This window comes from Sarcophilus harrisii, chromosome 6 (genome assembly GCF_902635505.1).
Source record: "Sarcophilus harrisii chromosome 6, mSarHar1.11, whole genome shotgun sequence".
Lineage (NCBI taxonomy): Eukaryota > Metazoa > Chordata > Mammalia > Dasyuromorphia > Dasyuridae > Sarcophilus > Sarcophilus harrisii.
The window spans coordinates 53,429,368-53,573,546 of NC_045431.1; the positions used below are offsets into that span (position 1 = coordinate 53,429,368).

At 33.2% G+C, this 144,179-nt stretch overlaps 2 long non-coding RNA genes and 1 pseudogene across 2 annotated transcripts; all 3 read left to right on the forward strand.

The window, feature by feature from the left end:
• The first annotated feature begins 2,241 nt into the window (after positions 1-2,241).
• Positions 2,242-84,487, forward strand: LOC116419892. Its single transcript, XR_004230221.1, has 4 exons — positions 2,242-3,108; positions 36,766-36,859; positions 45,726-45,810; positions 83,913-84,487. It is a non-coding gene; the product is annotated as an uncharacterized LOC116419892 (long non-coding RNA).
• On the forward strand, positions 15,939-16,307 carry LOC111721356 (annotated as a pseudogene).
• A 4,013-nt stretch (positions 84,488-88,500) lies between the features above and the next one.
• Positions 88,501-98,212, forward strand: LOC116419995. Its single transcript, XR_004230321.1, has 3 exons — positions 88,501-88,789; positions 95,346-95,446; positions 98,115-98,212. It is a non-coding gene; the product is annotated as an uncharacterized LOC116419995 (long non-coding RNA).
• The last annotated feature ends 45,967 nt before the right edge of the window (positions 98,213-144,179 follow it).

Here is a 144,179-nt window from a genome sequence, read left to right on the forward strand (position 1 = left end):
CCTTGGATGCATCAACTCGAGCCTCAGCCCATTACAAACCAGCCTGGCTGTATAAAATTCTTTTCACTCCTGCAATAAATAGGAACTCTAAGAAATACATCATACAAGAAGTTTCACTTTAGCTCATCTTTAAAGTGAGCTTAAAATTCTAAGAAGATTGAAGAAATGAATTCATTTGTTAACACATGAGACAAACTGCACAAAAAGTACAGAGGTAGAAGGTGGAATTTGGACACAAGCTCTTGCTTTAGCCAATTAGTAGAGAAGTTCTGGATCACCTTAAGTCATTAAAAGCTGTGTGGTTAAACACTGAAGTATGTGATGGGTTTTTAGGCCTCTGAAATACTCCTCGTGATAGTAAGAAGACCTTAGGTAAAATGAATACATCAGTCAGGTTATTATATAAGAATAAACACAGGAGTTTGTTGGGATCCCTTTTAGAGTCATGTGCAGGGCTCACAAATAATATTTAGTCACTACAGTGACTCTCCCTTCTCCATTAGGCTCAAGAATCTAGGATACCAAACTGTATTACAGTCCCTGGGAACTAGCGATCAATTAGTATAATGATTTTTTTTTAATTAAAAAAATGTTTTTTTAAAAAAACTCTATTCCTGTATTAAAGAGATTAGGCTAGAGAACTGTGGCATATTATTATTACTGTAGGATATTGTCACAAGAAGCACCATGAAATTTTAAAGTGAATTAACAGGAATCCTCATCATATAAAAAAATATCAATAATTATTGTGTCTACAGCTTTGTCGATCAGTAGATCAGAGTCGATCAGATTATTTTTGTCTGTTTTGAGTCTTTTATTTTTTTTTTCAGCATCATCCTAGGAAGTTCTAAAGGATCCCAAAGTTTTTCATTAAAATATACAACTACAGACCCAGAATGGCATAAAAACTGCTCGACAGATGCCACTATTTGTTTGTAGAGAGGATCCGGCAACACTCTATTTGATGAATATAACAAACATCAAAGCGTGCCTTTTGAAAGGAACTTTGAGAGTCTGGCTCTTGTTTCATACACTGCTCTGTCTAGAATTGTATACAATTTATCTTTCTCCTTTTTTTAAAAAAAAAATAAAAGTTTTATGAGTATCAGTTTTAACGTTATTTTTCTTCCAAACTCTCTCTTCAACCTTTTTTTTTTTTTTTTTTTCTCAAAACGCAAAGAAACCAAGCAATGACAGCAACCCGTGCAGGCCGCCTCCCTCCTGCAAAAGGTCCCCCGGCTGTTCGCAGTCCGACCCTTCTGAAATGACTGCGGATTCCTCCACACGTACTTTTTATTTCTTCATGTGTCACAATGGCCACCTGGTTTGCACCTGAGAGCAACGGGCCTGATGATCTATGACGCTATTATTGTCTCACCTGGGTCCTTGGCTCTGGAGCTCCTGACTGAGGAGAAGCAGGCTCTCCGCTTCTCACCTTCCTGCTCCATCTGACTATGACCAGCCAGTGATACAATAATGAGAACTTCCGGGGCGGAGCCAAGAGGGCGGAAATAAGCCAGGGCGCTGCCCGGGCTCTCCCAGTTTGCTTTAAAAACCACCCGAGACGGAGTCTCCGAACAGACTCTGACGGAATGAACCTCTGGAAAACGGTCTGTCTCACTGGGGATAAAAAGGCAGGTCAGCCCAGCTCAGATGGACTCTGGGAAAGCTGGTGGGCGGGTCTTACTCACAGCCAATCAGCAGCGGAGATCCTCCGTCCTGGCTCAGCGGAGGAGCCCGGCGGGGGGCGGCCTCCAGCCCCAGCTCAGGAGGGAAACTGGGGGAAACCAGGGCGTGGCCTGCATGGAACTGCCCTGAAAACACAAGGGGGCGCTGTGCTCAAAGCCAAATACTAGAGCTGTGCAGAAAGCCTGGAAAAGCGCCCCCTATAGCCCAGCAGTAGAACTCCATTTAAAAGTTAAAAAAAAAAAAAAAAAAAGGAAATACCAAAAGAAAAATAAAGAAATTGAGAAAGAAACAGACAAGAACCTTGAGTATAAAAAGCTATTTTTCTGACAGGACAGACAAAAACTCAAACTCAGAGGAGGATGAAATCTCAAAGAGTGAGATAAATTGTTCTGGAGCCCAAAGAAACTTCTTGGAAATGTTCATAAAAGACTTTAAAAGGCAAATGAGAGAGAAAGAAGAAAAAATGAGAAAAGTTTGAAAAAGGAAGAAAAAAATTGTCTGAAGACTTAAAAAATACAATTGGCCAAATGCAAAAAAAAAAAAAAAAAAAAAAAAAAAAATCCCCTGAAGAAAACAAGGCCTTTAAAAGTAGAATTAGCCAAAGGAGAAAGAGATATAAAAGCTGACTGAAGAAAGCATCATCTGTTAAAAACTAGAATGGGGGCAATGAAAGCTAATGATTCTATAAGACAGCAAAAATCAGGCAAGCAAAGTAGAAAGAATGAAAAAATTGAAGAAAATGTGAAATGTGTCAGTGGAAATCAACCTAGAAAATAGATCCAGAAGAGACAAGGTGCAAATTATTGGTGTACGTGAAGGCCATATCCAGAACAGCATTTTTCAAGAGGTCATTAAGGAAAACTACCATAATATTTTAGAAATAAAGGAGGAAATACAGTGAAATAGTCCAACAATCACTTTTGGAAAGAGATCCCACAAGGAAAACCTGAAGGGACATTGTTATGAAACTCCAGAACTACAATGTCAATGAGGAAAATACTGCAAGCTGCCAGGCAAAAACAATTCAAATATCAAGGAGCAACAGTCAGGATTACCCAGGATCTGTTAACATCTACCCTAAAGGATTGGAGGTTCTGGGATAACATATTGTGGAAAGCAAAAAAACCAGGGATTACAATAAAAAATTAAGTACCCAGAAAGATTAAGCATCATATTTCAGGGGAGTAAATGAACTTCAAAGAAATAAGAGATTTTCAATCATTTCTATTGAAAAAACCAGAAAGAAACAGAAAATTTAATCTACAAACACAGTACTTAAGAGAAGCATAGAAAGATAAACTGGGGAAATATATAAAAGCTTAAAGTGTTTACGTCCCTAGATGGGAAAATAATATCTGCAATTCTTGAGAATTATATTTGTCACTGGAGCAGACAGAGGGAGGATCACATGGACTGAAGGTATGTTATGAATGCTCTCTGATGTGATGATATAAAAGAAAAAGACATTAAGGTGTGAGGAAATGTCTGTATTGTGAAGAGAGGAAAGACTATTACAATTGAGGGAAAGAAATGAGGAGGAGGATCAGTGTCTGAAGCTTGATCTCATCAGTTTTGGCTTTAAGAGAGAATTACTTAATCATTCAAAGGTGTAAAATTTATCTAACATATTAAAGAAGAGGGAGAAAGAGTAAAGAAAAAAGGAGGGTCAGGATAGAGGGAAGGGCAGATACACTACGAAAAAAGAAAAGAGAAGGGGAGAAGGGATGAGAAAAGATAAGGCAGTGGCTTGAGCAGGTGAAAAAAACAGACACAACTAAGATTGGGGTGGAAAGAGAGAACAAAATTATATACATAGGAGAAAATAGGATGGAGGGAAATACAGAGCTGGTAATCATAAATGTGAATGTGATAGGTAGGTAAAAACAACCACTTTTAATGACAGGATGAAAAGAGATAACAAAAGTATATACAGGGATGAAAATAGGATGAAAGGAAATACAGAACTGATAATCATAAATGTGAATGTGAATGGGATGAACTCTCCTATAAAACAGAAGTAAATAGCATAATGGATTAAAAAAAAAAACAGAATCCTACAATATGTTGTTTACGAGAAATACATTTCACACAGAAAAACACATACAGAAAAAAGGTAAAAGTCTGGAGCAAAGTTTATTATGCTTCAGCTGAAGTAAAAAAAGTAAGGATAGCAATTCTGATCTGAGATAAAGCAAAAGTAAAAATAGATTATAGTAAATGAGATAAGGAGGGAAAGTATATCTTGATAAAGGAAACAATAAATATCAAAGTACTAAGGATATTAAATGTGTATGCACCAAGTGATCATCTAAATTCCTACAGAGGATTTTAAGACTGTTACAGGAAGAAATAAACAGCAAAACTGTCCTAGTAAAGGACTTCAATCTTCCCTTTTAGAATCAGACAAATTTAACCAAAAAAATAAACAATAAAGAAATTAGGGAAGTTAATAGGATCCTAGAAAACCTAGATATGATAGAGCTCTGCAGAAAATAGTATAGAGATAGAAAGGAATACCTCTTTTTCTTGACAGTTTATGGTATCTACACAAAAATTGATCATGTATGTGGACATAAAATCTTACAATCGACTGCAGAAAGGCAGATATAGCAAATGCTTCTTTTTCAGACCATTATGCAATAAAAATTATATTCAATAATGGATCATTGAAAGATAGAATAAAAGACTGGAAATTAAATAATGTAATTCTAAAAAAATAAATGGGTCAAAAAACAAATCACATAATATCATCAAAGAGAATGAAAATAATGAGATAACATACCAAAATCTTTGGGATGCAGCCAAAGCTGCTCTTAGGGGAAATCTTGTATCTATAATTAGCTATGTGAATAAAATAGAGAAAGAGAAGATCAATGAATTAGGCATGCAACTAAAAAAGCTAGAAAAAGAACAAATAAAAAATCCCCAATTAAGTAAAATATAAAAAATTCCAAAACTTAAAGGAGAGATTAATAAAAGTAAAACTAAGAAAAAAATAAAAGAAACTAAGAAAAGCAAAACTAGAAAACTAATAAATAAAACTAAAAGTTGGTTTTATTTAAAAAACAAACAAACAACAAAATAGATAAGCTTGTGGTTAATTTGATTAGAAAAAGAAAAGAAAAAAAAAAAAAAAACAAATACCATCATCAAAAATGTAATGGGTAAACTTACCACCAATGAAAAAGAAATTAAAGCCACAATTAGGAGCTATTTTGCGTAATTGTATGGCAGCAAATCTGACAACTTTACTTTTTACTCTGATTTTTCTCTCCCAATGTGATTCATAAAGCAATGTGTATTAAAAATAAATAAAATTAAGAAAAAAAACATAAAATTAGTCAGGATTCACAATCTATGAGGCATCACAAAAGTGATATCAAAGTTATCCATAATCAAAGTTATCCAAAGTTCAAACTTGAGTAAACCATGAAACACAGTCTAGATTTGCCTAGAAGAGATACTTCAGACTTTGCTATTCTCAGTGGTACAATAATCCAAGATTATTCTGAAGGATTTATGATGAAAAGTCCTATTCATATCAAGAGAAGAAACTGATTATGTCTGGATACTGATTGAAACATTCTCTCTTCTCTCTCTCTCTCTTTCTTGTTCTCTCAATTTTTCTTTAGGGTTTTTATTTTCATTAGGTTTGGAGGTCTATGTTTTCTTTTACATTTTGACTTATGGAAATATTTTGCATAACTTCACATGTGGTTTCTTAATTGTGGGTGAGGATAAGGGAAATAATCTAGAATTCAAAAATCTTAAAAATAAATGTGAAAGACATTATTTTGAATGTAACTGGGGAAAATATTAAATAAACAAATAAATGCAAAAAAACAAATAAATAAACAAAAAGAAAAAAAAAAAAGATAATTCAAATCAATGAGCATTGTGACATAAACAGATTTTTCAAGACCTAATTCTTTACCTAGTATTTCATGTAATCACAGAGCAAATGTTAAATACAATTTTTCATCCTTCCCATCCCATACAATGAGATTTTTATTTATATATTTAAAAAATAACAAAAAACATTCTGCTACTAATGCTACATTTGAAAGCCTTTGGTAGATAATGCCTAACAGGCAATTCTGTTTATTTTTTCCTTGATTTTAATAATTCAGGACAAAAGAATACACAAAGTAGCACTGAACTTTCAGTATAAATTTGGCTTGTTGAGTCCACATTATGATTCTTTTCTTCTTCTATTTTACCAAATGAACATAACTTTTCTTGAGGTCTGTTTTAAGAGACCCGGCAGATGGAAAACTTTTTTTCTTTTATTCTTTATTAACACAGCCTATCCCACTATTTTTTTTTTTTTTTATCTTAGCAACCAAGTGAAGGCCATCAATTCACTGGAAGCTGGAAGCAGACAAAAAATAGCTATTCATTCTCAGTTTCTTATACATTACCATGGGAGCAGGTCAATAGTATCCTGACATGTTCCAAGATTGGGTGAGAAATAACTTGTTATGCTGATGATATACATTCAATATCCTCCAATTAGGATGGGAAAGAAGATCTTTAATTTTTATCTTTGTAGACCCCCATGTTTATCTTACATTATAGGATCTTGATAAAAGTATTTGAATTTAATTTTATTTAATATAACTATATTTACAAGGACGTAGTGCACAACAATAAGCTGTTTAAACAAAATTTCTATAGTCTAACAAATTCTAATAACTTAATTATGAAATAACCTAGATCATAAAAATGGCTATTATTTTAGTGTCTTGAAGTTAGTAGTTAAAAGACATTTTATTACAGCTTTATTGAAAAGATGCTAGACTATTTTATATCAGGATCATCCTACAATAATTGCTGCAATCACCACTCACTGACATCAAGAGTGTGTAATTTCTTTAGTTTATGCTATATGAGGATCAATTGAAGGAGATGTATATGCTGGAGAAGAGAAAGGCATAGGAAGGACGAAGCAGTAGTCTTAGGTACTTACAGAATTGGAAGATGGTTCTGTTTGGTCCCAGAGAACAAAAGTTAGATGGAAAGATGTAAATTTATTTTCCTAAGAGAAAGGTTTTTTTTATTTTTTCTCTTTCAACTCTCTACCCCTATACTCAAACTAAGCATTCTGCTTTTGTCTGTTCCTATAAATTAGAGCTATACAAAGGTGCAAAGGCTGCCTAAGGACATAGTAGATACCACCCCCCTACTGGAGATCATCAATCAGAAAACAAACAAACAAAAATAAATGATTTTTCTAGACATGCTTTGTAAAAATCATTTTTATTTAAATTATGGGCCGAACTAAATGATCTCCCACCCAATTCTCACTCTGTAACTCTTCCTTAACTACTCATTCTCAATTATGAAATTCATCTCCTTACTCCCACTAATTCTAGTTAGAATAAATTAACTTAATATTCTGAGTTAAAAAAAAGTTAATGATATATCACATGATAGTGACTATGAATATTAGAATAGCTCTTACGAATGGAGAGCTAAATTGCTGGACATGATTAAAGTGCTGGTCATTTTTTCTTAACCTTTTATTTCTTTGTTATGTGGAGGTTCTCACAGGAATAAAACAGAATGAGGGATACAGAAATGTTTGTCATATAAAAAAGTCAAAAATAAAACTTTAAAAAATAAAAATGCTCCATTTTCATGGATTATTCTGAATATACTATTTTTGAAGGTCTCCTTTGTGTGTGTATATATTTCATATTATATGTCATATGCAAATAATAACAAATATGTTATATACAAAATAAGATTATATACAATATCTGTATATTATATGTACTATACATTTTGTATATAATAAATGAAAATAAAAATGTATATATTTTATCTTATATATAACTTGTTTATACTTACATTATATGTACACACATATACACGCAAACATACAACCTTACATCAAAACATAAAATTCTAAATTGTATTACTTTAACATTACTGAGAATATGAATATGAATCTCCTAATAGAATTTTAAACAAAGCCATAGATGAATCTGAGATCTATGAGGGAAGACATCATTTCATTGGGGATAAAATGAATTTGCAAATTCTATGGTTTTGCATACTTTTTGACCTAGAAATATCACTGCTAGGGATATGTACCAGGGAGATCAAATATAGAAAAAAAGAGATTCTATGTGAATCAAAATATTTGTAGAAGCACATTTTGTAGTAACAAAAAACTAGAGAAAATTTAGATATGGGGGGGGGAGTTAAAGAAATGATGTTGCATGATTTGAAGGAATATTGCTTCATCATAACAAAAAATGGATATGAATATAGACAGACAAGAAAAGATACATGAACTGATGTAGTTGCAAAGTAGGCAGAACCAGGAAAGATACATATACATGTATATATATAAAAATATATACATTTATATGTGTGTATATATGTATACATATGTGTGTATATATATATGCATATAGATAGATGACAACTATCCAGATAGAACAATAACAACAAAAAAAGAATAAATTGAGTTTTATGTAATTAAAACAATCAAACTTTACCTTGAAAAGATATAAGAACATCCCTGCTCAGCTCTTCCTCTTTCTTTGGACAGGGGGAAGATTAAGGCTGAGAAAATATTGTTAGATTCAATTGACATATTGGTTAATTTTGATAAAATTCTGTTTATTTTTATTTTTTGTTTTGTTTTGTTATTTTTGTTGTTGTTATAAAAGATAGCTCCCTAGGAAATTGATATGGGACAGTGGAGAGATAGGCTGGAAAAGGAAGGCACAGGATAAACAAAGGGGATCGAGAATATATTTTTGACGAAACAAAGAATGTCCCAGTTCCTGTGTGTTGCCCTTCATCTGCTTTAGCTGTGTATCAGCAGGGAGTTTTATTGCATTTTATTTACAGTTAGTCTAACAAAACAAAAACCAAGCCAGGCTGCAAACTTGAGACTTCTATGCGGGGCCAAAAATGCTGATTGCTTGTAAATGGAGGTATTCCTATTTGTGATCCACAACAATCTCCTTTTTGGCCAGACTCCTTACAAGTGGAGCTCTGTAGAACAGGAATCAGTAGAAAAGAGACTTCATTTGCTTCTTGTATCTAAAAAAAAAAATCAGTGTTTGTGATTACAACATTGTATATATAATGTGAAAAGAGCCTTGTATTTGGAATTGTAGAATTTGAGTTCAAATCCTGACTTCTACTACTACTCATTTCTGTTTTTCTTAAGTGGTGACAAGGAGAGTTTTCAAATAGGAGTCAAACAGACTCATTTTTAAATTCTGTGTCTATTTCTAAGTTCCTGTGTGACTTGGGACCAGTCATTTCATAATAATAGTAATAAGTAGCATTTATATATGTATATACAGAGAGGAGGGTTGTACACTAAAATGAATGACATTTTTTTTTATTTGAGACCTCGCAAAAAATCTTCCACAGCAAGTGTGATTATTATTACCATTAAATAGATGAGTAAACTGAGGCTGAGAGAGAGTAGGTGATTTGTTCAAGTGTTCTTTGTTTTGGAATAAATGACAAATGAAATCAATAATTCTTGATTAATTTATGAATTGGATATCCATGAGACAGAATTACACCAAGTCATCAGCCTTATACTCTTTTCCAGAGTTGTCAATGTCCAGTGACAAAAAAAAGTAGGACAACTAGTCCAAGAATTTCACCAAATCATCAGTCTTATACTCTTTTCCAGAGTCCAGTGACAAAAAAAAGTAGGACAACTAGTGATGGTCCAAGATAGGTATTAATTGTTATGTCTTTTTCTAACCAAGGTATATTGTGTTTCCTGGAGGAAACATTGGGAAACATTCATCTAATAAATCACATGACTAGAATTCTGCCCAGCATTATTGAACCACTAATTATGACCTTGATCTTGGTTTGATTTCTTCTCTTTAATTGTTTTCTGTGACTTGGGACAAATTAGTTAATCTATTGTTCAGTTTGCCCAGCTGTGAAAAAGGGGTCAGTATTCAAGCATATTCTCTCTCTCTCTCTCTCTCTCTCTCTCTCTCTCTCTTTCTCTCCCTCCCTCCCTCCCTTTCTGTCTCTCTGTCTCTTTGTCTCTTTCTCTGTTTCTGTCTCTCTCTGTCTCTCTGTTTCTCTGTCTCTCTGTTTTTGTCTCTTTCTCTGTCTCTGTCTCTCTCTCTCCATCTAACACTTTATAAATTATTCCTCTGAAGCAAATGAGTCATTTACAGCTAATAACCACTAAAGGTTATGGCCTAATGACTCTCAAGGGGAATATGAAGATTAGTCTATAAACCAAATCTTCCCATAATGATAAGTACTTGGCATGATGATAAGCACTACTTTATAAATGCCAAATAGTGATGAGTAAAAGAGGACAGTAAAATTTTGATTGGTGTGGATGGAGAACAATCCCCAGACTGAATAAAACCACATTTTGTTTCCTTAAAAGTAAGTCTGATAAAAATCTTTTAGGTTGACCATGAAATAATTTACCGTGAAATGATGAAACCATTTATCCATGAAATCAATCAATCAGTCAAAAAATGGCCTACTGTGAGCTATGCATTGGGATTTATAGACAAAAATAAAAGTACCTGAATTAATTAGAGAATGTAAAGAAGAACTCCATCTCATTGGATGAACTCCATGTAAGGAATTAATTAGAGAACATAAGCAAGAGACAGAATAAGCAGACATATACAGATTGCCACTGGAAGTAAGATGGAGTCACAGATATGGTCCAGTATTAGGTTATTGAAAGATTGTAATCTTTAGTACTTCAACTGCATTGTCCACTTCCAACACGTTTAGAAAACTAACACAGAATTTTGAGAGAAGTCTCATACATGAATCTAAATATAGTTTTTGCCTATTGACTAAAAATATTTTTCTACACAGCAGAACAAAGGAATTAAAGTCTTCCCTTTGGACTTAAAAGAATGCCAACATTCTCCCCTGAACTATAAAAGGATGAAAAAAAAAACTTCTTTATGCTCCTTTCTTTTACATTCTGATAAAATTGAGGTATTCTAGCCACCTCCTAGAGCCCTAGTTCTATTTTTAGACTATCCCACTATGTAAACTGATACTATCACAACCACACTGACCCATAAGCAATCATAAGACTTTGTTCATTAATAGGTAAATTATCATCTGATAGTGTCTCTTATTTCTGGGATTCACTTGACACAGAATCTCATATAGTTTCATATCAGTCCTATCCTCTTCTACCTATTCTATTGTGCCTTTTCTTCTATGAAACCTCTCCACTATTTCTTTCTCCCTCACTAGTTCCATTGTCCATCATCCCACACTAGTTCCACTTTCTAAGACTAATGGAAACTTGGATTTTTTTCCCCCTGAGGTAGTAAGTACATTGTCCAGGTTTGTCCATGAGAGTGTTGGATGTTTTCTGTTTTTTGTCTCCAAAACATAGGGGCAACAGGAGGGACTGCACACTCCTTGCTAGCTTCTCATTACCAATGGCAAAACATCAATTTCCCTTTAATTCTTGGTAATCCCTTCTCCTTGGAAGTTCAATTAGATGTCTATTACAATAGATGTTTATTGTATGAAACCCACAGTGTGGTCTTCTATTAGCCTCTAACTCATTCACTTTCCTTTCTTAACAACTGCCATGGTTTTATGAATTTTCATGTTTTATGGCTTATAGTTTTTTTTTTCCTTTTCATTTCAACACTTTCAGAAACAACTCAGAGACTTCAAAACAGATATTGAGAACCAATGAGACAACTGGGCCTCAGGAACCACCCACAGCCAGCATCTCCACTCCACCTAAGTTACTCACATGAATGGAAACACTTTATATCTCACTATCGTGCATCATTGTACTAGCCCAACTCTAATTTTCTTCTTTCTGAACATTGCCTTCTACCTCTCCTTCCATCATACTTGTGCTCATATAAGTCTTCAACCTTATCATATCTTCTATTCTTTCTAAATCTCTCTATATTCCATTCCCATCCCCTCACTTCTTCTGATCTCACTTCTCTATTTAGTGTTAAATTTGTGGTAATCCAGGTCAACCAAAAGTTTTCTTTCTTCTTATACCTTGACAAGCTACAATCCTGAGTTACCCCCATCTTTTCCATTCCTTGTTGGATGTCATTGAAAGAGCTGCAGAAATTCATAGCTTTGGGCTAGTTGGGTCCACTATAAATTAAGTTACTTAATTTCAACTGCGCCTTCATTATTGCCATAGCAGTCCTTTTATTCTTCTATGATTAATCAACACTCACAACAGTTACTAATATAAACTTTCTCCTTCCCTCCTTTCTTCCTTCCTGTTTTTGCTCCCTTGTTCCTTCCTTTTTTCCTTCCTTCCTTCATTCATTCTTTCCTTCTTTCCTCCTTTCTTTCCTTCCTTCTCTCCTTCCTTCCCTCTTTCCCTCTCTTCCTTTTTTCCTTCTTTCCTTTTTCTCTCTCCCTTTCTTCTTTCCTCTCTTCCTTTCTTCCTTTTTCTCTTCCTTCCTTCCTTTGTTCCTCCCTTCTTCCTTCCTTCCACTTATCCTTCCTTCCTTCCTTCCTTTTCTTTCCTTCCTTACTTCCTTGCTTCCTTCCTTCCTTCCTTCCTTCTTTCCTTCCTTTCTTCCCTCCTTCCTTCCTTCCTTTTTTCTTTCCTTCTCTCCCTCCCCCCTCTTTTCTTCTTTCCATCCTTCTTTCTTTTCTTCCTTCCTTTCTTCCTCTCTTCTTTCCTTCCTTCTTTCCTCCCTCCCTCCTTTTTTCTTTCCTTCCTTTCTTCCTTCCTTCCTTCCTTCCTTCCTTCCTTCCTTCCTTCCTTCCTTCCTTCCTTCTTTACTTTCTGTCTTTCCCTTTTGTGGCAAGGCTCAATTTGGTTCAACCTGCTGCTATTTCTTTCACATTATTTGCTACAATACTAAAAGCAGAGATCATTCATCCAATGCCTTAAATTTAGGAATATCCTTAGTATATAAATCTTTAATTAACAAGTGATTGTGAAATTGTATTAAATTCAAGTTTTACATCCATTAAAATGGAACATAGGTAATATTATGTAATGTCATTAAAGGCTGGATCCCTCCAGAGGAGAAAGTTGGAACCATCACCAAATCACCATTGCTGTACATCATTTATTTCCTTTTCTTCATTAAAATGTGAGTGCCTTGAGGGCATCAATGGTTTCCCCCTTTCTTTCTACTCTAGTACATAGAATGCTGCTAAGAACATTTCAATCCTTAAAAAATGGGTTTTGACTGATTGAAAGCCTTCATTTCTAGATTCCAAAATGTATTTCTTTGAGGCATCATAGGCATTATTGAACCCTGAAATGAGAGTCAGGAAGACCTGTATTCAAATTTAATTTAAGCACTTTTTGGTTAACACTGGGCTTAGACACTGATTTGAGCTTTTGTTTCTACATCTATGAAAGGGCAATGACAATGATGATACTTGTTTCAAAATATCTTTGTGGAGTTCAAATGAAATAATGACTACAAAATGGTGTGAAAATATTAAAAGGCTCTATAAACTACAAATATTATTATGATCATGATTATTATGATTATAACCATTCAGTCTATTATAAGGAACAGTCAACTTGTCATCAGAGGAACTTAGTTTGAATTCTTATTAAGCTATTTGCTTACAGTATGATTTTTTGCCCTTCTGACATTAATTTTCTTATTTCTGAAATGAGAGGACTGGAGTAAGTGTCATTCAAGTTATCCAGCTCTCAATTTTCTGAGCCCATGCTGGGGGACGGCAATACTGATGAGTGCCCCCATGCACAGATTTCTCTTGCGTTAGCATTTTAGAGTCTCAGACCTCATTGCCAGAATAATGAAGCCCAAGGAATATTCCCTAAACCCATATTCTGGTTACTTGCATTCAACTTGCTGATCACAGAATAGGACATGGAGAAATTCCATTTTAGTGAAGGGAAATAAAAGTTTCAGCCTCTTTCTACTACTCTGCATTAGAAAAATGATTAGAGTAAATAACTTCTGAAGCACCCCCACTTAAATAAATGACTTTCTATCATAGAGTTCCTGTGGAGGTGAATCCTAAGTATTCCACTGACAGAAAATTTCAGCCAAAGTGAGAGTGGTTAATGATTTCAAATGGCCCTTTTAAAGTCTGTTATTATATTCTGTAGGTCAAAAAGGGAATGCTTTTGAATTAGATAGATTTCATATCACATTAATGTATAGTATGAATACAGCATTACTCAGAATAGCTTGACACAAGGCAGGAAAATGCTTCTTAGAACATGATTTTGATCGGGTCTAGGGGCTAAGAAGGAGGGGACACAGACCAGGTTATCAGGTATTCATGTGAGTAGAGGTGCTTTATTTAAATTTACCCCACTGGAAGAAAGCAAACTAGCTATCATTAGGGTTTGTGCTAGCTTGGGAACTAATTCAAAACTGGTTTACAAAATATAGTAAATTGGGTCACCACATCGGAAGCAAATTAATAGCTGCAGCAGTCTTTTCCAATTTCCCCACTCCCCCAGCATTTTGAAGGTGGTAGTGTTGGTGAGGAAAACTTTTGATTTTAATGATATAGGGAAGGGGATTCCCAGGGAACTATCTCCATTTGTAAAGATTAGCCAATTTTTTTGTTTGTTCTTCTTCTTCTGTAAATTTTTCCTGGTTAAGAAGTACCAGTTTTTGTTTATTTTTCCTTCTTTCTCTTCCTTCCCACAACTGAATAACAAAGAAAAAAATTCCTCATAAAAATATAGTCAAATGACAATAATTCACATACTGGCTATGTACAAAAGTGTATGTCTCACTCAGAAAAATAATAATAATCAACTCTATTAGGAGGTCAGTAACTTGAATCATTTTTACACCTTGGAATGTTTGATTTGTCTGACTTTGTCATCCTATTTGGGGTTTTCTTGGCAAAGATACTGGAGTCAAGATCATTTTACAGATGAGAAAACTGAGGTTTAAATTAACTTGCCTAGGGTCACAAAGCTAATAATAAGTGTTTGAGGTCAGATTAGAATCCAGGAATGAGTATTTTTAACTTCCATCTGGAACTCTATGTACTTTGAAACATGGCTGTCCTTAATAAATTCAATGATTGTCATAAAAAAAACATAATTTTATGCCTGTTTTATGCCACTTCACTATGTATTCATAGAAGTTTATCAAAGTTCCTCTGAAAAGCCTCTATATTGTCATTTCTTAGGGGACCAGAATATTCCATTATATTAGATGTCATAATTCTTTTAGGTAAATGGTCCATTAGCTTGCATTTTTATTTTATTTTTTGCTAGTACTTCAAGAGCTTCTATAAATAAATTCAAATATAGAAGTCATTTTCCATTTTCTTTAGGTTATCTGCTGTTGTGAGATTTAAATATATGGAAAATACTGTAGCAATGAATCTCAAGTGACTAGTTCAGAGTCATGGAATTGGTATATATTAGATGAAGAACTTGAACTCAAGTTATCCTGATTTCAAGGTGAACCCTTACTCAACATCTTTAATAACTGAATAATCATCATAGGCAACATTAATATAGTTACTTACAGGATTTCATTTCACTCTCTCAATGACCCTGTAAGGTTGACTCTATAAATAGTTTTATTTTTGGAGATAGGCAATTTTGTAGATTTTTTTGGTAAATAAACAATCTTAGAGAGTAATGATTTCCCCAGCATCATACAGATAATTAGTAGTTCAGGCAGAATTGACCTTGGGTCTTTCTGACTCCACATGGAGCTTTCTATTGTTTCTCTAAAGCATTCCAATGTCTTTATAATTCTAGGAGACATGTTTTTAGAACTACTAAGAACACATCTTTTTAAAATCTGTTGGGCTAATGCTTTGAAAGTTACCTAAATTCAGAGATGTAATGAGGTACAGGATAAATTGTCAAATTAAATATGATGGTGATTTGATTCTGTTGAAGTCTCCAGTGCAATGTTATGGAACATTCACATTATGGGAACCTTGATTTTTAAGTTTTTTATGTCATTATGGAAACAAATATATATTAAATAGAAAATTCACAAAATAGCAGTACTTCTTCAAAAAGGTTTTCTCCTTTAAATAGTCAAATCTATTGCCAACCTAAGAGAGGATCTCATTCCAATATCTAATGTTTTTCCCCATCATACCAAATTTTGAATTTTCTTAGAGAAGTTGAATATCAAGCTGGGCAACATTAGTACACAGCAGGCTCAGTAGTTAATGGTCATCTGGCTCTTCTCCATGTGGAAACTGCAATTTTTCCCAAAGAGGTTTGGCCCTAGTACCAAAAGTGACAGAGCTTGCTCCAAGCACTCGCCCATGCTGACATGGGTGACACAGAGGAAGGAGAGGAACCAAGCCCTTGAGTCTCATCACTCCAGTAGTTAGGGCTCCAAGACCCCCAGCTACAAGATACTCCTTCTCAAGAAGTGCAATGTGGTAGCCCAGAGGAGCTGGGACACGTACTCCATATGCTAGGGGTTAGGGGATTGGTGTCTGTCTTAGATGTTGAGCTAAAAAACACCTAAAATACTAACCTAAAAAAAAAAAACCCTAAAGAACCAAAAAATCATGTTATGATGTGGGAAGAATGTAAGCTTTCCTTCCATAATTGTTATGTGTGCCTGTGGCTGAAAGAGAACAATGGTTACCCTCTGTGCCAGCAGGATTGGGTAGTCCTGAGAATAAACAAATGAAAGTCCAAGCTATCACTGAGTCCTAGAGGCTGTGCTCTGGTGAGTGTCAAGTAGAGGGTAGAGTCTTCCAATGCTGGAGTCATTTCCCTTGTGTTTTCTTGGTTAAATGAATGAATGGGATACTCACTGGAATTAGGGAGCCTTTCTTTTTTTGGTTCCTTTCTTTTTAGAGCTTCTCTACAAATAAGACAGTGTGTTACAGATGACTTTCATTATCTTTCTTTCTTTACTATGACTGGTAGATAGATACTGCTTAGAAATGGCATGTTAGAGAAAACAGTTTCAATGTGAATGATTTTCATAATTTCATTAAAGTCTTGGATAAAGGAATAAGTTCCATTCAGACAAGAGGGTTTTTATATGGTTATAGTTAATTCTTAAAAGTTATTGACATCAATGAAAAAATATTCAAATCAAATCCGTGCACGGGTATAGTTTGGTGTACTAATAGTACTTTTTTTTCTCCCTGAAAATAAACCATTCATGCAACATTTATTTCAGCTAGCTAAGATTTGAGCTTTCTTTTTTTAAGCTTTTATTAACAATAATACAAAAAGATTGTGACTTGCTACTAGTGACCAGGGCAACCAAAAATCATATTTCTCTCTCTGTTTCTCTCTGTCTCTCTGTCTCTGTCTCTGTCTCTATTTTTCCCTCTGTGTGTCTCTCTGTCACTTTCAGAACTGGACATCTTGATTGTTTTATAAAGCTCTATCTTTGATTCTTTATGAAATCTATAACCAGAACTCTATAAAGTCACTGAGTTATGAGCCCTTAAGTGTTTCTGGATCATACTTTGATTTTTTAATTTTCATGTTGCTTTAATAGTAATTTATATTGAATACCTACAAGATAAGTGTTTAATTCATTTCTTAGACCTTTGATAAGAAAATTCCAATCATAGAACACCTTTTAATAAATGATGAAATATTATATTTAATTGTTTAATTATTTGAATTGACATAATAAATATTAATCTTTTTAAAAAAGAAAATCAAATATTCCTATTTATTTATTTTGGGAAGCCATTCTGCTCCTTAATGAATTTCCAAAAATAATTGTCATTTAGATTCACAGAAGGGCTTTGTACAAATTATCTCATTTCAGCCCTATAATAACTTGGGTTGTTATTTTCATTCCTGTTTGGCAGATTCCAGAGAGGTAAAGTGATTTGCTTACATTCATATTTACTAAGTGGCAGTGGTAAGACTTATTCACAGACTGTCTTGTTTCTAAGACCATCACTATAGTCACTATTCACTATGATAAATTCCTTCCATATTTGTAGAAATATTGCCCCTATGCTATTTGTCTCTCTTTGATTTAACTCCATCATTCTTCCCTTCTACTTCTTTAATTACTTAACCTAATTTGTTTTTTTTTTCAAATTGTATCCTCTCATAAAAAGAAATGTTTGACTCTATCTAGAACTTCAATCCCAATAATACAGCCACCTAACTGCTCACTTTCTCCCCCTTTTTAAATTCTTTCTTATTTAAAGAAATAGAAGAAAGAAAAATAGAAAATAAAAATAAAGCAAAAGAAAACAGAACAGAACATTGTTATATGCTCAACAAACATCAGGGAAGACCACTTTTTATACTATCTGGATTTCTCTATCAGAAAGCCATCTCTTATAACCAATGATGGGAAAAGTGAATAACAAACAGTCCAGTAAAACTATCCAACATGTCAACTAAGTCAAATGTTATTTTGAATAGTCCAGATTGTTAATCCCAAATAGCTTCAAAAAGTGTATTCTGTTAAGACTTCTTTGGGACTAAGTTTCATCATTATAATTTCATAACACATATAACAAAGGTTTATTTTTTTCTGGTATAATTAGTATGGATATTGTTTTTCGTTCTATTTATTTCTACATATCAGTTTGTATGAATTTCCTATGCTTCCTTATATTCTTTATAAACATAATTTTAAAATTTAGCAATATTCTGTCATATTACAGCTTCTTTAGTGTTCCCAATCAACGGACATCTGCTTTGTTTCACATTGTTATGGCAAACATTTAATTATTCAGCATACTCCCAAGAAAGAAACCAATTATTTAAACAACACACACACACACACACACACACACACACACACACACACATAGAAACATAGATTTGAGCTTGGTATTATCTTTGGTTTTGGCACTACCCCATCTGCCAGTTATACTCAATATTTCACAATAGGGAAAAAAGGAGAACCTAGATCAAGGACCAATCATGGGCAAAACATTATTTGGATATTCAAGTGGCTTCTCTATCATCAATTTCATCTTTACTTTCTTTGAAAAATGGAATCAGCAGGAATAGTCAAAATTATTTCCTTGTGCATTGAAACAGATGGTGCATCTTCTTAAGATGTGTATCTGTTTGCAAAGCAGTGAACCAGACACTGGAAAAATTTAAGTTCATTAAAAAAAGAAGAATCATTTGGAAGCCAACTCCAATGTGCATGGGATGGAATTCCTTGCTACATATAACTGATCATCAAATGTAAATGATAAGGAGGGAAATTTATTGTGCTCAGGTGGCCCCTTGATAATCAAATTGTGTATTGGACATATTTTGCCATGTTTGTTATCTCATTTTAACATTCCTTTTCTTCTTTCTTCAAACAGTGGTCTTTGTCAATGTAATAGGGTATGATATGCTTTGGAAAGTGTTTCCTTCTTTTAAATAGAAAATTAAATACTAAATCCATTTAGCTTTGTATTAATTGTAGGGAGAAAAAATATAATTAACTTCCCTAAAGAGACAATTGCTTTTGCAAAGAAGCATGAAATACCTTTCTAATAACATGTGGTATTTTTCTGACCAAGAGAGAGAAAAATTGGTATTAAAAATTAGAAGTAGAGAATTTCCTTATTCTTTTAATATAGAGAAAACTGTACACTTGGTGTTCTAAGGTCATTATTCTGAGTGAAGAAAGTATTCACCAAGATTTAATTTTCTAAGCACTTGAGAGCAATGGTGATGGTTGGTTGAGTGTCCTTGCCATGAGAAAAAGAAAAATATTTAATTAATAGGCTATGGGAGATTGAACAGCAGAAGGAACAAAAGGTCTCATATAGTACTCAATAAAAATATGAATAAAGAGTTAGTATAAATCCACAGCACTTGACAGCATCATTCAATATGCCTAGAGTTTCTGGAATTTCAGGTGGGTGAGTATCCGAGGACCAAAACATCCATTCATCTCTTCATAGGAATATAAATGAGTAGATGCAGCTATAGATTGAGTAAGTCTCACAGGCCATTTTACTTCCAAGAAAAAGATTCACATAGAAAATCTCTCAGACATATGATTTATAGTAAAATCTATAGTCAAGATTGCAAGAAAATTTGTGTGTGAGTATGTGATTATCAGGTTCTGTACAGATTGATTGATTGTTGGATTAACATTCATTAAATATCACATTTTGACCACATCAAATTTATCTTTAAAAAATATCCTTCTACTTTTGGAAATATACATTCTAAGAATATAGAGAAATTGATATAATATTTTATTCCATTATTCACAGATCATCAAGACATTATCGTTTATGTTTAAGGCATGAATATTTTTTCATAAGGAAGAGAGCTATTGTAGGATATTGAGAATGATAAAGATCATTTAGTTCAACCTTGGATAACATTGAGAATGATAAAGATCATTTAGTTCAACCTTGGATAACATTGAAAATTGTTAAAGTTGACTCCCATACTTTTCCTTTGCCTTTTTGATTTCAGTACCTTCTCAGTTGATCTTAAATTCACAGCTATTAAAATTTCTATCTGAAAAGAACAAATCTCTGTTGGCCCCAAAATTAGGTAACATGGCACTAGATTGTAAGAGATTTGTTCAGTCATGCACAATTCTTTGTGATTCCATTTAGGCAAACTAGAATGGTTTACCATTTCTTTTTCCATTTCACAAATGAGGAAACTGAGACAAAGAGGGTTAAGTGACTTGCCCAGACTCACCAACTAATAAATATCTGAGGATCTGAGGCCAGATTTGAACTAAGGAAGATAAGTCTTCCTAACTTTAGGCCTTGAATTCTAGCCACTGTGCTATCCAATGGACCGTTGTAAGAGATTTTTTAAACCCATTGGTATCTCCTGTCTCTCTTCAACTAAAGCTATTTAGGTAATTATTTACTTTACTTTAGGCTGTCCCTGGAGATAAATAATAATAATAATAATAACTTATCTCTTTTAAAAGAATCAAATGAACACAATCTTGTTGGAGCAACAATGAGATTGATTAAATTGACATAGATGAAAGTGGGAAATTTGAAGGAGTAGCTTTGATGAGATTAACATTCATCAGTTTCTGAAAGATATGCTTGAATCACCTTGGCCATGGAAAATGTTTTAAAAATTATACACACATATATGTGCATATATACCTACATATATATATATATATATATTTATACATAAATTCAAATACCTATACATACATAATACATATATAGCTTCAAACACATACTTTCCCCCCATCCTGGTAAAAGCTGGGACTATGTATATGAAATATTATATAAGTCTATACCTTGTAGAAAAGTCGCAGATAAATTGCACAATAGAGGGAATTTTCAGCCTAGAAGTTCCCTAAAACAATGAAATAACAGATCTGAACTAAATTACTGTTGATTTATTTTGCTCTTCATGATTTGCTAATGCATGTGACAAATAAAAACATTTAAAGATAAACATTCATATTTACTTCAATTATCTGTCTCTTCCTTAAATTACTTTTAAAATTAAGAAGCTTGATGCAATTGTTTCAGTGGAAGCTGTATTGCCTTTAAGTTCAGAGCAATTCTATTCAAATCCAAGTCCTAAGAATTATTCCCTTTGTGATGTTGGGCAAATAATGTAATCTTTTATTTCCCTTTCCTTATCTGTTGTTTTTATTATATGAATACTGAGTTCCCTTCTTGCTTTAATTCTAATATTCTCTTAACTACAATCCTATTTTCCGTATTTATACTAATGGACAATTAGTCCATTAAAAGTCATTTATTCATTTATCAAATTTCAATTCATATGACTATACTTAGTTTTAATTTTTTTAATCTGAAAAAATTTTAAAATAATCTTTATCATATATCAGCTGGGGAATGGTTTGTATTCTTATAAATTTGGCCCAGTACTTTATATATTCCAGAAATAATTTCTTTATCAGAAATATTGGCTATAAAATTTTTCCCACAGCTTTTTGCTTTTCGTCTAATGTTGGCTGTGTTGGTTTTGTTTGTGCAATTTTTTTTTTAATTTGATGTAATCCAAATTGTCTATTTTGCATTTCATAAAGTTCTCTAGTTTTTCTTTGACCATAAATTCTTCCCTCTCACAAATATCTGATAGGTAAAGTATATCTTTCTTTTCTAATTTTCTTATAGTATATAGTTTTGGTATGGGGTGTGAGATATATGTCTATGCCAAGTTTCTGACATGGCATTTTCCACATTCCCAATAATTTTTGTCAAATAGTGAGTTCTTATCCCAAAAGCTGGAGTTTGGAGTTTTATCAAACACAACCCCATTATTATGGTCATTGATTATTGTGTCATGAGTATGTAACATATTATGCTGATCTACCCTTCTATTTCTTAGCCAGTATCATATGATTTTGATGACTGTTGCTTTATAATAGTTTCAGGTCTGGTACTCCTAGGCCACAATACTTTGTAAATTTTATTTCATTAATTCCCTTGACCTTTTGTTTTTCCAGATGAATTTTTTAAAATTATTTTTCTAGTTCTATAAAATATTTTTTGGCAGTTTGGTATGGTACTGAACAAGTAGCCCGATTTAGGTAGAATTGCCATTTTTGTTATAATAGCTCAGCCTACGCATGAGCAATTGATACTTTTCCAATTTAAATCTGACTTTATGTGATAAGTGTTTTGTAATTGTCTTCACATAATTCCTTTGTTTGTCTTGGCAGGTACATACCCAAATATTTTATTTTATCTACAATCATTTTAAGTGGAATTTCTTTTTCAATTTCTTGCTGCTAGGCTTTATCAGTAAAATACAGAAATGCTGATATTTGTGTGGGTTTATATTATATCTTGCAATTTTGCTAAAGCTGTTAATTGTTTCAAGTAGGGTTTTGGATGATTTTCTAGGATTCACGAAAGTATACCATCATACCATCTGCAAAGAGTGATAGTTTTATCTTCCTATTGCCTACTCTAATTAATTTATTTTTCTTATTGCAAGAGCCAACATTTCTAATACAGTATTGAATAATAATAGTGATAATGGGCACTTTGTTCTACCACTAATTCTATTGGATATATGTCTAGCTTTTTCCCTCTTCAAATAATGCTTCCTGATGATTTTAGATAGATGTGGCTTATCATTTTAAGGAAAACTCCATTTATTCCTATAGTCTCTAGAGAAATGGGTACTGTAGTTTTTTAAAAAGTTTTTTTATGCATCTATTGAGATTATCTTATGATTTTTTTTCAGTTTTGTTTTGATATGGTAAATTATGCCAATAGTTTTTTCTTATATTGAAACAACCCAGAATTCCTGGTATATATTACACTTGGTCAAAGTGTATTATCTTATTGATAAATTATAATCTTTTTGCTAATATTTTATTTAGAATTTTGCATCAATATTCATTACAGATATTGGTCTGTAATTTTTTTTCTCTGTTTTGGCTCTTCCTGGTTAGGAATCAACACCATATTTGTGTCATAGAAGGAATTTTGGCAGGGTTCCTTCTTTGTCTATTTTTCTAAGTAGTTTACATAGTACTGAAGTGAATGGTTATTATAAATGTTTGATAATATTCAATTGCAAATTCATCTGGAGCATGGGGTGTTTCTTAGGGAGTTCATTGATGACTTTCAATTTCTTTTCTTTTCTTTTTTAAAATGGCATTATTTTGGTAATTTGTTTTTTCTTCTCTTGATCTGGGCAATTAACATTTTTCTAAATACTCATCCATTTAAATCAGAATGGCATTTTGTTGTTACACAGTTAGGCAAAATAGCTCCTAATTCTTGCTTTCATTTCTTCTTCTTTGTTGGTAAGCTCATCCTTTTCATGCTCGCAACCTGTGGTTTTTTTTTTTTTTTTTTCCTTTCCTTTTCTAATCCACTTAACCAAAAATTTACTTGTTTGGTTGTTTTATTCATAAAAACAAACTCTTAGTTTTGTTTATTAGTTCAATAATTTTCTTACTTTTTTAAATCTTTCTTTTGAATTTTAGAATTTCTAATTTGATATTTAGTTTTGATTTTTAAAATTTTTCCTAGCTTTTTAAATTGCATATCCAATTTATTGGTCTCCTTTTTCTACATTTTATTCATTTTTTTACTTTTCATGATGTCATTTAGTTTTTAAATTTGTTTTTTATTTAATATTTTTCCCAAGTTACATTTAAAACATTTGTTTCTTAATCTTTTGAGTTCCAGGTTCTCTTCCTTATCCCCACTCCCAATTAAGAAACAACATATGAAGTTATGCAAAACATTTCCATAAAAGTCAGGTTGTGAAAGAAAATATAGATTTCCTAGACTAAAGGGAAAAAAAAATAAAACGCTCAAGAAAAATAAATTTAAGAGAGAGAAGGAAGGAAGGAAGTAAAGGAGAGTATGCTTCAATCTGTATTCAGAGCCAATCGGTTCCTTATCTGGGTATCAATAGAATTTTTCATCAGAAGTCTTTCAGAATAGTTGTGGATCATTGTAATGCTGAGAAAAGCAAAGTCATTTGGAGCTGGTCATCCAAGAACATTGCTATTATTTTGTGTATAGTACATTTCATTTTGCTTGAGTTCATGGAAGACTTTTCAGTTTTTTTCTTTTTTTTTTTTTCCTGACAGCACTCTGCTCATCATTTCCATTGGAACAATAATATTTCATCACAAACACATACAATAATTTATTCAGCCATTTCCCAATTAATGGGTATCCCATCAGTTTCCAAGTTTTTGCCTTGAGAAGAGAGCTGATATATTTTTTGTACATATGCACTTTCCTTTTTAAAAAAATCTCTTTTGGTATTCATGCCTAATAGTGATGTTGTTAGGTCAAAGGATATGCATGAATTTGTAGATCTCTGTGCACAGATCACACCTTTTGATCATTTATTAATTGGGGCATGGCTTTATATTTTTATAAATTTGACTAAGTTCCTTCTGTATTTGAAAAATGAGGCCTTATCAGTAAAACTTATTTCAAAATTCGTTTTACAATTACTATTGTTAACTGAATTTTTCCCATTTATTTTTTCTCTCTTTTCACTCTGTCCCTTGTCAAACGTATTTTGCTACTGACCATTCCTTCCCCCAATATGCTTTCTCTTTTATCTCCCTTCCCCCTTCCTGTATCTCATTCCCCTTCCATTTTCCTGTGGAATAAGATCAATTTCTATAACCTTTTTGAGTATGTACATTATTTCCTCTTTAAGCCAATTTTGATAAAATAAGGTTCATTCTCTCCCTGCAAGTGCCCTTCTCCCTCTCCAGTGTAAAAACTTTTTCTTGCATCTTTTTTTATCACAAATAATTTATATCATTTCACTTCTCCCTTTCCCTTTTTCCTAATACATTCATTTTTCACCCTTTGATTTCAACATCTTTTTAGATAGTATCCCTTCAAATTCAACTCACACTTGGGTCCTCTGTCTATATATATTCCTTCTAACTGCCATAATTCTAATGTGTTAGAAGTATCATTCTTCCCACGTAAGAATCTAAATAAATAAATCTTATTAAGTCCCTTATGATTTCATCTCCCTGATTACCTCCTTATGCTTCTCCAGAGTCCTGTATTTGAAAATCAAGTTTTCCATTTAGTACTAGTCTTTTTATCATGAATGCTTGGAATATTCTGTTTCATTGAATGATTACTTTTTCCTCGGAAAGATTATATTCAATTTTGCTGGGTAAGTTATTCTTGGTTGTAATCTTAGCTTCATTGCTCTCGGGACTGTCATTTTCCAAGCTCTCTGATCCATTAATGTAGAAGCTGCTAAATCTTGTGTTATCTTCACTGTGGATCCATTGTATTTGAATTGTTTCTTTCTGGATGCTTGCAATATTTTATCCTTGACCTGGTAATTGTAGAATTTGGATATAATATTTCTGAGAGTCTTCTTTTTGGTATCTTTTTCAAATGGTGATTAGTGGATTATTTAAATTTCAATTTTACCTTCTGGTTCTAGAACATGAAGACAGATTTCCTTAATAATTTCTTGAAAGATGATGTCTAGGCTCTTTTTTTTGATCATGACATTCAGTAGACCAATAGATAATTTTAAAAATTATCTCTCATGGGTCTGTTTTCCTGGTCAGTTGTTTTTTTCAATGAGATATTTCACTTTATTATTATTTTTAAATTTTCTTTTGGTTTTGATTTATTGGTTCTTGATTTCTCAAAAAGTCATTAGCTTCCATTGTTCAGTTCTAATTTAAAGACATTATTTTCCAAAGTGAGCTTTTGTACCTCCTTTTCTAAATGACCAATTTTGCTTTGTAAGGCATTCTTCTCTTCATCACTTTTTGTATTTCCTTTTGCAACTCTCAGTTCTTTTCCTAATTTTCCCTTTATCTCTCTTACTTGATTTTCAAAATCTTTTTTTATCCCAATTCTTATTTTTCTTGGAGGCTTTAGATGTAGGAGCTTCACTGTCCTATTTTCTTCTGAATGTGTGTTTTGAACTTCTTTGTCATCATGGTACCTTTCTATGGCCAGAAACTTTTTCTGTTATCTTGCTCTTTTTCCTAGCCTATGACTAAGCTTTTACCTCTTAAAATAGGGTTCTGTTTCCAGATGGAGGGGGTATTGACCTAAGCTGTTTTCAGAGATCCTTCTAGATACCTGACCACAAGCCCTCTTTTCTGTCGTGGAATTGTTGGGAGTGTCCCTGCCCCACTGTAGCTGTAAGATCTAGTGTGCTAAATCAGCAGAGCTCTGTCCAGCTGGCACTGGTGCTGGGACTGGAGTCAGGGACCGGCCTGTGACTGAACTGGGATTGTGGACTGGACTCTCACCCTATTGCTTCAGACCTTGTCTGCTGACCTTCTAAGACATCTTTGGTGTTTCTGGTGGGGAGAGGTCTAGAAACTGCCAACACTGATGTTGATTCAGAGGTCCCTAGCCCCTTTCCTACTTTACTGGCATTGGGCAAAGGCTAGGACCAGAGCTGGGCTGTCACTTCATGCACTGGGCCTGAATATTGGGCTCCCACGCTAATTCCACAGATTTTTCTATTGATCTAATTTGTTTTCTGCTGGAAAAAGTTCTACTCTGTCTTTTTTGGTGTTTTGATGTTCTAAAATTTGTTTAGTCTTTATTTAAAGGGATTTGGAGCAGTTTGGGCAAGAGGTGGGGTAAATTCCAGCCTTAACTCCACCATTCTGATTCTGCCTCCTCTGTTTTATTCATGTAATTATTTAGAGATATAAAAATTTCTCCAAGAACTGCTTTGGCTGCATCCCATAGATTTTGACATATTTTCTCACTATTGTCATTCTTTTGGATGAAATTATTGATTGTTTTTATGATTTGTTGTTTGACCCACTCATTCTTTAGAATTAGATTATTTAATTTCCAATTGGTTTTTAGTCTATCTTGTCCTGGTCCTTTATTGAATGTAATTTTTTATTCCATCATAATCTGGAAAGGATGAATTTACTATTTCTGTCTTTCTGCATTTGATTGTAAGGTTTTATACCCTAATACTGCCACTTCTTATGGCTGATCCCTGTAGCAACTTTTTAAAAAAAAATCTAAAAGACTAATCAGTGACTCTTGTTTGAAGTGATTAACATAACCAAATCTGTCAGGCTTTAGTCTAATTGGCTGAATATTGTGTGAAGCACAGCTTTTCAAATAAAGATTGTGAAAATTATACATTGTAAAATTATATAATGTAAAGAATATTGGATTTGAAATCAAGAATGCCTGGGTTTAAATCCTGTCTCTGATATTTACTTTGGGATCCTAGATAAGTCCCTTCTTCCTTTGTGTTTCAGACAACTCTCTAAGACTCATGAAATATAATCTGGTACAGGGGAAGAAGTAATATAGTGAGGCTCTTCTCTCCATGTCTATCCTTCTATTTCTTACAATCTACTGGCACTTTGCCTTCTACCAACAGAAGCATTAACAACAATAGAATGTAAGATCTTTAAAGGAAAAGATTGTTGCATTCTTGGATTTTTTTTTTCTTCTAACACTCAAAATAACATTTGGCACATACTACATATTTATTATATTTTTGCTGATTAATTGATTTAATACTATCTTTGTCATTCACTTTCTATGTGATATCAGGCAACTTCTTTAGCCTTTCTTGGTTTTAGATCTTCACCTGAAAATCTAGAGCATTGTATGAGATGGATTCTAGAGTCCCCTTTTACCCTATTATATGATTTTATGGTATTTTATGGGTGGTAATATAAATTAGTGGAGCATCTTCCACTTAAGAAGTTCTCCAATTTGAAGAAGTCACTGATATTTCATCTGATTGCATAATATCCCAAACTTCTTTTCATTCAGACTTTTGATTTTATTGTTATAGAGACCCAGTCAAGAAACTTCCTCTACCATTGGAAAGAAGGAACTCTTCAAGAGCTTAGAGTCACAGAGAGCTTCCTGTTTAAATGACTTGCCTATGGTCATACAAGCCCATATGTGTCAGGGAAGGGACTTAAGCCCTATCTTCCTGACTTAGAGGTCAGGGTTCTAATTTATACTATGATTAAAATTCAAAATAACTTGATATATTAGACTGTTCTCTCTGAAAACAAAAATGATGAGTTACATACATGAGTTTTGAAACCTAATAGAGAGGAAAACCCACAACAATTATGAAATTAACTTCAGATACTATAATGAGAAACTGAGGCAGGAGAGAGATTAAAGAGTTTTTAATATTTTATCAAGTGAAGAGCATAATTGACTGGACAGGACTCTCATCTCAAATTATCCAGTTAGACAGAGATTAGAGACCAATTCAATAGTTTATTAAATGGAGAGATATACTGAGACTAATGGATCCATGTTGGTCCCAGGGCTGGACGAGACTGTCATCTCAAAGAATCCAGTGATGTATGGGAGAATCCCAGCCCTTTAAATACCTTTTTCACAAACAAAGAAGAGGGGAAAAGAAGCAGGAAACTTTTTCACAGATCCATTTGGCTCTGTCAGGATGGGGGAGGAGGCTATAAATTCCTACTAAAAGCCAGAGTCAAGATGTCTGAATAAACAGAGGTAAATTCTTGAGAACCAAAGGAGTCAGGAAGTCTAAATTCCCCCCTTATCTTGCTTACATTGACAATTTACAACCTTAGAGCAAATGGTAATGGACCAGAGTGGGGTTTTTACAACTAAGAGGATTGAGGCAGAACAGTTAAGGAAACTGAGACGGAAACTAGTGCAGGGAAACTAGTACAGGGAAACTGAGTCAGGACAATTAAAGAGAACTGTGGCATAACAATACTTATCTGTCAGAATTGGGGGGAACTAGAGTTAGTTCTAGTAAAGGGGTGATCATGATAAATGATGTTTATTCCCTTCCTGAAGGTCTTTAAAAAAGGAATTAAAGGCTATCTGTCCTATGTTATTTTTATACGCTTCTATCTGAAGATGCTAAGTAACTAGAGGCTCTTCCTATGACTGTATAATTCTATAGAAAAATATATTCATTCATCTCTATCATATGCTGAATTCAAAGAAACTTGAGGCCCTAGGCAATTGCAGTTTCCAATTTATCTTCCAGTCAAGTGTTATTTGGACCTTGACTTTTGATTTTAAGTAGTTTTCTTCTTTGATCATCTCTAACTTTCTCCCCTCTCCCTGAAACTATACCTTCCTAACTTTGTTTTTTTGAAACTGCTGTCTTTAGGATTCTTCTTGCACTTTGGACAAATCCATCTTCTAAGTCAATAGACACCAGAATAGATCTGATATTTTGATATCTATCAGGTTCCATCTGTATGCCAGATGCATGAAGCCATGTGGTGCTGCTCATAGATTTCATCAAATAAAGATATATCAAAAGACTAGGTATAGGGCAATTTTTTTCTGTTTATACATGTCATCATCTATTCATATTCACTATCCCTTTAAAAATTCCTTTGCTTTTTTTAATTCCTAAGAAAAATGTTATTTCTGTGAGATGTGGGGATAACTATGGAACAATGGAGCAACATATTTTAGTTTTTTTTCCACTGCTTGCTTCTGTCTTCCAAGACTATAAACTAGAATATTGAAGATATTTTTAAAGAATATAGCAGGATATTCTAAAATTATGCAGGCATAAACACAAAAGCAAATATGGAAATAGAAAATGTTGCCAGATTCTGGACACATTGTGAATGAAAAGTTATCCTCTAAGCTCAAATGATTTGTCATTTTTCATTATTCCCTAAAACAAGAAAGTTTTCATATACTCTGAGAAAAATCACACAAGTCCTGACTCCAATACAGAGACTTATTCATAGTGAGCCAATAAAATAAAAATCATTTTTAAATGGCATTTTAAAGTTAGCAAAGTAATTTACCTACATTATCACATCCTCTGTCTCATGACAACTCTGTAAAATAAGTGTTATGAGGTAGTACGCCCATTTTGCTGGCAAAGAAAAGAAAGTATACTGTCACAATCTTTTCAAATAAATCTGATTTATTCCAGAAGGTAGTGTGAAGGTACATTTTCTTATAAGTTACCACACTACCAATAAGGATTTCAAACAAACTGAAGACACATATGACTAAGTAACATGGTTGACAAAAATGTAGAAGACAAGCTACTAAAATTGGTGTAAGGAAATTCTTATTCATATTCCTTGTCTGTTACATACTAGCTTTGTGACCAAGGCCAAATCTTGTCACCATTGACAAATCACTTAGATTAGAAAAGAGATTGCCAAAAATCCCTTTTATGTCATATGCTTTATTTCATCTGCCACTGCTCCTTTTGAGAGTTTTCATTTTTTAAAGCTTTTCTCTTTCTTTTTATGATGAGAAACATGGTCTTTCATATAATTCATTACTTGCATCTAATTCTAATCTTTCTACTTCTACTTCCATCATCATTAATTGAGTTCCTCATGTCTTTATTCCAAATCTGTTGTCAATGACTCACCACCAATAAACTGTTCCAATCTTTCTTGTAGATTCTTGTCATACTAATCTTTTTAAAACTTTATGTTGATGATGTAATTTGCCTTCTCAAATCCCTTCAAGAATGAAGATCCTCAGGCTGGGAGTCAACATTATTTGAATTTGTTAGCTTTATGTCTCCTAAATTTTGTGGCCTTAGTGTTTCCTCAATCTCTATTGTGTCTCATACTTCGCTGTATACTCCCTTCTTATGCTCTTAAACCTAATTAGAATCCTTCCCTCTTCTCTCTGATTATTGAAAGTACTTTAAGACCCAGTTAGAATCCTACATATCCTATAATTAAGATGACCAACTCAATTTGAAATGTTCTCTTTCCTTATAACAAGACATCTTGCTTGAACTATTATGGAACTCTATAATAATTCTACTTGATATTTGTATGTCATGGAACAGCCCCCTAATATATGAGAATCACCAGAAAAACTAGCTCAGATTAAAAATATTCAATGGGTTTCAATCTGCACAAAACTATAGCTTATGAAATCACATCAAGTTTAGTTTTACTAATCAGAGAACACGCCAGTTTGAAATAATTTTTGATTATTTTGATAATTTGATAGAATTTGGAAGAATTCTTTTGATTTGATTTGATAGAATTTCGTAGAATAGTATGGTCAAAAAGTGATCATTTTTAAATGCCTGAGGTATACCTCTCTATAGGTTATATTACCAATGGGAATGTCAGAAACCTGAGAACACAAATGATCAAGGCAAGGGAATTACACACATGCCAGGTGACTTTTTGGATAGGGCAAAAAAGTGGAAGAAATATATGATAGGGAAACATGAAAAGGACAACTCATATATTTATCATTATAATATCTCTTTACATTATTAATAATATTTTTGGTACTTGACAGCTATTATACCCCTGCTGTCCTCCAGGTGTATTGACAAAACTGAATGTGTCATTTCTCACTCATCTCTTAGTCTTTTCTCTTCTACTATCTTTGTGCTTCTTCTCTTCAGGAATATCCACTGGATTTTTGGCTTTCACTCACAAATTTAAAACTTATTCCTGATAATAGCAGGCTCTTTAATCCCTAGCTGAGTCACCAAAAGTAATCAAAATCCACTGTGGATTAGTCCTTAAGTGTTCCAGGATGGTAGTTTTGAATTTCTAATGCTCCCTGATCTCTCTTATATGATCTTTGTTTATTTTGTATGGATGATATTTTGAGATTCAAAATTCGAGTTTCTCCTACAGAATGATAGTCATTTATTGGTTAAGTCTCAGAACAAGACTCATTTTAGCCACTAGGCTATCTGACAGGAAGTGGAAAGGGGGAGAAAAATTTAATACTCAGTTTCAAACTGATAGTTTTTATAAGCCATGACAGACAGAAATAGTGAAAAGATCTATGGTTTCATCAGTGTGGAAAAGTACCTTCACCAAAGCAACTTGTCTCTATGACAGATTAGGAAAGTCTGAGAGCTGACTTGGCCAAGGTCATAGAACTAGTAATGTCACAACTGAGATCTGAACCCAGATCTCTGAAGTCAAACACTCAGGTCCAGGAGAATGGGAACCGGCTACATTGTGTGATTTGGGTTTTGGAACCAAACTACTGAGGGCACGAGTGGGAGGAAATAACAACATCATGATTATATGGGAGCCTGTCTTTACCTTGGAAGTGAGAGAGCATGAAAACTTGCAAGGAATCTGAGCTCCCACTCATTTCCCCTGAGATGTGGGCTGTAGTTAAATCTCTGTCTGTCTCTCTCTCTCTTTCTTCTTCTAACTTTTTCTTGTCTCTGTCTCTCTATTTCTCTCTGTTCCTCTCCCTCCTTCTCTCTCTGTGTCTCTGCTTGTCTCTGTCTCTCTGTCTCTCTCTCTCTCTCTCTCTCTCTCTCTCTCTCTCTCTCTCTGTTTCTCTCTGTCTCTCTCCCTCCTTCTCTCCCTGTCTCTGTCTCTCTGTCTCTCTCCCTCCTTCCCTCTCTGTCTCTGTCTGTCTCTGTTTCTCTCTCTCTCTCTTTGTCTCTCTGTCTTCCCACCCCCTTCCTGTCATTTATGAGCTATACTTTCCCATCCTGTCTGCAGACAGTTAAGGCCAAAGGAGATCCTAAAAGGAGAGTTCTCAGGTTCTCAGTGGATGTAAAAGTACCAGCCTTAGACACTGGACATATGAATGATTACAGACCTTTCCTCACTGAACATGGCAACACTGCATGATCTTCTGGTTCATTTATTCATTCAGTTCAATAAACATTTATGAAGGGAAAGGAAGCTTAGCCTAGTGAACAGAGTTAACTTCAGGAACACAAGTGTGAGGGCAACATGGCACACAATGTCTGTGTTATCTTGGGTGAGATTTAACACTCAGTTCTCCTGAACAATACTCTAAATTGCAGGATATTGATCTTTATTAGTAAAATAAATTTCCTATATTGGTGTAATTAAATGTCTAGACCAAATGAAATTTTAGCATATTATGTGCATAAAACCTTAGAGTGGACTATAAAACAAAAAAAAACAACAACCAAAAACTTACCACCACCAGCAACAACAGCAGCAGCAACAACAAAAAACAAAGTTTAAGTGATTGTGTTAGGAATGAAAGCAGAAACAAAAAATAGTCCTTGTTCTCAAGAAGCTTAAATTTTACTGCTTCCTCACTAATTAAGAAGTTGAGAAGAGCTCTGCTTTACCAAAATTTTAGTTAGGAAGGGTATCATAAGCACTTTCTTCCTAGAAGGAAAAGTCGATTAGCAATGATAGTTTGAAAATACATCATTATTTCTTATTGGATCAGCAAGTGTCTAAAAATAATGGTGTAGTTCTCTCTTTCAGCTCAGCATTTCTAAGCACTCTATATTCATGTGTTTAAATATGTGCTTTTCTATCAAGTTTTCTGAAAAACTTCAAAAACTGTTGACTTAGTCAAAGAAACAGCACAGGAATTATGGTAGAAAATAACACTCCAAAGGGCATAGAGATCAAGAAGATTATATTTGCTATAATTTTAAGATGGCTTGAATTATTATTATTATTAATATTATTATTATAAAACCCCCAAGTACATTTAACAAAATGAAGAATCATGTTCACAATAGTAAGCAGGCTATGTGACAGGGAGAATGAGCTAGTTTGCAGGTAGACTGAATACTGGCTGAAGACTATAAAAGATTGGAAAGTGATAAATTAGACAACAATCAGGGAAGGATAACCAGGATGGTTAAGAGCCTTGAGTGCATAGTATATGAAAATCAATTGCACATGCTGCCAATGATTAGGTTGAAGAAATAAAATGTGAATAAGAATCAGATAGCTGTCTCCAATGATCTAAAAAAAAAAATTATCTTATGGAAAGGGAATTAGATGTGATCTACGCTATTAAAATGTCATAAAAAGGTATATCTATATATTCTATATATCATTAAAATTTTTCTATTTCTACATCTAATTCCTTTTCCATATGATATAATTTTTTGTTGTTGTTGTTGTTGCAGTGGTTGGAATTAATAAGGAGTCAAAATTAGTCTGATAGTAAGAAAATTTCCCTAACAATCACAGTTGCTCAAAAATGAAATGGACTGCCCCAGGAGATATTCTTCTTCACAGGCTTTCTTCCAAAAGGGACTGGATGACCAACTATTGAATATACTGCTTAAGGAATTAAAAGGTCCCTTCAAAAACAGATTTCATTCTGTGAAGAAATGGTTCTCCTTCTAGCTATAACAGCCTCCTTTTTGATAAACAAAGATACTTTTGCTTACCAGTCATCTTCCTGTTCTTTTGCTCTTCCCTCCAACCAAGTTTCTAGATTCTAATTATTTCTGTGAAAATTGTATGCATTTAAATTATCTAGTGGATACATTAGGATGAGAAACTTTTCTTTGTTACCTAGTCTGTACTTGTTATAAACATGACAAACCCCTATTATTCCATCGAAAAAGTCATAATTTAAATTACTCTTCACACATTGTAATGCTGTTCTGCATTGTTCCTAATGAAGGTCGGGCCTATGAGATAATGTTCTATTATTGGCTGGAAGTGAGTGGCTTTTGTATTCTTGCTGCATTTGACAAGTGTACAACATAAGAAGAAGCAAGTCATTTACATAAAAAATGACTTGCGATAAGTAAAACTGAGCATGTCCATAGCCATATATAGAAATGTGTTGGTGGATTGATAACACCACTCTGGGGCCTTTTAAAAAGATGCATATATGCTCTTGAGTTCTAATGACTAAGAATAACAAAAAAATTCTCCAGATGGCAGGGATTTGCCCAATTGTGCCCTCTCTACTCCTTAATAGTTACCTAATTTTTTGCTTCTACAAGAACCATAGCTCTACTTTTGACACCTAATAGCAGAGACAGAATATTAACTGCAGCTTGGCACAGTGAAGCCTTTATCCTGGCTGAAATAAAATGTTCATAAGCTATTTACAGAGTTCTGAAAAAAAAATTCTCCTTGTGTTTGATTTAAGAACCATTACATTCATTATGGATAAAGACTAATTATTTGAGAAACTGGAGTGACATAACCAGGTGGCGTAAGGCATGGGATACTGGACTTGGAGATGGGCAAAACTCAGTTCAAACCCTGCCTTTAATATTTATTAGCTGTTACCTTAGTAAAGTCACATAAATTGCCTGTCCCTCAGCTGTTCTTTTCCGATCTAAGTCTATGAACTAATGATTTCTATTAATTATTTGGTTGATTGAAAGATTTTGAATCGAAGGTTTGGAATTTGAAAATGTAACTTCACAAGAGAAATATAATGGGAAGTTGACAGTCAGTTGTCCTATGGACTCCATCAAACTCAGAGGAACCAAAGTGTGTAGTACATGAGAAACTATGAATTAGGTATAATAAAATCTGCCTTACAGAAGTCCAATTTGATCTTTTGAAAAATGAGAATCACATTGTAGGGCTTTAAGGAAAAAAATGATACCGAACAAATATTATTATTATGAGAGTACATAAAACATTAGCGGCTGACTCAAACCTCAGTCTCTTAATCTAGAAGATAAAGTTTACATAGGTTATTTATTTTATGGGGCTGTTGCTAGGGAACAATTTTGGTGCTTCATAATTTGAGTGATCAATACACTAAGTGATATACAGTCATTTTTTTTTCTTTAACAATACAACCAATCTGAATAATTTCATAAGCTTTTGCCTTTCTTTTCAAAGTGTGAATTTAACAACAATCAGTAAACTTGAATATTTCAAGATACAAAATCAGAGACTTAGATAAGAAATTAATTCTCATAACATTCAATCTACTTATTTTAAGAAATATATATTTACATAATTTAACAAGGTATTTACAAAACTGCCCCATATTTTTGTTTCTCTTTATGCTCTGGTGTGTGTGTGTGTGTGTGTGTGTGTGTGTGTTCTGTGCCTTTAAAATTGTTAATATTGATGCTTTTTTGCAAATGTATCATTAATCTATCTGACAATTCCCACAATGAATTTTTCCTTCACTATTAATGGGAATTTCAAAGAAGAATAGCCAAAATGTTATAAAAATATATGAGTGAAAAAAAATGATGGTATCTTAAGGAAAGAGGAAGATTCTAATTAATGTGTAGTTTATGTGATCTTTTGTTATCTTTGAGATGTCAAGATAGATTGAGAAAAATCCTTCATCATTTTGGGTACATTACTAGTTGAGAACTGAAGCATAACAGGATGGGTAGGCACAAATGGGTTAAGATCTATATCTCTGAAGAGAACCCTGACACTGATATCACAGATGCATTTGAGTATTAATATTGGGTAAGTAGGGAGTACAGTCGATAGTGCATTGGACCTGGACTAAGGAATATCTGAGACCAAATTTGACCTCAGCTGTGTGCCCTGGCAAGTCTTTAAACTCTTTGACTGATTTCCTCAATTGTAATACAAATCGGAAGTGGATAAACAATAGCATCTGCCTTTCAGTATTTTTCTGAAACTCAAATGATATAATATATAGAAAACATTTAACATAGTCACTAACAATAATAAGTGCTATAAATGCAAGCCATTATTATTAGCTTTTAATGTCCAAACCTCTTCTTTCTCTCTTTTTCTTCATCTCAATGGAGTGTTTCTCATGTACATCCCCCATATTTGCTCTTCTACCCTCCATCTTGATTCAATTAAATTCATTCTGACAACCAGTTATCAAGCTTGCTGAACATTGAAAAGGAATGACATTAAGATCCTCCCTTGGACACATATAAGGTGTTACCATAGGTATATCATTTAATTAGTTGAAGAGATGTGGCAAATCTGTATTGATGGAGTGAAATCTTATATCAGGAGATTGCCACACCAAAAATGACTTTTCCTTTCCTCCTTCCAGCCTCCTATGAATACAAAACCTCCCAAGACAAAAACAACAAAGATGATGACAAATCACCACCAACAAAAACATTGGATGATCTGCCCATAAAAAGGTAGAAATGAACACAAAACAAAACAAAACAAAACTTTTCAGCTCAGATGTGTCCTTTCATGTTTTCTCATAGACCACCGAAGGAGAAGATGCTTTTATCTTTCCTTCCATTAGGTCCAATTGAAGTCAGTCTCAGCCCTTCTCTTACTTTCACAATGAGGTTTGAGTAAGCATCTGATAGGACAATTCCCTCTGTACATTTAAGAACAAATTTCTGTAAAGGTTCCTAAGTCAGACAAAGCTCTATAAAGAAATCCAGGGATATAGAATATCTTTGGGGACAATGTTCTTTGAAATCAACATTTTTTTATCTCAGCATATATTTGGTGATATGTATCCAGAAATTACTTAGAGTGTTTTGTAAATATTTGAGGCAGAGAAATATCATTTTCCATGGAGGTCTGAATCTGGAGAAATTCTTTGGGCAAATGATATCATTATAAAGCAAACAATGCCTTATTTTTAAAATTCCCATCAAAGTGACTCTCCTATAGCTTTTATAGCTCTATATAGGGCTTTTATTCCATAAATAATAATGGAACTGTGATTTCATCAATGTGGACACTTCCTATAATAGTGCAAATCACAATCCATCGTTTTGTGCTTATTGTGGATGATTCTTGACCATTTCCTCACCTAAATCCACAAAAAAAAAAAAGAAAAAAAAGATATATTTAACTCATTGACACCTCTCTCTTCTTCTCTTAGCAATTTCAGGATCCCATAAAATAGTCAGGCTGAAAAATCCCTCAATCTCAATATCTGACTTCATTTTCTGCTCATACATGTTCCTGTTACAGTATTCTATGTCAGTTCTTACATGTAAATCCTGTTTATAATATATCTTTTAGTATATTAGATAGAATGCTGAATATAGTCAGAAAATGGCTTCAAAGATATGTTCAATCCTTACTAACTATATGACTATAGGCAAATCATTTACCTTCACTGAATTTTTATTTGTACATGTAGAAAATGGGAATGATAATTCCTTTAGAATTATCTCTATCTCTATCTCACTTGTGAGATTCAAATGAGATACTGTAAAGTAAGTGGTTTATAAACTTTGGAATGCTACACAAATGTTGATTACTATTAATGACCTGAGAGTAACTATTATTAGCAGCATTGAAATAGGGAAAAGGGAGGTTACAAAGGAAAACAAAAATAAAGAGCATAATGGGGAGACAGGAAAGTGCCCATCCTACCTTTTGGGTGATTCTGGTGGGACTGATAGACAAAAATGAGGAAATAGTTACACAGAATTCACATCTTGGCAAAGGGTAAGTTCTTTGAAGTCTTTCTTTCAACATGGTAGCCTTTTTAATAAATTTTAAATTAAACTGAAAACAAACTTTTTCCCCCCTAGCCAAACGATAAAACTGAACAGAATGGCACCCAGAATTGTGGCAATTTATGTGTATAGGGATCAGCTGAACAGGTTTTTTTTTTTTTTAGTCTTAAAAAAAATAGTTGGAGTATAGCATGGTTATTTTCCTCAAGTATTTAAAAGATTATCCTGGGGAAAGTGATCACACTTAATACTTATGACATAAGGGCAGAACTTTGAGGGGTTGGTAGAAGGTACAAAGAAAGCAAATTGATGCTTGACATCCTCATGTTTAAAGCTGTCAAAAAGAAGACTCAACTCCCTCAGGAAGTAGGGAGCTATCTTGTCACTGATGGAATTTCAAGCAAAGGCTGAATATTTGGTGGTAGGGATTCTATTTAAAGTATGCATTGGCCTAGTTAACCACTAATGTCCTTTCCCTTCTGTTGGACAAATATGTTACAAATCCCCAAATGTAACAATTTCCCCCCCACTTCTCCTGTTGACTAACATTAATATTTTATGCATTCTTATGAGTTCTTCCAGAGAAGGATTTCATTATTTCCATTTTAAAGAAAGAGGAGATGGGTATTTAAATATAATCATTTGCTGGCACAATAAATACTATTTTTTTTTGTCTGCACCATAATTCAAAAGGTCTAGACAATAAATACCCAGATATAAATAAAAGATAATTTTAAGTGTTCACCTAACTTCTTTGGTACTAGGAAAGAAAAGGGAAGGAAGAGAAGCAAAGGATTAGAAAGGGAAGAAAAGAAGGAAGGAAGGAAGGAAGAATACAATGTGATTGTTTTTATATTAACACCTGCACTGAGATAGTTATTGGAAACTTTTGGTTCTAACTTCATCTTCAGTGACAGGTCTGGAGATAATAGTTTTGTTTAATTTTTTGATATAGATTCACAGAAACCATAATCTAACTCTGCACATATCCAACATATCCAGGTGTGGGATTCCAATAGGTAAAAGCCATTTGAAGTGAAAGACATAGCAAGTTGCAGGTAAAAGCCAGAACACAGTGTTGAGCAAATAACCTTTGCATGTGTGTGTCTGGAAACTTACTCAAATTGATCAGCACACAGTAGTGTGTGTCTGAGTATCTAAGCACCTGCCCAGGTCTTGTACCTGGATCCTGGGACTCAAGCCCATTATTCAAGGAAGATATCAAAACATTAACCAGCCCACACTAATGTATACATGATGCTCCAAGCGCCTTCTCCTTTTGTTTGATTTCTATATTTATAATGGGACTTCTTCAGGGGCTTTGCAGGGATACATTGAATACTCTGGCTGCCATCCCAGACTGCATGGCAGGGATCAGAAATCTGGTGAATCATCTGGTGCCCCCCAGACAGCCCCTCAGCAAGTAACCCATATGATTATTTAACATCTTATACAATCATAATGGAGTTCCCTGCTTCTTTATTCAGCATAATTAGCTTGATTCTTGATTAGGGGTGGTGGAAATCTTAGAATGCCCTTAGTTGGGGAATTCCACACTCTACAGCCAAAACCTATATTCAGTTTTTCATCCATTTGAAAACTATTCCATTGATAAAAATGCCCTCATTTTGATCCTCATCTAACCAAAGGTTTATCTATTTTTTTGCACAAAAGCAGAAATAGGGGTCCATTTTTGAAAAATTAATGCTTTTTTTAATGTCAAGTGAAACTTTATCCACCTTAAGTTTCTATCTCCATTATATTCCCAGAACCTAAGACAGTGACTTAAACATAATAGAGACTGATGGTTAATGTCTATATTTGTTTACTTCTCTTATTTCTTTGAATAGTATTTGTAGGGGGGGAGGAAATTACATATTTGTTTTCTAATGTCTACTTCAAAATTTTTTGTTTACAAAATATGTGTTTGAAAGTCTTTCTTAGAAACTATAGAATTAAATTTTGTAATCTGCCAGGAAGTAATATGCATGGGATAAATATGCCCAAAGGGTGGATAAAGGATAAAAAGAATACAGTGAATGTGCCAGTCAATTGTGGTTATTATTTCTCCCCCATACTAAAAAAATATACATAAAACATCTCACAATGTCAATTTATCAATTTATTTGTGTATTAGCAATAAAAGTTTCAATATTTTCTTTTTTACTCTTAGGGAGTTGTAACTACACACACACACACACACACACACACACACACTCAGAGGTAATGTTCCATAATGGTAGTAAGGCATTGCAAAGGCAAAAACTGGGTTTTTGAATGGCATAAAGCATTTCCAACTGGCTATGACAAATCAGAACTTTATCTCTGATGTCATAAATCTTCAAGAATTTAGAATATATTTCATGTTACATTGAAGCATTGTGGAAATGTAAAATAGAATTATTTAATCCTATTGTTCTAAACAGGATCTACTTGATATTAAATAGAAAATGAATCTGATTTCAATAACCATCTAAGCACAAACAAATAATTTCCAACAAAATTCAATCATCAATCTAATATAAATCTTGCTATCTTTAAGACATTCTTTTCTTCATTTTTTTTTTTTTTTTTTTGGTACATTCTTTACCATTTGACTTAGTCTTTTTTTTTTTTAAGGTGTTATTTGCTTCAGTAATTTTGTGTCTCCTTTACCAAGCTGTTGACTCACTTTTATGCTTTCCTTGGATCACTCTCATTTCTCTTTCCCATTTTCCTCTAATTCTCTTATTTGATTTTCAAAATTCTTTTTGAGCTCTTTCATGATCTGAGACCAATAAGTATTTTTCTTGGGAAGCTTTGGATGTAGTAGCTTTGACTTTGTTATCTTCTGAGTATGTGTTTTGATCTTCTTTGTCATCATAGTAACTTTCAATGGTCAGAATTTTTTTCTGTTTGCTCATTTTTCCAGTCTATTACTTGATTTTTTAATTTTTTGTTAAAGTAGAGCTCTGTTTCCAGGACGGAATGTTCACTGTTCCAGGTATTAAGGTTTTTATGCAGATGTTTTCAGAAATACTTCTAGGGTCCTATAATTTTTTAATTTTTCCAAGATGGAGAGGAGTAGTATTTCCTTCTCTTCTGTATTGTGATCTGGTCTATAAGTGTCAACAAGCATTCTTTCTGTCTTGGAACTATGAGGAGGGTCTGTGGCCATAAACATTGGTTTGCTCGTTCTCCTCCACCCCCACTTCAGCAGATAAACTAAAGGGAGAGATGATGGTGTTTTACCATTCCAGCCTTTTCAATTGAACAATTAGATTATCTCTAGTCAATATTACAATGTGATTGCAAAACCAAAACTAGTAATTTTAACAGTAGCCATGAATCATGAGAAAAGAGAAAGTTATATTGATTCAGTTTAGCATGATATAAACATCTTTACATTCATAATTCTGATGCTGTCAGATAAATATTTTTTCAAAATTTTCTTTGTTTTATGAACTATTCAGCAGTTCTCCCTTTTATCACACCAATGCACACAAAAGTAATAGTATTATTATAATAATAATTCATTATAGAATATTGAACATCAGTGCATCCTTCACAGTTGCCATCTTCGATGTATAAAAAAACTGTATTCTGAGTGAGGTGACAGTACCATCACTGCATCTCTGAGACTTACATCATTATAAACATGTGATTGTAAAGGCTCATGAGGTAATCGAACTCAAGAACTATCTTCATGGACTATTTCTTGGTTCACAGAAAATCTGTGGAGCAACATTCCAAAGAATCCTGGGAAACTACATCTAATTTATATCATTATTAAAGAACTTTATATAATAAATGATTCTATGTTCCTCAATTTCATGTCTATCTTGAGAACATAATATTATATCAAATGTAAAAAATAAACTTGTCTCTTGAGAAGGGGGTCTTTTTAATGGGCAGTATAGATAAATTTTGGAAAATTCAGAAGACTACAAAATATAATTTTCTGCCATTTTAATATATAGAATACATTTTAAGAGTTAAAGGAACGTAAAAAATGCATTTTTTCCCAAGTAGACCAAGTTTCTCAAAGTGTTTGTTGTTTTTTTTTAGTGATCAATAACTGCCTATAAAGTAGAAATATAAAATTTATTACCATAAAAGATTATAAAAACAGGAATGGGGAAAGGGATTATGGAATTAGGGACTGGAGGAACAACGAAGGCCATTTAATTCTAATTTCCTGAGGCCATGTCTTCCAGATATCAAAGCCATTCATCTGCTAATGCCTTGTTTTCAAAGTTCCTTTAGCTCCTAGGCCCACTCTGCTTTTAAATATCCAGCTATCCCTCTGACTTTTAACTTCTGGAATATCCTCCTTTTCCCCAATCCAAGCACAACCTTCCTAGAGTCTTTATCTAATTCTAATATAATGTGTTTTATATGTCTGAGTGCATACATTCATACACACATATATCCTTCTGTACATATCAATTAATAGCGACTTTCCTTGTAATTTCCTTGGTATAAGAAACTACCAATCAAGAAAATTATTATCTTAGTGCAATCTTTGCACTAACTTTTAGAGAGTTACCCAGTTCACTGGGAGATTGAGTGACTTGACGAGGGATTTATATATCATAGGTGGGATTTGAACACAGATTTTTCTAGTTTTAAGGCTTTTTTTCTACCTGCTATACCATGCAATGTCATACACACATCCAGTAGTTATATAATTCCAAATGATACAAAAAGATTTTCATCTAATTCTTTTCACATTATAATAATGCAATAAACCATTGAAAATTGAGAAAAAATATATGCACTTAAAGTGTTTCTTCTATTCTAATCTCTGTGACTAATTCAGGTTAATGTTACTCTTTGTGAGCACGATGCTACTTTTCATTTGCATGCTTCACAGACAACCACTACACATAGGATATAATCTATAGTTCATGCTCTATCAAAGCTTACAAAAGAATATAGCATTTATCAGTCTTGAGTCTATCTTACTGCCATTCGCAACACTCATTTAGCTTCTGTGACCCTGTCTTATCCTTGGTTATTTAGATGTGACTTAGACCATATTTCATTTTTTTTTCCTACTGAACCTTTCTAGCAACTATTCTATTATTATTTGACATTAACATATGCACTTTTTGGGAGGATTCATATAAATACAGTTCCAACATACTCCACATTTATATATGGATATATTTTAGCTTCCAGATTTGAAATATGTAATTTCACATATAAATTTCAAAAGGGAGTCCCAGAATCACATTTGTCCAATTTCTTTTCTTGAGTATTTTGTTTCATTGCTTGCTCAGTGAAAGAATACCTTGACAATGAAATTACAGATATAATCTGTAAATCTTGATCAGGATTTAAGATGCCCAGGTGATTTATTTGTCAGTTCCAACTCAATGCATTTGCATGAATTCAACTTTTATAGTTAAATAAAATGCTTCTCTAGGTAATATGGGAGAAATGAGATCTTTATTATTCAATCACTTTACTTTGGGAAAATGAAAATAATGGTATGAGAATAATTTAACCATATGACAATTGAAGGCATATGAAGTAGAGTTTATTTATTTTATATAATTTTGCCCACTAATTATGTAATTCACTCATTGGCAGGAAGCCTAACTACTTGCTGAAAGGTATAGTATTTCTTTCAGGCCACAGAGCAGTATCCCAGAATCAAATGACACTCTATATCTTAAATGCTTTACAGAATTAATCTTTGCAGAATCACTATGTAAGGGTGAACTATTTATTATTATTATTATTGTTACTATACCAATGATTTCCTAAGGAGAACATTGAAATCTTAAAGGCTTACCAGTCAAATGTAAGCTTCTTGAGGTCAGGGACATGAGACACTTTTGACTTTGTAGCCCCAGGGCAAGCAGAGTAGCATACTATCTTGCATAGCTTCTTTAGAAGAATTAAATGTTTTAAATACTCTGAAGGTATCTTAGCTACTTACTATTAACATGCTTTATCTGTGAAGTTTCTCACCATTACCAGTAACCTATCACAAACTCATCTCCAATCCCTAATGAGTATTTATCTTTCTGCTTTTCCTATTTTTTATTTTATGATATCATTCTCCTGTGCATAAATATGTGTAGCTTTATTCTGCCCCACTCTGGCTTCCTTCCTTTCCTCTGAATTCCCCAATCCTCCCCTCTCAGGCAGTCACCAAAGCATCTCTATTTTTTTTTAATCATTCATCTCACATATCTGTTCTTTCCATTCTAGTCTTATTGCTATCCTACAATTCTAAGCTCTTATCAACCCAATTTTCAACTATAAAAAAATCCCTTTCACTGGTTTCTCTCTACTCAAATAAAATCACAGGAAAACAATATATTATTGTGAAAAGGGAAATTAATTTAGAATAAGAAGAACTAGATTAAAAACCCAATTCTAATATCTGGAACAAGTATTTGACTTCAAGTTAGCAATCTAATTTATCTATACATAAGAATTTTCATCTAAAAAGAGGAATATTAATAGTCATGCTAGGCACATGACAGCAATATGTTACAAGGAACATGTAAGAGAAATGATTAGGTGATTCACTAAAATTTGTCAGTGAGCCACATTTGCATTCTCTTTTCCCCAAAACTAATCACAGCTGTCTTAGGTAGGATTACATGGGAATTTTTTGTGTTTATGCACCAATTTCTAAGGAGAAATCTAAAACGAGCATTCCAGAGTACTGACTTTCCAAGCCCAAGAGATGACAATAAACATAACATTAATAATGTTTTTGCAAAAATACATGGTAAAAATAGGCCTCTGTTTATTCATAAGGCATGAAGTTTTTTCAAAGGCAATATTCATGAACTTCATGTTGAAAAAAGAAGTAGGAATTTTAAGTCCATTACCTATGTGATCATGGAGTCTAGCTTTCTATTTAAAGAAGAGAGATTTCCTCCAGAGTAGTGTCCACTCAATGAATTGCTTTGTGGTTAATATTCAATTTTGAAATTTCATGGTAGGGTCTTCTGGAGAAAAAATGTGGTTTTCTGAGCAGCATTGCTCCCTCTGGAAAGATTTCCATATAATTCCTGAACAATGCATTTCTTAGACAGCAAAGCCACAACTGTGGGGAGGGGAGAGGAAAAGATTCAGACTTTATCACCCTCCACTATTAGAGTGAATTATTCAGACAGGGTAGATTTTATGGGAAGAGACTGTTGAATAAGCATCCCCCAAAGAATGAGAAATATCTATCTGGAGGGTGATATCATGATTCTTAGGGGTCTGTTTAGGACTATCGTAAGGAGTATGTCATGAGAATATTAAAACATCACTCTAACCTCAACCACAAGTTCATTTTCCTTCTGAGGGAAAACTCAGGGGCTGTTTGAAAATCTGTGCTCTGAGAATGGTTTGTATTTTTTGCATTTTCTGTGGAGTGAAATAAATAAAACCTCTCCGAAACTCAATATTTCTTTATTACCTTGACTGATTATATATGTTTATATATTAGGGACCCCCACTATTTATATTTTGGGAGATGTAATGAAGAATTATACCAAAAGTATACTGTATTTTTTTCTTTAAGTAACTTCAGGAATGGGTAATAAACTAAAGAAATCAAACCATTTTTCTCTCCTAGCTATACCCCTGACTCTCCAGAATTCTCCATCTTATTCCAGCTGTCTTCTCATCTTTGAAGATATCTCTACCCCATCCTCTAATTGGTGAGTACTTTATAAGACCTCCATTCTGAGAAAGTACTTAGGTCATTCACTCCTTCATTCTTCATAAGATGGATAGCTTTTCTTCCATCGCTTTTTACATTTTTTATATTTTAATTTTTTTATATTTTATCTTACCTCAGTAGAATATAAGTGGGGCAAGGGCTTTCTTTTTCCTTGTATTTATTTGCCCAGAGCTTAAAACCATCTCTTGCATATAGTAAGTACTTTAAGAAAGTCGGTTGACTTGACTTGGGTCAGCTTCCTCTACCCCATCCAAGATTGGATTCAGTCAACATGACTCATATTTTTTAAGGTTGCTGATCTTTTGTTTTAAATATATTAGATAATATAAAGATTATATATGCATGTATATATGTATATACTTGTATGCATATATGTATATATATATACATATGTATGTATATGTATATGCATGTGTGTATATATATTTATTTTTTGTTTCAAATATATTACACACACACATATATATGTATATGTGTGTGTGTGTGTGTGTGTGTGTATCTATCTATCTATCTATCTATATGTAAATATTGCCAATTCATCCTGGATTTTTCTTCTGTTTGTCTAAGGCTGTCTCATCCTCCACCCACATTTTGAAAATCTGTTTCTTTTATCTGCTCACAATGAAGCATCACTTACTTTTTCAAAAAGCATAAATCATATAAAAACCTTTCTCCCCCTTTCTGTATTTCTCAGTCTTACGCCATACGCATAGGAAAAGACACCGCAAATGAAACCTGAAATGTCTCCCTCTTTCTGGCTATGGTATTTTTGAAGGGTAATAAACCCACCAGCTTTTCCGTCCCATAGGAGGGTGTTTTGATTTTATTGCAAGATGCTTCTCAAACCCATGGAGGCTGACATCTTTTCGGTTCTTAGTTAAGAGCGTCAGAATTAGCTAATTTTACCTTGAATGTTCTGTTTTGCTCCTTTCAAACACCATAAGTCAATCTCCATCATCAGTTTCTCTCTTCAGGCAGGTACTGTCTTCTCCTGTTTTCTCATCTTTCTATCTATTCTCATCTATTTTAGAAGTTTTGTAGCTTCTAATGGCTCCAGTCTTGGTCTCTCATTACCAAGGGACTCATCTCTAATTCAAGTGGAAAAAAAAAATCCAAACCTACAATTCAACCAAGTATCCCACAAATAAAAAACAATTTTGCCAAAGTCCCCAAGCAATTCTGTGACTCATATTTCCTCACTTTAAAATGGCCTTATGCAAATGAGCTGATGAATTATGACACAGTGCGGTCATCTCCATCTTCAGTCATTATTTGTCCACTTGAGCTGCTTTCAGATAAGCCCTCTCATAGATTTAGTCAAAAGGCAGTTTTCCTAACCTGCTACATTCCCCCGTTAGTTGTCCTATACCATTTGTATCAGCCACATGACTGATCACAATCTAAACTGTATAAAGTGTCATTTTTGCAGGTCTTTACTTTGAGATTTTTGCTATGTGACCATTACTGATAGTATTTTCCATAGAAACATTCACCAATATTTTTGATGTTGAATAAATTAGTTACTAATTATTATTTTGGTAGAATGCAAGACATCAAGTCAGAGACAAAATTTAATCACATGCTTCAGAGAAACAAAGTTTGAAAAAAATTTGTTTTGGTGGCAAACTTTATTAGGGAATTTATAGACATAAATACATATATGCATTTGTCTGTTCTAGTTCTCTTTCTTTGGTTTAGACAACAGAATAGAACAAATTATTCATAACCCTTTCACTAGATGAAGACTATTAATTACATGAATAGAAAAGTATTTCATTTTGGTGAAATATCACCTAGAAAATTCAATAATATTCTGTCCTGATGTGTCATTGTGAAGGTTATTATGGAATCTTGAAAGTTATACCAGCAGAGAACAAATTCTGGAAGATCCAACCAAATGGGAAAGGAAAACTTTGAGTATGGCTCCAGAAAGTGACTTGTGTCTCTCATCTGAGGACTGAGGAAGAATTATTAAAAGAATGTAATCACCAGATGATAAATGGCTTAAGTACAGCCATTGGGGGGAAAAAAAGCTACAGGTTTTTAAAAAATCCACAGCTATTTTAAAGCCACAGTAGAGACTGATACAGTGGGACATCTTTACTGGCAGAGAAAGTAGTCATATCAACAAAATCACCTTTTTCCTAAAATATTGAAATGATGAATAATCTGCCCCCAGACTTTTGATATATTTTAATACTAATAGATATCTTCTGAGTATAAAGCTAGGTCAAGCTTTATGATGAGATTGTAGGTACTTTAGTACTAGATCCCTGTATGCTAGATAAAGTAGCATGCTTAAAAATTAATTACAGAATTTGCCTACAATACATGTTTAAGAAATACAGAAAATAGGAACAGTCAGAGAACCTTCAACTTACCTAGAAATAAAACTTCTAGAAAATCTCACTAATAGAATCATAGATAAAAAGCAACAACAACAAAGACACAAAGAAAAAAAATAGTGTGCCAAAGGTTTGGAGAGCAGAGACTTGGATGTTGACACACTAATAGCAGTGATAAGTAATAGCATAATTTCAAAAAAGTTTACCCTAGAAGTTCAATAAACAATGGAAATTATTTAAGATAGAAACAATGGGGGAAACAGAAACCTGGGCCATTCAGACTAAGGTCAAATAGCATATTTCATAGTAATAAAGAACTAGACAAATTTGAGAACAGCTTTCTGGGCTATCTCAGTGGCTGTTTTCTCATTAGAAAAAATGAGGCAGATAGTCCCAGCTGCCTTTAAGTTCCCTTCCAGAATTACCTCTATGATTCTATGAATTTAAGGCACTCTTTTTTCCTTTATTTGTTTGTTTTACATGTTGTTATTACCTATTAGTATAATTCTAATTAGATCATAATTACCATTAAATATCATCTTATATTTTTATCATCAGTATGTTTTAAATTAATTCAAAATTATTTCATAGTCTCTATTCATATTATGATTTTCTTGAAGATGACCACAATTAGATTATATAGATGATATCTATAATGCACCCATGACATATCAGTGGAGTGAGACTATGAGAAATCTGATATGTCTACTTGCTTCTGAATTATCCTTTCAGCATGTTGCACATGACTAATTCACTTAGCACTGCTGCTCCACTCTCAGACCCATCATTGTAAATCGATTGAAGCAGTCCTCAAAACCTCTGAAAGTAAAGAAGGAATATTTTATACTAGTCTTGCTTCCACATGTCATATTGAAAAGAAATCATTGATAAGGAATGGTTCACCCTAATTATCCACAAAATTTCTACAATCTCTTCCCTTTTTACTCCAAACTAATTTTACTATTTGAATAATTGAAGAAAATATATTCAACAACCCCAAGCTATAAAGAAACATATATTATCTTTGGGTTTATTTTGCAATTTACAAACCTGACATGTATATTTTGCTCCATAGAAGGGTTTTATATTATAAGTCACTCTCTTTCAAACTTGCCCACCTGTTGAGGTTGTTCCCAATACCTGTTGAGGGTGTCATCGATTTTTCTGGATGCAAAGATTTGAAAAATTGATGTTATCCTCAGTTCCTCACTTTCACTCATCCCACATATCCATTCACTTGCACAATTTTGTTTCTACCTGCATATTTTCTCTCTTCTTATCTCACATAGCTTTCAACTTATCCCAGTTTGCCCCTCATCTCTCCCTGGACTATTACACTAGCATCAGTTTATTCACCAACCTCAAACTTCTCCCCACTTAAATTTATCTTTCAAACAATGTCAAAAGTGATTTTCCAAAATTTAATCATGTCACTTCCTTTCTCAAAGCCAAATAGGTAAAAACAAACATCTATCCAATAAATTGCAGTGACTCCCTAATATATCTAATATCACACATAAAAACCTTGCTTGGTTTGACCTTTAAGTCTTTAAATGTTAATCTATGGAGGCGGAGCCAAGATGGCGGAGAAGACACACGGGTCTTTCTAAGCTCTTCTCTTACCCTCTTTATCAATATTATATCGAGCCTCAAAAATAGTCTTGACTGCTACAATTCGTAAAGATAAGAAGTAGAACAACTCACCGGCCGAAGAAAATCTGCAGTCTCACAAAAGGTTGGTTCGGGCCAGGGGAGATCGGGCAAGACTGGGAGAGAAATTAGGTTCGAAGAGAGTCTCAAACCCAGGGTGAAGGCACGATCTCAGCACAAAGCGCCAGCCCAACCCGCAGTAAGGGGCTTTTCCTTGGGGCAGTTGTGATCCTGCAGGCAGGAGGACGCAGCCGGGTTAGCCTCAATCTGCGCAGGGGAGCTCGATTGGGGCCATAGAGCTTTCCAGGGCCGATTTGCATCAGGCAGAGACACTGGGCAGAGTTTGTGCTGTCTGCGTTTCTGCGGTCTGCGCTCAGCTGCTAATACTCACAGTCCCACAAGAGGCTCCGGCCTGGGCGGTGACACTTTCACCACTTGTCTCTAGCCGAGGGCAATCGTAATCCACTCAGCCCTACTAAGCAGTTTGATAGCTCGGCAGTGCTGAATCCACTCTCCTGTTGGGGAAGGAAAACTCTCACAGAGCACTCCCATACCTTGGAGCCGGAAATCGGTTTAAATTCTCTCCCTATTCTGCAGAGGAAGCTGGTAACCCCTTGCCTAGGGAGACCTACCCTAAAGGCTTTAAAACATGAATAAAAAGATGAAAAGAACAATCGACAGCTTCTATGCAGAAAAAGAGCAGGTCAGCAAACCTGAAGAGACCTCAAACAGCAAAAATGCATCAGACTGTCCTCCTTTACATAATGCTCTCATAGAAGAGACCATTAAAAGTCTCAAAAGAGTTAGAAGATAAATGGGGAAAGGAAAGAGAAGCCTTACAAGAGAGCAACAACTTCCTGAAATACGAATTGGAAAAGTTAAAAAATTCCCAGGAAGTGCAAATTGGTGAATTGGAAAAAATAAAAAAATCACAGGAAAGTAAGAATTGTGAATTGGAAAAAATAAAGAATTCACTAGAAAGTAGGATCTGTGAATTGGAAAAAGAAAATAATTCACTAAAAAAAAAAATTAGTGAAATGGAAAAAAATTCCACAGACCAAAACAATACATTCAAAAACTCAATTGGACATATACAGAAAGAAGTAAAAAAAGCTAATGAAGAAAAAAAATTCTTTAAAATTAGAACTGAACAAATTGAAACTAATGATGCATTGAGACAGCAAGAATCAGTCAAGCAAAACCAAAAAAATGACAAACTGGAAAAAACCATGAATTATCTACTTGCTAAAATGACAGACTTGGAAAATAGATCTAGGAGAGATAATCTGAGGATTATTGGACTTTCCGAAAACTATGATGAAAAAAGAGCCTAGATACTATTTTACAAAGAATCATCAAAGAGAACTGCCTTAGATGTAATAGAATCAGAAGGTAAAATAGGCATTGAAGAATTCATCGAACACCTTCTGAAAGAAACCCTAAAATAAAAACCCAAGGAATATTGTGGCAAAATTTCAGAACTATCAGATTAAGGAAAAAATTTTACAAGCAGCCAAAAAACCATTTAAATACCGAGAGTGCCACAATAGGATCACCCAAGATCTGCTGCTCTACATTAAAGGAAAGAAGGGCCTGGAATATGATATTTCGAAAGGCCAAGAACTTGGGATGCAGCCAAGAATAAACTACCCAGCTAAGCTGAGCATTTTCTTCAGGGAAGAAGATGGACGTTTAATGAAACAAATGAATTCCATTTGTTTCTGAAGAAAACCAGAACTAAACAAAAATTTGATCTCCAAGAATAGAACTCAGAGATGCAAGAAAAGGTAAAAATAACTCTTGAGAATTGTATTTCTATTGTGGATATACAAAAAAATACATGTAAAATTTGATAGTACTGATATAACATAAAAAGGGTAGATATGGAAAAGGGATGATGGCAGAATAAGGTGGGAAGGAGGGATAAAAGAGGGAAACCACATCCCACAAAAGAGGCTAAGGAAACTTATCATATCTGAGGGAATTTAGAGAGGGGAGGAACATGTGTGAATCTTACTCTCATCAGAGTTAGCTCAAAGGAAAAATAATTGACATTTGTTTTAGAGAAAATCTCTCTCGCCTCATTAAAAACAGGGAGAGGAAAAGGGAAAAGAAAAAGAGTAATAAGGGAAGGAAGGGGAAAGACTCAAAGGGGAGGGAGGGATTATAAAGAGGATAAAGTATCAGTGATACAAGAGGGGTACATAAGTTTAAAAGGGGAAAGAGGTTGGGGAGGCAAGAATAAGTAAAGCACAATCTGGGGTTATTAGGATGGCAGGAAATACAGATTTAGTAATTCTAACCGTAATGTGAATGGGATGAACTCCCCCATAAAGAGGAGGCAGATAGCAGACTGGATCAAAAGTCAGAACCCTACAATATGTTGTTTACAAGAAACACATTTAAAGCAGGGAGATACATATAGAGTAAAGGTAAAAGCTGGAGCCAAAATCTATTATGCTTCAGGTGAAGTCAAAAAAGCAGGTACCATCCTTATCTCAGATCAAGCAAAAGTAAAATTGATCTAATTAAAAGAGATAAGGAAGGAAACTACATCCTGCTAAAGGTACATAAACAACGAAGCAATATCATATAAACTATATGCACCAAGTGGTATGGCACTCAGCTTCCTAAAGGAATTGAGAAGTAGAGATTGCAAGAAGAAATAGAACAACAAAACTGTAATAGTAGGAGATCTCAACCTTGCACTCTCAGAATTAGACAAATCAAACCACAAAACAAATAAGAAGAAATTAAAAAGTAAATATAATATTAGAAAAATTAGGGTATAGTTGGATCTTTGGAGAAAATTGAATGGAGATAGAAGAATATACGTTCTTCCAGCAGTTCATGGAACCTATTCAAAAATTGACCATATATTAGGACATAAAGACCTCAAATTAAATCAAGAAAGCAGAAATAGTAAATGCTTTTTCAGATCCATGATGCAATAAAAACTACATTCAACAAAAAGTTAGGGGAAAGAGACCAAAAGTAATTGAAACTAAACAATCTCATCTTAAAGAATGATTGGGTGAAGCAGCAAATTATAGATACAATTAATAATTCATCAAGATAATGACAATGATGAGACATCATACCAAAATTTGTGGGATGCAGCCAAAGCAGGTAATAGAGGAATTTTTATCCTTAGAGGCTTACTTGAATAAAACAGAAAGAAAAGATTAATGAATTGGGCTTGCAACTAAAAAACTAAAAAGACCAAATTAAAAACCCCAATCAAATACTAAATTGGAAATTCTAAAATTAAAGGAGAAATTAAAAATTGAAAGTAAAAACTATTGAACTAATTAATAAAACTAAGAGTTGGTTCTATGAAAAAGCCAATAAAATAGATAAGCCTTTGGTAAATCTGATTAGAAAAGGAGGGAGGAAAATGAAATTAGTAGTCTTAAAAATGAAAAGGAGAACTTTCCACCAATGAGAGGAAATTAGAGAAATAATAAGGAGTTATTTTGCTCAACTTTATGCCAATAAATTTGATAACCTAAGTGAAATGGATGACTACCTCCAAAATACAGACTTCCCAGACTAACAGAGAAGAAGTAAATTGCTTGAATAGTCCCATTTCAGAAAAAGAAATAGAACAGGCATTAAACAACTCCCTAAGAAAAAAATCCCCAGGACCAGATGGATTTACATGTGAATTTTACCAAACATTTAAAGAACAATTGGCTCAATCTATATAAATTATTTGATAAAATAGGAATGAAGGTCCACAAATCTCCTTCTATGACACAGACATGGTACTGATACCTAAAACCAGGTAGGCTGAAAACAGAGAAAGAAAATTATAGACCAATCTCCCTAATGAATATTGATGCTAAAATCTTAAATAGATATTAGCAAAAAGACTACAGAAAATCATCTCCACGATAATCACACTCATGATCAAGAGGATTTATACCAGGAATGCAGGGCTGGTTCAATATTAGGAAAACTATCAATATAATTGGCCATGTCAATAACCAAATTAAACAAACCATATGATCATCTCAATAGATGCAGAAAAGCATTTGATAAAATCCAACATCCATTCCTATTAAAAACACTTGAGTATAGGAATAAATGGACTTTTCCTTAAAATAATCACAGCATCTATTTAAAACCATCAGTAAGCATCATATGTAATGGAGACAAACTGCAACCATTCCCAATAAGATCTGAAGTGAAACAAGGTTGCCACTATCACGTTACTATTTAATACTTGTAGTAGAAACGCTAGCTATAAGCAATAAGAGCTGAGAAAGAGATTAAAGGAATAAGAATAGGCAATGAGGAAGCCAAATTATCCTCTTTGCCGATGACATGATGGCGTATACTTAGAGAACCCCAGAGATTCTAGCTAAAAAGTTATTAGAAATAATCCACAACTTTAGCAAAGTTGCTGGTTATAAAATAAACCCACATAAGTCATCAGCATTCTTATATATCACTAACAAAATCCAACAGTCAGAAGTTACAAAGAGAAATTCCATTTAAAGTAACACTGATAATATAAAATATTCTAGGAATCTATCTGCCAAGGGAAAATCAGAAACTTATGAGCAAAATTACAGACCACTTTTCACACAAATTAAGTCTGATCTAACCAATTGGAAAAATATTAAATGCTCTTGGATAGGGCGACAAATATAATAAAGATGACAATATTACCTAAACTAATCTATTTATTTAGCGCTATACCAATCAGACTCCCAAAAACTATTTTAATGACCTGAAAAATAACAACAAGTTCATATGGAAAACAAAAGGTCCAAGAATTTCCAAGGAATTAATAAAAAAATCAAATGACGGTGATTAGCTGTACCAGATCTAAAACTATACTATAGAGCAGCAGTTACCAAAACTATTTGGTATTCATAAGGAATAGATTAGTTGATCAGTGGAATAGATTAGGTTCAAGTGGATAAACAGTCAACAAATTAGCAACCTAGTCTTTGACAAACCCAAAGATCCCAGCTTTTGGGATAAGAACTTACTGTTTGATAAAAATTGCTGGGAAAACTGGAAACTAATATGGCAGAAACTAGGCATTGATCCATACTTAACGCCGTACACCAAGATAAGGTCAAAATGGGTTCATGACCTAGGCAAAGAATGAAATTATTAATAAATTAGAGGAACATAGGATAGTTTACCTCTCAGACCTTGTGGAAGGGGAAGGTTTTATGACCAAAGCAGAACTAGAGATCATTACTGATCACAAAATAGAAAATTTCGATTATACCAAACTGAAAAAGTTTTTGCACAAACAAAACTAATGCAGACAAGATTAGAAGGGAAGCAATAAACTGGGAAAATATTTTAGTCAAAGGTTCTGATAAAGGCCTCATTTCCAAAATATATGAGAATTAACTCTAATTTATAAAAATCAAGCCATTCTCCAATTGCAAAATGGTCAAAGGATATGAACAGACAATTCTCAGATGAAGAAATTGAAACTATTTCTAGTCATATGGAAAGATGCTCCAAGTCATTATTAATCAGAGAAACAAATCTAAGACAACTCTCTAAGATACACTACAAACCTGTCAGATTGGCAAGATGACAGGAAAAAATCAATGATGATTGTTGGAGGGATGGGAAAACTGGGACATTGATTCATTGTTGGTGGAGTTGTGAACGAATCCAACCATTTTGGAAGTAGTTTGGAACTATGCTCAAAAAATTATCAAACTGTGCATACCCTTTGATCCAGCAGTGTTACTACTGGGATTATATCCCAAAGAGATTATAAAAGAAGGAAAGGGACCTGATGTGCACGAATGTTTGTGGCAGCCCTTTTGTAGTGGCTAGAAACTGGAAACTGAATGGATGTCCATCAGTTGGAGAATAGCTGAATAAATTGTGGTATATGAAAATTATGGAATATTACTGTTCTGTAAGAAATGACACGGATGATTTCAGAAAGGCCTGGAGAGACTTACACGAACTGATGCTAAGTGAAATGAGCAGGACCAGGAGATCATTATATCTTCAACAACAATACTAGATGATGACCAGTCCTGATGGATCAGGCCATCCCTCAGCAACGAGATCAACCAAATCATTTCTAATGGAGCAGTAATGAACTGAACAGCTATACCCAGAAAAAGAACCTGGGAGATGACTAAAACCATTACATTGAATTCCCAGTCCCTATATTTATGCACACTCTGCATCTTTGATTTCCTTCACAAGCTAATTGTACAATAATTCAGAGTCTGATTCTTTTGTACAGCAAAATAATGTTGTGGTCATGTATACTTATTGTGTATCTAAGTTATATTTTAATATATTTAACATCTATGTCATCCTGCACATTTAGGGAGGGGTGGGGGTAAGAGGTGAAAAATTGGAACAAGAGGTTTGGCAATTGTTAATGTTGTAAAGTTACCCATGTATATATCCTGTAAATTAAAGGCTATTAAATAAATAAAAAAAAAAAAAAAAAAAAAAAAATGTTAATCTATGAATTCAAAACTTTCTTACTTTTTTTGATCTTTCCCATTATGCCCTTCCATAAATTTTACAATTCAGTCATACTGGTCCACTTGCTATAACTCATTTTATCTTTCACGTTTTAAAAAATCTTTGTTTTGACTGTTTCCCAAGCCTGTAATACTTTCTTTCTTTGCCTCTGCTTTTAAAACCTTGCTTCCTTCAAGATTTAGCTCCATATCCTCCTAAACCATAAAGCTTTTCCTAACTCTCCTAGTTGCTATTACCCTTCCTCCTACAATTATTTTCCTAGGAACATTTCAGTGTAGAAGACAAGTCTATAAGACTAATTCATAGAAGAGTAAGTGATATTTATCGGTAAAGGGAATTTTCACCTGAGAACTAACAAGATTAATTGAATCACAGGTCAGTATAACATAATAATCAGAACAATAATAAATACATAACATTTACTGACAATGTGGATGTTAAAACAATTTAATTATTATAGTCCATTATCAAAACATATATATATATGTATATATATACACACACACTAGCTGATGTATATATATACTCATACATATATACATCTGAGTATGTGCATGCACATATATTAAAATTCATTGTGTTTCCATATACATTAATGTGCAAAGTATATTGTTGCATTATGCATGTGCATATATGCAATGGACATGAATACAGATATGTAGATGCCTTTATCATGTATTAAATTAGTTAAATCATCACAACACATCACATCCACATTTTCAGAAAATATATAAAGGCATTTATTATTGTTCTGATTAATCTGATTATTATATTTTTTGATCTGATTATTAGATGAAGGGCAGAGAGACAGAAACAGTGACAGAAATAGAGACTGAGAAACAGACAGAGATGGATTGAAGTTCAGATCTTCCTCATCTGAGACTCACTGACTCTTGGAAAAAAATGTGGTGCCTAAAATCATTGACACTCATACTGTGTGATTCCTTTAGATCCCCTCTGTTTTGTAAGATTAAATTTGAACATCATGGTATAATTCTTCCTAAAATTAAAAAAAAGTCAGAATCCAATTTTTAAAAAGAAAATGAATATTGCCTTTAATTTCTGCCCTAGGATACTATTGTTAATTAAATCTAAGACCTGTCCTTTGTCACTGCTAACTTCAGTAGCCTTATAACCATTCTCCAAAAGAATTGTGACATTGATAGATAAACTCAATTAAAACCTGGGCATTATATAAGTTACACAGGGAACAGCACGGATCTTTACCAATCTACCTTTAAGACTTGCAATAAATATTTCAAAATGAAACAGTCTTAAATTATGCTGAAAATGCATGTTAGTGAGTCTAGATAGAAATACAAATCAATTACTCTAAATTTTCTCTGTTAGAAAGCAACATCTTTTTTTCTCCCACTATTATAGCATCTTATAGATGCATTCAACAACCTGAATTTGAAAAATGCCCATTCTGTTCCCCTTCATAAAATACTTTAAAAAATCTTTTCAGTTTTAGTGAAGTACTAGTACATCAAGTCAGAAGAATTTAATGTAGCATAGAAATAGGTTTATTTTGCTAAAATGTGAAGGTCCTAACACACACGCCTATTTAATACTCTCACATATAGAAATGGCCTAAAATATCAGTGCCTGAGGCAAAAATGAGGTTTGAGAGGCTCTCTGAATTGAAGATGAACTCTCTCTGAACTTGGAGAGTATAATCACCTTCTATATTTTTGTACAATTGTAGAACAAAGTTTATTAATCTGAAACAGGTGGACAATGAGAGTCTTCTTCCTTCTACATGGGGCAGTCACTTTTCCCTGTATCAAACACTAACATTGGTAGACAAACTCTGGGGAGAAGATCTGAAAAAAGGAATAAATATTGAAGAAGTAACAAGGTCTGTTTTCAAGCTTAAATCAGATAGGTCAGGGAGAATGGAAAAGCTAAATGTGATATGCTGCTGACTTCCTGACACATCTATCATCTATTTATTATCTCTCCATTTCTCTATCTATCATCTATTGATTATTTTTCTGTCTCTGTATCTCTCTCTATGTCTCTGTCTATTACTGACACAGCCAATATAGAAATCTATTTTTATTGAAAAGCCATGTCTGTAAAGTGTTTTTTTTTTTTCACTTTTAATTGGAAGTGGGGAAATTGGAGTCAGAGAAGTGGATTTCCACTGATTTAAAAAATAATGAAACATAAATTTTAAAAAAAGCTATAAATTTGAGAATGGAGGGATGTTCCATTTTTTCAGACACAGTTAATATTTTTTTTACCCCTCTATGCCTTGTGTTTGATATCCCCCCAAAGTATTCACAGAGTGGTTTAATATTTGAGGAATGTCATCATCACAATAATCATTATTGTTATACCACACCCCCAAAATAAGGTGGCCTGGGTGAGAGCCCAATACTGCTCAGAAGAAAACTATTTTCTAGCTGCTATCCAAATGTATTCTCAAACTTTTACAGTTTTGCCTAGGTTTAATCTTCTCAAATACTGAAGAGCTTTCAATCCTTACTAATTTCTTCCTAAAATAGGCACATCATTTTATTAACTGTATATATGACAGTTTTAAGAATGAATAATCTATTTAAAAGAAAAAAGAAAAAGTAAAGTACTGGAGAATAAAGTTCAAGTTGTCCTCCTCTTTTGTATTCCCAAAAATACAGCTTCTTTACACCATGATCCTCATGAGCATGTAGTATAATGTGAATACACTTGTTCTCAATGAAATCTTAATTACTAGTGCTACTAATGACTGTTAGGCTGGACCAGCTAGCTTTTAGATTTGGAAACATCTCCTGGTGTATTCCATAAAACACAGCAAATGATCATGGAAACCTCGTCTGCCTCACCCACCTGATTCTAATGACTGTACTTTCTGCTTCCAGGTGCCTATGTCTTTATTCCCTCACTAGGATGCTTCTGTCAGGCTAATGGTAAATGTAGACAGAAAATTATGACCATAATATTTTCTTTTTTACATCTCAGCTCTCAGTGAAAAGACCTCATGTTGCCAGCCTTCATATATGCTATCTTCAGACAGTCCTAGTCTCTCTATTAAAAAAAATTGTGGGATCCTGAAAAGGTCCCCCCCCCAAGTTGAACTACTTTAATAACTTCATACTAAGTAGCTAACTAACTTAATCATGATGCCACAGGATTTAAAATTTAGGGGCTAAATTCAAATAGAAACTTATGGATTAAAAATCCTCTGCTTTTTTTTTTTTTTTAGTATACTTAATTACTTCACAAGAGAAAAGAGGATTTACTTTACAAAGATCTCATTATAGACAACTATCCTGAAAGGATTGTATTGCACAATTGCAACACTAACATTTATCACAAAATGGGTAAATTTATTAGAATATTTTTTCAAATTTATTAGAATAATTTTTCCATTTTATAAAAATGGTGTTTTTTTTTAACTAAAGTGAAAGCATAATCAGAGTTCTTTCACATAAACACTTTGCATAAATTAAATTCAACTTCAATTTATTTTGGTAGACAATAAAGCTTTATCATCTTTATTATGTTTCCCTTTTTCCCTTTCTTCTTTGAAATGATTTCTCAGGACTACCATATAAAAAGAGCTTAATTAATTAACCTTTCATTTCCCAATTGCTTTATGCTTGGATAACATCATAATGCTGCATTATACTTTTCCCCCTTAAGACTTAGTAGATGTTCCCTTTTCTAATCTATTCATCTGAATCACAAGAGAGAAATAGTATTGACTACTATTTCCAAAGTTATTCATAATTATCATCTCTATACCTTTTTATCTAATGTATAGAATTTGTTATCACCATCATTATCATCATCATGGCAATAATTTTGTAGTACCAAGTAAAACAGAGCTCAATTCTAATTATCTAGAAATTCATTCACTATTTTTTAATAAAAGAAATTTCTCAACAGATAAGGTTGATATGATATTCAAAATGATCTATAAAAGTAACCAAACTTCAATTTGGTCATAACCCAGGTATTGTGAGTCACTAGTTTATAATAAAAGTTACCTTGAAATAATATCAAGTTTTAGACCATTAGGATTTTATTGTTTTGTTTGTTCATTTTGCTTTTATTTGTCTTTAATGGAGAGCAATGGGATATGTGAACAATTAATTTTATTGTTGTGGGAAATTATCAGTTTATACACTTCATCTACCAATGCAAACCAGATACCTACCTGTAGCTTAGTGTTAGAAAATTGTCTGAGGCACAATAACAAAATTTGTATGTTCATTTCAATCAACACTTAGTAAGTTCTACTATATGATAGGCATTGTGGTGAAATCTGGAGGTACCAAAAAAAAAAAATGGGAAAAATAACTTCCTTCAAGGATCTGATAATCTAATAGGGGGGAAAACATGAGAACAGCTTTATTTAGGATAAATAGGAAATAATTAATGGAGAGAGTATAGAGGAATCTTTTAAAAGTTCAAAACAATATCTGATATTATATACTTCAAAGGAAATAGACAAATAAAGCAGTGAACAGGATAATTTAGAAGAAAACCACTGTTTGAATCACCTCACATCTGGTTTTCCATTAGTAACCACGAAAAGTCAAGAGATCTACAAGAAAGGGAATGACTTCTTTTTGAAGGATTTGCATATGAAAATTATGGATACTTGTCATATCAGAAGTCATGGATGATACCACTGGAAGGAATATCTAAATATATGAGAAAAGAGATCTATCAAAACATGATTACCAAGATCCATCAGTGGAGCACAGATTCTACAGTGGTTTAACAAGCTAGGGCTATGGGCTTAGTGACAGACCAGCTGCCTGTGATGAGAGGATTTGTGAGATAAGTTTAGAGAATTCTGCTCATTGTCAGAGAGCTGGACACCAGGTGGTGAATTTTTGTACTTATTTTAGACTTAGACATAGAAAAATAATTACAAAAGTGCAGAGGAACCTACCCATAGTAATAAAAGTATACATTCATGAAGTATTTAACTGAAATTCAAGTAAACAAATATTAAAACCTCCTATACACAATACAATAACAAAAACAAAACAACTCCTACCCTTCAGAGGAGCTTGTTTTCTACTTTAAGTATAATTCCTGTTTATATATAAGTAATAGATTATATTAAGGTTAAAAAGACATGCTGATAAACACTCTATGCCCCAACTAAAAAAACCCAGATGCTACACACACACACACACACACACACACACACACACACACACATATATACACACACACACACACACACACACAATCTCTTCCAGTGCTCTCTGACCCACAATTACATCTTTCATTCCATTTCCAAATGCCTGCCTTATCCTGTACGATAGCTTTCTAGTTAAAAATAATACGTTCCCATTTAAATATAAGCACCCATAAAGTTTCTACAAGAAAAACACTTCCAGACGAAGAGACCAATCTTATTCATAGTTAAATGTCCAGTCTAGGTCAATATTTTGTACATAGAAGTTGATTAATAAATATTTAAATTAAAAACATTTAAAACAATGGAGTTGTGCTCAGAAGGCAGCCCAGAAGAGAGTGCTATTTCTTCATATCTAGGGTTTTTTTTTTTAAATATTAAAAGAGTAATTTGTTCCCCAGACAAATTGATCATTATGATTTTCCACCCCTTAAGTGCAGATGTTCCCTGAGGCTCTGTCCAGAAATTTCTTTCTCTTCACTTTCTTTTTTTTGGTGATTTTTATTCATTCCCATGGGTTCAATTACATCAGCTGCCTGGTGGACCTCTTCACCTATCTGCCTCATTGTTATCTCAAACTTAACATGTCTAAATAACCTTAAATTCACCCTTCTCCAAACTTCAGTATTTGGCGAGGGTACCACCAACTTTCAATCACAATGGAATATTCCAACATTGGAATTATACTTGACTTTTCATCTCACTGCAATCAATCCTTATTACCTTTCTCTACTAATTTAGCTATGACTATAGTCCAAGTCCTTATATGGACAATTGTATCACCATTGACATTGTTCTGCACATCTGCCATTCCTGTTCTTTCCCATCTCTCTTCTAAAAATTGTCAAAATTAAATTCTTATTGAACAATTTTGTCCACAATTTAGCTGAAAGAACATAGTATGGGAAGTCAGATAACGGATAATTCTGTCACTATCTGAATGATATTGGTGCAACCTCTAAACTCTCTAGTCTTCTTACTTAGCTATATAATATTTTACTAAATGACTTCCAAAATCTCCTCAAGCTCCAAATCCCATGATCCTATCAAATATCAAATCACTGTTTGGATTTAAAAACCTTTCACATTGTGGCCCTTTTTGCCTTTCTATTTTTCTTATTCTTTATTTCCTCTATACACTCTATGAAACATCAATAAAAGGCTTCTTGCTGTTCCTCATGTTTGACATTCCATCTTCCAGTTCTATTCTTGGAATGTTTTCTCTTCTCAATTCAACTTCAGTCTATTGACTTCCTTTAAGATAGATAATAGCTATTTATTTAGAGCATCATTCTTAAACTATGGGTCACAACCCCATATGGGGTTGTCTAACTAAATGTGGAGATCAAAATTTTGATTTATTATTAGTAAATGATTGATTTATGTGCCTAGTTTATATATTTATATACCTGGGGTCATACAAAAATTTCTCATGCAAAAAAGGGTCATGAGAGGAAAAAGTTTAAGAAATCCTGCTTTAGAGAATGCCTTATTGTGTCATCCTCAGTGCCAGAGCCTTAAACTTACTTGGTATACACATAGAGGTGCATATAAAATGTAGAAACATGCAATGTGTATATGTATTTACATACAGGTCTATGTACAAACATATATAAGATAGATTTTTACTTATTGTATTCTTCATTAGGATGTGAGCTCCTTGAAAAGAGACCCCTTTTACTTTTCATTGTATATCTAGTTATTTAACACAGTGCCTAGTAATTATAAAGTACTTAATAATGACTTATTGATGACAATATCTATGATCAAAAATAATCTTCAGTGTTTCCCTATTTCCATTAACTGACAAAAGTGAACCCCAATTTACTGTTTTTCTATTGCTTTTCTTCTTTCTAAGTTAGACTCACTATTCTCTAGGTATCCCAAATATATATTTCTTCATTTCCTCTCCACTTTTAGTTTAAATCCCTCTTGATCAGACCTTCACTTTTAAGTAAACCTTACCTTGTCCCTTAATCTATGTACTACATCTCTGGCCCAAGATCTTGTCTTTTCTGTATCTGAAGCTGTTGTCCAGAAATAATTGGAACTGACATCCATGTAGTGGTTTAAACCTTAACAAACACTTCATGTACATGATTTCACTTGAATATCTCAGAGAAATCCTTGAAGCATATATTATGTATTATCATACACATTTTATACATAAAGAAACTTAAGGCCAGAAAAGTAAACTGATTTGTCCATGATCATATAGCTAATAATTATTAGTGGCAAGATTCAAATTCAGTTCTTCGATTTGAATCAATTCCACCACCATTTATTAAATATCTATCATATACAAGAAATAGATTTCCTGAATATAGTTTCAGCAATCTATCTGTCATGTCACCTTTTTAGAAAAAAAAAAAAAAAAAACATTTCCTATTGTCTAACAGCATTTAAAAAAATGACAACTCACTCAAGGAGTCAGTAATGATAATGTTCATCTCTCTCACTAGAAAACTATCATTTTCTCTAAATTTCCTAATGATTTTATTATCTGCATCCCAGCTGACCAGCAGTACCAGTCAGTGGCTCTGTCAGATTAAGTGAGCAAAACTAGAGATGTCTGAGATCTCCAGGGTATCACAGTTAGGCAGCCATAGCTTCAGGCTACCTGTCTGGGGATCATAATACCTGAACTACTGCCTGAGGCAAAAAAGGACCAAAAAAATCTTCACTTTTAGAAATAAAAAAAGCAAGCACAGTGTACATAATACTAAAGGGTGGATAGGAAAGAAACACAAAATCCACTAAAACAAACTTCAAATACCTTTATCTCCTTCCATGTGTATTCTGGGCAAAAGGAATAACTTGTCACCAATAGTAACAGAAGTGAAAGTGAAGAAAATAAGTGAAAGAAAGAATAAAAGAAAGCCTCAGAAAACAAAACAATTCAAAACAAGCTGTATCTGAGAAATCAACCTCAGAAAGTCTATTCTTCATCTGATTTCTAATACCTGGTGTGATAGGAAAACTAGGATTTTCCAGAAAGCAATCTTCAGTTTCATTTTTAAGAATTGTAAAAACATTACTGCCTACAGGGATGTTTTAATTCACTTTATAGAGCATGAAAAGTGGTATGGCCAAATGTATGAAAATTGCTGTTTTTATTTTTGTAAGAGCTACATAACACTATAATCATATTGACAGATAATAAAATTTACTTGATAAAATATGATGACAGCCAATTCTATAAGATCTTATTTTTACACAGGGGCATGGTAGAAACAGTGAAATCAACAATAGAGCTAGAATCTGAGAACTTTAGGAATATGTTTGTCTGTTTTTTTTTTTTTTTTTAAACATCTAGATGACACAGTTCCTGCAGTGCAACTCTTGGAACTATGAATGTCTAATCTCCAAACTCACATTTAGTTGCATGATGAGAAAAATCACTTAATTTCTATGTACCTCAAATTGATTTCCTATGAAATGGAGATAGTTATAACATTCACCTTCCAGAGATGATGGAAAGATAAAATGAGGTAATATTTTTAAACTTTAAAACATAGTATAAATGCTTGCTCTTGTTTATTTTCCCAACACTACTGTTTATTTGCTGCCTTATATATCTTTCCTTCAGATTCCTTATTTTTTCTCAAAAGCTAAGTTTCAAAGATGCTTTCTCAAAGCTAGTTTTTCCTGACTACTCTAATAAGGTGAAAGTATTTTCTCCTTTTTCTTATTAAAAATAACAATAACAATGATAACAAAAACAAACATAGATTCATCTAATGATCCCAAAACTAAATGTACTGGATATAGACCAATGAAAGCTTTTAAAAAAAAAATTGTTAGTTTTCAACATATGCTTTCACACAATTTTGATTTGCATTTTTCTCTCCTTCCCACCTTATTCCCCAAAAGGAAATCAATTTGATATACATTATTCATGTATAATCAAAATAAACAAATTTCTACATTTGTCACATTAGTCATGAAAGAAGAATCAGAAGAAGAGGGGAAAAACACAAGAAATAAAAAACAACAAAAAATAAAAACAGTATGTTTTGATCCACATTTAGACTTTATAGTTCTTTCTTTGGATAAGGATAGCATTTTCTTTTGGAATTGACTTAGATTATTATGTTGCTGAGGTGATCTAGCAAAGCTGATCACCCACACAATGTTAGTGTTAGTGCAAACTATGTTTTCCTGGTTCTGTTCACTTCACTCAATTCTTTGCCAACACAACCAAAAAAAAAGCTGCTATAAATATTTTGAGCATGTGGGTCCATTTCCATTTTTTATGATCTCTTTGGGATATAGATCTAGTAGTGACACTGCTGGATCAAAAGCATGTTCAATTTTTTAGCCCTTTGGACGTAGTTCCAAATTATTCTCCATTTTGGTTGGATCAGTTCATAACTCCAACAACAATGGATTACAAAGGGTGCTTTTCCTTTTGAAATATCATATTTCAAGCCCTCTGAGACTTTAATGTAGAAGGTATTCTGTCCTGTGAAATACTGAATCTTCCTCCTTGACAGCTGAAGGTTTGTTTGCAGCATTTTCTCCTTGATGTGATAATTCTGGAATTCAGCTACCTATTCCTTGGATTTTTCATTTTATGATTTCTTTATGATGCTATTGTTGGTTTCTTTTAATAAACGATTTACCCTCTGGTTCTAGGACATCAGGGCAGTTTTCCTTGATAAATTCTTGAAATATTCTGTCCAGAATTTCTTGGTAATCATGGCCTTCAGGTAGTCCAATAATTCTTAAATTATCTCTCCTGGATCTATTTTCCAGGTTAGTTACTTTTTCTAATTAGGTATTAAACATTTCTATGTTTTTCATTCTTTTTATATTTTTTATCTGATTTTTGAAGTCTCACAGAGTCATTAGCCTCAACTTTTCCCAGTTCTAATTTTTAAGGAATTAGTTTCTTTAGTTAAGGTTTTGTACCTCCTTTTCCATTTGGCCAATTACATTTTTTAGGATTTTTTTCTTAGTGAACTTTTGTGCTTTCTTTTTCAAGATGTTGACTCTTTTTAAATAATTTCCCTGAATAATTCTTATATTTTTCTTTCCCTTTTTCTTCTACCTCTTTTACTTGATTTTAAAAATCTTTTTTGATCTTTCCCAAGAGGATATTTTGGACTTGAGACTAATTCATAATCCCCTTTGAGATTTTTCATGTTTCCATTTTAAGATTACAGTTCTCTTCTGAGTTTATGTTTTGATGTTCTCTGACCATTGTAACTTTCTATGATTTCTGTTTCTTACTCATTTTCTGAGCCTATTTTGTGACTTTTAAAATTGAAATCTTCTCCTGGACCACATAGAATACTGTCCCAAATTTCTTAATGCTGGGGGGCTGGAAGTCTCATCACTGGCTTCAGTGTAGGAGCTTCAGTGGAGCTTGGGACTCCTTCACTGTGTTGGAATGGCTTGGGCTAGTCAGACCTGTTATTCTGGTGTTCCAGAGCTAGTAATTTGTCTTTTAAGCTGAGATTGAAGGCCTTGTGGCTGGCCTGCTTGTCCAGGATCCCAAGGCCTTGGGAGTTGATATAAGCTATGGTTAAGAGCCTTCTGCTCTTAACCTGGACACTATCTGTGATATACTCCCTGATTTTTTTTTAACCAAGTGAGACATCCTTCTTTCCATCCTTCTAAATTGTCTTAAGCTGGAAATTTGTTTCACTCAGTCTTTCTGTGAGCTTTGCTATTTCAGAATCTATTTAGAAGCTTGATTTAATTTTGTTTCTCAGGGAAACTGGGGAGAGCTCAGGCAACTTTCTGGCTTCTCTCAGCCATCTCGACTTTGCCCAACTTCCCTCCTTCTATTTCTTCCAGACCTTCTATTCTCTATCTTCATTTAATAGTTTCTCCTCATTGGATTAATTTGATTCATCCATGGCATAGAATGCGAATTGTTTTGATTTGCCAGTCTCTAAATCACTCTTGTTTCCTATCTCTGGAGTCCAGTGCTTGGTTCATACAAGTTTTTCAATATGAAACTATCTGGTTCTCTTATCAGTTGATTACTTAAAAAGCATTTATTAATTATCTATATTATTTCACACACTGTGCTAAGTACTGAGAAATTATATGCAAAGAGAACAACAATTCCTTCCTTTACAAAGTTTACATTTTAATGGCGAAAAATAATACCATAATAGGATGCTTATAAAGGTGTAAAGGAATGAAATAGTAAGAAGCAGAAAATAGGAAGCCCAATGTGAAACCTGGATAGGACCAACATGCAGCCAAAGTCCATGCCTTCCTTAAACTGAGATTTTAGAAAATATATTCGATTGTGAGGAAGGGCCTTGAGAGTGTAGGAGACTTCCCATGTGTACATTTCAAAATTGGAATAAGTATTCAGGTTGAAATGATTTCTGGGGCATGGAAGAAAGAAAGCCTTTTCTAACTGTCCTTTCTTATCCCTTCATCCTTCTAATCACTCAATTTCTTCCTATTCTTCCTCTCTATCATCTTTCTCAGGACTGATTTTCTTTCTCATAATCTCAAGCTTCTAACTAAAGGCCTTTCTCTATTTCATCTCTGATGCTATTGATCACCTCTTCCTCTTGGACCGTCTCTTTTTTCCTGATTTTCATGACATTGTCCTCTCCCATCTCTCTTTTTAAATTTCTGACCTTTTCTCAGTGTCTCTTGATGGATTATTATATCAACCCTTGTCTCCTAGTATGAATGTTCTCCAAAGAGATGTTCAGGTCAATTATTTTTCCTTGAAAAGTACTTTCTCTCTACCAATGATCCATGGTGCAATTATCATCTTAATATAATTAATATACAACAGTTTTTAATGGCTTTCTATGACTTTTACATTTTTTGTTTATTTAATATTTTTCCCCAGTTATAGTCAAAATAATTTTTTTACATTTATTTTCAAGATTTTTGAGTTCTAGATTTTCTCCCTTATCCCCACTTACTTGTAAGAAATAAAATGTGAAATTATATAAAACATTTACATAAAAGTCAAATTGTGGGAAAAACATAGATCTTCTACCCTAATGAAAATAAAAACCCTCAAGAAAAATTAAGTTAAATTAAAGTAAAAAAAAATTAAAATTATGTTTAAAAAAAAAGGAAAAGAGAGAATGCTTCTATCTGTATTCAGACTTAATGAGTTTTCTCACTGGGTGTAGATAGAATTTTTCATCATAAAATTTTTAGAGTATTTGTGTTTTATTTTATTATTATTGTTTATTTTTGGTAAGACAATAGGAGTTAAGACTTGCCCAGGGTCACATAGCTAGGAAACATTAAGTGTCTGAGGCCAGATTTGAACTCACGTTCCCCTGACTCCATGATCAGTTTTCTATCCACTCTCCTATCTAGCTGCCCCTCAGTGTATTTGTGGATAATTGTACTATTGAGAATAACAGTCATTTACAGTTGGTCATCCCAGAATATTGCTATTACTTTGTATACAGTATATTTCACTTTGCTCGTGGAGGACTTTCTGAGTTTTTTTTTTTTTTTTTTTTCCTGAGAGCATCCTGCTCATCATTTCCCAGAGAACAATAATATTCCACCAGAGACATTTGATTCACAATTTCTTTTACAATTTTATTGCTAATTGCATTTTCCCCATTTCCTTTCACCCTGTCCCTCCTTAAAAGAGTTTTGGTACTGAGTACTTCCTCCCCCAATATGCTCTCTCTTTTATCATCCTACTCCCCTTCCCATATCCCAGTCCCTTCTTATTTTCCTGAAGAATAAGATAGATTTCTCTACCCTTATTGAATATATATGCTATTTCCTATTTGAGCCAATTCTGATAAGAGTAAGTTCACTCATTTCCCTTCTCCTCCCCTCTTACCTTAAATTGTAAATGATTTTTCTTGACTCTTTTTTTGTGGCAGATAATTTGCACCATTGTACTTCTCTCTTTCCATTTCTCTCAGGACATTCCTCTCTCACCCCTAAATTTCATAATTTAAAAAAAGTTATTATCTTTTCATATTCCACTGATACCCATACCCTCTGTCTATATATATTCCTTCTAACTGCCATAATAATGAGAAAGTTTTAATGAGTTACAATATCATCCTCCCATGTTGGAAGTAAACAATAAACCTTATTAAATCCTTCATGATATTACTTTTCTGATTATCTCCTTATGCTTTTCCAGATTCCTGTACCTGAAAATCAAATTTCCATTCTGTTCTGGTCTTTTCATCATGAATGCTTGAAAATCCTCTTAGAGCATCAAAACACCCTATGGAGCACAACATTTTTCAGCCAAAGGCAATTTCATTAAATGATCACCTTTTCCTCTGAAAGATGATACTCTGTTTTGCAGGGTGGGAGATTCTTTATTGCAATCTAGCTCCATTGCTGTCTGGAATATCACATTCTAAGTCCTCTGGTCCTTTAACCTAGAAGCTGCTAACTCTTGTTATCCTGATTGTGGCTTTACTATACTTGAATTGTTTCTTTCTGAATGCTTGCAGTATTTTCTCCTTAATCTGGGAGTTCAGCAATTTGGATACAATATTCCCGGGAGTTTTCATTTTGAGATCTCTTCCAAAAGGTGATTAGTGATTCTTTTAATTTCTATGTTACCATCTGGTTCTAGAATATCAGGATAATTTTCCTTGACAATTTCTTGAAAGATGAAGCCCAGGTTCTTTTTCTTTTTCCTTTTTTTTTCTTTTCTTTTCTTTCTTTCTTTCTTTTTTTTTTTTGTTTTTGTTTTTGTTTTTGGATCATGACTTTCAGGGAGACCAATAATTTTCAAATTATCTCTCCTGGATCTATTTTTCAAGTCAGTTGTTTTTCCAATTAGATATTTCACATTTTATCTATTTTTCATTGTTTTTGTTTTTTCTTTATTGTATCTTGATTTCTCATAAAGCCATTAGCTTCCACTTATTCAATTTTATTTTTAAGAAATTATTTTCCTCAGTGAGCTTTTGTACCTCCTTTCCTAATTTGCCAATTATGCTTTTTCAGGCATTCTCTTCATTAGTTTTTTGTATTTCTTTTTGCACCTCTTTCCCTAATTTATTTTCTATTTCTCTTACTTGATTTTCAAAGTCCCTTTTAACTTATTATTATTTTTCTTGGAGGCTTTGGATGTAGAATCTTTGACTTTGTAATCATCTTCTGAGTGTGTGTTCTGATCCTTGTCACCATAATAAATTTCAATGGTCAGAATCTCTTTCTGTTTACTCATTTTCCTAACCTATTACTCAGCTTTTAACTCTTCATGAAAGCAGGGCTCTGTGCCAAGGTGGAGCCAGACCCTGTCCCAAGCTTCAGGGGCTTTGTGCACCTGTTTTCAGAAACCCTTGTAGGACCCTGACCACCAGTACTCTTTCCTGCCCTGGAGCTGTTAGCTGTGTCCCTGCTTCCCTGTAGCTGGCCAGCCTGGGCTCTGCTGACCAGGGCTGCACACCAGACTCCCCCCAGAGGGAGGACCCTTCTGAGTCCTCCCTGGTGTCCTGGGCTGAGAGGTCCAGAGGCCTCCAGCACTGCTGCTGATCCGGGGGTTCCACAGGACCTTGTCCTGTCTGGATGTTGCTGGGGCCCGTGATGGGATCGTGCCCTGGGACCCACTCTGGTCGCACAGACTGTTTCTGCTGACTTTCCAAGTCCTCCTGGTCTGAGCTGAGAGGTCTGGAAGGCACCAGAACCTGATTCAGAGGTCCAGTTGGGCCGGGCTGGGGCTGGTCCCGGGCTGTACCAAAGAACCTTGTACCAGGATTGTAGGTTGGATTCCCACCAGGAGATCAGGGACCTTATCTGCTGACCTTCTAAATTGCCTTTGGCTGAAAAATGTTCTGCTCCATAGGGTGTTCTGACTCTAAAATTTGTGTAGAGTCATTATTGAAAGGATTTTGCAGCAGTTTGGGGGAAAGGGTAGGCAGTTCCTACCTTTACTCTGCCATCTTTTCTCTGCCTCTTTCTCTATCATTTTTCAAACAGTGATTCTTGACATTCCCTTGAAGCTTAAGGATCTCTTCTCAGAGTATGTCTCCCCCCTCTCCCACACACATAAAATAAAATATATAAGATTACAAAGAAAATCAAATTATATTCAATAGTTCTATCAAAATATTTTTAAAGTTCATGGAGGTTAAGAACCTCTGATTTTAAGAATAGAACAGAAAAAGAAATCCTAATTAAAAAGTTTTACAAATCTTGCTATTAATTTTATTTACTTTATTTATTTCAGTTTACTTTCTTAGATATATTGACCTATTGATCTCTTTTCTGTTTCCTGAATTTTATCTACTCTAACCTTGTTTTCTCTTTGTCCATCTTCCTGGCCTAAAATTCATTATTTCTTTATCTCAGTTTTTTGAATATTCACCTTGTTTCCAGAGACAGCTTAGATGCTATCTTCTGTGTGAAGGTTTTCCATATCCCTCCAATTATTTTTACTCTCTTCTGCTTTCATCTCTGGATCCAGAACTCCAAAGGATCTCAGAGATCAAATAGGAAAACCCTTTTATTTTATAGTTGATGAAAGTGAGACTCAGGGAGGCCCAGTATCTTATGTAAAGTTATAGTTAGTGATAAAGCTGGGATTCCAACACAGGTCCTTTGACTGTATTTTTAATCCTGACTTTTGTAACTCCCTTGCTTATTTGATTGTTCCCTTAAAACCTGTCTCTCAATAATAGACTGGTATAAACTCTTTGAGGGCAAACACTGGTTCATTTTTGCATTTGAATCTCTAGTACTTACTTCAGTGCCTGGCACAAAGTAGGTACTTGCTAAATATTTGCTTGATTGGATTATTGGCTGTTATTGGAGATACAATTTATTTCCAATGATATGATACTTTATTTGTTTTTCAGAGATCATTTAATCATAATGTTTTTAGACCTTAAACCCAATCTTGAAATGTATGTAACATCTCCTTATTATTTACCCCAGTTGTTTGTTTGGCAGAAATTGGAGAATGGTTAAATCAAGGAAGTAAGCAATCAGAAATGATAAACCAGATTATTACTGATATGTCATATCTGTCATCAGCAAAAAAGATTATGAATTTATAAAATATAAATGGTTTTAGTTTTTAAAAAAAGGATTCACAAGAAGCTCAATATATTTCCATATGAAAAGACATTGAAATAGGCTTGTACCATGACTGTCTGGAGGACTTAAAAATTCATAAGGACATTCCAAAAAAGCATGCATAATTCAAATTAACATAATCAGTACTTGCACTGGTAAATATTCAATTTTGCTTTAAAGCATTTTTAATTATTAAATTTGGCAAAAATCAAACACCACAAAAACTTTTTGATTTAAAAAAATAAAATAAAATGTAGTAGCTCTTTATTAACTGCATGTGGATTATTATTATTAGTATTAGGAACTTTTTTTCCCCCTTTCAATTCTATTAGCATAAGCAGAGTAGGAAAGTTTTTGATGTTATTTTATTCTAGTCTTTAGTTAACAGAATTTTATTCCATTCCATTTATCTACCCAACAGATAATTTATTAACTTCTAAGGTCAGTGCATTATAGGAGAAAGAGCACAGGTCTGGATTCCTAAGATATGACTTTGCATCTCAGTTTTACTACTTACTACTTGCTTCTTATACAAATGATTTCACCTAGCTGAGTCTCAATTTTATTGCTGGAGCAGGACAGTTTAAGAAGGTTGTTGATAACATATGGAGAGCAGTTAGAGAAGGGATTGATTCTAGATCATATACAGATTAGTCTAGACTTTGGAAGCATTTAATCTAGAGTGGAGAAGTGTCAAAAGATACTTGATTGTTTTGTTTTGTTTTTGCAGATATTTGAAGGGCTATGTGAGAAAACAAAAACAAAAACAAAAACAAACAAAACAAAACAAAACAACAACAACAACAACAGCAACAGCAACAACAACAGGCAATCTATTTAGCCCAAAAGAGTAGAATCAAGAAGAAGATAGAAATTGTCCACTTTCAAAGGGATCAATCTAGATTTCCTGACAGGCAAAAAACATAAAAAAACAACTACAACTACAACAACAAGAAAAAAAACTTGCTAACAAAGTTACTGCTAACCTGCTAACTATTACAAAGGTACTGCTAACAAGTACAAGGTACTGTCTTGGGAGGGAGTGGTTTTCTCCTCAGAGGAGAAAAATCATTTGTCTGATATATTATAATAAGAATTGTTTTGGAGTATGGATAACACAAATTGACCATTATTACAATTCAAAAATTTCTGTGATTCTTCATCTGTAAAATAAAAAAGTAGATTTATTCAAAGTTAGCTAATTAATGATAGCTTATAGCTCTTTTCTACTTTTCTCTATAAAAAAAAAAGAAAAAAAGGAATTTTTTTTTTTTAAAAGGAAGGAAAAATTGGTCTGGTACACACGGTTGAATCACATTGAGATTACAGATTGCTGAAATCCCCATTTCTTTTTTTGACAGAAACAACCTAGCTATACTTCCCTGCACCTATGTAAATGAGGATTTTTATTTTTAGCCTAAGCATAAGACTATATCTATCTATCTGTTTATCTATCTATTATTTCTTAATTTTCATCATTTGGTATTCATTGAATTATTCTGTTCATTTGAAATATGTTTTAGATTCAAGCTTTATCCTATACTATTTTATTATTCCTCTCTGATTTATTCATTCAATCTAATCAACCTAGCTCTACTGTTGTCTATATAGTCATTTCTTCATTTTCTTCTCAAGAAAAGCCTAATAGATTTTGTCAAATAATTTGCTAAAATTCATATAAATGTAACTATTATTATCTCCTGATTAGTAACCCTGTCAAAAAAAGAAAATTAAAGTCATTGGAGATGACTCATTTTTAATGAAGTCAGATCTGTCTTTTAGGATCCTCTTTCTTCAGGTATTTACTAATCATCCATTTAATTCTACAATTCACCCCCTCCCTCAAACACACACACACACACACACACACACACACACACACACACACAGTAGCATTTACTATGAGAGAATAAGGTAAAGGGTATTACCAACTCCTTATTGAGAATGATGTTATTTTTGTTTGGAAACCAAATCTCCTAGAGTTCATGATAATATCACTCAGAAAGTCTGGCTCAATTCTTGGAATGGAAAATTTGAAGAATTTGGGAGAAAAATAACTATCTTCAATTCTAAGGCATTTCCCACTTATCCTGACCTAAGGTATTTAGATTTTCAGATATTGAAATTTGCTCTAAATTTCTTGTAAATATTGGAACTATGAACATTAATAAAAGCTTAATTGCAGAAACTGAGGTTTTTCTTTTTTTTTCTCCTAAACCTGCCAATGCAAATAATTATGTTATCATGCCCTGCCAACTCTTTGAAATTTTCTCTACCTGAACAGAAATTGAGAACTAAAATTTTGGAAATTTCCAGATTGAGGGACTAATCTAGGGACTCAGATTATATGATATGGTGCTTGGGTGGCAGTATTTTGGATATCATCAGGTAGGCAAATCATTGACCCATTTCTTCCTATGTCCTTAGATTTGTCTCTTAGATTTACACACTCCTTTTCTGGTTAAATGATAGTTTATTAAAGAAACAGTTTGCTGGTTGATGTGTTTTCCCACTATTTGCCTTAACTTTTAATTTTAAAGTTTTACAATTATCATGTTTATCATGATAAATTTTAGCTGGTCTGGAGGGCATTGTAATTTTTTCCTTTAAAAAAAGGAATACTTAAGATGTATATGAACTCAAAGCACCTATAAAAAGTAGGATAAAATTAAGGCAACTAAGTGATAGTATAGATCATTTGTCCTGGGTTAAGAAAATTCATTTTCATGACTTCAAATATGGTCACACTAACTAGATGTGTTACTCTGGGCCAGTTACTTAGCCCCATTTGACTCAGTTTCCTCATTTGTAAAAGGAGTTGGAGAATGAAACAAATTATTCCAATATCTTTTCCAAGAAAACCCCAAATGGAATCACAAAGAATCAAATCTGACCAAAACCAAAAAATATATATATAAAATTATGCTGCAAAAGAAGAGCATATTCAGTCCTTGATGTTTTTTAAACCTCTCTAAAAACCATAGGTAAATCATCTGACTACCCTGAGTTTCAGTTTCCTCATCTATAAAGTTGGGGGTGGAGTAGAACAGACCAGGGGTTCTTAAACTTTATCCTTCACTATCTGTTATCTGCTGGAGAAATTTTTTATGCAACCCCAGGAATATAGGTATATAAAATAGGTATACAGATCAAAAATTTACTCATACTAAATCATAATTTTGGGACTCCCCACCCATTAAGTTACACAATCTCATGTTGGGACTTCAATCTACAGCTTAAGAATTTTTGAAATAGACTACCTTTTAGCTGAGTGTAACAAAAAAGCTAAAGGGAATCTGAAGATTATCTTCCCCATGAATATTCCTTAATTTTAGTGGGAAAATTGAGTATTAATTATATGCAAATTAAAATGTAGTATAGTGATAACATGATGATAAAAAATATGTTACAGTAGCAATATCAGTTTCTAGTGAAGTTTGTTATGTTAAAGATTTGTTATTCAGTGAATAAGCACTGAATTCCAGGTACTTTTCTTAAGTGATAATTAAAATAAAACTCCCCAGTGAATAAAGTACTATGCTCAAACATATTAGCCATTTACCTAAATGTCTATGGTCAAGTTTAGTAAACAACTTATGGGTTGGCTAGTGACCAGCTGGAGGCTGCCTAATTCAGTTAAAGAATCAGATCAAACTATGTATCCACAGAATTACTCAATGTCTTTATATGGGGGGGGGGAAATCATATATTATATATATATATATATATATATATATATATCTTTTTGAATTATATTACTTAGGCTGGTAATCTACAAATACTTTCCCTGGCCAAACTTTTTTTTTTGAGAGGGAGGGAGGGAAGAAAAATAGGAAGGCGGGAGGGAGAGAGAGAGACGCACAGAGACACAGAGAAACAGAGAAAGGGGTAGGAAGGGAGAGAGACAGAGAGAAAGTGGGGAGGGAGAGATTGAAAGACAGAGAAAGAGAGAGACACAGAGAGAGGGGGAAGGAGGGAGAGAGAGACAGAGAGAGATACAGAAAGAGACAAAGGCAAAAGAGACAGAGAGAGAGAGACAGAGACAGAGACAGAAGGGAGGGAGGGTTCTCAGAAACTGTTTAGGGTCATAATTTTATTTTACAAATGAGAAAAATAGAGCGTTAGAGGGAGAGAGAGAAAGGAAGAGAGAGAGGGGAGAGGAGGAATTCGGAGGGAGAGAGAGAGACTATGACTTATAGTCAACAACCATTTTTAATTACATGCTTGGACCATCACTCAGCTAAAAGTTCTTAATTATTCTATTTTACTCCACCCTCTCTTTTATAGATGAGCTCAGCTCAGAGTAAGTAGGTAACTTGCAGGCACTTTAGTAAGCATCAAGGGTTGAGCCTGAGTTTGGAAATTTGCCCCTAATATGCTTGTAAGGCTTTGTTTTGGAAACCTACTCTTATATTTAGGAAGACAACAATAAGAATTTCATTTTGAAAACTAGTATTTTGAATCAAACATGAAAGATCATGAGAATTATTTCCATATTAAATCTGTGTCTCTGTGTCTGCTTGGAAACTGCTTTCAATCAATATAATAATAAGAATAATGCACATCTTTGCTTACCCAAGCATATTACTCACTATATACCTTGGGAAGGTGTAGAAGGCCTTTCTTTTCATGGATCAGGTTTTGTGTTTTGGGAACACTAACTATTTGGTTTCATTGATGTCAATCACTGTAAACCATAGATTGGATAATAATTTCTGTGCAGACAACTAAACACAAATAGGACAAAAAAGAGACTTTTTGGAATGACTGCTATGTTTTATCTTTCTCTGATATCTAAAAACATACTGAGATTTTCCTTTTTTTAAATATACAAAAATCTGCACCAATTCTTCCTCCCCTATGCAATTATTATTTTTTTTAAATAATCTCTTCTCTGATCCTTTTTTTTTTTTTTGCCAGTCTTTTAAAAAAGAATTGTCTATACCTTTATGGTCTGCTGACTATCACCATTCAACTGACAATGCTCATGAGAAGGTTACCAATAATCATTTACTTATGAAATCCAATGACTTTTTCTCTATTATGATCATTCTTGACTATTCTAGCATCCATATATTTTGGCACCCATAATCATTTCCTATTTTTGGAAGAGGAAGAGAAAAGTAAATAAATTGTTATTAAGTGCCTATTGCAAGAGTGACCCTATGCTAAATGCTTTCAAAGTTTATTTTATTTGATCCTTCCAACATCTCTTTGAGATAGGTGCTGTTATTAAACTCAATCTGCAGATGAGGAAATTGAGGCAGACAAGAGTTAAGTGACTTGTTCTGGGTCATACAGACAGTAAATGGCTTTTCCTAAATTTAAACTTCTTACTGACTCCAGGACCAACACTATCTAACCATCTAGCTGCCTCAGGATACTTTAAATATTCTCTTTTTCCTTAGGCTTCCATTTTAATTCTTCTTTCTGCTGCTTTCACTTAACTTATTACCATTTTCTCCTTTTCTTTCCTTGGTAAAAGTCGATGCCATATCTTTTTAAATGAATGTCCCTCAAAATTATGCCTTGAGCCCTGTTTTCTTCTATCTTTCTATTTCCCTCTTGGTGAACTCAGTTCCCATGGGTTCAATCATTTCATCTATTTAGAAGATTATTTAATCTATTTATCTCAATCTCTTTCCATACTGTAATCATGCATTAATAATTGATCATTTGACACTGTGCTAGATCTCAAGCTCAATGACAAAAATAAAATTTATATTTTTCTCCTGCCCCTGAATATTCTCTAAATATCTTATCCTTATTGGGAATACTACTCCCATCATATTCATGGTTTGCAATCTCATAATCCTGTCTTCACAAAAATCAATATAATATACTCTGCTGAACTCCACACCATTGGCATAGTATGGTAGAAAGAATTTTAAACACCCTTGGCTAGAAGCTATTACTCTCTTGATTAGAGTTGCTTTTTTAATAATAATCTACAAGAGGTTTGATTCTATGGAAAGATGATATCATCAGAAGAAAGCTTATGATAATTCATTGAATCATAAATCTAGACATTGGAGGGATCTCAGAAACTGCTTAGGTTCATATATTTATTTTACAGATGAGGAAAGCACAACATCAGAGATGAAATTTTCTTCCACATCTTCTGACTTGTGCATCACTGTCGCTTCCAGGGAACTTTCTAGGTAAAACAATTACTTTTGAAACCCCTTTTACCAGTTTTTGGATTTTGTGTGAGAAAACTAGAAATGAGGGAAAAGTACTTTGATTTATATTCCTTATATGGAGACAATGAGCCTTGTTGGGATGTGGAATTCTATTTTCTTATTTTGTTTGTTTATTTCATTGATTTAAAATGATTTACTGTTTAGTAAACAGCAAAAATTTCATTTTAGAGTATCTAAGTTGTAAAGTATATAGAACCTAAGAAAGTTGACTTTATAACTCTTATGGATGTTAAATCAGGAGAAGCACACTTTAGGAGAAATAGCATATTTCTAAAAGTCAGAAGACCTGAGTTTGAATTCAATATCTGATAAGTTGTAGGAAGATGATTTTGGGCAAATGACTTAATGTAAGTTTTAGAGGCTCAATTTCCAAAGATAGTAGCCTTTTATGATATTGGTTTCTCATATGGAGAAGTCTTGTATTGACAGGAAAATAAAAAAAATATACTTTTGCACAGAGAAAAATAATTAAATTGCTAAAGAATGTAAGATTTTGGCACTTTTATAGGTTAACAGTTGTATAGCCTAAAGTTTACAAGCCTTTTTAAAGTGGTTTCTATGTGAAAGGTATGTTACAAAGTGTTGGGAATATGAAGAATGGCAAAAATGCCCTCAAGAAGCTCATATTCTAGTAGAGAAAAACAAGAAGACAACTGTAGGTAGAGTTTAAATGGGAGATGATCTCCAAGGGAAGCTTCTAGCAGGGAGTGGTGGTGGAGAGGAAGAGGAAAACAAAAACTAGGAAAGAATTCTTATAGAAAATGGGATAAATAATTAAAGAAAGTCAAGGAAGACATACGGTGGAGATACATCCAGGGAAGTCATAATGTTAGAGGTAGAATGTCATGTGAGGAAACATTTAAAAAGTCTGCCTCTTTATCATGGAGTATAGGGAGAGGATAAAAATACAAGAAGGCTGGAAAATAGGAAGGGTGTATATTATAAAGGGATTTTTTTAAATAAAGCATTTCATACTTAATCCTACTATGTCTATATAAGTTTTGTCTAATGAGAGGCAATATTGATGTGACCAGGCCTGTACTTTAGAAAGATCACTTTGGCAGTTTAGTTGGGGGAATTAAGATTAGAGTGAGAGAGACTTAAAATAGGGATATTACTCAATAAACTTTTTCATTTTAGGATCTCTTTCAAAAGATGATTTGTGGATTGTTTCAATTTCTATGTTACCATCTTGTTCTAGAATACCAGGATTTTTTTCCTTGATTTTTTTTTTTGAAATATGATATCTAAGCTCTTTTTTTGATTGTGGCTTTCAGATACAATAATAATTTTTAAGTTATCTCTCCTAGATCCGTTGCCTGGGTCACTTATTTTTCCAATGAAACATTTCCCATTCTTTTCTATTTTTTCATTCTTTTGGTTTTGTTTTATTGTTTCTTGAATTCTCATGCAATTATTAGCTTCCATTCACTCAGTCCTAATTTTTAAGAAATTATTTTCTTCAGTAAGCTATTATATTTTTTCCATTTTGGCAATTTTGCTCTTTAAGGAATTCTTCTCCTAATTAGCTTTTGTATTTCCTTTTGGGTCACTATCATTTTTCCTGAGACATTCAGAAGCTGCTGCTGCTGTTAAATCAGTGGCTCCCAAGGTCCTTCACTGGTTAGCTGGTTTTCCAAGGTTTTCCTCACCCTAGTGAGACAAACATTTTCTATCAACCTTCCAAATAGTCTGTGGGCTGAGAGGTCTGAAAATTGCCAGTGCTACTGCTGATTCAGATGCCCCAAGACCTACTCGTGATTTGCTGGGGCCAGGGTTATGCTGGCTGTTGGGTGCAACTGACCTTTCTTGTGGATCTTCTCAGTTGTCGTCAACTGGGAAATTGTATGAATTCATTTTTTTTGTGGGTTCTGACTCCATAAAATTTGTTTAGGGTCATTACTTAAAAGTTTTGGAGAGGTCTGGGGAAGAGCTCAAATTAATCCCTGACTTTATTCCATTATCTTGGCCCTGTTTCCTCACTGTTAAAATTTTGTATGTAAAGAAACCTATTTTAGATAAGCTGGTTCAGTCTGATTGTAAAAGGAAAGAAATAAACATAAACTCAAAGTACTTTTGAAAGCAATTAGAGTATATTTCTTTTGAATATCAACAATTTGATTATTTAAAAAGAAAGATGGGGAGAAATTTTTATTTTCAAATAAAAAATGTGAATAAGAATAATCACTATTAGCAGTGGCAAAAACTGAACAGTTAGACTTTTTCAAGATTCTGGGATAGATAAAGCTGCAGGATGTTTTGGTCTCTTACCTCATATGTTTTAAGGCATAAAGACCAAAAAACTCATTATAAACTTCATGACTGTTAGGAGATCATGGAATGTTTAAATTTCATAGGAGAGTGATTTTTTTTTTTATTTCACAAAGGGAAGCTGAGCTTCTAGGAACATCAGGTACCTATATAAGTCATTAAAAATGGTTTAAAGAATGAATATTGCCAAGAGAAGATTGACTATTGATGAAATTGCAAGGGAGGTTAGAGCTGACATTATCTCTGACAGAGATGCAAGATATTGTGGCAACTTCAAAAGGCACAAAAAAGGCTGAAAACAGATTGGAGGTCATTTGAGAAGAGTTTCAATGTCAAGTATTGTTCTTCAGTGCCTTCAAAAGATGTGAAGACTTTCAGAAGTGCCTATTTCTTTCGGTAACCATCTAATTTAAAAAAAAAGGGGGGGGGGAGCAATTTACAAAGAGGAAAGACAAGATTTGCAGCTCTTTATTTAGTAAAAGAAACAAACCTAATTAAGCAATGTAGAATTCTTATGATGGAATTGCTGGCTTTCCTAAAGACCTGCTTTTCCGTGAATTAAGTTTGTTATATAATTATTAGATGACGCAACATGTTGGTGAAAGAAAAGTTTGCTGGATTTGTCTGTAATGCCCAAAAAGCTAGCTCTTGCCTTTTTCTCTCTCTTTGTCTGTGTCTGTCTCAATTTGTTTGCCTCACATACATTTATTTATTTATTTAAATACTTTTACTCCTTTTAAAAATACTTTCAACCTAAAAGTTCCTATATTCTTTGTTAATTCAAGAATAAAGAAAAGTGGGGGAAGTTTGGTGAGGATCAGAAGGAAAGTTGTTAGCTCACAAATAGCTTCCTGTGATACTAGTGTTTCTGAATGAACTATTGATATCTAACAGAGTTAGAGTTATGATCCTGAAACCAGTTTGAGTGTAAGCACCTTTTGATAGTTCTTTTCTAGGAACCTTTATGTTCTGACTGAGGGAAGATTGAAGATAGCAAGACAGTCCAGAAAATAAGTAGTCATCATTTCACTTTATGTAAGATGTATTGAGCATTACAGTGTTGAGGGTAATATGCACTATAGTTATACAATGGAATAATAATACTTTTTTAAGGGAGTGATCCTTGAAGAAAATAAACTATTTTTTTCTGAGACATAAATATGTTTCTGAGAAAAGCAGTTGCTAAATTAGGTTTGCCTTTAAAGTTCATCTGTCAGGGACTCAGAATTCTAAGAGAATTAGTTACTGACATTAAATCTGATTTAAAATTGTGAGACAACAGATTGAATATGATAACTTTAATATCATAGAAATATTGGAGTGAATGGAAAACAACATTGTTTCAATGATTTTATATGAATTATTGGAGAAATTTTAGGTTACTAATTAGAAAATTATGGAGATTATAGCTATTGTACAAAGGTAGGCTAGAAGGAAGGAAGAACAGAAGGGAAGGAGGCGAGCAGGGTCATAGGGAAATAGAACAGGAAGAGAGTGAAAATAATTTTTTCACTGTCACATTTTGTTTCAGAGAAATGAAGAAAAATATCCTTCAAGTTAGTTTGTACTGACTTTAGCTGAAGGAATCAATAATCCTGAAACTGGAAATGATGGTTACTAAAATTTCTATTGAAGAAAAATCCAGCTGAATAGACCAATGTGGATGCAGAGAATTGGAGAAACCATCTATTAGATCAGCTAGTTTGTCGAAGACACTCAAACACAGTGAGGTTTTAGCCAAACTTACCATTGATTAATTTGTCTTTTGCAGTGAAATAATTTTTTCAATATAAAAAGTCAACAAGAAAATTGAATGGGCAATTCTGAGGACAATTTTATGGTTCTAGAGTTGTGGATTACCTTGAATAAATGGATTTATGTTACTTATGTGCTTTCCTGATAGATGTCTTTAAGCTGTGCCCTTTCTTTCCCACAGGTATTAAGGTCATTTGTGAGAAAATGCAAACAAAATTTATGTGTAGATTGTAATTTTTATATTAGAACTTCATTGAGGATTTTCATTGTTGCTGCTGTTACTTTCACATTAAATTAAATGGTTATATTTAAGATGTGTCTTTACTTTGGATAATTTATATAAATATTTGTGGGGGTCTGAAAATCATAAAAGTGAGTATGGGGTATGTAACTTCTTGTATTCTATAGGACCTAATTTAATGAAAATGTAGCCAACAAATTGACCTATTAGCCTTATGATATACTTTACTTGCATTATCTCCATTAGTAAAAGATTGCATAATATAGTCAAGACAGAGACCAGAGTTTTGAACTCTGGAAGACATAGTAGCTGGATGATCATTAGAAAATCATTCAATTCCTCTCTCAGATCCCAATCAGATGCCAACAAGATAAGAGTTTAAGGAGTTACAGAAAATTTTTCAACAATTGAGATTCCCAAACTTGTTAAAATCAGAGATCTGCAGTACACAAACAAAATAGTCTCATTTAATTTTGACAACAAACCCAGGAAGTAGATATTATTAATATTATTATCTCCATTTTACCAATACAATGTCTACCTAGGAATTTACTGACTTGTCTGTATTTACATAGTGAATGCAGGTCAAACTTGAGATTCAGGTGCAGGTTTCTCAACCCCAAAGTCAATATCCTTTGGATTTTTCCAGGATCCATTTTCACTGAGTGTGTGTGTGTGTGTGTGTGTGTGTGTGTGTGTGTATGTGAAAGAGAGAGAGAGAGAGAGACAGAGAGAGAGAGAGAGAGAGAGAGAGAGAGAGAGAGAGAGAGAGAAAGAGAGAAAGAAAGAGTATATTTTACCAATTTTAATAAAATGTTATAGTTGATATTTTGAAGATATTTGCCTGGCAAAAATAACAACACAGTTTTCACTTTATATCTGCTTTTGCTATTTATATTTCTATTTTTACTTATTTTTAAAGTTTTTTTTTCTTCTTCTTAGTTCTGGAGGAAAAAGTGGAAAGCAAGGAGAGACAATGGGAGGGAAAAGGTATTATAGAAGCTGCAGATGAAAAGTGTCTACCAAAGGATAAAGAAGCACAGAGAATGAGAGATGAATGTTAAAAAAGAAAATAGGCAACATCAAAGTTTCTAAATTTCTCATTTTGAAGTAAAAAGATCAAGAGATACTAAGGACAGAGACAACCTGGCAGGAGTAACATCTTATTCTTCTATCAGACAATCTCCAAAGGCTTTGGGAAATTTGTCTGCCTTTTCCTAGTTCTGATTTAGAACTGGACAGTGCCATTTATGAAAAGTAAAGGGGTGATCTCTGTGTGATTCTCATTTTGAAAATCTGCTTTTACATTCAGTAATAATGGATTTACAAAGAATCTGAAAATGGTGAAATTCCTCAAAAACAATTAAATATTTTCATTAACCATGGAAAACTGTAAAATGCAGCTAATTAATATGATTTTTTGAAACTGGGTGTTAAAGAGGCCAAAAACAAGAGTTTAATGAGCAGTGCTAAATTGGAAAGTCAAAGAACTTAAGAGACAGGTGATTTTCTTTTGATATCTCAACGAAGACACAGAAAATTTCAGTATGAATCTTAGTTCTTTCACTTATTAGCTGGAGCTCCATGTGAATTTGAATTACCTAGGGCAGAGCAACTTTGCCTTTTGCTTAGATAATTGATACTTAGATGGGACTAACAGTACCAACAACTTTTCATGAGTATAGAACAGCTAAGTTCATCCCTGAATAATAATTAATAACTAATAATAGCTAACATTTGTTACTGTTGTTTAGTTGTTTCAGTCATTTCCAACTCTCTGTGATCCCATTTGTTATTTTCTTGGCAAAAATACTGAAAATTGGTTTGCAATTTCCTTCTCTACTTCATTTTATAGATGATAGAATTTTTATAAATCATTTTATCTATCATTTTATAGATGCAGGAATTGTAGATTGAGTCAAACAGGGTTAAGTGGCTTCCCCAGGGTTACACAATGAATTTCTGAAGCCAAATTTGACATAAAGATGAGTCTCCCTGACTCCTCTCTATCCACTTGACCACCTACCTCAGCTAACATTTATGTAGTGATTATTATGTGCCAGGCACTGTGCTAAGTGCTTTTCCAATTATTAGCTCATTTGATCCTCACAACAAAGCTGCCAAGTAGTGTTAGCTCCATTAAATAAATCAAGTAACTGAGGTAAATGGAGTAAGTGATTTGCCATAAGTTACACAACTAGTAATTGTCTGTGGCTACGTTTGAATGCAGTTCTTCCTGACTCCAAGTCCAACTATTGCATCCTCTACCTGCCCTTAAATATTTAAGAAAACTAATTTGATTAATTAAACAAACCAAAGATTTTTTAAGTGTGTCAGACACAGACAAGTTCTAGGAATACAGATCCAAAACAAAAATCAGTTTCTCCCATCAAGGAGTATGTATTCTAGAAGTCAACATGTACACAGATAAGTAAACATAAAATATATAGAAAATTAATACAAACAATGCCAGAGGCAAAGGACATTAGCCACTGATATGATTTTGAAAGACTTTGTATAGAAGTGTTTGCACTTGATCTGAACTTTGAAAGTACTCTAAGTAGAAATTTCAAGGAGTTCATGTGTGTCAGGAATAAGAAATAGTATGGGCAATGTCACAGTGATGATAGATAAATGACATTTCTGAAACAGCAAGCAGGTACATTTGACTGGAATGGAGAGTATGCAAGGAAGAAGAAAACCTAATAAGTATTTAGATTAGGAAACTTTCAGCTAGTTCTTGTGTTTCCCAGACATATACCCTTTTCCAAGAGTCTTCTTCATCCACAAGGTCAGCTACTTTGAACAGGAAATCAAAGATCACTGGTCAGAGAACCAGTATGGACCAGTCATCACTATACAGGAAGAAAACATAATAGTTCCTTGACTTGAGTCCTTGATTCCTATTGGATCAGTATCCTCATCTTTTTAAAAAATTTAAGAATAGTATAAACACATCTGGAAAAGTGCCTGGTGTGTCCATAATTGTGATAATGTTTGCAGGGCAGATACAAGCGAACTATAATTCAAGAGAGTTGGCTAGCATTGTTATTCATGTTCTGGTGCTCTAGTCAAAGTCAAAGTATATTTTTCCAGTTGAACATGAATATATTATAAATTTCATGCAAAACCCTTCCCAAGACAGTCTTACTGTTTTTCATAGTCAAAAACTCATTAGCATGGATGAAAATAACCAAAATGAAAGATGTTAAGTTTGCCTTGTAGATCTCATGGGTCCCAGTCACTATTTAATGTTTTGAGACCCAGCTTTTTTTTTTTTCTTATTAATTTGTTCCTCATATATCCTGAAAGGTCTGACCTTTGAAATTTAATATTTTTATTATTTTGTTTTGTCTGAACTAGTGAGTTTATTGGTCTACAAAATTTCCAGTGTGGAAACTCCCTCCTCTATGTAAATCATTTACAACACAGACTTAAAGAATTGTCTGGGATCCATGAGAGATTAATAACTTGTGCATATTTGCAGAGGCAAAATTCAACAGGGGCAGTCATTTAGCCTAGGTTTTCTTGGCTCCAAGCTCAATCCTAGTCTCATGCTGCCTTTGGTGAATGAATGAATGAAATATCTATGTATTGAGAAATAATTATTTGTTATAAATATAGTCTTTCATTTTTCTATAGTGTTTCATAAGTGTGTATGTATGTATATAATCATACACACATGCATTTATATGTAGACAGTGCACATAATACTTGCTTATGTATATACATACACATGTATATATATGTATGTATATATGTATATATATATATATATATATATACACGTGTGCTAAACAGATATATGTATGTAGAGATACTGTTTGTATGTGTGTAAACACATTTACATTATTTCATTTGATCCTTATAATAACCCTGAGTTAGATGTCATTATTAACCCTGTTTTACAGATGAGAAAACTAAAGTTAAAAAAATGACTTGTTCATAATCACAGAACAAGTATATATTAGAGGCAAGGCTCATATCTAGCTTATATATCTACCTCAAGTTTTGTATTTTATTCATTCCTATCATGCTGCCTCTTAAGCCACAAAAATCACATTAAAAATTTGATTTCAGTAAGTCTTAAAATATTGTATTCTTGACATAACCTTTCAAGGATACAGAAAACTAGATATTGCCAGATAATTGAAAAAAAAAACAAAATTTTAATAATACACCAGAAATTTTTTAGGAATTTTGTCAGCCTGAGAGGCATTAAGTGTATAATCTACACACATACACGCACACACATGTATAGTATATTGATTTTAGGAGACAGTTCTTAGATAATTATTAGAAGAATTTGGAGGTTAAGTGATTTGTCCAGGGTCATACAATTGACATGTTTCAGAGGTGTAATTTCAATCCACAACTTCTTGTTTTTAAAGCAAGCACTCTATCTACTCCTCCGTTGTTGCCCAATCTATGTACAGATGTGAAATCTTGAACAAAGGTTTTAAAAACAAAGCTCAGTGTCAGACACTTTTATGTTTAGAGCTATCTAACAGCCCTTAACAGCTCCTGGTTAATCATGTGAATACTGTTATATGATATTGGAGATAGAAAAGACATTGAATTCTCTGTCAAGTTCAAAAGGTTGCTGATAATATACTGCTTCGGGGAGAAGGCTAATGATGAAAAGATTACAGTGCATCATATCTGTAAGAGATAATCCTAGCTACTTTGCTAGATATTAGTGTCCACAGAATTGGCATGAATATATTAATTTCTCCATGGTTATCATATGACTTAAAAAATTAATACAAATCAATTCTTTTTAGCCTTGTAATTAGGGCTTTCTCATCTACTCAGATCCATTTGGTGCTTCCCTTTGTCACATTCCCTTACATCATAAAGCCTCCTGCAAGGCAATGTCTTTGAAAATTGATCCTGTTGCTCCAGCCATCCTGTCGAGCTCTATTCAGCTGACTAGGTAGAACTGATAGTGCATAAAGTAAATCTTGAAAAACTTGTACTTTCTTTCTGGAAGTGGAAAGAGAAAGAATCCAGCAGTAGCTCTGCTTGTGAATCTGTCTTGATGGGAATACCTATCTTAATGTCTTGTACATGCTAAAATAGATCCTTAATGCTTGTGAATTGAATTGGGAGAAATACACTGGTACTTGTTTATTAAATTATACAAAATGGGATGATTTTCCAAAGACTTGAAATATCTTTTAGCAGAATTCAAATATGATAATTCTACCATGATGTGATTGCTCTGGAGTTTTTGAGCCTTGACTTGTGAAACACATTCTCTGGTAATTTCTACCAGGTGGTAGAAGCTTTGAGAAATAACCTGGTGTCTATATCCAAGGACTAGTATAACTAATTTCAGAAGGGGCCATCATCAGAAAGTCTGATGATTTCATTTGTTCCCAAAAACTCAATAAATTTTTGCTAAATATAATTTGAGAAGAATTTAATTTATGACTGGCAACAAAGATGAGTAATACTTAACTGCTTAACAAGCATAATTAGTATGGCTAAATAGATGCAGCCAGGATATTCACGTAGATAACCCTCTTCTGAACTTTTAAGAATTAGCTCACTTTAGATATGCCATGTCAAAGAATTGGGGATAGAGAATAAAAAGACTCAGCAAAGATTTAACATTGTTGTTTTTAACATGCTGCTGTCCACAAAACATGCATTTTAATCTTTCTTTTAAATTTTAATCTCTTCTCATCAGGAATTAACTTATTCTCCTTGACTTGAAGTCATCTGAGGGTCCCACTCTTGCTATCTATTTCTGTATCCTTGGGTACTTCCAGAGTTTTGACTACTTGAGTGAATCTATCATGGTCATATAATCTGTGAGTACTCACCTTAAGAATAGAATTCTAGTAAAGGATGTCAGTTTCTGTCATCAGGAATGGGATGGAAATTTAGAGAATAAGATATTTAAAATTAAGTTATTATTTTAGGCAGAACCATAACTAGCAATATTTGTGCCCAGAGAAAGGAAACAACACATTTCTATGTTAAACAACATGAAACATGGTCTCAAATCAGTATTATAAGACAAATTTATTGGAAGGTGGGGAGAAAATTTGAACTTTAAGTATTTTTATATCTAAGGGCAAGCCAGTTATACAAAACATGATGCTAAGAATAAATAGCTTCTTTTTACATAATGAAAAAGAGATCTTAGGCTAATCACAACATTTGAGATTCACCTTTTTGCATTTAAATTGATTACCTTGGTGGTCCCTTTGGCTAATTTTTTTTTAATTACTGATTTTGAAAGTGTTTTGGTCTTGTTCCTAAAGGACTCATCCCCTCCTAGCAATCACAGTGAGGAGTCAAAATGTGTTTGAGCTTTGCTTACAACTGATTCACAGAAATACAAATTTGGTAAAGTTGAAAGGAACTGTCTTATTCCTCTTTTTCCTATCAACCTTAATTAACTGCTTAAATCATGAATATTAAAACCATCTTTAAAAAGAGATGACTTTTCTAAATAGAATAACACTTGAATCACACTGATGGCTTAAAATAGCCTCCATTAGATAAAAATGCAGGTTGATTGATTTTAACTGACAAAATAAAAATTGCCACCAAGTGCTCTGAATGGGTAATGGATAGAAACAGTTCCATAAGAAATATCAAATAGCCATCTTAAGCTTCTTGAGTTTTGGGGGCATGTGGTAGAAATGAAATGAATAAATGAATGAAAAAAAAGCAGTCACTAAGTGTTCCCTGTGTACAAGCCTTGTACTGCACACTAGGGATAAAAATACAAAGTTAAGACAGACTGCTCTGAAGGACCTCACATTTAGTTGGGGAAGGTAGCAATTGTGCAGTTTCAAGTCAAATACAAAAGTTTCATGATTCTTAGGATACAGCAGAAAAATAGTTGGTAATATATCCTTCTTATTGCCATTTTCTCTGATAAAATCATATCATTTTCTAATGTTCATCCATTTTACAGTGCCAGAGATTTTAATGTTAAGAGATTTTTAAATCTATTCTTCCCTGCTACCTCCCTGAGTCATTACTAGCTGTGTCTATAGTATTTGCATGAGCTGTATTGAGGCTGGATCTTCACAGATCTTACTTCCCAGGATTCTGTCTGGGGACACTATTTTAGAAGCAATGCTTTTTACTGGGTTCAGGGATCTGGGCTATTTTTATCAAGGTTTGAGGGGACATAGTGATAGTGGTGTTTTTTAATTTGTTAAAATTTGAGAAGAATACAAAATGAGAAAATGAAAAAAAAAATGTTGAAATGTTTTTCAACATTGCCACATAAACAACAGACCATAAGAGACCATTCAATACAAAACAGTAAATTTCCATTTCAAGAAAACCTTTATAATAAATATACCACCTTGCTTTCAAAGCTACCCAGCTTTTTTTTTTTTTTTTTTGCTTCCTTGTTGGTTTTCTTTTGTTCTCTGCTGTGTTCTTGTTACTTTACTATTTTCCCCTTCCACCCCTCCACCCTAAAGAAGGCTACAATTACTCATGAATGCACATATAATATACATTATATGTATAGACATATACATATACAAACCTACATCTATACTCATATACACATATATAACACTGTGCTATGTTTGTTTCCTCCTATCAACTATTTCTTTGAAGATAGATAGCATCTTCTTTAATAGATCCAAGTCTTCCCATGTTTTTTTCTACATTAAACAGCTTATTATTTCTAACACCTTAGCAAGTTTCCAATTCAATCAACATCCTAGCTGATAGATTGTCTATGAAAGTTTTCCCCAAAATGTTCTACATTCCCTCTTTTCTTGGCTACAAAGGTTTTATTTATATAACTAAGAACATTTTAATTTAATATCCCCCCCAGTTTCTTTGAAGTTTTTGATGTTGTTTTTCCAAATAAACTTTGTGGTTTTTGTTATTTTTGTCTAACTCAGAAAAACACCTTTTATTTTAATAATTCAATTGGAATAACACTGAATAAGTCATTCATGGATAAGTAAAATTAGCATTTTAAAAGTTTTACCTATCTATGAACAATAACTCTTACTTCAGTTATTTATATATGACTATTTCTATAAAAATGTATTAAGTATCTGTTCATATAGTTTTTTGTCCATTTTGACTGATATACCATCAAATATTTATATGGTTCTTGTATTTTAAATGGTCCAAACCATTATTGAATTCTAACACAACAGAATTTCTCTATTTTTCACTTCAATTGAATATATTTAACTTTAATTTTGTCTTAGATCATGATTATCCCTTAAATTTTCACTCATTAAATTTTATTCCTGCTCTTTATCTTTGTGTATACTCTTATTTTTATGTTTCCTGAAAGCAACTTATTGTTGAATTAAATTGAGTCTGCTATCTGTTTCTGTTTTATGAGTAAATTTATCCCATTCACATTCTAAGTTACAATTACTTGTTGTGTATTTTCTTTCTTCCTTTTTTTTCTGTCTTTCTTAACCTATTACTCCATCTCTCCTCACTCCGCTGCCCCCCATTCCTTAAACCTATCCATTCTTTTAACAGTCTCTTTCTTATCATCTCTCACCATCCTCTTGCCCTCTTATTTCTTTCTGAATTTAGAAGAATATGTATATAGATATGTTTGTGTGCATACATATACACATATATTTATACACATACAGACAGACAGACAGACACATATACATACATATGACAATCTTAGGTGTACTATTAAAATTTCTACATATACAAAGCAAACAACTTCACCATCTTGTGTCATATATATGTACACACACACACACACACACATATATAACTTTATTTGGCTCTGCCTACTTATTTTTTAACACTTATTTTATTTCTGGATGTATTATTTCAAATTTCCCTTTTTTATGGAGCTTTTGTCACAACAAACAAACAAGAACTCTGAAAGTTTTCTAGTTCATTAAACATGTGGGATAGGTGCTAGATTTGGATGATGATAAGGATAATATTTATAGAGAATTTTGTTTGAAAGGTGATTCTCCTATTTTCTCACTTGATTCTCAAAGCAACCTTGGTTGGTTCTAATATAATAATGGCAGCAGTCCCGCTCTTATTATTTCTGCTTTACAGATTAAAGTAAGTTCCAAAGCAATTAAGTGACTTCCCTAGATCAGAGCTCTAGTAAATCTCTGAGGCTAAATTTGAACTTGGGTCTCCCTCAAAGTCACGCATTCAGCTATTGCATGATTAAATATTATTTCCTCCATTTTCCAAATGAGGAAAGTAAGAACGAAAGAGGCTAAGTAACTTGACCACGGTCTCATAGCACCCAGTATTGGCTGTTACAAAAGACTCATCGCAAACCCTAGCTTTTATTTTCTGTATGTGTGTTGGTTTAATGGCTATTCCAGGCCCCAGATCCTATGTTTTATTGTTTTCCATATGCATGTAAAAAGTGTCAGAGGCTCCCTTTAAGCTATTAATAGGACGCCCACATCCAGGGGCCTGTGTACGGTGCTTACTCTTGGTTGGAACAGAAAGGAGCACTTCAATCACTGTCAGTCTGCCGAGTCCTCCTCCTTAGCCTCTCCTCCACTTTGATTCACTCCGGCAGCCAAGTTGATGTCTGGGGCTCCGTGCCGGTGGTTCAGAAGCTTTACAAACCTCCTATGATCCTGTGATCTATTTATCAAGAAATGACATTTGTGCCTCAGAACTGGCGACCCCCTGGCATCCGTGCAAACTGCTGGGACAGCGGCTGCGAACGCTCTCAGTTGTAAACTGCTTGGGCTCCGCACTGCCTTGTGGAGAACTCTCTTTTGGCCGCTTTTGGATTCACCTTCACCCTTCTCAGATTGTGCTTTCCAGTGAATGATTCAGCCGACAGAGAAAGAGGATGAAAACTCTGTTTCAGTCATTGCCCCACGGTGTTCTGGGGGCCTCAGACCAGGTTGCCTGAGAACAGAAAGTCCTTTGGTTGGTGGTGGTACTTGTATTTAGATTTCTTGATTGAGAACTTAATTTGGCTCTGCCTTCTTTGTGCAATTAGACCATTTCCATTGCACAAAAATACACGTAGGAAGAAGACCCACCAGGTATTTAAGCTTGTAAATGCATCATTAAAATAGGTATGAAAATGGGCAAGGCGGCCCTCCGTATGTCTGCAACTTCCATATTCCAAGAAATAATTTCTTTGCTCTCTTTGAGGCAGAATATTCTATTATGGTCATGCCATTAGAGGAAATAAAATTCTGGACAGGGCATTTTTAGTCTCGCAGTACAGTATATATATCGGTTATTACAGGCTCATTAAGTGGGAGTGTGAAGACATTTCCCTACATCCCTTCCCCCCTCCTAAAAGATTCCCCCATAAACTGTGCTCAAAGGGCTTTCAAACTGTGCCTGCCCTTTGACCCAGCAGTGTTTCTTTATCCCAAAAAGATCTTAAAGGAGGGAAAGGGTCCCACATTTGATTTGCTTTATTTCAGTTGTGAAGTAGATGTCACAAAAATTATTTTAATTTTACAGACAACAAAAATGAGTTTCATAGACTTTAAATAACTTGACTATCCATTTGGTTATGTTACTAATAAATAACGGGAAGAATTTGAAGTCTTCTTTAGTCCAAATTTAGCACTCTGGTATCTAGGGGTCATAACTTCTCTTTTCCCAGCACTTAAGTTGCCCCATTTTCAGGTAACAAGGAAGTAATTGCTGAATGTTCCAGCTTTGGGGAAGATAGGGATGTAGGATCTGTGCAATGAAAGGGAACTTCAGGGTCCTCCTTGGGGCTGACCCAACAGGTACAGCAGGTGGTTGTAGAACCTAGGAGAGCTGAACTGCTATAATTTCTTTTCAATAAAAACATCAAAAAGTCATCATATTTCTCCTTTTAGCAAGAAAACAATTAGAGAAAAAATAGAGTGGGTGATACAGAACAGTTTCTCCATAATTGTCAACCTGTCAACCAAACAGGGACACTTCCATATGTCACAATACAGCAGCTAAATTTAGCTAAAATACTATGTTGTCAATAAAAAGAGGTCAAATGATGACTGATGACATACACTAGAGAAAGACAAGGGACCAACTGATGTCTATCCCAGGCAGTGAATAGGGTGACAATAAGTTCATGAGCAGACAAATGAGGAGTGGAGTGCTCATTAAAACACTCCTTTACAGTCATAGGTATCTGAAGTTAGCATCACTTGAATTTATGCCACCACACATGAGCACTCCATCATCCATCTCAACAATGGGCAACTGGCAGGAAAGTCAATAACAGGCCCAGTGCTCTATGCACTGAGCCACCTGAGGCACCTAGATGCCTCCACACAAAAGCTTGATGTCCTAACTTAGAGATCCAATTCAGCCATTCATAAACCTCATTTAATTGTCCTTCAGTAAAAGCAAGATCTAGGAATAAATCCCAAGGCCAGGCATGAATCAGCACTGTTCTTCAGTGTCCAAAAATACAGTTGCTTAGAAACAAATAAATAAATGCACCTACAGACAGATGGAGCTATAGAGTGACAGAGAGAGATAGAGACAGAGAGAGACAGGGACAGACATAGAGAGAGACACATAGAGGGGGAAGTAAACATTTTAGAATTCATCTATTCCAATCCCTAAATATTGTAAATGAAAGAACTGAAAACTAAAAGGATTGTGATTGGCCAAGATTATAAAGGTTATGAGAACTTTATAAGAATTTTTTTTAGAATATTCTACTAATAGAAATTATATATCCTCAGTCAGTATAGTTAATTGGGCATTGAATTGATATACCAATATTTGCTTGATTTTCAAGGTCATCTCTTTTTGGTCATACTTTTGTTATCTTTTCTTTCCAGTCTCTTTCAGAGACAAAGCCATGCTGACCTCTTTTGCAAAAACAACATACATAGAATCTAAACAGTTGGTCAAGGGACAGTACAACCCCCCCTCCCCCAAAAGAAAAGAACCAAAAATCAATGGAATTTATTGGATCATAAAAAGAAAAAAATTCTTCAGTAGGATCTACTTATTTTTTCAAGATGATAAGTAGAGTTTTCAAGACTTATTTGATATTTAAATTTAAATTTTTCTCTTAAAAACAAAATTTTGTATTAATAGAAAATGGAAAGATCTGAGTTAGAGTCTTGCTTCTGACATCTTCTAAGTTGTGTGACCATAAGAAAGTCATTTAAATTCTCTGAACCTCCATATCCTCATCTGTAGAATGGAGATAAGAGTATCTGCAGTTTTTTTTTTTTTTTTCAAAAAGTGGTAGTGAAGAGCCACTATGTATTCCTAATAGTTTTATATGCAAAATGCTTTGCAAAATTCAACATGCTATGTAAATGTCTGATATTATCATTCTTTCTTCTTAATTTTGATTTACTTCAACCTTAGTCATACTTGTCTCATTATCCAAAATGAGAGTTAATTTAATTGACAACTATGTTCTGGATTTAGGTTCCTCTGAAGAGAAGTTCTCCTAGTTGCTGTGGAAGAGATATTTAAGCAGGGAAAATGAAATTTAAATTGCAAATTTGAACTATCAGAAACAAACACCTGTAAGTGTTCCATCAGGCAATTGCTGATTTTTAACCAAATCAATAAATTGTAGCTGGACATCAAATTTGTACCACCCCATCTGAACAAACCCCGACTATCTTCTTATTATCATAAAAGCAATAAAATGGCTTGCACAGCATTCTTCCCTTAATTTGTCTTTCAGTCTGGACCATAAAGATAACAAAGTGCTCATTCCCCAAGAATGCATTGTTTGACTGGATATGTTTCTCATCACTGGAGTCCGTAGAGTATTGCTTTTTAATTTGCTGATGGAAGCCATCAATTAGAATTAGCAGGAGTGCTGGGAGACAATAATGACAACAGTAAGGAGGAAAATAGGGGAATAACTTGAATAAATTAATGATACGTTGATTGCACATCTCATTGAGCACATGGCCAGCCCTATTTCGTGATTAAGTAACCTAGGGGTATGTCAAAAGCTGGTGGAGGAGGATCTGGTTGAAGAGTCCCCTAATTATAGTTAGAATGAAGTCAACCTCTTGGATTAAGCATCATTAAGAGCACTGATAGCTTTCCAAGTGACAAGATAATAGGTGGAGTAGTAAAAGAAGGTTGGGTGATCCTCTCAGAGACAGTTATACTATTCAAGTCTTCATCTACTACAAGAAAGTCAAAAAGTCATTTCAATTGTCCTGAGGCAGCTTTTTAATAGACATGTTTCTAATAGGATGATTTGAGAGATATTCAAAATTCACATTTTAGGAAGGATATTAGTAAGTTGGCAATAGGCCAGATGCAACCAGGGTAATAAGGGAAGCTGGGTTTCATACTCTTGTCAGGATCAGCTGAAAGAATCTGGGTACTTATTCTGAAAAGAAAAAGACTCAGAAGGGTCACATTACCTGCCTTCTAGAATTTGGATTGCTGTCACAAAGAGAGATCAGACTTACTTTGCTTAGTTTTGGAGGGAAGAACTAAAAATAGTAGATGGAGACCTTTGAGTAAGGAAAATCTTCCTAATAATTAGTTTTCCCATAATTCCCATAATGATGCATCAGAGTAGTGGTCTTTACTTAATGGAGTTCCTCAAGCAAAGCCCAAATGACCATTTGTTAAACAGAATTTTGTCCAAGTGTAAAGTGAAAGGGACATCATCCAAAGTCAGCTCTGACTCTGAGATCATATGACTGGTGTAATTTCACTGACATTTTTTCCTCGCTAGTAAGTAGAGCTAGCCCCAAATTAAAATCTTTGGAATCACTAATTGTTTACAATACTAAGACTTTGTTTTAGAAGGTCATATATTAAAAAGAACAGATTCCCAAAGGCATGCTAGCATAGGTAGCTTTAAAAGAATAGTAAAACATGATATCAGACCCCGAGAGGATGTGATACAGAACAATTAAATTTCAATGGGAAAGAGAAAAAATAGAAAGGGAAGCCCTGGGTTATGGGTACAGGGGAAAGGCCAGAATAAAAGAAGGCAGACTTGTTTGAAAGGATCTCTTCTGTAGACTGGAAAAAAAACAGTATTCTCAAGGCAAATTGTGGGACCTATCTCATTTTCCCTAGGACCAAGATGGTTTCTCTTGACCCATTAACACCAACAATGTTTTCTGGGCAAAAAACCATCTATGTTAGCAGAGTGGTAAAAGCCTGATTCTAATTATCAACTCAAAATGCAAATACTTTGGCATTAGCAAACTAATTATGCCTTTATTCAGTATTTTTGCATAGAATGTTAATATTATTCCAAATCCACTGGGAATTATTACAGCATTTTAGGAAAGAATAGTAAAGTTTTGTGTATTTTAAATCCACTAACCGACAGAACACTCTTTCCATTTTGACCAAGTAAGCCCAGCGTAATTAAGTCAGTCAGACTGAATTAAAATTGCTAAATTAACACAGAGCCCTTTATGCCATCCACTGTAAGAATGTAATTCTTAATTAATGTTTAAAATGCAGTTCATTTGTACTTGATATTTAATTTATACCTATAAACAAAGTCTGTAAGCTGATGGTAATTTAAATGTTTCTCCATGGACAAATCTGTCTGCCTTCAAATGGTGGGAAAGAGAAAATACAAACATAAAGACTGTCTCATTCCTTTTGTAATGAAAATCAACATTTCATTTTCTTTTTGTGCAACCTAAAATAAAATTAAAATTTCATAAAACATAAAAACATCCAAGTGGTGGAGATATGAACCTATGAACGTTTTAAAATATAACTCACCAAACCTAAAGAACAAGTTATATGATAGTATTTCATGCAAGGTTGCTAGTTTCTAATTATTACACTGGAAATTCTAGGTAAAACTGTAATTGAAGAATCCAGAATCGATAATATTGTGTGCTTCAGAGTAAGGTGTAATTTCTCCTAGATGCATGGAACTTGGATATAACTTCTTTAACAAATGTCTATCAATTCTTCAGATTAATATAGAGGCTTCAATGGAATCGAAATACAAGCTTTAATGATGAAGTTTATATTTTGTTTGTATTACAAAACAACAAAGTGTCTTTCTATAACCTTACACTTATCTACTACTTATATATGGATAAAAATTTATAAATATATGTTTGTATATGTGTTTACAAATACATATCTACAATAATTTGTGCATGCATATATGTATATGTAAAAATACAGTAATTTTTTATTCTTACAGTTAACACTATCCTTTTTCATTATTCCTTTTAGAAAATTCTTTTAACAGCTAGCAATTTCTAGGATATGATAGAGTTATTAAGTACATATAATGGGCTCAACACTGTGCTAAGGCTTGGGAATAAAAACAACAAAAAGTAAGTTATTCCCTGTTCTTGAGTTGCTTATAATCCAATGTTAGAAGACTATATATAAAAGGAAATTAAAGTTGGAGAGGTAATATCAGAGAGTACCCAGTGTTGGAACATGATTATGCTGGAGTTCAAGTTAAGCAGAGTAATTGGTGGCAAATGAAGAGGTAGCTTGAATTTAAGCCCTTTAGGCTTTGGGAATTTGCTTTTCCCCACTTGCAGTATTTTCTCAAAACAATCATCTCCTTCCACAATCCCTATCTACCTTCCAAATTTTATTCAAGGGCATTATTAATGACAGCACATCAGATTGTAATGTGCAATTGACAACTCTATTAATCTCCATATCATTTCAAGGTGATATATTTAACTACTGATAGAATATGTATACCATTTAATGCTATTTTGTCAAAAATCAGTCGGCAACTTTCAATATTATTTTTGAACTCCAATAGTAATTCCCAGACCATCAGCTGAATCAGAAACCTCACTTTGTTTGGTTGATATACTTTGATACTTCTGTGGATGCCAATTTTGATCAGGGAGATTATCCCTTTCAATGCCAGTGTATCTCACATGTAATAGTCTTCATTTTTCTCTCTATAAATCAATGATAGAGAATTTATTCAAAATATTGGAAACATTTTTCCCCAGCTCTTTTAATATTTTGTGCATACCAATGTAGTCATCAAGGGTTCACCTGACATCCATTACTATCATTAAATAATTTGGCATATTACCTTTTTAATTTAATGTTGTAATCTGGCCAACAAACATTTTTAGAACAATTTTCTTCCCTTTCCAGTATGGCTAGTTATGAGAATATTTTTGAATTACTTTGGGTTTCATTGTAGGGTTTCAGGGTTTAATGCCATGTTGTCTATGACTAGGAACATTTATCGAACATCATCATTGATGAGAAATCTTTCCATTTGAACAGTGTAGGACATGCTGCATGACAGTGTTTAAAATCTCAGGCAAGTAGCTTGTCAGATGAGCCTTGAAGAATGATAGGGAGTCTAACTGGAAATGAGAAGAGAGTTCATTCCGACCATAGTATACGGCTTGTACAAGAACACGAAGGTAAGAGATGAAATACCAAATTCCAGAAACCAAAAGTAGTTCTGTTTGGCAAGATTTTAGAATGTGTGAAGGAGAGTAATACAGAATAAGTTTGATTTTATTTTGAGCTTTTCACTTTTTAGTTACACCATTTCATGGAAAACAGATGTAGTTTATTGACAAAGCAATAATTAAAACTTTTCCCAATATGATAGTACCTGAATGCTCAATTCTACACCATTATGAAATATCAAAAGAAAAATTGCCTCTACAATTCACAGTGCATTCATTGTCTAAGAAATAGAGGAGTTCATTATAGTCATATGATGTTCTTATTTGGGTCATTCAAAAGCATACATTTAAAGAATTGATTAATAATTTATTCAGGCCAGCAAGATCTGGTCCTAAGGTAATTTTAAGCAAGTTGGGTTTTATTTCCTTTGACGGTCTGGGTAGGAACTAATAATCTGTAGTTGCTCAAATGACATACTTTGTTTCACATTATAGGCGAAGAGTGTAAATTTACTTAAAGGAAAAGTACAGAGAAATTCTATTGTTAAATCCTTTAGATACAACACCAGTGGCAGAAAATTTTATGTTAAATGAGGTACAGAGACAGAAATGTACCAACACATCCCACAAGTCACCAATAGATATTAAAGCTTCTCACAGGTTAGTGGTAGGTTATATTACAGTGAGAAAAAATTCTTAGACCTAACCTCTGGCTCTCTTTTCTGAAATAAGAGGTTTGGAGAAACAGTGTTGTTTTTATGGCTTTTTATGGCTACTATATACGTTATTGTGTTATTTATCCTTAGAGATAAATTAAAAGGTTGGATTTAACCTGAAACAGTTCATATTTTTCATTCAGTGTCTGTCCTTAGCACATACTGTTATAAGAGCTGATGGGTTTTCAAATGATGTGTGAAATTATATCACCTACTTTAAAAAAAAAAAAAAAACATCTTGACATAGATCCATATGCTCTATCATTAAGTACTCAAAATTATTTGAGTCGTATTCTATATTTTTTGAGAGTTAAGAAAAAGACGATGATTATTATTTTAATATTCTTTTTTCATTATGTCTGAAAGCAAAATGTCACTTAAAGATAAAAAGATACCAATCCTTAAACTAGAGAGGAAAGAGAAATATTATAAAATATATATTTTCTCCTTCCCCCAAATCCTGTATTATTTCCTTCTATGAAATGAAGGCAAACCCTACTTTTTTGAAATCTATGTAAAAGAAGTCAAGTTCTTGGAAATAGCTTCCAAGCTGGAAAAGTTTTCAACTTGGTTCAGAGATAGATTGTATTATGTAAAAGAATCAGCCTAGTTAATTTCAATTAACACTAGACAGCACTAGAAGACCAGAATCAACAATATAAATAATTTTGGTCAAAGCTACTTATGAAGACCATCTAAAATATGAAAAATACTGCTATTTATGCCACTGAGTGAGTGCTCCCACTAATGATCAAGGAAACTGGGTGCACAGTGCATAGATGCCCTGGGCCTGTAGTTAGAATGATTTGAGTTCCAATCCAACTTCAGACAAGTTTCAACTCTGGGATCCAGAGCAAGTCATTTAACTTTTATATGATTTAGTTTCCTCAACTCTAAAATTTGAATAATAATGTATTTATCTCTAAGGACAGTTTTGAGAGTAAAATGAGATAATATTTTCAAAGCACTTAGCACAGTGTGTTTCATGGGCATTAAATATTAGGCATGTAAATGTTAGCTATTATTATCGATATTATTAAAATTATTAATAATTATTTTAATGTAATGAAAGAACTTTGGCAATACTCAAATTTATGTTTAAATTAAGGCAATGAAAAATATTATTATAATATTCCTATTATAATATATAATAGTGATTTGTATGGATTCTGCCTCTACAAATCTGACTTCAAAAATATCTTTGAATTCTGAAATCTGAGAATCATCAATGAATACATTGTATTTCTAAGTTAGATACTAAGTATAAATAGGATACTTCATGCTTCTGATGGACTGTATTTTGAGGTAGAGAGCTCTCTATTTTTGGAGACATTCAAAGAGAAGTTGAATGACAGTATGTTGTGGAGTAGGTACCTACTTAAATTAAATGTTCTCCAAAGATTCTTGCAATTTTAAAATTTAGTTTAATTTAAATTCTGTGATTTGAGGTGATAAATATATTGTGACCTATGTCATAGTACCATAGATCAGGAACTGGGAGGAACTTCAGAGATGAAATAATTCAACCTCCACATTTTACAGATAGTTGGTGCCCAGCAAATGTGAGCCATTTGCCCAATATTACAAAGGAGTTAAACCCAGTTCCAGTAACTGCTGAGCTAAAAGAGGTCCTAGAGGTCATCTGGTGATAACTTCTTACTTAAATTCTTACTTAAAGCAGAAATCCTTTCTATAATAGTCATAAGAACTGATCATTTAGCATTCATCCAGAGACTTCCCAAGACAGATAACTTTTCAAAGGCATTTCTTTTAATATTGTAACAGATTATTGGGAAATAACTTCCTTATTTTGAAGTTGAATGTGCTTTATTCATAGGTTTTACTCATGTTTCTAATTCTTCAGTTGTAGACCAAAGAATCTGTCTATTCTTCCCCTTGCTTAAAATCTTCATACATTTGAAAACATCCATCTCATCTGCCTTAATTTCTTCTCCAAATGATTCTCTCACGTGACATTTTCAATCCAAGTGGCTACAATGGAATAAAGGCAGCATGAAGGAATGTTGAAAGGATGTTTAAATCTCACCTCCTGCTTTTACTTTGAGTGGAGAGAGGATTTTTTCCCATCACCCAGTTTTCATACTTGTCAATTCTCATGCTACAGATTAGGATGTATGCATTTTTATATGGTTTGTATATAACTTCCTCATATATATGTGTTATTGTTCAGTTATTTCAATCATGTCCTACTCCTCATGACCCCAATTAGAGTTTTCTTAGCAAAGATGGTGGAGTTCTTTGTCATTTCCTTCTCTACCTCGGGAAATTGGGACAAACGGGAGTAAATAATTTGTCCAAAGTCACACAACTATTAAATGTCTTAAGTTGGATTCAAAATCTGGTCTTCCAGCCCTCTATCCACTGAGCTACCTGGATGGCACAATGTAACGGAAAGATCTTTGAAACCAGAAAATGCCTCTGACTTATCCCCCTCACCTAGACTAGAGCTTTGCACACAGTAGGAACTTAATAAATGCCATTGAATTGCTTCTTGGGTAAATTTAAAAAATTTATCTTGTTTGCATTTTTATCATTTGTAAAACAAGAAATTTGGACTATATGACCTCTAATTCTTTTCCATCCTTAAATCCTTAAATGAAATGATAATATATCCCTATGAAACCATGATGTGGAATAAATCACCTAGGAAGAAAAGTACTTAGATCATGACCTTAGAGACACCAGTGTACAAGAACTAAAAGAAAATTAAAATCAATGAAACAAATCAAAAAGAATATGGGTATCACATATTTAGTATTGAAAGGCACCTAAGGAGCAATCAAATTTACCTTATTCCTTTTATATATGAGGAAAGAGAAGCCTAGAAAAGTATATTAACTTGTTCAATATCATTTAGTATATGTCTGAGTTCATATTTGAACTTAGGACTTCCTTATTTTACCATCAGCATGCAATCCTCTGCATTATATGGTGGTTCTGGGTCAAAAGCTAAGTAGGAAAAGAACCAGGAGAATAGAAAAGGGGGAAATGTATTAAGGAGAGTAGGATTATTTTTATCTACTATTAAATAATGAAATCATAAAATTCCAATAATGGACTGAGATCTTTATTTTCTTTGTTCTTTTGGACTTCAGGCTCTATTCATGGGTATTACCACAATACCTTCAGAACCTGTGACTTCAGGACTTTTGGTGCTGCACTCCCTCAGTTTAGCAAATCATATCTCTCAAAAGCTCTATAAGACTGTTGTTGATTTTTTAGTAAATGGGTCATGACTTTAGTCATCCTGTAACAGTAACAGACCTTTTAGTACTTAGGCAGGCTGGGCCTGAAAACAAAAATCATATCCCATTTTTAATTCCAGATCACATTTCTTTATCATGGTAGGGACTGAAAAAATGTTCTCTGCTTTTAGACCCCAAGATTTAATCCAGTTGTGATGAATTGTTACAGGAGGATTTTTCTCATATATCAATATCAGGGCAGTTAGGGGACACAGAATACATAGTATTAGAAGTAGACTCAAGACCTGAGTTCAAATATATCAGATATTTTCTAGTTGTAAAGTCTAAGACAACCACTTACTTTTAGTTTCCTGCTTTGCAATAATAGGAATAATATTAGTACTTACCTCACAGGATTATGAGGATCAGATGAGATAACATGTATAAAGGGTTTTGCAAATTTTAAAACTATTTAAATGCTAGCCCATTCAATCCAATGAATGTTTCAAATTAATGAATATAATTTTACTCAGACAGTAGTTGAATTTGATAGGGTTGGAGAGAGATTATATCTTAAAAATACTTGATCATAAGAAGTTAATATTCAAGGACTAAGTAGAATGAACATCTCCCTACATAATTAACATTTGGTGATTTCTTCTTGAATTGTCATGTATAGATTATTGTGCTATTTTTAAACACAGACAAGTTGTAGCGTAAACTCCTCAGTCTTGGAATAATGCAATGCAATATGGTAATAGAAAACAAAAATCTGGAATACCTAATGGAATAATATATTATATAAAATTTAATTCATAAAGATGATAGGATATGTTTAATAATACAAATAGACCAACTTTATTTTCATTAGAATATTTCCCAATTACTTTGCTTAATTTCATCACTTATCACAAAGTTCCATGTTTTTAAGAGTATCTTCTTTATTAATTTTTTGTAATTCCTCCTTTTAGTATTTTATATGTGAATAAAAGTAATTCAGCATTGTAATTAACCTCCCATGTATGGAATTTGTGGCAATATAATGAATCAAACAGGATAATTAGAATGAAGTTAATATACTTATATATGAAACATGTCTTGCTGAATTTAGGAGGAATAATTAACACTTGACTATAGCCATAAAATGTATTTTTCCAAGCCAGAGATTACATCAAAATCTTAATTCAAAAATATATATTGAACTCATTATTCTGTGTCTGAGTTCCTCATAGTCTGGAATGTAAATATGTGGGAAGGATTTTTAAGAACTATGACAAATATTGAGAAATAGTAAGATACAGTAGATGGAAAGTTGAATTTGAAGTGAGAAAGACATGGATTTTTATCATGTCAGTGACATTACGTGCATTATCACAACAATGATAATATCTCTAAATCAGGTAACTCTCTAAATTGTATGTATCTATACATGATTCATATAATTTTTACCATATGTATATATATATGATATATTCATCGTATATATTTATAATATATATATACCTTATTAGACATATATATGCATATGTATGCATCTTTTGTGTGTAAATCCACACACCCTCAACAATATCACATATACTATCAGTCACTGACAAATCTCTATCTCAGTGTAATTTGATTCCTCTCTAACTTCCTATGCTTAATATATGGATTCAATTTAATTTATAGCCACCAAAGAAATATGTTATATTAGAAAATGTTAAGGACCCTTCCTCAAACCTGCCAATGAATTAGAGGGATGTGTACCCCAAGCATGTGAAGCCTTCCTTCAGGGGAAGGATGAGAACAATTTATTACAGTGGCTATAAAGACCACTAAAGCTGGTCTTGTGGGACACTTAGAGCTTGGTCATACATCAAAGACAAAGGACATCACTGCATCCTGGACCAGAGCCAGTCAGTCTTACTTATGTCTTGCCACTGTACTTCAATGACTTTGGAAGAGAGACAGAGGCTGATGACTTTGTACAATTCTACCTTTCTTAAATCCAATTCATCCACAAGTTAAACCATCACCCTGTGATGTTATTGGATCTCTGAACATGAAAGACAAACAAAAAGTTATAGTTAAGTTGTGATGTGAGGCTGTAGAGTTTCTAGGGTAACAGAATTACAACTTCTTGATATATTGAGATATAGTAAAAGTTATATTAATCATCATTCCAATTCTTATTATACACACTCAAATAAATCACACACATTTATTAAATGTTTATTATGTATGTAACATAATGCTAAGGCCCTGATGATACAAAACATATATTGAAGAGTCTCTTTCTTCAAGGAACATACAATATAATAAAAGGAGACAGCACATATATTTAGAGTGGTGACCAGAGTGGGTATTTTGCTTTGGAATCTTACAGGATAGAATTAAACACTTGTTCTCAACATGATAACAATCTTGATTTGAAATTAGTTCTCGAAGAGAAAAACAGAAAAAAAGGCATAAAAGGCTGAAGAGTACTTTCTAAGCAGACTATAGGCAAAAGAAATTGAAACATTGCTGATTAATAATTTGAATGAATGAAAAACTCCTTTAGAGATTTACTTTGGGGACAAGTTGATTATATCTTCTCATGCTCCTTTTTATCCATTTTTTTTTCTGCAGAAAAATAATGGTAGAGTAGTATGTCTAGTGGTACCTGCTGGCCCCAACCCTCAGAGACATACTGCCAGTCGAAAATGTCTCCAAAATTCTGCTGGTGATACCCTCAATATATTGGACTCTTCAAGAAATGTTTTGTTTTGTTTTGTTTTGTTTTAGAAAAAGGAATCTATCAATCTAAGAATGTGAAACTGTGGTCTCAAGTGTTATAATTCTTTATTGTTCTAGTTTTTACCATTATTGTGTTGTAAGTACTTTGACTCTGGTCTTCCAAGAGTATCAGTAGTGGGAATTGGAGAGGTTCTGAGAAATTTAGAGATTCTGCTCTCTTCTTAGATACTAGCTGGGGATTGCCAAGAGAAGTGAGACATTTTGGAATTTTTGGAATTGACCACTATTTCTGTTTCTAGTCTAGCATTTATATAGATAGCCTTTAGATAGTGTAGTATGTTCATAATGATAAAAAAGTATATCACAGGTGTAAATAATATGGATCATTGGATATAAGTTAGATAAGTTATTGAATTATGATACCCTAAGTGACACATGCCATTTTACTGTTCCATATCCAATTTCATAGTGCTGTCTATAAATTCAATAAACTGACCAATAAAAATAAGTGTGCAAAGCTTGCTCAAATAGGCCCTTTCTGGTTTGTTATAAAAGGGATATTTAGTTGTTCCCTAATCTATATCCAATACAACCATATATAGAGACTAGAGCAGCTTGTGAGTGACTGGGGAGTTGGTATCAGGCATTTTCTGGTTGGCTACAGAGACAAACGAGTCCATGACTCAGGACATACAAGATAGAAATGAGTTCATCTATAAATAAAGATAGCTAGCTATAGATAAGAATAGATAGATATAAAGATATAGATAGACATAGATTTATATATATGTACAAAGATAGATATGGATAGATATAAATATAGATGGATATGTAGATATAATTTTACCCCTCCTTTGGACTTTGTTTTCTTCAGCCTGACTGATATTGAGGGAAGAACTTCTATAAACTTACCAGTGGTAGAGGGACAGTGACTACTATTACTACCCATGAACATGTCATCTGTTTTCTTTATTTTCTTTGTCTTTGTCTTATGTAACAAATATTCCAGAAAGAGAAAGCTCGGGGGATTCCTAAGACTCAAGTATCCATACCAGAAATCATAGCCAGTACTACTAGCAATTGTCTAGATGGGGAGTCACTGATACAACAAAGTGACCTACTTGACTTAGCCAAGAGGTGAAATTACCTGTTTACTGAGACCTCAGGTCTTTCCTGGAACTAATCCAACCAAGTTGAACAAAAGAACAACCCAAGTTCCATGATCAGAATTTACTAGGTTCCACTTGATCCTATATGCTCCCACCCTCAATGTTTCCTGTGCTTTAGGTTTAAACCCACTATTTCTAGGGATAGAGCAGAAAGAAAAGTGCATCTTCCCTTTCTTGGGGGATGTTTTATAATTGTGGCTTTCTCTCTATCTTTTCTATGAATATTTTCTAAAAAGCAAATTGAGGTCAACTGATTGACTAACATAATATCACCCTGGATAATGCTTGTGAGTGGAGATTTTAGAAGTCTGATTCCATTGGGATTGCATTTAGAACAGAATGGAAAGAAATACTAGAATTGGGAGAATGAACTCAGAGGTAGTTAAAAAATATACTTTCTACTTATTAGTAATTTATATTTCTTAGCTTCATTCAAACTTTAGTTCATGTGACACTCTGTATAAGAGGACTATATTGCCAGATTTAATTTATACATGTATTTTCTTGCCTATGTTCATGTTGTTTCCTGTCAAATGAATTTAAGTTCTTTCTTAATTAGGACTATTTTTTTCTTTCTTTCTTGCTTTCTTTCTTTCTTTTACTAAGGCAATTGGGGTTGGTGCTCTAATCACTGTACCACAAAGCTGTCCCCATCTATTTATTTATTTTTTTAATATCTGTATTTTTCTGTAAATATCTATATTCTTTAAAAATCTGTAACTAGAATATTGCCTGGCACATGATACGTCCTCAGTAGCTTGTGGTGAAATTTTTGAATTAAATTGAAAAATCCATTTGTGCCTGGAATTCATATTAGAGGCAGTGTGTGAGAGTGAGAAAAACCTAGAATTTGGATCAGAAAATATGCATTAAAATCCTAGCTTTGCCATTTACAATTTGGATAAGTCTAAGCTAGTCATCATTTCTGGTATCTCAGTTTCCTAATCCATAAAAAGAGACAATTGGATAAAAGTTCCTCTTCCATATCTGAATGTTAAACCTATCTTCAAAGAATCATAAGAACACAAATTTCTTGTCAGAATATGCAAAATTACTTGTTTGAAGTTATAATAAACATCATATATTTATGCTGTTTCCCTACAGTTCACTTGTGTGATTTTTTCTCTTATTATTTATTTTTAGTATTTCTTCAGCTTCTTTTATTTTCTAGCACCTAAAGAAATTTGTGATGAAACATTATTTATTTCCTGTTGCTTGGCAGTCCAATTTGCAAGTTGTATTTTGTGGATTGGCACATTTCTCTCTCCTTTTCTTGTTCTCATTAGCAGGGAGTCATAATCTCTTCTTTCCACTACATTTCTAAATAATCACACATAGCACTATTCCAATGGGACTCAAATCAAGATTAAGGAGAAAATTAGGATCCCAGTGAAATAGGTTTGGATAGATAATGAAAAATAAAAATAAAAAATATATAAGCAAGGCATTTTTGATCTCTTTGATATATGATTATATGTCTTTTTTATTATAATTCCAAATTATTTAATTCATTTTAAATTTGAAAATTTCAATTAATTCTGTTTTCTCTTTCCCAGCAAAAAATGTTGACCACAGGTTTTAAAGCCTCTAACTATGGGAGAAGAGAAGGAAGCATTTATTATGCACCTATCACATCAGACACTGTTCAAAGTACTTTACAAATAATTTCTCCTTTGCTCCTTATAATAATCTGGTAGGCAAGTTATCCAGTTTGTATCTAATCATCCAAATTTTTTGTGTCTTTATTCTGCTTTTTTATCACTGGATAAAAGTCTCTCTTTATGCATGGTAGATGGGAAAAGTCTCTATATGTATACTATGTGGTAAGTGGACCATAGCTTGTCAAATGGAATAGTATCACTCATCACAATCACCAGATCTTAGTATTGATTATATTTTACTCTGTCTTGATTATTAGGAATTTCATTAATGAACTCTAATAGCCATTTTTGCTTTCTCTGGATAGATGGAGATGAGAATCAAAGATATACAATAATAAGTGAGAGGGGGAAAAGACCATGTTCAGCTTGTTAAATTATGGTCACTAATTGGGACCAGAGTGCAAGCACACACACACACACACACACACACACACACACACACACCACTATTTCTGACAAGTTCCCATCTTTGCTTCTCAAAATCCAGTAAGTAGATATGGAGGCACCAACTACAGAAGGAGCAAAGTATGCATAACTTTGAGAATGCACTGCATGGTGAATTAAACTATATGAAGGAAAATAATATCTGCCATAAAAAAGAGGCAAGAAAAAGCTTTTACAGTGGAGGGAGAGAGAGGGAGGAGAAAGTTGGTGAGTGAACCTCTCATCCCAATTGGCACAGAGAAAAAATAACATACACACTCAATAGGGATATAGAAATCTGTCTTGAGGCAGGTAGTTGGTGCAGTGGGTAGAGCACCAGCCCTGAAGTCAGGAGGACCTGACTTCAAATCTGAGCTCAGACACTTAACACTTCCTGGCTGTGTGACCCTGGGCAAGTCACTTAACCCCAATTGCCTCAGCAAAAAAAAAAAAAAATAAATAAATAAATTTTAATAATAATCTCTTACCTTCCAGGCAAATAGGTAAGGAATAGGATAGGGAATCCGGGAAAGTGATAAAAGGGAGGGCATCTTGGGGAAGGGAGTGGTTAGTAGCACAACACTTTTGAGGAGGGACAGAATAAAAGGGGAGAGAAAATGGGGGGAAATACTGTAAGCAATATTGACCATAAAAAAGAATTTCAAGGCAAGTTTCTCTGATAAGGTCTCATTTTTCAAACATGGAACTGAATTAAATTTATAAAAATGAGCCATTCCCCATTTAATAAAAGATCAAAAGATATGATTTGTGCAAAAAGGGCTATAAATTCACATACATCCTTTGGCCCAACAACATCACTACTTGATGTGAATACCAAAAGATATTTTTTAAAAATGTAAAAAAGGAAAATGATGTATATTTTAAATATGATCTCTGCTCCAAGGGTGGAAGGAAGCCTATCTCAGGCATCTTGTGACAAGGGCTTCAGGCCTGAGGCTGCACTGATGTCCCCCCGACTCTGGGCCGCAGGGACCAAGGTGCTGTGCTGAGGGGTTCTGCTGGGCTTCTGGAAGCTGTAGGGGACTGGCAGGCTGCCTGGTACTGGGATGCAGTCCCCTACGGTGAATCTGGTGGGTTTTTCAGAGATGACACTGCAGCAGGGCTAACCTGGGGGTTTCCTGTTTGCCTGGGATTGTGCTGAAGAGCTTTGTGGTTCTCAGAGATGGGGTCTGCTCAGTCTCTTGGCTATGCTTGGGAACACAGTAGGAGGGTGGTCACAGTTTTGGAGTTTGCCTGCTCCACCACAGTAGAGCTCAGTGTCTACCACTGGCTTTTGGAGGGGGCTTCCTGGGATGTTCCTCTCCTGGACTGTGCTCACCTTTTACCCAAGTGAGACAGACCTTTATTGAAGATCTTCCAAGTTTCTTTACCTGAAAGATTGTTTCACTCCCTCACTTTATACTTATTACGCTATTTCAGGGTACTATTTTATGATTGTTTAGAGGTGAATATAGAATAGTTTCAGTGATTTACTCAACAAGTAGTTGATAAAACATTAAATTATAAGGTCTGTATTCCAAAGAGATGAAAGAAAAAGAAAATGAGACTATATGCATACATACATATATTTATGAATATATATATAATCTATGTTTGCATTAAAATTTTTTACGTGTAATTGAGAAAAAAATAAATTGACAAATCAACATGTTTCACATGATGACAAAGGAGCACCTAATTTTTTCACTTTTTTGAAAATAGAAAAATCATTTTAAAAAGACTCAAATGAAAATCAATTAAGAAGAAAAACTTAAATACCTGTTTATAAAATATACAGAAATATTATAAAGAACTCATTACTATAGAAGTACTGGATTTAGACTCAGAGGAACTACATTCAGAATGTGGCTCTTTCATTTATTATCTATTTGGCATTTAGCAATTCTTGTTAAGCCCTCTGGTCCTCAGTCTTCTCATCTATACAATGGAGTGTTAGACCAGACACCCTGAGGTTCCTTTTAGTTCTACTTCTCTGAACTATTTAAACTGAACATTCCTGAATATTCACCGACGATATATACTTGATGTTAGGAGATTTGAAGTTATGAGTAATTAGTATGTGACGTCTATTAAGACTATTGTTATAGATTTTAGGAGATCAGTGCTATTTGGGGTGATTGGAATCAACAGTTTTGACTGCAATGTAATTTTAGTTTATTTGTTGGACTTTCAAGAATATTTGAAAAATATAAACAAATTTTTTTAATTTTTAAAATAGGGAGTTGCTGGTATACTAATTCTGCTACTTAATCATATCTTTATAAGTATGCAATAGATATTAAATTTTTCTTACCAGCAGTGATAAAATGGACCATTTCTATCACTAACACACACAAAATTTGCATTGAGTAATAAGTCCAGGGTAATTAAGGGTAACTCTTTTCTGGTATCTGATAGCAGTAATCAAATCTTGTGATATTACCCTAAATTTCTTTTCTGTAATTAGATCCAAATGAGTCATAAAACATTTTGCTTGATATTTTGTCAGTTGAGTATATATAAATATTGTCCATAAAGGACCTTTTGGTTCCATTACTCAATCTTAGCTCTTTGAAAGGCTCTATTTTAAAGTAAACTAATTTATTTCAATAAGCCTAATGGTTTTTACATATTAAAAGTCTTTACTAATGCTTTGTGAAAAGGTGTCTGTTACAGAAGCATTTCTGGAAATGTTTTGTCATGCAATTCAATAAAACTTATCAATTCACTTCCTTTCTCTTTTTTGATGGGGAAATGTCATCTTGGTGAACATTTTTGATATAATTATCTGGGCACCTGAATTTCATCAATATTATGTGAATTTTATGCTATTTATTTTTACTATTCTATAATACAAATTAAGACTGATGCTGTGAAGATGTAATTAGTCAGTATTCTTCCAACTGAGATTTAATTTCAGGATAACTATTAGCTTCTTGACACAAAGAGATTTAACTTTCTCCTTATTAATTCTATCTTCACTACATTCTGCCTGGAGAAGACCAAACTATGTGTTGAGTATTATCTTGATCCATTGACTACATTTAGCTTCCAGATCCAAGCTCAGACTCTTTATTTTCTATCTGTGTTTGATCAACACTTAAAAAAAAGGATTTTATGTGTATATATGTATAATAGATATAATATAAATCAATAAGGATTTTTATTAGCTAAACATATAAATAACATTTTAAGGTTTGCATTTTATAACACTTCATTTGAATTATACAGTAATCTTATAAGGTACATATTATAGATATTATTACTTCCTTTACAAATGGGGAAATTGAGGCTTAAAAAGGTTACTTGTTTTTTCTATCAACTAGCTATTTATTATAGGTAGTTGCATATATATATTCTAATAAATAGCTAGTAAGCATTAGAAACATTATGATTCATGTTTTGCTGATTCTAAATGCAGTGTTCTTAACACTACACCACAAATTACTTTGTCAATTTGATCTTTTTTTTTTCCACATTAACTTCAGGGATTATGTCTTTCCTGAAAGACAGATGCTACAATTGTCTATAAACAGACAATAGTTACACATAGCCATTACTAACAATGAGATGAATATAAGAAAATAAGTTATGAGGGGACACAGTAGATAGAGTGATGGACATGGAGGGAAGTTCAAGATCCATTTCAGATATTTCCTAGCCAGGAGATTTTGGCAAGTAATTTTAACATCTCCTAAATAACCTCATTTTGCTCCTCTTTAAAAGAGGGATAATAAGAATATCTACCTTCTATATTTGTTGTAAAATTAAAATTAGTGAGTTGCAAAAATCTTTAAAAAAGCTTTAAAGCATTTTATTTTTTATGCATTATTAATTGCCATTGATAACAATGGCAATTTTACTTTTCATAATTTATTTCTATGTCCATTATTTGCATATTCTGTGGCTTTTTCCTTTTTTTCCTATGGAAATTTCTCTTTTTTCCTTTTCCTTTTTCCTTTTTTCTTTTTCTTTTTGGTAAAGTATTTTTAAAGATCATCAGGGAGCTTTTAAATTAGTTACAGGAGAGATGATGTTTATTTTTGACAATGACTTTGGGGAAAGACATATAAACAGAAATAAATTTTTATTTACCAGTTACTGAAATATAAAATTATGTAGAAAGAGACCTTGAAAACATAATATTACACATTGAAATCTCTTTCAAGGAAAGGAAATCAAATTCTGTATGGTCACATAAAATAGAACTTTTTGAATGAAAATAAAGAAAGAATCATAAGATAAACATTTTCAAATATGTGTTAGCTGTGGCTTAGGAATAAAGTTAAACTAAGATCTCTACTGGTCATTTAGTTCAATCAAATGTAAGAGTTATTTTTATTAGACCTAATAAATGCAGAGAAAACTAAAAAAATAGATTTGAATTTTAAATATTTAAACCATATATGGCTATTTTCAAGTTCTTTTTGAGGTGGGCTACTCACGATGACTTTTCCAATCATGGTGTTTTGTAGGGCATTAAATTATATTTCATGTTTATGAAGTGTTTCTTATGGGGAAGATTCTTTCTCACAATGAATCTTTTATACATTTTATTTCATTCATTCTAGGGAATAAGCAATGATTCTATTATTACATTTATCATAGAGGAAAGAAAAGGAAAAAATGAATGAAAATATATAAAAATTTATAATGCTAAAAAAGTGATAGTTTTCCCCAATTTTAATAATTCCATTAAGTATCCAGTAAGCACATAATATGTACATACTGTTACTTCCTCAATGTCTTTTCTTATATAGATCTGCTCTCATGACAGACTTTTACTCAAGAAGTTTCAAGAGTTCCAACTTCCACCAATAAAAAATAAAACTCTTAGGCTCATAGATATAAGGAAAGACCATTTAGTCCAACCCTCTCATTTTCCAGATGAGGAAACTGAGACTCATAAAGGTGAAATATCTTGCCCAAGGTCACACATCTAAATAATTTTTGATGGCAGGATTTGGATCTAGTTTATCTGACTTTCCCTGACTGAAATATACCCTCCTTTCACTTCTATGTCTAGAAACTTCTGGCTCCTTTCCAAATTTAGCAAAAGTAGTATCTAATTCACTTAGTTATTAGAGTTTTGTTTCACCTGCTCCAAAATATATTCATTTTTATTTGCTTTATATTTATTTATTTTCACTTATTGAACTGTAAACTACTGGAGATGAGATTTTTTTAAATTTCATTTTTTATCTTTGTATTCAAAGCCTCTAGCAGAGTGCCTAAAATGTAGCATAGCCATTTAGCAAACATTTAATAAATGCTCTTGCTAATGGAATAAAATTGAATTATGTATGTGTGATACAGCAAACCCAATTCAAAAATATTCAGAGATATCTCAAAATGAAGAATCAGAAGTTTTATTAAGATCTTGTGAGAAATGGACAGTCCACTCACTGTACTCTCAGAGAGTGGAGGTCAATTTTCACAGAAGTTACAAGCAGTTATATAGTCATAAACCACAAGAATCTATGACATTCCCCCCCACCCCCTTCCTTATTGGGTTAATTCTCACTGTCTTGCTTAGTGCTTGGAAGTAGCAAGAGTTTGCTAAATTCTAGTCTGGTCCACATGATTGACTTAAATTTTATGGTGGTCAGTTTGACAAGGTTTACAACTGTTTTCAGGTGTATTTTCCTAAGTTTATGGTTTTATGGTGGTCAGTTTACAACTATTTATTTGAGCATTCTAATTTTATTTTCCAAACCCATCAGATCTTCATAATCTAAATTTAGGTTATAGGTTCAATCTACCTTAATTAATAATTTTATGAGAAACCAATAATCCCTCACAATTGAAGAGTGGGAGCAGTTATTATTCTGAGAAGTCCTCAGTTTCCTAGTACACTCATGGACATATCTACTGTAGTCACCCACAAGTCTATTGGTCATTTGCTATATATAATGATATATAGGTATCTAGTACATATGTTAAAAGGATGATTGTATCTCCTATGGTTTTTTTTTAATAGCACATCTTTCACTGATATTATATATTCTATATCTAAAATAGTATATTATTATAAAGTAAAACTTACCTCAGAGTGTTTTCTCTCCAAATGTTATTAGACTAGATACTTGTAATTATAATGATGCTTTTCAAAAGGTTTCTCATTCCTAATGTATATTATTTTCCTTGTTGAAAATTCCTAGCATTTGCCCTTGCAGGACTATAACCTCTGATTTTGATCCATTGGCAAATTGACTTCTTTTTAACATTGTAGCTGTATAAGTACTAGAATGATCATGACAGTGAATCTGGAAATGTAATAGTACTTAATAGACCTGCTTACATGATGAAATCTAGCTACTGCTTTTCAGGCCGATATGCTTGAGGCTTCTGCTCCATTTCAGATAAAGTCAGCTATAATATGCTATTTCTTACAAATTCTGAAAGTTTTGAAAATTACCAGGTCATAAAAAGTAAAATAAAAATAAGAAAAGAGATAGCCGAGAGTAAAGGGAGGCAGAAGAGTGGTGGTTGATTCTTCTGTGTTTTGCTTTAGTAAAAATAACTAGAATATTGTGCTTATTTCCAGATCCTACATTTTCAGAGATATATTTTTTTAAAAAAGAAAACTAGGATGCAGAAAGATTTGGAGTCATAAATAATTATAGAATTCTTAAGTCAGAAGGGGATTTAGATATTATCTAGGCCCATAATCTCAGAGCTGGAATGTACTTTTAAGGGCATAACTAGTACCAGGCCAAGAATCTCTTCACTAGTATTCCAATACGAAGTTAATCATACTTTGTAAAAATCTCCAGTGAAGATGAACACACTGTCTCCCATGGTAGTTAGTTCCTCCTTTGGATAACTCTAATTGTTATGGGTAGTTATACAGAAGAATTATCTTGCCCTATAGTTAGCAAGAAGGGTCAAAACAAAATGAGAAGTGGTGACCCACCAATTAATTGACCAGTACATTAGGTATATAAGTGTGAATATATATATATATATATATATATATATATATGTATATATGTATACATATATACACATATATGTATGCATGTATATATAAATATAGATATAATCTCAAAGAGATTTAAATCTAATGAAGAAAGTTCAGCATAATTTTACTGACTTGGTGGGAAGGCAACTAGGTGGCAACGTATATAGCCTAACAGACTTGGATTAAAAAGATGTGCCTTTATAATTCATTAGCTCTATGTCCCTCAGACAACATTTATATATTCCCAGTTCCAGTTTCCTCAAATATAAATAAAAATAATAACATCTAGATGGTGGTAGTTAGAATCAACCGAGATAATATGTACAAAGCATTTTGGAAATGCTACAGATGAATTAGTAAAATAATAGGAATGATAAAGAACAGTATTGAGGGAGGATTTAGGCAGCATAGGATCTAATGATCACTTCCTCCTCCTGGATACTCTCTTCTTCCAATTTTTTAATGACTCTTCTTTTCCCTGGTTGTTAGAATCCTAGTGTTAACTCAGTGGAATTGATACAATGCTTATTGGTTCACACATTCGAGCAAATCCTTACAAGGTGTTAAGTCACTAGTATTGATAGAAACAATGCTTAAGTTAACACCTTTGAGAGTTCACACATTAGCTCACACATTAGTTCACTCTTTAATTCCTTTATTTGTCAGAGGATAAAAACCTGAGACCCAGAGTGGAGAGAGGTGTCCCCAAGGTCATTCAGTAAATATGAAGGAGAACTTTGAATTCAGGACCCCTAATCTGAAACCCACTGGACTTGTCTCTACACCACAGGTATTTCTAAGGCCCCAAAGATTGATGACTTTTAATGAAATGTGATCTGGGAACATTTATTTCCACTCATATAAATGACAGAAGCATCCATTTGCAGACAATTTAAAGGGGATGGAACAGAAACATTACTGTGATTCCTAATTCTGAGCCCTATGAGGTCAGTTTCACAGGAAACAATGACATCACAATCAGTTAAAAGAAGACTTAATAACTTAACAGGACATTTCAGTTGATAATTAAGTAGAAAAAGAATAAAGCTGGCTCATCTAAAGAATTTGGCTTTAGTGTCAATTACTTCACCTTTCCCTATCAATTATTCTCACCTCTGAACTTTTATATTAGTTAAAGTAATTTTAAGAACATTTAATTAAAAAAAACTATTAATACTAAGGGTTTCAAATTACTATTGAAAATAAAATTAGTATATGAGAATAATTATTTCAATATTATTTTCATGAATAAAAAAACAAAAACCATTGAAAATTTAACTTGAAATAGATACATAGCATACAATTTTATTGATACTTTAGTAGCTTATCTTAACAAAGTAAATGTCTTCCTAAGCATCTAAATTAAGCTATATCTAATGTAAGCAGAGCTGCTATGATCCAGAATCAAAACAAACCTTCACCTTCACTTATTTGAACCTGACTTGCTTGTGTGCCCACAAACTTACAATATTATCAATAAAATAACAATGAACAATGATTTGAGAATGTTGCAGGAGTTTGTGCTTCTAGAAACATATTGAGATTATTTTAAGTTTATTATTTCATAATGCCTGACAACTAGAAAACACTACACACATATCATTTGAACCTTTCAATTATCCCTTCAGATATGATATATACATATATACATACATATATAAAATATCAAAGATATTTTCTAAGTCAAATAGATGCTGCAGCAGACAGAACGTTGACCCTAGAGTCAAGAAATCTTGAGTTTAAATTGGACTTCATATATTTACTAGAATCAGCCTTTGCCTCAGTTTCCTCAACTGTAAAATGGGGATAATAACAACATCTACTTCCCAGTGTTATTGTATTAAATAAGATAATATTTTTTAAAACTTTTAGCTGAGTGTCTGGAGATGTAGTAGACATTTTTCTCTTTTGAGCTATGCCTTTCCCTCCTCTCTTAACTGACCTGAACCCAATTCATCTTTATCTGACTCTAAGATATAGTAAGCTAACTACTATGAAGTATTAATTTAAAATATAAAGATGTTGTAATGAAACCAATAGTTCATATTTTATAAATAATTCATGTTCATCTGTAAAAGAATGTTCTAATCCTTTTGACAAATATATTTTACCCTGGGTATGGAGAAATCTACCAGAAATTTATTCTCACCCAGACAAAGGAGATTATCATGGCCTGCCCTCAGACCTCCTTGCCCAAGGGAACACATTCTCACTTATTCATACAACTATTTTTTTTTTCTGAAAATTTGAGGATCTTCAAATACAAATATCTATTTTCTTTTTCACTGTCTTTTCTCCTATGACATCAAAATCTCTTGACAACAGAATTTGAATGAATCTTGAGGCAACTTTGCAGAACTCTCTTTGTAATTAAAAGTAAAATACTGAGGAAGGTTTTGGAATTTGCACTATTAAATCCTCCCAGATCAGAATTCCATCTGATAAGCAACTTGTGGGGTTTGATTAGAGTTTTTGTGTCAGTCCCTTGCAAAGCTCTAGTCTTAGAACAGAGAAAAGTACATTCTAGTGAAGACTATAAAACACAGACACTGGGGAAATATAATAGAAAAATGCTTCTTTATTATACCTTTTCTTGTATAGTGATAAAAACAACTTGAAACAGCTAGATAAAATATAACACAGAGAGATGGTATTTGTATAGAACAAACTGAAAACAAAACACTCATTTAATTTTTAGTTGTTTATTAAGAAAACAGATAAGAGAAAAGACTCTCTTAACTCTTTCTCCATTCTGACCACCTGCATTCACAGATATAAATTTTGTATACTGAAAAATAAAATTCTAATTCTACCTTTTATTTTGAAAAACAATATTGTAATAATAAATAATTCAATCAATTACTGACTGCCTCCTTTGTCCCAAGCCCAGTATTACATGCTAGGGAAATAAAGGAGGGAAAACATCTTTGCTCTCAAGGAACTTTTATTCTAATATTTTTTACATATTTGTACAAATTTAAGTATATTCATAATAAATATAATATATGATGTAGATTCATGAGGAAGGGATTCAGTATTAAAGAGAATATTTCCATTCATTCTTTTTTTTTTTTTTTTTTTTTACCTTTACTCCTATCTGTACAAAAGATCTTTCAGGTCATTCCAAATTTACTTAAGACTCTAGTGCTAGAGATTAAAGTTTTAGCAGGAGTTCATTTCTATCTACTGTACCATCTGACTGCCTCATTTATATACTTTGCACAAGATATTTTACACACACACATGCACACACACACATACAGAAATTTAATTTTTTTTAATAAATTGCATATCATGGCCTTGCTAATATCTACTGTTTTTTTCCTGTGTGGTTAAACTGAATTCTTATGAAAATTACCCATCTTATATAAGTAGCTTGGTAATATTCTGAGACTCAATCAAATGAATATACTATAATCCACAAATAGGAGAAACTAAAAGATTCCTTTTCCCAACTATAGGAAATCTAACTTTCTTGTATGAAAGTGGCAAACACCTTTGGTGAGCAGATCTCTCTTCTTTTCATTTTTATGCTTTGAGTGATAATAATTACCCTCATTTAATGACTTTAAGAACTTGTCCTTCCACATCTTGATAACTGTTGCTTCCAGGAAGCATCCCCTCTTTATCTACATTTATAACTGCTTTTCCTTTGGTCTTTTCATTGCTATTTATACATCCTTTGTAAACATAACTAAGATTTTGATGGTTAAGTTCAAATATCTTGCCTCCATCATTTTGAGAGAGAGTTTATTTTTAAAGGCTTTTTGCAGATATTTTCCATATTTCAGGTATTTTTTCCTCAAAGTTTCATCCTCAGATACTCCTGGAATGATTTTAATTATTTTTTCTTGATTTTACTTATTGACATAGTACAGCTCATCCCTTTTCATCATTCTTCTTCATAAGATGTTAAAAATTATTTTATATATGAAACTAGTGCTACTGTTGCCTTTCACATCTCTCTGATTGGAAAAAAAAAAGTGAAATATTTTCTGGTTAAAGTGCTATCTTAATTATACCAAAAGATTTCTTTCTAATTGAAATTGGTTTATATCATTTAAACTTCTATATGAAATTATTGAAATCAAAGTCACCTGATATACCCAAATTTTCTGCTTTAGTAACATTTAAATATCATGCTTCTACTATTTTTACTTGTATGCCTTGCCTTCCTGATTTTTATTTTTTCATCTTTCTTTATAGTAATTTTGATCATTCCTATAAAAATCATTCATTTTTCTAGTTGGACATAGACAGCTGATACAAGAATGTCTAAGGATATTACTAAGGAACCATTCCCTATTAACATATAATAAATTGTATTTATCACTGTTATTTGGTACTCACTATATCATATAGGCTCTTTTCAATTAAAGTATTGATGATATACAACATAAGACTGCTGGGTTGTATACAAGTCTATTGTTCCATATTTCTGCATCTTATTTACCAAAATATATTTCACAATCCTTACATATTTGCAATTTTGCAGTGAAGTCACTAAATGTCAAAGCATTTAATTTGGATGATCTTACTGAATTGTTTAGAGAATTTCTCTTCCTCTTCATTATCTGAAATAGATAATGTACCTAAGCTCTAATTATATTTTCTATGGTATCTGAGCCAATACTTATGAATATTGAAATAAATGACTTAATGTCCTATGAAATGTTATTTCTTTTTGTTTAGGAGTGCACTATAAAATCAACTCCAGTGACTCCTTTGGTTTTTTTCCTCCTTTAATCCATCTTTCCAGTTATCTGTAATTTCTTCGTCTTCTGACTTCATTTGTTGTGAGAATGTCAAAATGAATTTTGTTCTTTAGTTTCTCTAGCTGTATACTTACGTGTTGGTCACTGGACAATGGTCTTATCATTAGAAGCCCAAAAGGTAAGTAAATTTGACAGATGTTCTAAAAACTCTGAGACTGCTACTACTTTCTGCCCCTCTTTCACAGAGGAAGATTGCTCAGGGTTGAGGGACATTATTTATTTTTCTCTTTCATGGCTTTGACACAGACAAAGAAGTCAGCATCAAGTTCCCCATCTAATGATGATAAAGTTCTCTGTCCTTACATTCTGTCACTGACACATCCTCAAGGCTTTCTAACATGGTAGAAGTTTTCAGTATTTGTGCTTCAATGGTAAAACCTTTGAGACTTAGGGTCCCCTCCACACAATAATGAGGTGTGAAAATTCTCATTCATCCCAGATCAAAATTATTATATTCATATAAAAAAGAAACAAACACAACTTTGTTTTCTGTGACACCGTGATCAAAGTCAGTGTCCTATTTCCCTACTGACTGTAAACTTCTTAGGAATTTGCTTTGTCTAACCTGAATATCTACCCTATCACCATGGGTAGTTCCTTAGACTCAATATATATACATATATATCGTTATCACATATTGTATTTATGAGACTAAGACAATATTTACCTTCTTCTTTTATTTATTTGGGTTGGGAAGGGTACAGAAGGTAAAAAAAGAACCTTTATTCCATGAAATTTTCTCATTTAGAAATCTAAGGTTATATGTCTCCAAATGTATTTAAAAATGTCTCTGGACTATCAGGTCATAATCTCTGTTTGAAACCCCTAGACACTAAAGCCTGCTGCTTCCCACAATCTACTGGATAACCAGTATTCCTTTTGGATGAAATAAATCCATTTAAATTCATAGCTGCTTCTTGAATTGAGTCTAAAAAGTTGATCTTAAAAGAATATCTCTTAGCAGATCAATGCAGAAATAACTTGGATCTGACTGAATTGTAGATGAAGAGAATGATATTGTCTCCCCTCAGTAGACAGTTACTACTTACAGCAGTAACTGAATTAATAATACTGCACTACTTAAAAGAAAAATGACTTCTTCTTAGTTGAGTTTTCAAGTCATTAACTCACATTATGATATGTCCACAGAAAGTTAATATTATTTCCTATTTTTCAATATTTTGTCTGGTCTGCAATCTCAGTGATGTTGGAACTTTTTCACTATCCAACAAAGAAGATATTTCTTTCATTTTTAATTCATAAAAGAGGAAAATGTTGTTGAATGCAAGGAAATGAGGGGAAGAAATTCCAAGCACTTAGCACAGTGTCTTGTATAATAATATTTTGGAGGGGGAGGAGGACAAGTTCATTTGTGTGTGGATCTTTCAGTGTGCAATAAGCACAGATATGTCTGAAAACAAAAGCACAAAAAATCTGAAACTTGGGTCAGTACCTCCCCACCCTGAAGTAAAATAAACAGAGCCCAACTTTAATATAAATTCAAAATCTAAAAATAGACTAGAAAAAATAAAAAGCAAGCAACAACAACAAAATACAATTTTACAATAAAAAGCTACAATGGTGGCAAGGAAGATCAAGACATGAAGTCAGAAGAAGTCAGCAAGGTTAAAAACAATTACAAAGCATTGAATAAAAATGCTAATAAAATCCAACAAAAATTCCTGGAAGAGATAAAGAAATAGATAATTGTGGTAGAGAAAAAATTGGGCCAAGAAGTAAAAGTGATGCAAGAAAATTATGAAAAGAGAATGAACAGTTTGGTAAAAGAGAAACAGAACTATGCTAAAGAAAACATCTTAAAAGACAGAATGACCAAATGATAAAAGAGGCACAAAGATTCTCGGAAGAAAAAAACTCTTTAAAAAGAAGAATTGGCCAGATGGAAAAGGAAGTACAAATAAATCATTGAATAAGGGGAAAGTGATGACTCCATGAGATATCAAGAAACAATAAAACAAAATAAAAAAATGAAAACAATAACAATATATGTAATCTATTTCTAAGAAAAACAATTTTCTAAGAAAATATTATTGAATCTCTGAAAGTCATGATCAAAGAAAGAGTCTGGACATCATATTCAAGGAAAACTTTCCTGATAGAAACGGAGGGTGAAATAGAATTTGAAAGAATCCATTGATCACCACCTGAAAGAGATCACCAAATGAAAACGGTCAGAAATATCGTAGCCAAATTCCAGAACTCCCAGGTCAAAGAGAATACTTCAAGCTGCCTAAAAGCAACATTTCAAATACCATTTATATCATACATGAATTTTTTGGTTCCATGTTTCCATGTTCAAGGAATGGAGAGCTTAGAATATGATATTTAAAAATATATATATTTATGACTAAGATTCTTCAGTTACCCAAGAAAATGAATATAGTCCATTATGGGGGAAATGGATAATTAATGAAATGGAGGATTTTAAAGCATTTCTGATAAAAAGAACAGAACAGAAAGGAAAATTTGAAATGTAAACACTAGACTTGAGATAGACACAAAATAAAAATGAAAGAGTAATCATATGGGATTCAGTGTTAAATTGTTTATATTTCCCCATGTAGGAAGATGATACATATATCCAAGATTATTATTAAGAAGTTAAAAGGAGTTTACATAGACAGAATTCATGGATGTGTAAATTTTGCTGGAATGAGCTCCAAAAACTGAAGAAGTGGAATAGGAAAATGTTTCTCAAAAAAGAGTTGTGAAAGAAAGCATTTTTATAATGAAAGGGAAAATGAGTGGTAGTGGTGGTAGGCAATGTTTGTACCTCATTTTTATTGGAATTAATTAAAAGAAGGAAGAAGATAGATAGGCAAACAGAAAGATAGATAGATGATAGATAGGTAGATAAATATAGATATACACACACACTTATTTGTATTAAAGTGTAACTTGCTCAATAGAGGAATAAGGAGGGGAAAGAGAATAAAAAGGCCAAGGGATAATCAGCTTGAAAGACTGAAAGATTTGGCTATTCTGATAAATGCAATCATCTAAGACTATTCCAAAGCAGTCATGATGAACAAATGCTATGCACTTTTCTAGAGAGAGTTGTGATGAACTGAGTGCAACTTGAAGTATCATTTCCCTAACTTTATTTTTCTTTATTTTTTTGAAATATGGATAATGTGGAAATATTTTGCATGTTATCATCAGTGGGAGAGGGAGTTGAAGGAGTAAGGAAAATTATAACTAAATTATAAGTTTAAAAAAGAAAATAATAAAATGTTAAAAATAAATTTTAAAAATTGGACCCTAAAGGAGGTGAAAAAGTATGATATAAAGTAAGCAAAGTATGATAAAAAGAGACTTAAAGACAGAATCAAGAGAAGTTAATTCAAATCCTCTGCTAATATTTACTGCATGCATGATCATAGGCAAATTGTTTAATTTTGAATCTCAGCTTTGTAAAATGAAAGCATTTTCCTGAGGAAACCATACACTAGATTGGTTATGATATGCTTTGAAAACCTTAAAACCCTTAGTAAGTATTAATTGTAACTATTATAGATCAAATATTCGACTTTAAGGAGAATCACTATTTCTGGAAGGTAAGGGATAAAGACAGCAATATGTTTTGAGATGGAAAAGAGAAGAGTTGCAAGAATTCACATCAAATTGGTTTCTATTTTAGTTAAGTAGGAAGGGAAGTCATATGTTAAATATGAAAATTCAATTCTATTAATTGATTAACCATGTATTAAATAGCTGATATAAACAAAGCTCTTTGGTAGTTGTTCAGTTTTGGGTGGTAGGGAGAGGCATATCTATGAATTTATTACCAGGGAGAATTCATCAAGAGGGGACTTCTCTGCCAAAACAGATCAGGATCTTCTCTGTCTTGCTGGCTATCATTTAAAATTGAATGTCTTGTCCGTGTTTACAAACTGATATGTGCTAGAGGTAAAAAAATAAATAAATAACACAGGTATTCTTGATTTCTTGATTCTGAACCCAGTTCTATAGCCATGCAAAGAAATAATTTAACAGTGAATAATGTGTTGTGCTTAGAGTCAGCAAGACCTGAATTCTACTGCTCTTTCAAATGCTTCCTTGCTAAATGACTCTGCTAAGTCACTTAAAGTCTGTACATATCAGTTTGCTCATGTATAAAAAGGGGGTTAATAATTGAACCTGATCTTCAAAGTCAACTTTATATTCTCTACATAGATTGACTTTCATTCAGTAAGGAATTCAGCCTTTCATTCAGTAGAGCTAGGCTAATTTCTTTTCTTTTCTTTTCTTTTCTTTTTAATGACATCGTCCTTTCCTTTCCTCCATGAAATTTACATCTTACTGGATATGTACACAGATAAGTCTTTTACAAAATCATATAAAATAGGGCAAAATACAAGATTCTATTGGAATAATTGAAGAGGAAGAATAATATTTTCACTTTGAGAAAGCAGGCTATATTTCATATTAAAAGTAATTAATAAACAAAAGAACATATGTACTCAAAAATTTGGTACCATAACTCAGAAGTCTTATCAAAAGCTTATATAACATATCTGCATTAAGATATCAAAGAAAATTAGGCAGGAAACAATTGGACTTTAAAATTTATGTAGGTGTGAGTGGCACAAAGTTTGCATGAGAAAATGATACAGACAGAAGCTGATAGGAGAGTTGGAAAGGAAGTCCAAAGAACATGAGAAAAAAATTTAGGTCACACGTGTGGAAACTCAGAATGGGTTTTGAAAGGGAGAACAAGAGAATGTTTCTACTAATATACTTTTAAAGTACTTAGAAAACAGATTTTCAATCTCTAACTCAATAGCTGATAAAATGGACATCAGATGAATATCCACTGATCTGTCATCCTATTAATGAAATTGAAATCTATTCTGATTTTAATGACTATGTGACCATAAGAGTTAAAGAAATGCATGTCTAATTTTCACTTATTTCCTTATATGTATAAAAATAACTTGTGCTGTATCTGGATGGAACAGGATGTGTTACTACTTTTTAGTGGCTTTAGCCTCATGGCTAAGAACTGAATGGCACTTTTTTTTTTTCCCAAATGTGAACTCATTTAGTATCATGGGGATATTTAGTCCATCTTTCAATTTGGCTTAACTCCTTTGGACTTCAAATAATGTACTACTGGGGCCTTTAACATTAGAAGTCCTCTTCATACAAGGAGCACAGGGCTGACACATTTGGTGTTATTATCTTTAAACTAAAAATGTATGACTTTCATTTGGATTGTCCTGCAGCTGTTTTCCTTTTTCTTGCACTATGGTGTGAAAGGGAGTATGAAGGAAAGGATTATGAAAACAATATTTCTATTGTCACATGGTTTCTTTTCTTGCTGTTCGTGGAGAACTGCATTCCCTGAACAGCTCTCTTTCTTATCCTTCTGGAGCCAGGATAGTAGACACAATTCAATAAAGTCTTTCAATCAAGCATGTTAATTAAAATAATTTGAAAGGTCTCCACACAATGGCTATCTGTTCACTATGCTCTATTTGTACTTTGACCACAGAATCTTTTTGGCAGTCATCATTAGTTATAACACAATCACTAACACATTCAGAATCTGTAGAATAAAATCTCTTGCAGAGTGTGTAAGGAGTGTTTAATTTTCATCCCGGTGTTGCCAAAGCATAGCACAGGGCTGGGCACATAGTACACTCTTAATAAAATACGTGTTTAATTAGTTTGGTAGGAAGAGTTATCAACCAAAAGTTTGAGCAAGCATAAAAATCCCCTTCATGTTTGCCCCTGGAAATGACGTTCTTTGGAAATGAGAAAGATACCATGGAGCATTCATGTCCAGATTGTGGGTCTATCCTCCTTGGTTCCTCAGAGGGCAGATCAGCTATATCAATTTTTCATTAGGCAAAAAGGAGCACCGAGAGAAATTGCACCAGAAAATATGGCCACACAAATTTCTGTTGACTTACATTAGTGATTCTTGCCCATTCTTTGTAAATAATATTGCTTCAAGATTGATTTTGCCATAAGACCTGCAATCGTGGTGTGGTGTTATTGCTCTATTAAATTATCTCAAGTTTGTCAAAACCCACAGAGAATGGCATTGCCTACCCCAAGTATTATCTCATCACTGGGGAGAAGTGAAGGAGAGCATTACTCTGATTCATTTTTAGTACTGGGTAATGCACATAAATGCAACACGCATACATCTATTATAGAGGTAGAAAGACTCCAGAAAGAATAAAGAATCCTTTGAAGAAGTATGTAATACATACAGAATTTTATAGCTGTGTGATTTGAGTTAAGGGTCCTCTGGTGCTTCCATTATCCAATCTATTTTTCCTGGAGTTTATAATTCAGCTAGACCCCTTCACTTCAAGCAAAAACTTGGCATACAACCTCTTATTTAGAAGGAAAGTTTTAGAGCAACTTTGCAATTTCCCCAATATATATCCATAACCTCAGTGATGATAAGATAGTCTCTGTAGCAATGTCAAATACACAACCAATATATGCCTTCTCATTCTGTGAGATCTGGTTCATGCCTTCTGATAAAATTTTAATTCAGGCTACTGCTCTCTCACAATTTCAAGAGGATACTGATAGAGTTTAAAAGCTGGAAATGATGCAAATTAACCTGAATGTATATGTGTATTCACATTATATATACACACATGCATATACACATGTTTACATATGATGTATAATACATAAATACACACACAAGTATACATGCATTCAATTACAGCAACACATTATAGATTGCTAAAAATCCAGATGTGGAAACTATAACTAATTCCCAAACTTATTTAGCACTTCTCCCTGTTATTCACCCTCTTCAGGAGACTATAAATCCTTGATGTCAGGGAATATTTTAACTTCAGAATCTAATGCAAACTATATTTAATAAATGCTTGTTGAATGAAAATGAACCATCAGCACACAAATACCCTTCTATATCCTCCTCCATATTGGAATTTTTACACAGGTTATTAACTAGAATTTATATTTTATAGACTCTTACAGCTACAGATTTATAGTTAGAAGGGAGCTAGAGATTATATAGCCTAACATCATCATTTTCAGCATGAACAAGTGGTGATCCAGAGAGGTTATAACTTGCCCAAAGTTTCATAGGTTTTGGCAGAAGAGGTAATATTCAAAGCAGTTATGATTTTTATTGATTGGATAACAGGACCCAACTTATAAATTCTGTATTCAAAGTAATTTGCTATATGTTAAAAGTTTTTTTTTTTTTTTTTTTTTAGAGATATATACATATACATACATATGACACTGAGAAAATGGCTTGATCAATAAAGTAATATTCAGGTCCAATCACCAAATCCTATGTAATCACTCAAGTGTTTTCTACTCAGTCCCACGATTTTGTTCCCAATAAAAAAGTGTCCCATTTAATCTTTCATCATTCACCCATCTCTATGCCTTTCTATTATTATAGATTCTAAATTTCATCAACTACCTGGACATGGAGATAATTTTATAGTTCTGTTCCAGCCATGACCCTTCTGGAAAACAATGTATGGCAATGCTTTCACTTTCATGGCAGTTTGGTTTTTCTTTATCCTCCCCCTAAAATATCTTTAGAGAAGCAGTCGTTTTCTGAGCACATGTTAGTTTATTTCTTATGGTATTAATGTAAAATACACTGACAGGATTATTTCAAATATGATATTGAACATTTGTATGACCATGAGCAAAAAACAATTTCTGTTTCCCTGTTTCTTCCACTGAAATGAGCATAACAACAGCACCTAATTCATAAAGCTGTTGTGAGGATCAAATGAGATAATATTCATAAAATAATTAGCATGGTGCCTGGTCCATAGTGGGTGCTATGCAAATGCTCCTCCCTCCCTTTCTTTTCTCCCTCCCTTCCTTCCAAGTACTTTGCTAGGACTTAAGAAAGAAGTATGGCCTTTGCCTTCCTTGAGCTTTGTGTATAAAAAAAGAATGATATAAACATAGCTGTGAAACATATTTGATAACCACTTTAGAAAATGCCCAGAGCCAGGGGCCATGACAAAAGAACTTTGCATATTCCTGTATGTCTACAATCCATGATCTTGAAGTCTATGATATTCCATTAGCTAATGCATTGTATTAGTACCATTTGAGAGAGGAATTAAATATGAACGTTTTTGCTCAAATTCAATGTATGAAATGTTCATCTATAATTTCTGATTTGCAAATAATCTTCAAACTATAAACTTCCCATCTACTCCATGCACGGATAGAAATTCTGATTTTAGATAAAGCAAAAGTAAAAACAGATATTTTTAAGAGAGATAAGGTGGGAAAGCACATCTTGATAAAGGATACAGTAAATAATTATGTAATAACTATATTACTTATGAATGCACTAAGTGGTAGAGTAGCCAACTTTCCCCAGAGAAAATGTTAAGCTAATTACAGGAAGAAATAGAGAGCAAAACTATTCTATTGGGGGGACCTCAGCCTTCCCCTTTCAGAATCAGACAAATCGAATTACAAAATAAACAAGAAAGAAACTAGGGAGGTTAATTCAATCCTAGAAAACCTAGATATGATAGAGAAATGGAGAAAACTGAATAGGAACAAAAAGAAATAGACATTTTTCTTGGCATTTTATGGCACCTACACAAAAACTGAGCACATATAAGGGCATAAAATCATACATTCAAATGCAGAAAGGCAGAAATAGTAAATGCTTCCTTTTCAGATCACACTGCAATATAATTATATTCAGAAAAGGGCCAGGGTAAGATAGACTAAAAAGCAACTGGAAATTAAATAATCTAATTCTAAGGAATGAGTGGATCAAACAACAAATCACAGAAATGATTCATGATTTCATCCAAGAAACTGATCATAACAAGACAACATACCAAAAGCTATGGGTTGCAGCCAAAGTAGTTCTCAGGGGAAATTTTATATCTCTAACTAGCTACATAAATAAAATAGAGAAAGAGGAGATCAATTAATTAATCATGCAATTAAAAATGCTAGAAATTGAACAAATTAAAAATCCCCAATTAAATATCAAATTAGAAATTTTGAAATTCAAAGGAGAGATTAATAAAAAAGAAATAAAAAAAAACATTGAACTGATAAAGAAAACTAATATTTGCTTTTATGAAAAAATTAACAAAACAGATCAATCTTTTGGTAATTTGATCAGAAAAAGAAAAGAAAAAAAACAAATCACCAGCATCAAAAATGAAAGGGGTGAATTTACCACCAATAAAAAAGAAATTAAAGCAATAAATAGAAGCTATGTTGCCCAACAGCAATAATCAAAACTGGATCAGTGGAATATTTTGGATACATACAACACAATAATCAAGGCTTATAGTAATCTAGTATTTGATAAGCTTTGATAAACAATCTAGCATTTGATTTCACTATTTAATAAAAATTGCTGGGAAACCTGGAAAATAATATGTCAGAAACTCAGTTTAGACACACATCTCACACTCCATACCAAAATAAGGTCAAAATGGAGATATGCCTTGGACATAATGGAGGATACTATAAACAAATTAAGAGAAGAAAGGATAATTTACCTATCAGATCTTTGGAGAAGGAAGGAATTTATCACCAAAGAAGAACTAGAGAATATTATGAAAGGCAAAATGAACAACTTTGATTACATTAAATTAAAAATTTTTTTGCACAAACAAAACCAACAGAAACAAGATTATAAGGGAAGTACAAAAGCTCAGGAAAATCTTTAGAGGCAGTATTTCTGATAAAAGTCTCATTTCTAAAACATATAAAGAACTGTATCAAATTCGTAAGAATACATGCCATTCCCCAATTGATAAATGCTCAAAGGATAGGTGTTGTGCCACAGTTTGCTTTTAATGTCCTGACCCAGTTTCTCTAATTGTCCTATTTAGTTACTCTGAAACTAAACCATTCCCTCTTAATGTTTGATAGGATAAAGGTCTTATATCTTAGATCTTAGACTATACTTAATCCCTCTTAATGTTTAATGGGATAAAGGTCTTTATCCATTTTAGACATCATTAGAATATCAGGAGCCTCTCCAGTACCCTCATTATGTCATCCTAGGTGCCTTCCCCAATTATGCCATCCCCATCCAGGTACCTCCCCCATTATGTCATTGTTCTTGTCACCCTATAAAAGAATCTTGTATCCCACAGTCCGTGCTGGATTCTTTGAGATGATAGTCTCATTCAGCCCTGGGACCAAACATGGCTCCATTTGGTCCCAGTAAATCTCTCCATTTAATAAACTATTAAATTGTTCTCTAATCTCTATATTGCTCAGTTTCTCCAGCATTACATATGAACAGACAATTTCCAAATAACAAAATCAAAACCATTTACAGTTATATGAAAAAATTCTCTAAATCACTGTTGATTAGAGAAATGAAAATTAAAACAACTCTCAAGCATCACCTTACACTTCTCAGATTGGCTAAGATGACAGGAAAAGATAATGGTAAATTTTTTTTTTATTATAACTTTTTATTGACAGTACATATGAATGGGTAATTTTTTTACAACATTATCCCTTGAACTCACTTCTGTTCCAACTTTTCCCTTCCCTCCTTTCACCCCCTCCCCTGGATGGCAGGCAGTCTTATACATGCTAAATATGTTATAGTATATCCTAGATACAATATATGTGTGCAGAACCGAACAGTTCTCTTCTTACACAAGAAGAAATGAATTGAGAAGGTAAAAATTACCTGGGAAGAAAAACAAAAATGCAAGCAGTTTACACTCATTTCCCAGTGTTCCTTCTCTGGGTATAGCTGCTTCTGTCCATCATTGATCAATTGGAACTGAATTAGATCGTCTCTTTGTCGAAGAAATCCACTTCCATCAGAATACATCCTCTTACAGTATTGTTGTTGAGGTATATAATAATCTCCTGGTTCTGCTCATTTCACTCAGCATCAGTTCATGTAAGTGTCTCCAAGTCTCTCTGTATTCATCCTGCTGGTCATTTTTTACAGAATAATAATATTCTATAACATTCACATACCACAATTTACCCAACCATTCTCCAATTGATGGGCATCCATTCATTTTCCAATTTCTAGACACTACAACAGGGCTGCCACAAACATATGGCACATACAGGTCCCTTTCTCTTCTTTAGTATCTCCTTGGGATATAAGCCCAGTAGTAGCACTGCTGGATCAAAGGGTATGTATGCACAGTTTGATAACTTTTTGGGCGTAATTCCAGATTGCTCTCCAAAATGGTTGGATTCATTCACAACTCCACCAATAATGCATCAGTGTCCCAGTTTTCCTGCATTCCCTCCAACATTTATTATTTTTTCCTGTCATCTTAGCCAATCTGACAGGTGTGTAGTGGTATCTCAGAGATGTCTTAATTTGCATTTCTCTGATTAATAGTGATTTGGAACACTCTTTCTTATGAGTGGAAATAGTTTCAATTTCATCATCTGAAAATTGTCTGTTCCTATCCTTTGACCAATAATGACAAATGGTGAAGTGAATGTGGGAAAACAGCGACATATTGCATTGTTGCTAGAATTGTGTACTGATCTAACCATTCTGGAGAGCAATCTGGAATTATGCCCAAAGAATTATAAAACTATGTGTACCTTTTGATCCAGCAATGCCATTATTGGGTCTGTATCCCAAGGAAATCATAAAGAAAGGGAAATGACTCACATGTGCAGAAATGTTTGTTGCAGCTCATTTTGTGGTAGTAAAAAACTGAAAAATGAGCAGATGTCCATCAGTTAAGAAATGGCTGAACAAGTTGTGGTATATGAAGGCCATGGAATATTATTGTTCTATAAAAAATGATGAAGTAGCTGATTTTTTTTTTTTTTGGACACAAGGCAGACCATTGGGACAAGCAAACTTGGTTTTTGTTGTCTATCTTTCCACATATAGCTGAGTACTTCTGTTTATCTCTTCAATTCTCAGTTTCCTTATTTACAATTCTTACTTCATAATGTTCTTAATTATTGAATTAAAAATAAAAATATAAACTCTTTGTAAATTTTAAAGCATTATATTAATTTAGGCTAGTGCTATTTTATACTTCTTTTGTAGTGTTATTTGTCCATGTTCTCTCGGCATAGAATAAATGAGACACCAATTCATACTAAAATAATAGTATCTAACAAAACATTTGATATCTTAAATATGCAAAGGGTGCTTGCATTTTGAAAGTGGATTATTGTAAGCAATATATTTAGCCTAAATTGAATTTATATTGTAAAAAAAAGCAGGATATATCCTGCACCTGCCTGTATGTGACCTTAATTTTCCTTAAATCATACCAAAGATACAACTAGTGATTTTATGCAGAAAACCAATTCTATGCATAAAACTAATGGTAAAAGAATCACTTTTTGCATTTTGAAAACTGTCCTGGAAAGTGGGTGAAGTCATGTGATTGTGGTCAACATCTTGATGAGGTTAATGAATGTCAACCTTTCTATGCACTGTTAGTTAAATGTTTTAGCAGAATCTGTACATGGGTTGAGGAAAATAAAAAGCACCTAAATGATGATTATTTCTAGGGGAACAAGGGATGAGATGAGCATCCCCTGGCTAACTCAAAGACTTCAGAAACCCATTTAAAACTCTGACAAGATACTAGGGAGAAATACAATGAAGAGTATAAGGAGGTCATATCAAAGAACACAACTGTCTTTCCAAACAAAAAAAGAAAAAAGAGATTCCATAGAGGCTGTCGCTAATGATGGGAAAACTAATGTCTCAAAATAAAATAGATCTATTCAGTTATATGTGCATGTACATGAATATTCTCGCAGAATTGAAAAAAATATTTCTGATCATGAAGCCTGGGGTCTGTGAACTTAGATATATTTTGATTATTATAATAAAATAGAATTAGTTTCATTTGCATTAAAATAATTGTATTTTATTTTATACATATAAATTTATTATGCGAATGGGTTGATAGGTTTTACAGAACTGCCAAAAGTTTCTATGATAGAAATAAGAGGTCAACATCTGCTTTAGAAGATTTTGCTTTTGTTTTGTTTTCAGGGACAAAACACCTTTTAATTTTTCTGACATCATGACGGCTTTTAGAATTAATGAGGTATTAACAAATATATTTAAACTGGATTCTTTCTTATATTGGTCACTTTCTTTTCAATGATAATTTACATTAATATGTAGTGTATTAAGGTTTGCAAAGAACTTTCTGGATAAGAAAGGATGTGCTAAGTAGAAAGTAGTAAGTGTAGAGTACTATTTCTGACTTTTAATTTTGACTTACCTCAGAGGATTCTTGGTAAATTAGATCATCTCTATAAGATGTTTCAGGGCATATAAAATTCAGTTTTTGTTGATCCAAGAATTGCCTGGGACATTAAGAGTTTAGGTGACTTCCTCAGGAATCCAAAACATGAACTGAGTTCTCTAACTCCAAGTCTAACTCCAAGAATCACTATGGTGTGATTCTCCTCAGTACTTTTCTTATAAACAAGACCCCAAAAACATGTCTTTTATTCATTGACTAAAAGTACAATATAATAAAATGTATTTCAAAGTCATTATTAACTTCTAAAAAAAGTTGAAAGAGCCAAACTTTATTTTAACAATTAAAAATGTTTTATTCAGAAAGAATTCTGAGTGAAAAGCACATTTGTGATTATTATTTAAATCATTCAACCAAATGCAGAAGAAAAAAAAGTTAATGAAGCAGCATGATTTAATGGAAAAGGATCAGGATTTAGAGCACAGCCATTTACTTAATACATATATGCTACTTACTACATATATAATCACTTAACTTTTTCCAAAATTCAGTTTTCTCATCTTTAAAAGGAGATTGTTGACAATGACAATGGATTAGTCTTGGTCCTAGAAAAAAAATGGAGGAATATCTCTTTCAATTATTAGATATATCCTTGGTTAAATAGTTTTAGCATCTATAAGTCCCAGGTTAGTTATTAGTAACACCACTAGGTGAAATTAGATGAATTTTAAGGGCCTTTGTAGCTCTAAATTGATGGTCCAAGGAGGTCCTACCTTATTTGGATAGGGATAAAGAATATCATATATTCTCACTTCTTTTTTAAAATGGAAATTTTCTTAGATAGATGAGGATGAGAAAATTATATGTAGAAATGACTGTAAAATTTTAAAAAAATTAAGTAAGAAATTGGACTTAGGCATTTCTAAATTATCCCAGTTTTAAATCATAATATTCTCTGATTATATATTAACTGGTTTTTCAAAAGATATATGATTTCATCAATATATCTGTAGCCTCATTTGAAAAAATGACAATCTTTCTATATCTCTGAAGATGGGATCATGAATTGCTAAAGCCTAAAAAATAAGCACTAAGTTCTAGACTTTTGAGGATGAACATCTCTAATTTAGCTTGATTGACTAGTTCTTGGCTAATGATCTATTATGTGTAATTCAGAGAGTATTTGAACCATGGTCTTTCTGAGACCAGAGGTCTGTGCCTTAGACCTCACCTCCTTGGCACAAAAATTCAAAAAAAATATAAATATAAATACATATGTGCATGCACATGTAAATATATACATATGCGTATGTATTCACATACGCATATGTATATATGTACATGTATAATACAGTAATATGCTCATATAGATATATAAATAGATAGTGATATTTATCAGCAAGAGAACCTTTCAGATCACAATCCAACTAAAACCCAATAAGAAATTTCTTGACACATAGGTAGTTTAAGTGACTTGCCCAGGAATATACCAGTAGTATGAGAGAAAGAATATGAACACAGGTCTTTCTGATGTCAAAGTGAACTTTATTCACTTTATAATACTGATTCTGAACATTAAAGACACCTGTGTCTTTAATTTGAAAAGATATTTAATTAGAAAGTGGACATATGAATTTTAACAATCATAATCTCATAGCAAATATTTATTGAGGGTTGACTATATACATAATACTGTGCTATATATTGTTGAACATTCCAAACTGTATGAAATATGATTTCTTGTTCCCAAGGAATTTTATGGGTGACAAAAAAAAACATTGGAAGATACCAGATATGATAGATAATAATACAAAATAAAAGTTGAATTATTTAATAAAGCAATCAAATAAATCATATTGGGATTCCGAGTGTAGGAACAATAGGAATAGTTCCTATAGGATATCCTCAGGAAGGGAGATAAGCTTTTATTCTATTTAGTACTCAAAAAGCTCATAGAAGCTTCTTTTCTTTGGGTGAAGTCTTAAAGAATAATTAGGTAATAATTGGTTGGTCAGAGATGGGAAAGGGGATGAATTGGAATAAAAAAAAATCTATAAGTGAAAGTTCAGATGTCTTTATTTATTTTTTTTTTTTAAATAAAAACGTGAAATGATCCAAAAGGCAATTTAAAATCACAAATTGTTTAGGATAGAATGTGATGAAGTGATTGTAGAATCATTCTAATCTGACTGGTATTTAATGATACAAGCTTGATAAAATAGCTATAACTTCTGCTGTCATCAAGTCTTTATTCAATAAAAAGAGAAAATGGAAGATTCATTGTCTTGCTTACTCAGCTTGGCAAAGAGAGTAAGAGTACTAGAATGAGAGTTAGAAGAACTGCATTAATTTGGTGTCATCATCAATAAAATAAGGAATTTTGATTTGATGAGCTCTAAAAAGGAGTCCATAATTCTTTCATTCTTCCACTTATACTCTAATTCCTTACACCTTTTCTTTATTTTTTTCTAGAAAATAGAACAATGAGTTCCTTAAGAAACTAAATTAAGAATGAAGTTCTTATTAAGCTCTAGATATCTTGTTGATTCTACTTCCATAAATTCTCTCCAATATGCACACTCTTCCTTATTTCTTCTATGTTTAGATTGCAAAGGATTACTAAATAGATTTACTAACTCTAATCTCCCCTCAGTTCTACCTCAGCCTTTTTTTTTTTTTTCATATTCTTGTTATGTGCAGGACCTAACCAGGATACATATGTGTATAAACATACATGTATGTACATATGTATACATAGTGCTATAAACAAATATATGAACTGTATATGTTTTCCATTTATTTTACATTATTTCCAGATAATAACCATTGTTTATATACTTGTTTTTCATTCATGAAGCATGGTGTTAAGGAAGCTCTATAATGTTGCTGGGCTTGAGGTAGTAAGTATTCCATCTTTTAAAATGAATCACATCTGAAGGACATAAACTATAAGTGAACATGGACTTTCTTTTGTACTCTGTTATTCACATCCTTTATCAAAATGTCAAGCACTTTATGTAAGCCACTATCTCCTGGTTTCAAGATATCCTTGATATTTATAATCAAAAGTTTATCAAATATATCTATTGATGTATCTTTCAATGAAACATGTATAACTATAACATATTTTGGGAATATATTGTTGGGAGAGAGACTTTAGAGCATTTTACTTTACTTAATAAAATGCTAAAAATTATCACAATATGATTTTGTAGCTTCTACCACTTTCAATCAATAGTGTGGGAGGAAATATGTGGGAGAGTGCAGAAAATAATTTGCTAATTGTTTTCTCTAATCATTCTTTCATCAAAGATATTCTTAACATGTAGATTGTTTTCCTTTAAAAATATAGTTTTTCACTGGGAAATACATGCTCACTCACCCTCCCACTACAAAAATGAGGAAGCTAAAGAAAACCCAAACCCTTGTTACAAACATTTATATTCAAGCAAATAAAGATCCACATGATCCATTTCCTAAAAAATATTAATCATGCTGTACTTTGAGTTCTTATCAGAAAATATGTTGGAATATTATCATTAATCCTCAATTACTAATGCTTTGATTATATATTATTGGTGGTTGGTCATTATAGTGATGAGTTCCTGATTCTTTCAAAATTATTATTATTGTATTGTTCTCCAAATGATAAATGTGGTCAAAGGATATAAATAGACAATTTTCAAATGAAGAAATTAAAAGCATTTCTAGTCATAAGAAAAAATGCTCTAAATCACTATTGAAAGAAATGTAAATTAAGACAACTCTGAGGTACCACTACACACCTCTCAGATTGGCTAAGATGACAGGAAAAGAATAATAACGAATATTGGACGCAACGTGGAAAAACTCGGACACTGATATATTTGTTGTGAAATTATGAACCAATCTAACCATTCTGGAGACCAATTTGGAATTATGCCCAAAGGGCTATCAAGCTGTGCATACCCTTTGATCCAGAAATGTTTCTACTGTGTTTATATTCCAAAGAGAGCTTAAAGGAGGGAAAGGGACCCACATGTGCAAAAATGTTTGTGGCAGCCCTTTTTGTAGTAGCAAGGAACTGGAAACTGAGTGGATGTCCACCAGATGGAGAATGGCTAAATGGAAGTTACGGTATATGAAGGTAATGGAATATTATTGTTCTGTAAGAAACAATCAGCAGGATGATTTCAGAGAGGCCTGGAGAGACTTACATGAACTGATGCTAAGTGAGATGAGCAGAACCAGGAAATCATTGTACCTGGCAACAGGATTATATGATGATTAATTCTGATAGACTTTTGATGATGACTCTTTCCAATAATGAGATGATTAATGGCAGTTCCAATGATCTTGTGATGAAGAGAGCTATTAAAATCCCGAAAGAGGAATGTGAGAACTGAGTGTGAATCACAACATAGTATTTTCACTAATTTGTTTTTTGTTTTCTGTCTCAGTTTCTTCCCTCTTTGATCATGCAATTCTTCTATAAGATGTAATGTATATGTACGTATATATACAATATATGTGTGTATATATATATATATATATATATATATGTGAATTGTACATGTGACATATATTGGATTACATGCCATCTAGGGGAGAGGGTGGGGAGAAGGGAGAGAGAAAAAATTGGACAAGGTTTTGCAAGTGTAAATGTTGAAAACTATCCATGCATTTATTTTGAAAATAAAAAATGCTTTTTCTGAAACCTTTTCCCGTCATTATATTTTACTATACAATTGCATCGTATCACACTTAAAAAGCATAACTCATTCAATCATTCCACTATTTATAGATACCTTCCATGATTCCATCTCAAAAAATTTCTTAAAATATAATGTACAGGCTCTTTTTTTATTATGGTTTAGGTAGATTGATAATTCTTAATCCTTTCTCCTTAATCTTTTTTTTTTCCAGCACAATTTCAAATTTGAAATACCATACATTTTCTTTTATTTTTTCAGTATTTTGATTTTGATTTGCTATCTTTTATGTATCTTATAATAACTCATTTCTATTTGGTTCCATTGTAATTTTCATTGTGTTTGTTAGATAGTAAAGGATTTGTTCTCCTTGTTAATTCCTTTTCATATTATGTGTCTATCTGTATGTCTCTCTGTCTGTGTATGTCTATCTCTCTGTTTTTCTCTGTCTCTTGTACATGACTGGAGTTTTTGGTATCTGAACAAACTCAAAGCTCTCTGTAACTTCAGTTACCTTCATGGCTACTGGAATAAATTATTCTCATCTGCTCATGAAGAAAGTCATCACACTTGGGGTCCTCTAATTCACTGATCGGTTTGAGGCCTTTTGGCTATCTCCAACCTAGTTTCACCTGTCAGCCTAGGCATTTTACTCTGTGGGGACTGTTGTAAAGGGCAGGAACTTTGGAGAAATATACTTAAGGCTCAGTATGATTGATGTAAACAAGGTGTAAACTCAGTGGAATTGATAAGACCATGGTTATCTAGTTTAGCATGTGAGTTCTCTACTTCAATATGATTGCCCTAGTGATATAGTGATTATACTCAGTCTACTGTAATGATGTAATTACAATAGAGCATATAAACTGGGACAAACTCGGCCAGAGACAGACAGGGAGACAGAGGACTGGAAGCTGGAACTCAAGCTCTCAGACTCAAAGAAACTTTGAGGCAGAGACATTCCATCTTCATCAGCCTCATGATGTCTCTCCTGCTTCCCCCACTGAGACCAAGGCCCGTTTGAAGGGTCTCCAGAGAGCTAGGCCCCAAGCAAGAAGACAGACTATAAAGGAGACAATAAAGAATTTGGACTTTATCCCTGGCTATTCTCCTGGTGATTACTTAGCTGAAACGAAGGCTGGTCCCAAGACCTCCAGAAAGCTAACAAGAACACTACAGACTGTTGTGCTTGTTACAGCTTCTCAAGAAAGCCACAGGAGAGGTGGTTGAATGATGTGAACTAAATGGGGGTGAACAGCCCTAAAAAGGGTTAGGTAAGCACTCACTCTAGAGGGTTCCCTGAACACCCCACACAGCACTGTAGTAGTAATAGGAATAGTAGCTGTGACAGCAATAGCTGTGGTGACCAGTAGAGGGGTGAGATTAGCAGTGGCTGTGGCAGTGGCCGTATTAGTGCTGGAAGGAGGAGGAAGAGGAGTAATAATAGTAATAGTAGTAATAAAATGTTGCAAAAATCCCAACTCATCTCTAGTATGAATATACAAAGACAAGATGGGAAAAGAAAGGTAGGGTGGGGTGAAGCCCTTATAGAATCAGGACATGGACCAATATTTATCTTTGCCTCTCAAGCAATGTTTATCCATAAATCAAATGTAGAGACTAAATGTATTTGTAAGGTTGCTTCTCATTTTGAAATGAAGATAGCTGCAAAAGAACATTTTTCTGGATAACACGATCTAACACGATCTAACCTTTGTCACCAAAATGTATAAATATATTCATGTATAGTTGTATATAACAATAAATTGTATTTCTGTAACATTTTAAAGTTTACAAATGTTTAACAAAGGCAATTTCATTGTTCACTCATAATAACTTTGTTAGGTAATTGCTATTGTTATCTCCATTTTAAAGATGAGGAATCTGAGGTTGAGAGAACTTGTCTAAAGTCACATAGGTTGTAAGCGCTTGGAATCTTAATTAAATTCAGGTCTTCCTGATTACAGATCAGGTGCTCTAATAATCATACTCAACAATTACAAAGTGATTATTATTATTATTATGTTAGGCATTGTACTAAGCATTTTACAATTATTATCAGAAAAACCCTGTGAGGTAGGGTTTTTCTATTAATGCTATTATCATTTGCATTTTACAAATGAGGAAACTGAGGCAAGTCCTTTTTGTAAAAGGACTTGTCCAGAATCACATAATTAGTAAGGGTCCAAGGTCAAATTTGAACTCAGATTTTCATGATTCCACCTCCAGAGCTACATATATTTGCCTTATTAATTTGAATTTAACATGGTAATATGTTTTTTATGAACAATAAGTAATAATTAATAATATTCTCCAATATTTGATGTTTTCTTAAATACCTTATGTCATGGTAACGTAGAATTGAGTTTAGAATTTAAAATTGGAATGAATCTTTAAAGACATCTAGAGCAGTTAGTTTTATGACAGGAACTGAGACTGAGAATTCTTAAGTTTCCACCATATATAATTTGTCCATACATTCAGATTGCAACCCATTCATAACCCCTATGCATTCCAAGGTTCTGTATTTTTTTTGACTTTTTATTTCTCTTTTTCATTTGCTCTCTTTAAATACCTTTAAATGGATGAAAATATACTTTTATGCAGATCAATTCCCAGTGAGATATCTATTCTAATCTCACTCCAGTATTGCTGTTCTATGTGACTGACTGCCGGTGCACATATCTCTATGGAAGGCTCATAGCTCTCTTAAACTCAAGATGATCAAATAATTCCCCCTGGAGTCTCTTCAAGGAAAAAGAACATTCTCAGAAGAAAAAAACGAACACAAAACTTGGGACATCTGTAAGTAGTTATTTTCTTTTTAAAAGACCTTAAGTCTGAGCTTGTTTATTTTAAGAATGAAACATATTTTCATGTGTCCAGTTGTGGGCTTCAGTTCATTATTTATAATAATCATTCTCTGATTTTTTTTCCTACCTTCATGTTGCCATTATCACTTTCCACTAAGCATCCCCTCATTAACATTTCCTTTGATAGTAAGAATTAAATATAAAGCAAAAGTTTCTTTTATTATTCCCTCTGTTTTCTGAAAGACAATTTAAAAGCCTATAGACTTGTTTTTATCACATTTATATTATCAGTTATTGTCAGCATATTTGCTAACTACATCTGTTTCTCTACTATGTTTGCCTCTCCATTAATTTTGCCATAAATATTAAGAAAATATCCCTCATATCCATTCTGGGAATTTTATGCTCTATTCCCACAACAGCATCATGTGTATTATTATCCCTTTCAATCCTCACTCAAATATTCTCATCCATTCTTCAATATCCTTCTTAATTCTACCACCTACATATAAACATTCCCTTAATGGTCTGCTCAATTCCCTCACCATACTTTTTTTTTTAAATCTAATTTACTCCCACAGCTTTGATCATTATTTCTCTTTAAGTGACTTCCATATTCTTTTTAACCCTGACTTCTCTCTCAAGTGTCCAGTTCCTCTCTAATTTCAAAATCCCCAGTCACTATTGGATCTTCCTTTAGTGCAAGTTTATACAATGAGGTATATATTCATATTAATATTTCTTCTGATTTTCCCTTTTTTTCACTTATAAAAATGCTCTCTGTAATGGGCCCAAGGGGGCACTATTAGTATTCATAACATTCCGTGCTCTTACATAGCAAAGTTAGGGGTAATGGGGACTGGCACATGCACAGAACATCTCCAATTTTACTTCCCAATGGGAAGAGTCAGGGGCCCTCCTTCCAGAGAGAGAGATGATGAAATGAAATGGGGATTCCTCGGAGAAACATTGTCACAAGTGTACACAACCTGTACCACGTTCTAGTCTTCTAACAAGTGATAAATGGCAGTCTCTATGGTTCCCTACAATTGTACTACTGTAACTAAGAATATTATCAAAATGTCCTAGTAGATTTTAGCCTCCTTCTGTCCACTTGATCTCTCTGTAGTTCTTTGTCTTAAATTTAAATCCTTCAATTTATGAATTTTATAAGAGATAATGTAATAAGATGGAGGCCTTGGATTCTCCCAGTTATAATATGGGCAATATTCCTTTGTCTCAATGTTTGTCCTTTTCCATTTTAAGTAAAGGGGTTGGGACTATGACCTTGAGAGTTTCAAAAGGATCAGGAAATGTTTGGGCTCCTGGGAACCACCTAAGGACAGCCATCCAGGAAGTCTTGAGGCCTTGCTTGATTTTGCACATAATGTATCAATAATTTTAGGTGCTTATTCAGTGTTCTGAGGACCATTCTTTGGGCATGACCTTTGGTAGCTGTGACTAGGATTTTTCCAGCAGTGATTCCTAATTTAGAAGTGACATTTTCCTGAGTACTAGATAAAATAGGAAATAGTTTATCCTGATGTTGTGGGAAGAAGGGGAGAGGTATTTGTGCTTTTAAAATGGTTTTATCTTGGAAGAAAATATCCTTTAACTCACATTAAGTAGTTAAATGCAAGCCCAATTCTAATCACTGGTGACTGACAGTGGGAGAACATAACTAGTAGAAAGGGTATTGAAAAAAAATTCAGGTTATCCCTGGAACAATTAGAGGAAAATGTGGCAGCCTTATTCTGGCACAGTAATTCAGAAAATACTAATTACATAGGAATGAATAGAAATTAAAAAAAAAAAAACCTAGAAAAACCATATCTTATTTAAAAGTAAACATGCAACCATACTTTTAAATAAACATATATTGAAAACATTATTAACACTATGTGGTCCCATATTAACCACATGAGCTACTGGGATATGTACAGCTTTCCCATATTGAAGGAGAAGTTGAAGGTGAATGAGGGCACAAAATTCCGTTATTCTCCAGCTCCTCTGTCACTCCCTATGTTCAAAATCTTTCAACTTGTTCTTTAAGCTGGAAAAACTACATTTCCCAGTCATCCATGTGGCTAATATAGAACTCCAAATATATCACATTCCATCATTCCTAGTTTTAGGAAGGTCTGGTTAATGGTCAGAAATAGACTTCTTACAATATCTCTACTACTAACTGGTATACCAATTCAGGAAATGGAAAAAATATATATATATTTAAAATTTTTAATCAAGGAATTCCTGTGTTTTAAAATTGGCAAAAAGTCTGTTATTAATGGTGGAAAATGGCCTTTTTGTCAGTGACCTCCTTATAATCCTTAATAATAGATTCCTTAAGTCAAAAATTCTAGACATTTTATTCACTTTAATTCATAATTCCAAATTGCTTTTGCAGTAATTCACAGCTCCACTAATTGTATATGTGATTTTCTCTAATACTTTCCCAACGTTGACTTTTCCAAAATTTTGTCATTTTTGCCAATTTGTGAGGTATGAGGTAAAACTTAGAATTATTTTAATAA